The sequence below is a fragment of the Leptodactylus fuscus genome, chromosome 10, assembly GCF_031893055.1.
Source record: "Leptodactylus fuscus isolate aLepFus1 chromosome 10, aLepFus1.hap2, whole genome shotgun sequence".
NCBI classification, from domain to species: domain Eukaryota; kingdom Metazoa; phylum Chordata; class Amphibia; order Anura; family Leptodactylidae; genus Leptodactylus; species Leptodactylus fuscus.
The window spans coordinates 41,938,844-42,083,022 of record NC_134274.1 but is presented as its reverse complement, the minus strand read 5'-3'; the positions used below and the strand labels follow the sequence as shown (position 1 = coordinate 42,083,022).

Genomic DNA, 144,179 nt, shown 5'->3' with positions numbered 1-144,179 from the left:
AACGTAATAATATATAGAGGTGTATATTTGACAGATAGCAAGATTGTAACGCAATTATTGCTGAATATTTTATTGCAAAGATACCTTGAGGTACAAGCGCTCAACGTGGTGTGAAAATATATCTGTACAAAAAATATATAGATTTATATTGAATCAATACAATTAATAAATACAAATGATTAGATATAATTTAAGCACAGCAAATAGCTGGAAATCAATAGTCATAGAAATTCAATACAGAATAAACTTTAGAAAAATCAATATTACAATATACACAGTGGTAAAGAATGCAGTGTTGTCTCCTTAAGATACTGGGTTTAAGTGCAAAAAAATGTCTTTTTTTTAATCTTTCCCACATAAGGTTAGAAGGGAAGACTTAAAGGAGATAGGACATTTACAATGAAAGGGAGACAGACAAAATGAATATACAGTAGCAAAAGGACTGCAGAGAGGATGCGATTCACTGATGTCTCTGCTACAATAAGCTGGCCATTCACAAGAGTGAATGTGAGAACAGGGACACCCAGTGATGGGGACACTAGAACAAGTCATATGAACTCGGTGAAAGTATCAGTGTATCTCAGGCAAGAACTGGGCTGAGAAATAAAATCCTCCATGTCTGTGGGGCTATGACTGCTGCTCTGCGACCCTGGAGAATAGAGAGAGTCCCAGTCGCTTGAGGAACTGCAGCTACTATTTGGACTAGTCAGATCCACCATTAAGCAAGTCTTAGATAACTTTTCAAAGGAGTCTGTCATACCCTGTTGTGCCATGTTAAATAGGCTATGGTCGGCCATCCGCAGAGTCTCAGACAAAGCCCAGATGTAATTGTGAGCAAACCTTAGAGTCTCGATCTTGGTCAGCTTGGCATCATCTGGCAAGGTAGGTAGAACACTCCTCAAGGCATCCAAGGCTGAGTTGAGGTTGTGCATTCGGTTCCTTTCTCTGTCATTCGCTTTTATCCTGCGATTTTTCTTTTGTTTAATGATTGTGACTTCATTCTTGACTTGTGATCTTCGTCTCCCTTTTTGTCTTTTGCTCTGTGACTCCCTGGAGTCAGTAAAGGGAAATTTTTCTCCCACTAAACAACCTTCACTCCCAGCTGAGGGGGCTGGAGAACAAGGCAGAGAAAGAGAATGGTCCTCCTCGTCAGAGACATCATAGTAAAGGTATCTCTCGCTTCTGCTATGGCTGTTCTCTGTTTTTGGAGACATTCTGAAAAAATTACAACAAGAAACGTGTGTCAGTTTGCAGGAAACGTTGAAAATCTTGTAGAATTTGTCATATTACTTGTACGGGCATTATAGAATATAGGATAATATACAGAATGTGGTGTAGGGCGATAGAATAAAAAAAATAAAATGTTACTAAAGCCAAAGACTTACCTTATAGGCTTTCAGGCTGAAATGCTGTATGAGAGCAAGTAGAAGACACCAGGAGATGTGGGGTGTTTTCCTTCCCTGGACCTCTAGGTCTTGTATGTTAGAGGAGCTTCAGTGGAAGGATGTGTGAAGGATGTGCAACAGGCACACGACTAGCTCCCAGGCATATATATACCATTGTGAAACAATGCAGATCAATACAAAGTGTGCCCCCCTGGCACACTTTATCTTATCAGTTTTACATGGAGTGTGCCGGGCTCATTACAATCTGGGAAGTGGCCAATCAGAATCATCAATGACACGCGAGCCTCCCCACTGCCAGACACAGCTGGAATCCCAACAAAGGGCCAAGTGGGAGGGAGAGCAATGAACCCCCACCCCTCCATAAATGATCCTTACACTTAATATGTACATGAATCTAGGAGCTGCCCATTTAGCTCTCTGGTATCAAGAAGGAAAAAAGACTGAACTTTTGTAGCTCTTCAACTTTGCAACAATTGGCACAGAGTTTTGGAACAATTGCCCTAAAATACACAGGGGCAGGTTTTATCCATGGGAAACCACTATGCACAATGGATAATGCACAAAAACATATCATACTTGTACTACGCTGAAGTTTTTTTGTAAAAAAAAAAAAAAAAGATCGTGTGAATAAACAGCACGCCTTTCCTCTTCATTGAGAATAGGATTATTTGTTAAGAGTAAACTTTACTCTGCTTCATGAAATATTATCAGGGCGTATTGGCCGGGCGTAATATTAGGAGAACACGTTTCATTATTTTTTAACATCTATTACGTGCACGGAACCATCGGGTCTTATTGTAGTTCCCGTACGGCGTCCTTTTGACTGTTGCGCACAATTTGGACATCTGAGCTATTTTGACGGCGGATTTTTCATAGGATTTGTTACACGACACTTCTATTTTTACAGATAAATGAATGATGTGAGGAATTCAGTCGCTAACCACCAACCAGTGTCCTTTACACAACTCCCTTTAATGAAAGATATACAATATAAAACCTTTGGATACAATAGGCCGTGTCACTATCTGTTCATTCAAGTCAGTTCACTTGAAACATTCAATTTCCAGTCTAATATAGTTTTACTTAACAAATCAAGATGGGAACCTATGCGTCATGATGTAAAGAAGATGAGCCTGAAACAGGGAATGGTATGGCTTGAGGGTTGTACCGCCATCTTTCCAGTACAGTTCACTTGATAGGGATATAGTCTAACAAGTATAGTCACCACCAATGGGGAACTCTGGCATACCACTTAGTATGGCATATCTCTTAGTTGCCAGTCCAAGATTGAATTGTCACTTACCTGAGAACATGAAAGCTAGATATCAATTTATTTGGTTCCGATAGGTAGAGAACCAATGCTCTAAAAGTAGTTGCAGGCTCCAACCAACAGACGTCCTTGCTTGTCCTCATATCCCACCCAAATATCTAGTAGAGTAAGAATCTCAATCAACTTTTTCGGAATTTTACTAAATTGTCTGACTGGTACAATACCCAGACCCAAATCCCAATAGACGTCAACCCCAAACACCAAATCTGTGAAAAGAAAAAACCCTCTTGTGGTCTATATTAGGCCAACTCAATGCAATAAACTCAGAATGTCTTCTACATTCAAATGAACCATCAACATGAGAGCAAAAGCTTAAAGGGGTCAACACGTTTCTATAGGCACCGCTAAGAGCTTTCTCTCTGGCAGAATGTTCCACATTGTTGACCTTCTGTTTGAATGACCAGGATGTAATAGGACATCTTCCCTGCAGGAGGTCACGGCAGAAGAAATGTTCAGTCACTGTGAGGTCTTCATGAGGCAACCATCAGTCTTGATAAGACATCCTCATACCATTACATTTGGTATGCAAAACCAATGTAAGAACTGGATCGATAGCTTGGAAATCTGTAAGACTCTATGATGTGTTGGAAGAAAGGAAATGTGCAGAAGAAGCTGAGCAACTTTGACCAGGGCCAAAATGTGATGACTTGGGCAGAGCATCTCTCCAAGGTGGCAGGTCTTGTGGTGTATTTCCCAACCAAAAGTGGTCCAAGTAGACAGTCATGGACATCCACATGTCACTGGAGCATGGGAAGCAAAGTCTAGCCTATCTGGGGCCAATCCCACAAAAGAGCTGACTACAATAGAACAATGTTAGAATACATACTACTGAAGCTAGCTGTGTGGTCACAGATTGGTAAGAGTCTCCCTGAAATGAGCATGTGAGCATCAAAACTGGACCCTGGAGCAATGACAGAAGGTGGGCTGGTCTGATGTATCAGATTTTCTTTTGTATCGTATGGGTGTGTTTCTTTCACAGGGAAGAGATGGCACCATAATGTACTATGGGAAAACACGAGTCCTGGTATTCATGTGGATGTTACCTAGATACCACCTATAAAATGTGCTGCAGACCAAGTACATCTCTTCATTGGAGCAATATTTTCTAGCTCTGTCACAATTTCAGAAATGGTTTGAAGAACATGATAAAGAGTTCACTGTTGACTTAGTTTTCAAATTCCCAAGATTCTCAATCTGATTTAGTACCTGTGGGATATGCGTAAAAAGAAACCCCTTCAGAGATTTTGCAGTCTGTGCTAAGATGGGTTTAAGTGGTTTTAGACTGAAGCCCCATGTTGCGAAGACACAGTGTTTTACAGTACCTGTAAAGTGGATGGGATTCTGGCTAATCCCATTCACATATTACAGAAAAAAATCCACAGCGGAAAAGTTGCGTTTTCAAAAATTCTAGTTCATATAATAATAGTGGCCAATGTCCGCAGAGGAAAACGCTGTGAAATCACAATGAAAGGGGTTCAGTTTCCACTGTGTTTTATGTCTGCAGTGGGGTTTTTGCTGTGCTCTACTTCGCGGGTCCTCAGCGACATCAGGTGACCATGTAAAGTAGTGGAAAGGTAGACAAATTCTCCATTATAAGTCACCTTTGTGACCCCTTATGTTGGCTGCTCTCCCACACTATGCAGCATCAGTGTCTTCTGCTCCTCATCCTGACCATGGCACTTCTGAAACATTTTCCTTTAAGGCATCCATACCCGAGCACTGCAATCCTCAAATTACTTCTTTTTTTGCCTCACACATTCTTAAAGTGTTAACCTAGATTCACATAACAGAGTTTCACTGGTCTCGGTCCGTGCTAGTGTCGGGTTTCCTGGCCTGAACAGTGGTGCAGGGATTCTATTCTTTCCAGTGGCAACGTCCATAATGAATACAGGAAATCCGACTCTCACATGGACCGAGTGCCAAGGGTGAGACTCAGTCGTGTAAATCTAGGTTTAGGGTACCTAATGCGTTGTCACAAGGACTGGAAGGGACCATCCAAAACAGAAAGGTGGTGCAAAGTGAAGAGGAATTGACGTGGACTTTGACCTCTGATTTACCTCTTCATTCTCCAACTTTCTGCTTCGGTTTTGACACACTGGTTAGCACCAGGTGAATGGAAATATTCAGTTTAGTGTCTTGAGCTGCGGGTTTTTAAGTTGATCAGCTGCGAAATCTGCACCAAGTTCAAGCGGGTTGTTTATTTTTATTGTTTTCAATGGGAGGCAGATTCAAGGTAGAATATATGAACATACCTTAAAGGGGTATTCCCATGAATATAATCCTATCTATATTTGTAGATAATTAAAAGTTAAACATTTTTGCAAATATAAGTAATTAAAAATTCTGCAAAGTTTTAAAGATTTTCTCTAAACTTTCTTAGTCTGTTGTCTTGATCGGTTGCCAATGGCTATGACCACTAATGCAGAAACTTTCTATGGTCTGGGACTTGTCAGGAACCCAGCTATGATTTTCTTACTGTACCTGGGTTATCAGGCAGGGACACTACATGTATCAGAAGATATCCCGGCCACAATAAAGAAATCATGGCAGATTTTCTGACCTTAGAAAGTTCCTGCATTCATGGTCGTATCCACTGGCAACCGATCATGGCAACAGACTGTGACCACAAGATATTTAGAGAAAATCTTTAAAACTCTACAAAATTTTTAATTACTTATATTTGCAAAAATGTTTAACTTTTAATTATCTACAAATTTAAAAATAATTATGTACATGGGAATACCCTTTTAAGCGGCCCTCTCAAAATACAGATGCTGAGCCCCACCATGTGGGTGATATATGCAAACATAAATACTAGAGATGAGTGAGTATATTCAATCGACTACCTCCGCCACATAGCTCCCGATGCAAAAACACTTCTGGTGCATCGAATTTTTACATAAATACAATGACATCAAGGAAGCTAGGTGGGTAGGTGTAGAAGAGAAGAACACACAAACATCCATTACAAAACTGATGTACAACCTTTTTATTTACCACAGGTCAATTGTGCGTCTGCCATTGAATGTCTGTTTTGTTGCTGTGCCCTCACACAATTTCCCTCCACTACTTGCAAGAATCTGAAAAAGGTCAGGACACGTAAAGAGAAGGTCTTATGTTAGGTATGTTGGCATACCTCGGTCTCAGGACCTACTTCCTTAAAATAAAATCTTAAATGTATTGCCTTTAACCTTTCTGGTTACTTTCTTTGGGCTCCACATGTGGTTCCAGCATCTCCTACACAGAACCTAGTCAAGTAAACATGGATGTTATTTTGTTTCTGTCAAAGACTACTTCCATGACACTGCTTATACCTTGAGGTTAGACTAAAATATGATTTTATGAATTCTACCATAGTAGACTGATATTCCACGGATGTCACATAACCTCTTCTCTTATAGATTGACTACTAATAGAAGAACAATTCACTAGTGACTAGAGATGAGGGAGTACTGTTCGGATCAGCCGATCCGAACAGCACGCTCCATAGAAATGAATGGATGCACCTGGTACTTCCGCTTTGACGGCGGCCGGCCGCTTAACCCCCCGTGTGCCGGCTACGTCCATTCATTTCTATGTGAGTGTTCTGTTCGGATCGGCTGATCCGAACAGTACTCGCTCATCTCTACTAGTGACATTTAAGACTGCAAAATCAAAGGGTCAATAGTCTCCATCGAGTGTGATGTTATCCAGCAAACACGTATTCAGTTTTCCATCAGAGATGGTCTCCTTTGCACAATAGACTTCTTTTACACGCTGCTGAAGTTGCACTGACTTCTACTGTGTGAGGAGAATTGGATAGGACTTTGGCCACTATATCTTATCTGCCACCATTGGGAATCTCAATTCTTCAGGAGAGTAAGTATTTCTAACAGATTGTAGAGTTGGCCGGTCCCTCCCTTACTCAATAAAACTTTATAGGAGTCATAGATAATCATTTTTCATAGTGTTTTGAACACTTTTACCCCCCCCCAAAACCCCAAAATACGTTTTTTTTTTTACTTTTGAGATTAGTCACGGTTAGCATGTCATTCCCGTTTCCTAGGATTTGAACATTACCCCCTAACAAAATTGTGTCTTGCACATTGCAATAACTATTAAACCTTGAGGATCCTCATGGCAATACCCTTTGGATGGTGGTAAAAATCTTCGCAAACCTGTTCACTGTCCCAACATGACCCTAACCTTCTCTTCTCAAGGAAAAGGCTTCACTGTAACTCCAATCTTGCCTTTTAGAATACTGAACCTAATTATAGTTTCAGGTTTGCCCCCTTTTTTTATCCTGGCAACACTCCTCCTACTTTCCACTTGACACCTGCCACAATAGAAATCACTGATCCCTCCAGTTCCCGAAGTCCAGGGGCCTCTTTTATTACAAGACATTGATGACCAGGAACATTATTGTTCTACTCAACTGTTCTTGTTGAACCTTTTGTGAGTTCCAGACTTGTGCTCCTCCTAGATCTCCTCAACTTCTATATGTTTGACTTGTCTGCTCACCCGATATCTCAAGTTCTGCATTTCCATTAAGATGTGTTTTCCCTCCATAATGTGTTTTTTTATGCCTCTATGTTTCACTTTGTACATATAGAAGCAGTATAGTTCACTAGAATCAAATTATAGCACACAAGTCGCCATACCATATTCACCAATGCAGATGCATGTATCCTGACATCGCATGGTGGTCCCCCAACCCCTCTGCTCCCTCCTCTGAACTGCTGTGTGGCCAAATCCTACAACTATAGTTACCAGATTACTTATACACCTTGATACAATGCCACCATACGTTCACACTGCGGTCTTCTCCCACAGATCTTCCCACACCCATCCCCAATGTGGAGACCAGGTCTTCTGCTTCTCTTTTTGCATTTTTTTGATATTTTGTGGTTCTTTTTAATTGAATTAAGAATGGGAGACGCAATACTGTGTGTACAAGTCAATGCAAATTGTGGATTTCTTTTGGTGCACAAAATGTACTGGATCTATTTGCAGTTGTATCAAGTTGAACCATGTAAATGTAAAATAATGCCATAGTTTTTGACTTGAACTAGAAAAGTCATATTTATTGCATTTGTTACACACACATTTATACAAATGGAATATTTCCATTCAACAAGGAATCCCTTCGGACAGCTTTGGTCCTTCGAAGTTTGCAGAATATAGGAGTGTTAAACTAGTGGTGCTGAAACAGCTCCTTCCATTCGTTCCTTCCATTGTTCTGCTTCAGCAGGTGATGTGTCTTATCTGAGGTGACTCCGATACGTTCCGTGCATCTCCAATAGCACAGGAATGAGTGGGACAACGTCAACCTTTCCAATAGAGGCATCTGTTTAGTGGCTACAGTTCAAGGGAGAAAGGACAGTTGGGTATAAAAGCCTTTATTTCTCTGTATGGCCAGAACTTCTTTCTCTTTTCTTATATTCTGTGCCTTTTTTGCATTTATATCAAGTGAAAAAAATGAATAGCCAAGGCTTGGCAGATTTTTTTTTTTTCTCTGTGCACAATTGGATGGACTAAAAAAATCTGGTGAGCGAGTTTCCAAAGCCTGGACTGCCCACTTCATCCGTCCTTCAAACAAAAGCTGAAGATGAGAAGAAAGCCCCACCTGGTACCAGTGTTTGCTAAAATAATAATAAATAGATTTCATTTAATAAATAATTACAAGAGATTGCAAAGTGGAGAGGCCTGGCCGGCATTAATCACCAGGCCCGGGGCAGGTATCACCTGCTCCTACACAAGGCAACTTTATTGTTAAGTCACCTTCACACTACTACTCTCTGATAACTCTGGGATTTCCACAATGACTTGACGCTTGTGTTTACTCATAGTTAGCATAGCAAGCACAAAATTACCGCAAACCTGATAAAAGTATATAAGGCAGAAAACTGTTAGGTTTATACACACACCTGTCCGCTCAGCTTCACTATAGAATGGGCATTAAACGGCCCATTCAAGGAGGGGCGCCGCACAGTTTACATTGGATTATTTTATGCTACTTTATAACAGGTTTACTGCAATCCATATCTCCTCGTCCTATTTGTCTTATTTTATTGAAAACATATGGTAACCAGCTGAACTCTATCCTGCGCTTCATCTGCCAGCAATGGGCAGGTTTTGCTATCAGGCACTCTGCTGTCGGACACATGGTGCTGTTTAATTTGGAGAAGGGCAGTTTGCTTAAGATAACACTTACCTATTTTGTCCCCCACACACTTAGACTGTAAAATAATAAGACAGAACACAACACAGCCGAGATTCTTAGAAAAGCAGCATGGATGCCATCCTGGATGGAGCGTGGAGAGCGGACCATATGTCACCTTAGGCACACAGCTAAACACTTGTGCTGCAAGAGACAATAAGAGAATGAAAAACACACTGGACACTCCAAAATGGTCACAGTCTTTATTTACACATCCAAAAAATCCACCCCCCCTTCAAACCCAGAAACAATAGAGAACAAACTCTTGATGCCACTAAAGTGACCAAGGAGAGCAGAACTGAAAAGGTGCATTCCGTGCAGGCGAGCCACCTGTTGGGCTTCCTTTGCTGAGAGCGGTGGCTTTCCCAGGCCAGGATGTGGACAGGCACTATTAAAAGATACTGTGATTTGTGATGACATATGTTCAGCGAATATTCAGAAATACACAACAGGGAGCAGATGTTCCCACTGCTATCATACCTACCCATAATATAATACCTGTAGCCGGCATCTTACTGGCCCTTTCTTTCCAACATGCCAGACCCACTAATCTTACTGACAACGGCCCCATTTTGTGACTTTATGGTCAAGTTTAACAGATGCACACTTGTTCCTAATGCACACAAACAAGCTGTTGAGATACAAGCAATCCATATGCCAGGCTCAAGGTGCACATATGCCTCCTTTGTAAAAGCAAGCTTAGTCAAACAATCTATTTTATTTGGGTACAAGTAGTAAAATGAAGTGCTGGATTACGCTTGCCATTAACTATATATCTTGTCCTTTGTTGGCTTGAAACTCTTTCTCGCACATTGAAGGAGTTGGAGAAGGGCTGACTGGAAATCTATGAGAATGCAGATCAAACCCCGACCACTGTCCGCATGTTAATCACGCCCAGGGAGCCGAATGCGGCAGGATGCTTTCTGGGCACAGAGGAGAGCCCTTGGAGACACGTTTTGGAAACTCTTGTGTTTTTGGATGCAGGAGAAAGTCCAACACAATAATGTACTGAGCTTTTCTGCACAATTTACAGTTAGGAAGGTGTAAGAATAGACCTTCAGGTAAAGGATCTTGTGGTTTTGTGAAATGTAGCCGGGCACCATCACAATAATACCAATGCTAATATTTTTGGACTATTATTTAGCATTCAGTAAGCTTCAGTATATCACTGGATATAAACGATGAGATATTTTACGGCTTTTCCTTCCAACCTAAACTAAAACTATAGTTATTAATATTGGCCCTATGCAGTATAAGTAAATATTGCTTTTGATACCGGAAACCCATTGCAGCATGTGGGTCGGTGCACATACTATTGCATTACATTGACGGTGTCTTACGTCTCCTTTCGACACCCCCCCCCCCCAACCTCCTTAAAATTGTGAGTTTACAGGAGAACTGAGCAGCCTGCAATGTTAGGAAATACATGTAGGCTGCAGAAAACATTCATACATTTCACCCCAATATGCTGACATACACATTTACATGATTTATTGTCCACAGGAGCATGTGAGATTCTACATCAAACCTGCAAATGTGAACAAGTGTGAGGAGCTGGTCCATGGATACCTGAATCTCAATGCACAATACACAAGCATCTGCCATAGTACAGGAGCAGATTTATTGGTAATTATTAATATTTATTAACCTCTGCAATACTCCAACTAACAGAGAACACTAGAGATCAGCGAGTAGTATTCAGTCGAATAACTTGCTCCCATAGGAATACGTGTAAGCGGCCGAACACCAAAGGGTTAAGCGCAGTGAATATTCACTACGCTTATCCCCTTGGTGTTTGGCCGCTTACACAAATTCCTATGGGAGCGAGGTATTCGATCGAATACTACTCGCTCATCTCTAGAGAACACCCATAAGTGTTTTAACCATTTGATAGACTTGGAATATCATGTTGTAGACTTGTAGGTTTTATACTGTATCACTTTGATACTGTCCTATAGAGTATCAGTTTAGTAAAGGGCTTACCGGTACTTTGACTATTATTCACATACAACCCCTTGGCAGAACAAGGCTCCATGCTAGCCTCCAATACCTTCCAGTCAGTCAGCAGTTGAGATGGGTCACCACTGCGGCCAATGAGTGGTCAATTGATGGGGAACCTGTGAACGATTGGAGCAAGAGCAGCAGAAGATCAGTGACGTCACCATCACTTGTACTATTTTACACTGTTTTCTGCCACTCAGTGAACAAGAGAGTAGCCATTTTATTGTAGATGCTATGAAAATAATAGGTTAAAAGGAAACCAAAAAAACACTTACCTGCCTGTTGATATGGTGGGACATTTCATACTGCAAAGGATTTGCAACAAGGAAAGTTTAAGCTAAGGCCCCATGTAGCGGCCCGCACCTCAAAAAACCTCTGCACGAAAAACCTTTGTGCCAACACATCATGGTTTCCTCCTTTATACCTTTAGGGGAAACTGCCAGTGTTTCCATAGGTATAATTAACATATTGCGATTCCCGGTTTTGGAAATCGCAACGTGTCTGCTGCGCATATGTTCCTGCAATCCCATCCACTTTGCAGGGACTGTAAAAAGCTCCATTTTTCCTGTAGTGTTATTGGGGGCCGCAAACAGTAAAAACTAGTACCGTACATTGCCCCCGCTGCATTTTAACAAGTGCAGTGCATGAGGGAGTTGTGCACAAAATTCACTCTGAGGTCTTTCATAAATCTATGTACCATGCCCCCCTCAGGCCTGCACGAGGAATAACACCATAAATCAATGGTGTCATAAGACATGACTTTCTTATTCTAGCACCCTCTTCAGTTTATCCTTATGTATGACCTCTGATCAGAAGAATAAGCAGATATTAGTATATGTTTTATCGGAAGGTGTTCACTTTTTGACAAACAAGGATCCTACATCTTCAAGGTGTTAGTTGATCTTAACAAACGTCTTCTAAAACAGAATTCAGAGGGGGATGGGGGAAGAGGATTCATTCAACTAGTCCGTATTCACCTGCCAAATCCTCCCATTTTCTTAAACATTTTTCTCAATTGAAGAGTACTTAAAGGATTTTCCCATAAACATTTATACCCTACCCGCACAATAGGTGACAAGTATATGAACACAGGGGGGTCCAAGTGCTCATGAGAACTGTGTCAATGTTCAATACCCCTCCCTGTATCTCAGTCCTATAGAAGTTCATGGAGAAGTAGTCATTCGTGTTCACTACCTTTCCATTCCCACAGGGATCTTGTCATCATAGCAATCCTAAATGTATCACCTATCCTGTTATTTATGGGAAACCCCTGTAAAACCCCTATAGGTGCCACATTATAACACAATGCATGTTATTCTTCATACAATATCGTGTTATACCCTGTCAATTGCCAGTGCTAAGTAATACATCTCCACAAGTAATGTTGCATTCATACTGCCCATCTTAAGAAAACCAATACGTCTCACAAGGAAAACAACATTCACGGCTTGTTTCTTCCTAATCATTCTAGTGACTTGGATACAGTCAATTCTACAATAAAGTGCAGCTTTATAGAAAATTTAGACAAAATTTCCTTCTTTGCGCAAAACTTTTATTTAATAGATTTACTGTAGATTAAGTGAAATGTAATATCCCAGCAATGTAGAGGTGTTACAATGTTACAACGTTATTGTATCTGTATCCTACTACATATAGCATTGCACTTTTCTATACTTACCATATATCTTATGGGCAGGGCATACGTAAAACAATCTTTACCTTGTCTCCAGATTTGATGGATCATCTTCTAGAACATTATACAGTAGGGCCATCATTCCCGTCTATACCTGCATGTAAGATTTTAGACCAAGTGACACGATTCTCTTTCTAAGATAGATCGTTCGTATTCCATGATAAGCTCAGGTACAGATGTTATATCCAGTAATACTGCAGAATTTGTGAAGGTACAACCACAAAATGTCATATGTCAGTGCTCCCATGCCAACCGGGTACACATAGAGAGGGCAAAAACCAGCCAAAAATTCCTTCACATTGCTGGGATCAGAGGTAATTCACGGATGTCCGTTGACTTGTGACAATAAGAGAACAAAGGCATTACATTACTGGGCATATCCACTATATAGTACATCCATATTTGAGCAATGAGAGAGGTAGGGAATGGCCTTCCTCATCACAGACATCATACTAAAGCTCATGCTTGTCCTCAGTTTCTGGAGACATTCTGCAAAAACACAATGGGGAGCAGATTTAGAACCTGATGGATTTATAGAATGTTATTGTATCAATATTATCTTTATCCTCAAAGTTACTTTTATGTGTAGGAGAATATATTCCATAATAACGTGGTACTATTCTGTGCTTGAAGTTGAGACCTGAGCTGTCTCCATAATATACAATATTCCTTATAGTTAGTGAAACCAAATACAAAATGTCTATAATGTGACTGGTGCAACATTCTGTTACCACTAGCAAGAGATCTAAACCTCTATAACAAATAGAATAAATGACAATGCAAAATCAGAGACGTACCTTAGAGACTTCCAGGCTGTATGAAGGCTATGAGAGCAAGTAGAAGACACCAGGAGATGTGGGGTGTTTTCCTTCCCTGGACCTCTAGGTCTTGTATGTTAGAGGAGCTTCAGTGGAAGGATGTATGAAGGATGTGCAACAGGCACACAGCTAGCTCCCAGGCATATATATACCATTGTGAAACAATGCAGATCAATACAAAGTGTGCCCCCCTGGCACACTTTATCTTATCAGTCTTACATGGAGTGTGCCGGGCTCATTACAATCTGGGAAGTGGCCAATCAGAATCATCAATGACACGCGAGCCTCCCCACTGCCAGACACAGCTGGAATCCCAACAAAGGGCCAAGTGGGAGGGAGAGCAATGAACCCCCACCCCTCCATAAATGATCCTTACACTTAATATGTACATGAATCTAGGAGCTGCCCATTTAGCTCTCTGGTATCAAGGAGGGAAAAAAAGATTAACTTAAGATTGAACTTTTGTAGCTCTTCAACTTTGCAACAATTGGCACAGAGTTTCCGAACAAACGTCCTAAAATATGCAGTACGAGTCGTAGCCATGAGGAACCTCTATGTGTTGTACAGAATCCACATATTAATAGAAGTGTATGAATAACACATCCAGTTTTTTTTATAGGAATATAAAAGAGAAAAAATTGCACATTCTGCAAATTATGTTATCCAGGTGTAATATTGGGAAGAGAACTATCCGGATAAACTGAGGTCTATTAGAGTATAAAGAACACTTGCGAATATATATATATATATATATATATATATATATATATATATATATATATATATATATGTAGTAATTCTACCCATAGTGAGCAATTCATAATGTTTCAGCTGTTTCATCTAATTTTACATGAACACCATTTTTACATTAGCACCATTGGTGAAAGTGGAAGGTGCCAGATCCAAAAGGAATTTTCCAAATCTCTGGACATGGAAAGGCCATATTAACGCTTCCCCCACCTCATCTTAAATCCTTGCATTATAAATGCTGAAATAGTTATCATTTAGGTGAACACAAACCTTCCCGGTTACTTGCCGAGTCTCTAGTCTAGTCGCAAATACAGTAGAGAGACCATTGGTGGCCATGCCGGTTCAACATCGAAATAAGCTCTGGTTGACCTTTCCATTCATTCTTTAGTAGGTCACATTATAGGGTTTGGCAAAAAAATAATACTACATGAAAGACTAAGTGATCAGAGTACAAGAAAACCTGCGATGCTATTCAGACCAGTGCCAGGATGACCAAATTAATTCAGCACATTGACCCAAGAATGTTCACCTATCCAAGATGGACATCCAAGATTATTGCTACCAACTTCCAAGCAGATATTGTAAGATCTTCAAAGTGCAATATATTATCCCAAATTATCTATAAAGGCCTAGAAGGACATAACTAGGTCCTCTCAGTGGTAGACTGAAACATCTTACTGAGCATCACTAACTGTTCGAGGAGCCTTCACGGGACTAGGCTTAACGGGATTCATAATCTTTCTTTTGAGTCTTTGACTCATGATCTGAACAATCTATATCCTTAAAATGTCAAATGTCTAGATGTTTTTTTCACTTTATAAACACAAAATCTACCCAGTACTTCTTGCCAAAATCTTGGCCTACCATATATTTCCTACCTTGCCATACATTATTACCTTATTGCCGTGTGGTTGGAGACAGAGTGGCATGTCCATCTTCTAGCATCATAGATGATCAGTTCTCTAATTCCTCCTGCCAAAAAATCTGGTCCTACTGTCAACAGAGTGACTGCAACATAAAAAATTTCCTGCTATAAAAGAAAGCATTAAAGTTGTCAACCACCTCTCCACCTACCTATGGTTTTGGAGTCATCTAGTTGGCATCACAACAGGAAAAAGCTAATGAAAGATAAAGTTCCTCCTGGTAAAGAATCTCCTCTACTATGCCAGTGAAAGTCTCTGTGCGTCAGTCCATCAAGGCACAGAAGTCATCAATGGAAATACTCAATGCTTTCAAGGAGGTCTTCTTTAGGTTCCTTTCTTCCAAGCTAGCCCTGACACCTGTTCTGGCAGTTTGAGATTAGCCACGATCACTACACCAAAGTCATCATCCAAGGTGAAAAGAAAAACAAATCTCGTTCATTGGTAACTTAGCTTCCTGCACATTACTGTATGTTAAGGTTCCCTAGTTTAGAAGGATTACCTGGATTTCTGAGACTTCAGCTGATTTATCATCCATAGGGAGGGTTAGTCTAACGTTGATGATTAGTCATGCTAAAACTTACAGGATACACTTTGCCTTACGTGGTCACGAAATGGCCAGCTGAAGCCTTCCTCCCAGGTCTGACTGACTGGTACCCAGGATGATTGCTTTCTCGTAAAAGAATGTTGACCAATAGTAGGACGATAGCCAGCATGGTGGACTACAAGTAGTGGGCGCCTTATAGATGCTCTGTGTTGAATTTTAAGAGTAGGCAGCCTCTCCCCTCATGAATAGTAGGCGTGTAAGTGGATGTTCATCAATATTTTCCAACTCCCTCCTTTATATAACACTGTGGCTTGCCTGCGCCCTGCTGTAAACTGCCCCTGTGTCACTATATACAACTCCTTTCTTTGAGTGTTATGAAGAAATTTTCATCTACCTTCTGTGTCTTTGATATAGGATTAGGATCTTATGAATAAGTTGCGAGCTTCCATACTTTGGTTCCAAAAGACTCCGTTCACATCTGCAGTCAAAAATGATTCTGTTACAAATGCAGCACTATTTTGTCTTGGCAAAATGATTGTCACCTGATGAACCCCAATATAGTCAATGGGGTCCATTGGGTGCCATTGGTGTCCATCATGGTATGGATCCAAACACGGTCATCAATGGCGAAGCAATGCAATGGAATTAGGGTCTAATCCTCATTTCTCCAGAATGCAGACAGACCTTAAGAATACGGAGGTTTATTTGGAAGTAATTGGTTGTCCACTAATGGATCAATAGGCCAACATAGTGCACTAGGTGTAATAATACCGAGCATCCTCCTCCCTCCAGAATAGTAATGTGAGATTAGACTTTCACACATCTGTTACATCTATATTTCCTCACTTATATAACATTTTGACTTGTCTGCATCTTGCTGGGAACTGGAATTTTTAACCCACCCCCATATCATTATCAATAGCTTCTTTATTTCAGCAATAAACCGTTGTAGAGCTCCAGCCTAGAAAACATGTCTCTTTTGCCTCCAAGACGTATTACCTCTAAAGAAATGGTTTACTATAATGTCTGCAGGTTCATACTCTATACAATTCTGTCAACTCTTTTTTCTAGAAGGTCATGTCCAGGACACTGACGGTCTCCCACTGCCATCTTGGTCGCTGCCAGGACACCGTAAGTGTAGCTCCTTGAGATGGAACTCTTACTCCTTTGTCTTGGTCCTTGATTTCCTTTCCTCTTATGTCTTTTATTCCAGATGAACAAATATTTTTACAAATCATGGATCTAACTAAGCTATTTAGCTACACGAGGAACCAACTTACCCTACAGAATCAAGCCATTGTGCCTGTATAGAAGAGGATCTACACAAAGACCTAGTCTATTTCAACTTCTTCAGTCTCTCCATTTGCCAGCATAGACATTTCAGGGATACATAGTGTACATAAATGGAGTAAACTCACCTCTTGGATCCTCTCACATACATATCAGGTACAATAACCCACATCGTGCATTTCTCCATCAACTTTTAAGTTACTGTATTCTTTCATTGCCCACAAAAATCAGGAGCAAGTGGATATAGGGCTCTCTAAACGCCACCTGTTACTGAGCACCTGCTACCTCTTACAGGTGCTCTTATGTCCTTGGGCCACCTATCTCCCTGCTGTTCTTCGATGTTCCAAATGCCCCATTACAGTCTACGGCCAAACCTTGACATCCACAATGCCTTCTTCATCAAAGCCCTGGCTAGACTATGCCGCAGTCCGTCTAACCTTAGGGTCCCACTTCTCGTCCACTTGCTCCTCACCCCTGCAGCCGCTATTGCTTACAGATGCTTTTGCACACGGTTCTCAGTCCATAGTCATGTTGCATCCTTGTTATTGGTCATTTTGTGTTAAAATATCCACCTTTGTCTAACTTCTCCTCTGTTTCCAGGCCACTGTCTGCTTGAAGTATCCCCTTATCTTCTGAGCTTTATCACATTCCTTGAATAAATGTATACTACTGAATATACTAAGGCCCGTTTCACATCTGCATTCAGTATACCATTCGGGGAGTGGAACACCGAACGCATTAAAAAATGGTGAGCAATGAAAGCACACGGACCCCATAGACTATAATGGGGCCCGTATGTTTTCTGTGCGGTGTCCGCACAAGTCAGGCAAAGAGAAATGTACTTCAAGCACTAGATATGCAAACGGAATACCGAACACAGATGTGAACCGGGCCTTAAGTGGAAACTCATGTGTCCAACATACCATTATAAGATTCTGTTTCAATAACAGGAGTCGAAGCGACACCTACAATGAACTATGTTCTCGAGAAGTATTAGTTACATTGAGGATTCCATATTTGAGACATGTTCATCCAAACTAGTGAACTACCTGGAGCTCTATTTCCAGTGGCCCTCCATAAATAAGTCGGTGGTGCTCTAGCACAGCAGGTAATGTGCGTTATCTGGATAGACTCCCTTGTACTCCACATGTTTGCAAAGGCCCAGGAATGAGTAGGCAGAATAGGCATCTGTTTAGTGGCAACAATTACAAGTAGGGGGGGTGGAAGGATAAAGGCCTTTATTTCTCTACATCTTCACTAGGGGAACTTTTCTCTCTTTTCTTATATTCTGTGCCCTTTTTTTGCAATTATATCAAGTGAAAAAAAATGAATAGCCAAGGCTTTGCAGTTTGTTTTTCTTGCACAATTGGATGGTCTAAAAAAATCTGGTGAGCGAGTTTCCAAAGCCTGGACTACCCACTTCATCCGTCCTTCAAACAAAAGATGAAGACGAGAAGAAAGCCCCACCTGGTACCAGTGTTTGCTAAAATAATAATAAATAGATTTTGCTTAATAAATAATTACAAGAGATTGCAAAGTGGAGAGGCCCGGCCGGCATTAATCACCAGGCCCGGGGCAGGTATCACCTGCTCCTACACAAGGCAACTTTATTGTTAAGTCACCTTCACACTACTACTCATTGGACACTTGTGTTTACTCATAGTTAGCATAGCAAGCACAAAATTACCGCAAACCTGATAAAAAGTATATAAGGCAGAAAACTGTTAGGTTTATACACACACCTGTCCGCTCAGCTTCACTATAGAATGGGCATTAAACGGCCCATTCAAGGAGGGGCGCCGCACAGTTTACATTGGATTATTTTATGCTACTTTATAACAGGTTTACTGCAATCCATATCTCCTCGTCCTATTTGTCTTATTTTATTGAAAACATATGGTAACCAGCTGAACTCTATCCTGCGCTTCATCTGCCAGCAATGGGCAGGTTTTGCTATCAGGCACTCTGCTGTCGGACACATGGTGCTGTTTAATTTGGAGAAGGGCAGTTTGCTTAAGATAACACTTACCTATTCTGTCCCCCACACACTTAGACTGTAAAATAATAAGACAGAACACAGCCGAGATTCTTAGAAAAGCAGCATGGATGCCATCCTGGATGGAGCGTGGAGAGCGGACCATATGTCACCTTAGGCACACAGCTAAACACTTGTGCTGCAAGAGACAATAAGAGAATGAAAAACACACTGGACACTCCAAAATGGTCACACTCTTTATTTACAAAGCCAAAAAATCCCCCCGGAAACAATAGAGAACACACTCTGGATGCCAGAGATGTAGAACTGAAAAGGTACATTACGTGTAGGCACCTGTTGGGTTTCCTTTGCCAAGAGCGGTGGCTTTCCTAGGCCAGAATGTGGACAGGCACTATTAAAAGATACTGTGATTTGTGACGACATATGTTGAGTGAATATTCAGAAATACACAACAGGGAGCAGATGTTCCCACTACTTACATATCGCGATATAATACCTTCAGCCAGCATCAGTCCTTTCTTCCCAACATGGCAGATCTACTTACTTTAGTGACAGCAACCCTATTGTGTGACTTCATTGTTACTAAAGGTAACACATGCACACAGCCCATAGTACAAAGAGTTACAAATGTCTTCTATAGGGTTCAGACCTTATACAAGATCTTAGGCCGAGTGAGTTTTGGGACACGCGCTCCCCTCTAGGATGGTGCAAGTAATCCAATGCACACGGCAGGTGAACTAAATGAAGGTTCTTAGTGAAGATTCGGCAGATAAAGTGACGGTTCCAATCATTGGGATAGACTCAGATTAGAAGAGGGTCCATTGTTTTGAAAGCAGAAAGCAATTGGTTGTCTCCCTGACGCTGGGTTCACACTAGCGTTCAGCAGTCTGTTCTCAGGTTTCTGTCTTCTGCATGTAGAAGACGGAAACCTGTCATGTCGAGTCCGGATGTGAGCGCCGGTGAGCGTTTTAAGCTCTCCGCGGCAAAACGTTTTTTTTTCTAAATCGGACACAGAGTATTGAATGTCCGACACTCTGTCTGGTTTAAAAAACCGGTTTCGCTGTGGAGCGCATAAAACGCTCACCGACTCACACGGCTGGACACCTTTCAAACCCATTCAAATGAATGGGTATGAAAGAGTCCTGCAGCTTTTTGTCTCCTGCTCTGTTTTGTGCAGAAAATGGAAACCCGCAAAACGGACTCCCGGGCGCAGATGTGAACAAGCCCTGAGTGTTATCTGAGTGAATTCTGTTATGTATTCACTTCTATGGGGGTGTCTGAGCCTTTCCTTTCTATGAGATGGATAATTATAGAGAAGGTCTTATCCTGCTCCATGTAATTGGAACAGAATGGATTGCAATGCATAATGACACGCACTCTGATGTCCCACATCGGGAGCACACTCGGTCGTGTGCATGGGGCCATATACTGTCAAAGAAATTACAAAAAAAGGCTTCCTAAATAATGCAAACATGCTTAACGTCCCAATGTATTGTTATTTATTTTTAGAGGACCATTAATTCCATGGTGCTGTACATTATTATTAATTCCATGGTGCCGTACATTATTATATTATTTCCATGGCACTGTATATTATTATATTAATTCCATGGTGCTGTACATTATATTAATTCCATAGTGTTGTACATTATTATATTAATCTCATGGTGATGTACATTATTATATTAACTCCATGGCGCTGTACATTATTATATTAACTCCATGGCACTGTATATTATATTAATTCCATGGTGCTGTACATTATTATATTAATCCCATGGTGCTGTACATTATTATATTAATTCCATGATACTGTACATTATTATATTAATCCCATGGTGCTGTACATTATATTAATCCCATGATGCTGTACATTATTATATTAATCCCATGATGCTGTACATTATTATATTAATTCCATAGTGTTGTACATTATTATATTAAACCCATGGTGTTGTATATTATTATATTAATTCCATGGTGTGTACATTATTATATTAATCCCATGGTGATGTACATTATTATATTAACTCCATGGCGCTGTACATTATTATATTAACTCCATGGCACTGTATATTATATTAATTCCATGGTGCTGTACATTATTAAATTAATTCCATAGTGTTGTACATTATTATATTAATCCCATAGTGATGTACATTATTATATTAATCCCATGGTGCTGTACATTATTATATGAATTCCATGATGCTGTACATTATTATATTAATCCCACGGTGATGTACATTATTATTAATTCCATGGTGCTGTACATTATTATATTAATTCAATAGTGCTGTACATTATTAATTCCATAGTGTTGTACATTATTATATTAATCCCATGGTTATGTACATTATTATATTAATTCCATGGTGCTGTACATTATTATATTAATCCCATGGTGATGTACATTATTATATTAATTCCATGGTGCTGTACATTACCATATTAATTCCATGGTGCTGTACATTACCATATTAATTCCATGGTGCTGTACATTATTATATTAATTCTATGGTGCTGTACATTACCATATTAATTCTATGGTGCTGTACATTACCATATTAATTCCATGGTGCTGTACATTACCATATTAATTCCATGGTGCTGTACATTATTATATTAATTCCATGGTGCTGTACATTATTATATTAATTCCATGGTGCTGTACATTACCATATTAATTCCATGGAGCTGTACATTACCATATTAATTCCATGATGCTGTACATTATTATATTAATTCCATGGTGCTGTACATTACCATATTAATTCCATGGAGCTGTACAATACCATATTAATTCCATGGAGCTGTACATTTGAGGGTTTACTTACAAAACAAGTACAACACTAACAGTAACCAGCTGGTACAGTGGGATAGAGGGATAGAGACGGTAGGTGAGGGAAGGAGCTGGTCGGATGGTGGTGTGGGTGCAAAGGAGGAGAGTGCCAACAAATGCCGATGTTGCGGCTTGGCAATATCGATAAAGTTTTAACACCTTAAGTTGTCTGTGAACCTGAAGGGGCCATATGTGAGCGAATGTCTAGCACTGAGACCACACAGCTTGGTGATGAGACTGCACTGACTGGTTCAGAATCCTTTGTAGTGAGTAGTCATGATGATAAAAGAGAGACAGCAAATATAATAAAAGTAACTGGAGCGCAGAGAAGAGCTTTATGGACATATCTATAGGCTGCTATATACCTATATACCTACCACCAGTAACTAACTGTGTAATTCGGTAGGGAGAAGAGAGATTACTGTATACAGAATAAAAGAGTTACATCATGCATATATCAGATATCAGGCTTTGGTAGTTTGTGTGGTTCCACTACATATCTCTCTCTGTTATAAAAATGAATGTCTGTCTGTCTGTCTGCTCTAATGCAAACCAAACGACTGGACCGATCTTCAAATTTAGTACAGAGATACTTCAGATATCCAGGAAGGTTTAAGACGAGACTCCAACTCGCTCGGATGTACCGTTGCTGAGATACAAACACAATGCCCCCCCCCCCCCTTAGCCAATACAAACCTGCAAGTCTTTCACTCATATTCCAAATGCAAAACACACGGTCACTCCACATGTATGATCCAACACTGATATACAAACTGAGGTATACGCATCAGAGGATTAGATACACAGATCAGAACACAGTATTACATGCCAGAGGATTAGATACATGCATCTGCACACAGTCCCACACACCAGAGGATTAAATACGCGCTTCTGCACACAGTACCACACGCCGGGGGATTTGGTACACTTGCGTCTGCACACAGTACCACATGCCAAAGGATTGGATACACGCATCTGCACACAGTTCCAAACACCAGAGCATAAGATATGCACGTCTGCACACAGTACCACATGCCGTAGAATTAGATATGCGCGTCTACACACAGTTCCACACACCATAGGATTAGATAGGCGCGTCTGCACACAGTTGTACACACCATAGGATTAGATACACGCGTCTACACACAGTACCACATGCAGTAGGATTGGATACGCATGTCTACACACACACTGTAGGATTAGATATGCGTCTCTTCACACAATACCACACAGGGGAGAATTAGATACATGCGTCTGCACACAATACCACATGCCAGAGGATTAGATACGCGCATCTGCACACAGTACCACATGGGGGAGGATTAGATACGTGAGTCTGCACACAATACCACATGCCAGAGGATTAGATACGCTCATCTGCACACAGTTTCACATGCCGTAGGATTAGATATGCACCTCTTCACACAATACCACACAGGGGAGAATTAGATACATGCGTCTGCACACAGTACCACACGACTGAGGGTTAGATATGCGTGTCCAGGGCCGCCACCAGGAATTTTGGGCCCCCCCCCCCCCGCCCCGCCATTTTAACACCACTTTATTTTGTGACATACCAATTATGTATTACCTCCCAACTTTTGAAGAGTAGAAAGAGGGAGAAAATGTGCGCACTGCGCGCGCGCAACAAATTTAGCTCCGCCCACTTTTCTGTTGACTCCACCCATTCTCATTCATTTTCATGTGCTCCCACACAGTATAATCCTCCGACAGTCACCTGTAAATTATATGCCCCCCCTCCATCTCTCCCCCAGTTTCATATACACCCTTCCTCTGCCCCCAGTTTCATGTCCCCCCCTCCATCTCTGTCCCCAGTTTCATGCTGTTCTCCCCCTTTCAACTGCCCACAGTTTCATGTCCCCCCATCTCTGCCCCAGTGTCATGCCGTTCCCCCCCTCATCTGCCCCAGTGTCATGTCATTCCCCCCTTCATCTGCCTCAGTGTCATGCCATTCCCCCCTTCATCTGCCCCAGTGTCCATGCCATTCTCCCCCCCTTCATCTGCCCCAGTGTCATGCCATTCTCCCACTTCATCTGCCCCAGTGTAATGCCATTCTCCCCCCTTCATCTGCCCAGTGTAATGCCATTCTCCCCCCCTCATCTGCCCCAGTGTAATGTCACCCCCCCTTTCATCTGCCCCCGTGTTATGCCATTCTCTCCCCACCCCCTTCATCTTCCACAGTGTCATGCCGTTCCCCCCCTCCCCTTCATTTGCCCCCCAGTTTCATGGGCCCCCTTCATTATGTTAAACACAAAACAAACACTTATTTACACTCACCCCCTTCCTTCATCGCTCCCTCGCCGCTCCTCTCTCTGACGCTCCTCTCACTCCACTGACAGGTGTAAGCGCGATGTGACGCCATCACATCGCGCCTACACATGCCGAAGCCGGGCGCAGCATTAAAGCAGGAGCTGAGCTGAGCTCCTGCTTTAATCGCCTGTGTATTCAGATCATCGGCGTCCGAAATCGGGACAGGCAAGTGCCGGGGGGCCCCAAGAGGCTCTGTGGGCCCCGGCACTTGCCCGACTATACTATAGTGACGCCGTCCCAGGGCACAATTGCTGCTGCGGGCGCCAGGGGGCTGGCCAAATCCGGGCCCCCCCATTTTTCAATTTGGCCGGGCCCCTGACACCAGTAGCGGTAATACTGCCCTATCGGCGGCCCTGCCCCCATAATATGCTGCCATTAGAGACTGAGGATTGTTACATGTATGTGGATATCTGAATGTCAAAGTGTTGCTACTAGAGAAATAATGGAGACGAGACATAGTTATAATTATAAGTAATTATTTATTTCTAACAATTAATTTTGGAAATAACTTTTACCTATATCCCTATTCCTAATTGTACTATAACACTAAACTAGATCCCTATCCCTAAAGCTGTTGATCCAGAAGAAGGCGAAAACCCCTGGAAACATTTGGCCAATTAGTGTCACAGGGGGAAAATGGCGATCAGTCCGAGGACCCCAGATCAAACCTGCTGAAGTTTATTAAGATTATGCTAAATATATTACCTATTAACCTAATTATTGCTATTATTATTATTATTATTATTATTTTATTATTAATAACTGCTACTGCTAATATTATGAAGCTCTATGTAGATTATTATTATTATTATTTATTGTAATTATTACTAATAATTATATTGATACGTTGCTATAACTATAACTAGATCCCTATTCCTATAGCTGTTGATCCAGAAGAAGGCAAAAACCCCTGGACACATTCGGCCAATTCGTGTCACAGGGGGAAAATTCCTTCTTGACCCCGGGAAAAGGCGATCAGTCCGAGGACCCTGGATCAAACCTGCTGAAATCTATTAGGATTATGCTAAATATATTACCTATTAACCTAATTATTATTATTATTATTATTATTATTAATATGTATTATGTAGATTATTATTATTATTATTACAATTATGTATTGTAATTATTACTAATAATTATATTGATATATTTCTATAACTAGATCCCTATCCCTAAAGCTGTTGATCCAGAAGAAGGCGAAAACCCCTGGACACATTCGGCCAATTCGTGTCACAGGGGGAAAATTCCTTCTTGACCCCGGGAAAAGGCAATCAGTCTGAGGACCCCGGATCAAACCTGCTGAATCCTATTACAGTTTACTACTTATTATAGCTAATTAATCTTAATAATGATATTATTTTTTACTATTTTTTTAAGACTATTATAATACTATTACTATTTTTTGAAGATTATTATTATAATACTATTATTACTATTCTGTGACTGTTAATCTAATTATTATTAATACTATAGATGCTGCTGGTGTTCTTACAGCTTGGAGTTGCCATACTTACCTGCGCCAGGGATGGAGGAGAATGTTGGACATGACGTTCTTCTTTCCTCCGAGCGTCCTGAAGATGTTGTGGAGGAGGGGATATTGGTGAGTCGCTGAACTTTCCTGACTCTGGTCTTGAGGCTTCTTTGTCTCTTCATCTTCCTTCTTCCTCTTCATCTGTACTTCATCTTTACTGGGCTTCTTCCGAATGGTCTTCCTCTTCCTCTTCCTCTGAAACCTTAGTGTCTCTTCTCGTATCCTCTGTGTCTCTTTCTTCTCCTCTTGGTAGGTCTCTGGTTCTTCCTCATGCAGTGGAGAGGGCCGGTATTTCTTCTGAGCTTCAGGGTTGGTTGGCATGAGTCGCTAAAAAAAAAGGAATCAATCAATTGTCTATTGAGACTTTCTCATACATCTATGGTAAGAACATGTGTGAATCTAATGATAACATAGAAGGCACTAACCTCCATCTTGAAGAGAGGTGACGGCAGGAACTTGATGGAGTAGATGAGGATTTGAAGATTCCTTTCCTCCACGGTGCTGGGATAAACTGAAGAGAGAACAAAACCAGATAATGGGATCAGTCAGAAGACGTACTGTAGATTATCAGATGCTGGAGTATAGGATGGGCATGAAAAGCATATACATGAGCAAAATATTCCTTTTCATCAATGAGATTATAGGGCTAAAAATACTCACTTAAGAAGGGTGTCAGTCCATGCTTGCTCTCCTGGCGGCGGTAGATGTGCTATGGAGAAGAGAATACAGTAAGTGTCACTTATCAGGGACAGAACAGAGCACAATAGGACAAGGGATCAGGATATAATAAAGACACTGACCTCCATTGATCTGCGGTCCATTGCTGTAGAATACGTAGCAAAATCTGTCAACCCAAAAACAGATTCACAGATGTGGTCAAGACTCAAACACTTCAGCTTTCCTCATGTCCTTATAGTGGGTGTACATCCAGATTTCGACCTCTGTGATGAAACACTGATATACTATCCTAGGGGTGTTACCGCTTTAATTTATAAATATAGCTTTATAGCAGTCAGACAGTTTATCCCTCACAAAGGTCCAAATCCCCTGAAATGCCACAGAATAAAACTATAAATTGTAAAGGCCTGCAGCCACCAGTAGGGGGAGCATAGCAGCGTACTGCAAACTGTTGTATCTGTTCAATAACACCAGTTTTTCCTACCTTCTTAGACTTGGGTCACCCCTGTAAAAAAAAAAACATTTCTCGGGGCACCCCTACCAAATATTATTTTACCAAAAGACAAAAAAGTCATTTTTATGAAGTTATTGGAGCGGCCTTTGAATTTATACGTTATAAGTTGTTTATTTGTTTCAGTTGTAAAATTACACCTTGTGAACACATCCTCGAAGCTACACTGCCCACCCAACCATCCCACACAGCACATATGAATATTCTTCTTTTTCCATAACCATGCTCCCTGACTGACCCCCACATCATATCCGGCACCCCAGTGGCCCCCAGACTAGCACTAAGTGTTAACATTGTGGTTTACTGCAGCAGCCACTAGGGGAGCTCACTAAATCCAAAACGTTCATTGGGAATAGAAAGGGACCTATATAAATACATTATATCTAGCTCCCCCTAGTGGTGGCTGCAACTGCCATTTTGGAAGATTTGACTTATCTCATGTCCCATATTATAAAGTGCTGAAATCCTGATAATGTGAATGAGGCCTCATGAGAGATAATTTAGTGTCAGTCCTATCAGATGATGAGATGTCAGATCTTACCGGCGCGCTGTCCTGTAATAGAATGAGGACAACTGGCAGTTGGTTTTTTTCAACTTCATGTCCTGCGATGCCATTGGCTGCTGACCAGTGATGTAACGTTAACCCTTTAATGGCCGGACACTTTTCTAGCATTTCCCTGCACATGGTGGTTTATTGGCCCTTTCTTATTGTTTAGGCTACCAGAAACATTTTCACAATTTTTTAAAGGTTTAAAGGTTTTCCTGGCTGGACCCTGCTGCTTTTAATTTTTAATAGGTTTTTACTTGCCGAATTACTCAAGCAAGTAATGGCCAGTATTTGCTTACTGATACCATCACCTGCCAAAGGCTGGCTCTGCTTCTCTTTTGGCCCTCCAGGGGGCCCCGTGCATCCTATATCATGTTGTTAATGCTGAACAGTGTCAGGACGGAACTTTGAGGTTGAAGGGAGCTGTGGCGGCCATGGGCAGCATTGAGGATCGGTAAGCAGCACTATGGCATCTAGAGTATTTGTTGAACGAACCTCGCAAGATTCGCCCAGCAGTTTCATTTCGACCACATCCAAAACCGACCTGCTATTATTATATTCTGGGGTCTCTTTAGACCCCAAAGTATAAGGAGCAGAGGCCCAGGGAAGGGGATTACAATTAAAGTGTTACTCACCTCTATTTGGCTCCGTCAGGGGTCTTTGGGACTTTTGAATGATGTCATAGACTGCTGAGGAGTGTAATTGGGCATCAGCAGTCACACCAGCATACATCTGAACCCGATTCTTAGGAAAAATATTTAATGAACACCATATGTGCCGCTAGCGTCATTGCATTGTGTGGAGGGGCTACTGTGGGACATAATCAGGGCCGCCATCAGGAATTTTGGGGCCCCATACAGCCTAAGTGTCTGCCCCCCCCCCCCCCCGCCATTTTAAAACGACCTTATTTTGCGTCATACCAATTATGTATTACATTTCCCTTTATTTAGCAGCATTACAAGGCTTAATCAGATTCTATTTGCAGGTAAAATCTGCTACGTGTGACAGCGCCTATAGAGAGCCAACACCATTTATAAGAGCCCTCCTAATAAATCCTCAGGGCTTATTCACATTGCGTTTTTGGCCTCCCTTGCCGGGATACATTGGTAACCAGTCAAAATCAGCTGTCAACTTATCCCTGCACGAAGAACTGGCCATTAAAAAAAAGGGGGGCCTGCAGTTCTCCATGCAGGGATAAGTGGGGAGCTGATTGTGACTGGTTACCAACGTATCCCGGTAAGGGAGGCCAAAAACGCAACGTGAATACTCCTTTAAAGTGAAAGTCCCACCCCCAAACAGGCTGCTATGCTAGTAGCATAGCCTACATCATTATTATTCTCCAGCTAAAAACTTATATATTATATATTATTGCCCCAGTTCCCTCTCCACAGTGCCACACACCCAATGTCCCAACAATCCCCCCCCCCCCCGTCCACCTTCTAACATCTTTCCATTGCCCCCTGTACCCATACCTCTCAACTTTTGAAGAACTAAAAGAGGGACAAAATGTGCGGCGCAGGAAATTTAGCCCCACCCACTGTTATGTTGACTCCGCCCACTCATTAATTTTTCATGTGCCCGCACATTGTATATTCCTCCTACAGTCACCCGTAAATTATATGTCCCCCCTCCGTCTCTCCCCCAGCTTCATATACACCCTTCATCTGCCCCCAGATTCATGTCTCCTCCAACTCTGACCCCAGATTCATGTCCCCCCATCTCTGCCCCCAGATTCATGTTCCCTCCATCTCTGCCCCCAGATCCATGTCCCCTCCATCTCTGCCCCCAGATTCATGTCCCCTCCATCTCTGCCCCCAGATTCATGTCCCCTCCATTTCTGCCCACAGATTCATGTCCCCACATCTCTGCCGCCAGATTCATGTCCCCTCCATCTCTGCCCCCAGATTCATGTCTCCACATCTCTGCCCCCAGATTCATGCCCCCCACCTCTGCCCCCAGATTCATGTCCCCTCCATCTCTGCCCCCAGATTCATGTCCCCTCCATCTCTGCCCTCAGATTCATGTCCCTCCATCTCTGCCCCCAGTGTCATGCCGTCCTCTCCATCTCTGCCCCCAGATTCATGTCCCTCCATCTCTGCCCCCAGTGTATGCCGTCCTCTTCATCTGCCCCCAGTTTCACGTTCCACATTACACTTACCTTTTCCTCGTTCCCCCGCTGCTCTCTGCGCGCCTCTCTCTCTTACTGGCGCACAGTTGTAGACGCGATGTGACGTCATCACATCGCGTCTACACTGCCGGGTAGCCGGCGGCAGCGACGAAGTGAGGAGCTGACACAGGTCAGCTCCTCGCTTCAGCGGCAGAAGCGAGCTGACCTGTGTCAGCTCCTCGCTTCGCCGCTGCCGCCTCTCTCGCTGACACATATGCGGCTGAGCCAGCCGCATATGTGTCAGTGAGAGAGGCCGCAGCGGCGAAGCGAGGAGCTGACACAGGTCAGCTCCTCGCTTCAGCCGCATATGTGTCAGCGAGAGAGGCGCGCCTGTGTCAGCTCCTTGCTTCAGCCACGTATGTGTTCAACTCAGATCTTTTTAAATTTGGCCGGGCCCCTGACGCCAGTAGCAGTAGTACTGGCCTATCGGCGGCCCTGTGCGCGTCTGCACACATTTCAACACGCCAGAGGATTAGATACGCATGTCTTCCTCTGGTGGTGTATGCGCATCTACACACAGTACCACACGGGGGAGGATTAGATACGCGCATCTGCACACAGTACCACACGCAGGAGGATTGGATATGCACATCTGCACACAGTTCCATATGCCAGAGGATTAGATACGTACGTCTGCTTACAGTTCCACACGCCAGAGCATTAGATACACGTGTCTTCACACACTTGTACACGCCATAGGATTAGATACATGCGTCTGCACACAGTACCACATGCTGTAGGATTAGATACGCGTGTCTACATACAGTTCCACACTCCATAGGATTAGATACTCGCCTCTTCACACAATACCACACAGGGGAGGATTAGATACATGCGTCTGAACACAGTACCACACTTTGGAAGATTAGATATATGTGGCTGTTTACGTGAAAAGGGCCCAGATCGTCGATACTAATTATAGAGAAAATAGTCCAAAACATATTTGGGTAAAAAATCACAATTTTGTTTTATGCAAAAATTTTATTTAAAAATATGTCAATTGTGCTTTCAATAAAAAATTTTTTTGCTGTTTCGGACAATGTTACACCATAACCGTTACAATGATACCAAGAACTCCATATCGACAATGTGGGCCCTTTTCACATAAACAGCCACATATGCCTCTGCACACAGTACCACATGCCAGAGAATTAGATATGCGCCTCAGCACACAGCACCACACGGGGAAGGAATAGATACGCACATCTGCACACAGTACCACATCCCAGAGGATTAGATACACGTATCTGCACACAATACCACACGCTGGAGGATTAGATATGTGCAACTGCACACAGTACCACACCAACAATGATCAGATACTTTCGTCTAAACACAGTACTACACAGGGAAGGATTAGATACAGCTTTACTCCAGGTATCCATAACAACTGATCACAGGTTTTTCACTGATATCCAAAATGAGATACACATGATTACATGATGCATATGGACATACACACAAACAACATACAGAATACACCAGTGCAAAATTGGACAATTCCTATTGGGCCACTACAGAAACAGGTCCTCCTGCTAGTACAGTATATATAGGTGCACTTGTTCATGGTATCTATATATATAATTTAGCACTCATTGTGGACTGATTGTATAGTGTTGATGAATTGCTTAGCCCATTACATTTACATGAGGTTCTGTGCATTTCCGCTACTGTGACCTCTGGACAACATAAGACATAGTTTGCACCTGGTAAGTGCGGAGCCTGTTATGTATTTATTCCTGCGTAACAGAAATTGTAAAGTGTGTCGCTGAATGCTCTAAGTGCAGCATGTAATATAGACACAGCAATTATGTTATACGTAGGAGCCATTATATTATATGTGGGGGCAATTGTATTTCATGTAGAGGTCTTATATGTTTCAAATGGGAACACTATGGGGATTATGTCAGGTTGGGCAGTGAGAATGCCAGAGAGAGCCACTGCAGCTGGGTCTGCCCATAGGGTTATGAGTAGGGTGTCTGGTTGTGTATATGTTTTTTAATTGTGGAAAATCTGTGATATTTATTGATACAATAACGAATTATTATTTTATAGCTATATGAATTCAGTTGTATACATGAGTTGTAGGTGTCATAGTGTGGGAGTAGACCAGTAAACCCTCCCTGCTCATCTCTCTTAGTCTGTAGATATAAAAGTCTCTTTCATTGAATGCACCCTGCCTGAGCAATTTGGTTCTTAGCTTGCTAGAATCCAACTATGGTGTTTCTATGTACGGTTTGATTTACTGTGTTTGAACTCTGCCTGTTCCCTGACTGCTGTCACTATATTCTGACTCTGGCCCATTCCTGACCACTTAAATGGTGCTGCCAGTCCTGACCTCCTGTCTGTTGACATGCACAAGCTGTGCTAGCCCTGACTATACCACTGCCTCTGACCTCGCACATACAGTGGGGCAAAAAAGTATTTAGTCAGTCACCAATAGTGCAAGTTCCACCACTTAAAAAGATGAGAGGCGTCTGTAATTTACATCATAGGTAGACCTCAACTATGAGAGACAAAATGAGAAAACAAATCCAGAAAATCACATTGTCTGATTTTGTAAGAATTTATTTGCAAATTATGGTGGAAAATAAGTATTTGGTCAGTAACAAAATTTCATCTCAATACTTTGTTCTCTCTCCTTTGTTGGCAATGACAGAGGTCAAACGTTTTCTGTAAGTCTTCACAAGGTTGGCACACACTGTTGTTGGTATGTTGGCCCATTCCTCCATGCAGATCTCCTCTAGAGCAGTGATGTTTTGGGGCTGTCGCTTGGCAACACGGACTTTCAACTCCCTCCAAAGGTTTTCTATAGGGTTGAGATCTGGAGACTGGCTAGGCCACTCCAGGACCTTGAAATGCTTCTTACAAAGCCACTCCTTCGTTGCCCTGGCGGTGTGCTTTGGATCATTGTCATGTTGAAAGACCCAGCCACGTTTCATCTTCAATGCCCTTGCTAATGGAAGGAGCTTTGCACTCAAAATCTCACGATACATGGCCCCATTCATTCTTCCATGTACCCGGATCAGTCGTCCTGGCCCCTTTGCAGAGAAACAGCCCCAAAGCATGCAGTTTCCACCCCCTTGCTTTACAGTAGGTATGGTGTTTGATGGATGCAACTCAGTATTCTTTTTCCTCCAAACACGTAAAGTGGTGTTTCTACCAAACAGTTCCAGTTTGGTTTCATCAGACCATAGGACATTCTCCCAGTACTCTTCTGGATCATCCAAATGCTCTCTAGCAAACTTCAGACGGGCCTGGACATGTACTGGCTTAAGCAGTGGGACACGTCTGGCACTGCAGGATCTGAGTCCCTGGCGGCGTAGTGTGTTACTGATGGTAGGCTTTGTTACATTGGTCCCAGCTCTCTGCAGTTCATTCACTAGGTCCCCACGCGTTGTTCTGGGATTTTTGCTCACCGTTCTTGTGATCATTTTGACCCCACGGGGTGAGATTTTGCGTGGAGCCCCAGAGCGAGGGAGATTATCAGTGGTCTTGTATGTCTTCCATTTTCTAATTATTGCTCCCACATTTGATTTCTTCAATCCAAGCTGGTTGCCTATTGCAGATTCAGTCTTCCCAGCCTGGTGCAAGGCTACAATTTTGTTTCTGGTGTCCTTTGACAGCTCTTTGGTCTTCACCATAGTGGAGTTTGGAGTCTGACTGTTTGAGGGTGTGCACAGGTGTCTTTTTATAGTGATAAGTTTAAACAGGTGCCATTACTACAGGTAATGAGTGGAGGAAAGAGGAGACTCGTAAAGAAGAAGTTACAGGTCTGTGAGAGCCAGAAATCTTGATTGTTTGTAGGTGACCAAATACTTATTTTCCACCATAATTTGCAAATAAATTCTTACAAAATCAGACAATGTGATTTTCTGGATTTGTTTTCTCATTTTGTCTCTCATAGTTGAGGTCTACCTATGATGTAAATTACAGACGCCTCTCATCTTTTTAAGTGGTGGAACTTGCACTATTGGTGACTGACTAAATACTTTTTTGCCCCACTGTATAATGCCGGCTCTGATCTCAACCAGTACACAGTCTCAGCCTGATGCCTGGTGGTCTGCATTAAAGTCCCTGACCTTGGGACCACTCCAAGAGGTAATGACCCAGTGGTCTCCTTGCAGTGAAACCCAGATTCGTGCTGGGGGTTAAAGGGTGACCATGAGAGAAGCTACATTTAAAGGTGGCTTTGTATAAAGGGGATGACAGGTATACAAGTGATATCTCAAAGCTCCTAAGTAAATGTGACCTATCTGCTAATATTGGTAATGTCCAGTCTAATTGGAATTTGTGGTTTCCTTTTAGTACCACTTATTTCTAGTGATACCGATTCACTATCTTGGAGACTCCCTCTGCGTTCTTCAAGTAAGCTTGGTCGAGTTTCAGTTCATTCTGTTTAACCTATTAAAATATAGTTATCTGAGAAGTTTTTTGTGAAATTAGAAAATAGCATCAGGTTCGCCTATGAGCCATGTCCAGCATTACAACACCATTAACTTAAATGTGACTAGGCTGCAATACCAGACACTACCAACTGAGAGGAGAGGCGCTGTCCTGGTGAAATACTGATACGGTCTGAGTATTTTCATGCTTGTTGACTAATAGGGAGGTTAAATGTTACACATTGTATATGGTTTATTGTGTTTTGTTTTTTATGATGGGCTTAAAAGATAGGACAGGTGTGTATAGGTTACAGAATTTAGTAAAATCATTTGATCCAGTGATCCTATATATCATTGTGACCCCACGAATTACTTTTGTTGACCAAATCAATCTCTAAAGTCGGACTTCCTCTGACCACACGCTTATAAATCTCTACACAAACAGCTCCCATAGACATCGAGACAAAGGATTATTCAGCACAATACGGCCAGTGTTGACATTACGCACAGCACAAATATATATCACGTGAGTGTAAGAATAGCCGCTGTCATTTATACGTTACACGTACTCTGATGGCTTCGGAGCATCGGACACAATAAATAGTATCAAGTATAAAAAGAAGGAAAGCCAGCCAATTCTCATTCACCAGGACAAAGCCGGTCTGCAAAATAATATGGGTAATATCATAACCTACAATAGAGGAGCAACGGTAACTTCTACACAGAGCTATATTTATATAGGCTTAAAGGGGTTGTCCAGGGAGTATTTATTCACTTAACTGGTTTGGACAACCCCTTTAAAGGTCCATGCATAAAAGCTGAAGTTGATCATAGACACCTAACCCCTCCAGATTCCATCATAAACATCCTGAAATCCAGCACACCCGATCCTCCGTTTAATTCAGAATAATTTTTCTCCAAAACTCCAAAAGTGACACATACACCAAGTGGCCAAAAAGTCATGGGAAGATACTGGATGCACCTTTAATAGCAGGTGGACCCCCTCCGTGAGCCCTGATAACTGCAGCAAGATGACGAGACCTGGACTCCACGAGGTGTTGGAAGAGTTCTGGAGGGATACTGATCCGCGCAGTCTGCACTGCAGCCCACAGTTGGTCCTGTGTAGTTGGCGTTGGGTCCATGGTGCGGACACTGGTATCCCCAGCATCTCATAAATGCTCTATATGGGGTTGAGGTTGGGCGAGCAGGCAGGCCAATTGAGAGTCGTGAGGTCACTGATGTCTTCAATCAGTGCCGCACCTCCCATGAGGCGACCTGAAGCGACCGCTTCAGGCGGCGCTATGCCAGGGCTCTGGGGAGGACGGCATTTTTGCTGACCTAAGCCAGTCCAGGACAGGCTGTCCTGTACTGGCTTAGGGTCACCGTCACTGAGCGGTCGATTGGGGAGGCCGCTGGAGCAGCGCTGCTCCAGCGGCCGCCGCTAACGCTCAGGCAGAGAGCAGGTCCTCTCCCTGCCTGCTAAAGACACTCGCTCCGCTCGGCCCTGCCCCTCCACGCGGCCCCGCATTCTCACATCCGCCTTAGGCGGCAGAAACCCATGGTTCACCCCTGGTCTTCGTTAAACCAGTCCCATTCCACCAATAAGCGATGACATGTTGCATTGTCCTGTTGGTACACGGCATCCCCATCAGGGAACTACAAAACCAGGAAAGGGTGCAGATAGTCTGCCATAAGTTGCACGTATCGACCACCGGTCATTGATCCCTGCACCTGGACAATGGGGCCCAATTGCGCCTATGTGAACACGGCCCAGACCATGACTGAGACACATCCCTGTTGGCATGCAGAATCTATGGCTTCATAGGGCATACGCCACACTCTCACACTCCCTTCGGCTCTGCATAACTGGAACCAGGATTCATCAGTCCATGCCAGATGCTGCCACTATTCTATGGTCCAATGACGGTCGCGGGCCCATGCCAGTCTTCGAGCCCTGTTTTGCGGCCTCAGTAAAGGGACATGGATCGGGCATCAACTGTTGAGGCCTATGCAGTGCAGTTCTTGGCGTACAGTCCTGGTGGAAATGGGTCCTGGCACCCCACATTCAAATCAGCGGCGATTTGACCCACAGTAGAACATCAGGAGCCCCGTACAACTCTGCGGTGATGTGACATCTGTTCATCAAACACTTTTGTTAATCAGTTACCTGCTGTGAGAGAGTGAAAGGTGTGGTCTGGTAAGACAGGTATGTTCCAGCCAGGCAGCTAAAGGGTGTTTGGTAAAGACCCACATCAGGGAGGTCAGCTGTGTAATCAAGGCCTGATATTAGTCTGTGTGTGAAGACTAGGAGTGTGGCACCACACTGACAGAGCTGACCTGTCCAAACAGAACCCACAAATCAGGCACTGTGCCACCCGCTGTTGTTACCAGAGCAAGAGTCTGGCAGCCAGGCTCCTGTATAGTCAGGGAGCAGTTTCTTATGTTTAGTTAGTTCTCAGCCGAGAAGGTTTTTTTGTTTTGTTTGTTTATGCACCACAAGTGAATAAAGACTGAACTTGAGTGCAACCCAGTCTCTGTATCCCTGTTTCCTGCACTGATACCGAGCATCTACCTGAGCGATTCCCGACACAGCGGAAACTCACGGACTTCATAGACTATAATAGGATCCTCTAGACTTCAGCCCAAAAAATGTGGAGAGAAAAGTCTTGCTTGCAGGACCTCTATCTACATTTTTCAAGCGGATTTGGGGATGGAATCCCCAAACGAAGTGTGAATCCAGCCTTAACCTCAGTTACAGGAGGAAGGCAGCCTCCTAACCTTAACTGTAGAATGGCCTCCTATCCTGTACATAGCTATCAGGGGGGCAGGGGCAGTGATAAACGTTCTCTAGAGAAGCTCCAGCTATAGTAACATTTGTAAAATACATGACACAACACCGGGCTCCTTTCCATTAGTAGCGCTGTCCACAACCAGCAGAGATCGGCGCCAACCTTTCCAGTCCTGAGACATATAGTGGAGATATCAGTTGGGAAATCAGGATTTTCCCGAGCACCATCATGGTGCTGCAGGGCCCCCTACCCGTCCAGGCCCAGTTGTTACGCCACTGTTGGCACTGCTATCTCTGCACCCACTTTAACTATACCATAATTTATACTGAGTTCTCAAATGTCTCACGACAACATAAGACAACACACCAGTATTATAGAGAACACATGGTAAGTGGGTCCAATGACAGATTTAGCATTAGGGCTCAGGAGTTGCAAGTTTTGCCTCTGCTTGTGGTGATATAGGTCCTAAAAGACACCAAGGTGTCTATTGTGTTAGAAGGCATCACCAGTGAATGGCTCCCTACAATTTTTTCACTTTATGTATCAACATTATGTATTGAAGCGTTCCATTCAAACTTCCAATGGACACCCTAGGAGAAGAATTGCAGGACTTGACCTTTAGGTGGTCAGACCCTTAGCAGTCCTACAACCCCTAGGCTAGTCTTTGGAGAAGTCCGTGTAAGGCAGAAATGTTCCTTAGGCTAAAAGCTCTGCTCTGGATGAAGCTCTTCAACGCTCTGGAGTGTTTGTTTTCCCCTCCGTCCTTACACTTTACGTTCTCCTTCCAACACAATTTCAGTTTTCCTTTATTTTTCATCTATATCCCATTCTGTGTTTCTTTAAACAAACCCTCCACCATATGTTTCCCTGTGAAAGGGCCGATTGTGAACAGACACTTAACACAATATTGTGGCTACTTTAAGCGATTTTGTTTCGGGGGGAAGACACGCCGCCACATTCTCTTAATGAGGTATTGAGGCATCTGCTTTTCTAACTTCCTGCGCAGAAGAAATGAAAGGACCACTAAAGTGTCTCATTCACATCCAGCCTCATTCTTTCCTCCTCTTTTTATTTTGACACCCAGTGATAATCGGCTCTTTACACTGGCCTGCTGGACGCTCTTGTCGACGGATGGCCATCCCCTCAAGACAGAAGATGAGCCGCTATAGAAAGACTAGAGCGATGGCCTAAGATAATACAACCATACAGAACGAAACACTAGAGAGACGTTCATATCTGATAGCAAACTCTTCATACATTAAACAAATAAACCGAGTGCCATGGGAAATGACAGAGGGGTTTTCTCTCCTTGGTAAAGAAAGCGAGACCTTTGTCATGATGAGATGACGCTCGCTGTAAATATACTGTGGAGATACAAGACCGAGGACTGCCACGAATAAAGGAAGCAAGGGGTAAACAAATAAATAGATTGTAAGCTCTTGCGAACAGGGATCTCACACCTAGTTATTGAATTGTTGTGAGGTCTGATTTTGTCTGGGAATTGTAGCGAGCCATGGAATAGGTTAGAGCTATACAAATTAAACGATATTATTATATACAGTCTACAAGTCTAGCTACATATAGATTATATCTATCAAGTAATATTCACGTAACGCATTTGGCAGACGTGTTTTAAGGTGACCCTATAACAGTGATGGTGAACCTTTTAGAGATCGAGTGCCCAAACTGCAACTCAAAACCCACTAAACTATCACAAAGTGCCAACACGGCAATTTAACCTTAATAACGTGCGGATCCACAATTGCACACAATTACAGACCTGCAAAATATGGTCATACAGGGATTTATAGAGCTTTCTGCTCCACTGTGACCCCCACACAGTCCAATCTGCTTCACAGTGACCTCCACACAGTACATTCTGCTCCACAGTGACCGCCACACAGTACAATCTGCTCCACAGTGGTCCCCACACAGTACAATCAGCTGCACAGTGGTCCCACATAGTATAAACAGCTGCACAGTGGTCCCACATAGTATAAACAGCTGCACAGTGACCCCCACACAGTACAGTCAGCTGCACAGTGACCCCCACACAGTACAGTCAGCTGCACAGTGGTCCCCACACAGTACAATTTGCTCCATGGTGGCCCCCAGACAGTATCTGTTCCACAGATGGGTACCCAAAGAGAGGGCACTGAATGCCACCTCTGGCACCCGTGCCGTAGGTTCGCCATCACGGCCCTATAACATAAAGCATGTGTAGCTTAGAATTATAGGCAGCAATATTGAAATCGTATACATCAGAAGTCCTTAGGTCACTTCACTCCGATCTGTAGAAGTAAAGGTTGTCCACTTTAGGCTGAGGTCCCACGATGCGGAAACGCAGCTTCTTTTGTTGCAGATTTTGTTGCAATTTTTTGAGCCAAAGTCAGTAGCAGACTAAACAGAAGGGAGAAGTATAAGAACTTCATCTATATATATTCCCATTCCTTCTGTAGCCATTCTTGGCTTTGGCTCAAAAAACTGCAGCAAAATCTGCAACAAAAAAAGCTGTGTTTCCGCACTGTGGGGCCTTAGCCTTAGAAAACCCACTAAGGTTTGCTGGCACCATTATATGATCCACTTGTCAGGAAATATTCCTAAAAACTGTCATTCACAATAATACACCCAATAATGAGCCTGCATAAATTAGCCTTACCCTTCGTTCACATCTGCATTCGGTATTACGTTCGGGAAGCCTGCATGGGGACCACCTGAATGGAATACCCAATGCAACTGCAAGCGGTGTGTAGAGAAAGCACACGGAGCCCATAGACTATAATAGGGTCTGTGTGCTGGCCAGGCGCTGCCCACACGAGTCATCATCAAGTCGATTGTGAACTACTTTCCTGTCCGCATGATCCCTGCGGAGATCTGACAGCAAGCACACGGACCCCTCTATGGGGTCCATGTGCTTTCACTGTCACACCACTTGCAGTTGCGTTTGGTATTCCATTCAGGGGGTCCTCATGTGGACTCCCCCGGATGGAATACCAGATCTGCAATACCAGATGTGAACGAGGCCTTAGGCTAAGACCCCACATAATGTGCTGCAGCACTTTTCACAGAAAGTAAGGGCCTATTCACACGGAGTAAACGTGCGTGTATTTTGGCAAAATACACATGTAAAAATAAGACTCCCATTGACTTCAATGACATTTTTTTTACATGTGTAAAAAAAACATCAAAATACACGTCAAAATACACGTGTAAAATGTCATTGAAGTCAATGGGAGTCTTATTTTTACAAGTGTTACAAGCTCCTACGTTTCTGTAGGTATAATTGACATGCTGCAATTTCCAAAACCGTTTAGTAAATTGCAGTGTGTATGGGATTCACTAGAAGGACTGTAAAACACTGTTTTTTTCTGTGGCGTTTACAGCACATGGGGCTCCTGGCCTTAAAATAGATTTGTAGTCCCCAAATGGACAGGATAGGTTATCTGGTTGTCTGACATCCGGACCCCACACAGATCAGCTGTCTAGGCAGGCTCTGGCACCAGAAGCTGCTGCAGTGGATGGGAAGCATGTAGAGATGCCTAGGGGGAGCTGGATCAGCTGTTCTATGTGGGATCCGGGTATTGGAACCCCTACAGATCAGATAAATGACTTTGCAGTTAGAAAACACCTTTAGGGTAAGGCCCCACGTTGCAGAAACGCAGCTTTTTTTTTTGTTGTTGCAGATTTGGTTTTGTTTTTTACAGCCAAAGCAAGAATGGCTTCAAAAGGAATGGGAAATATATAGGAAGTTCTGATACTTCTCCCTCTTGTTCAATCCACTTCTGACTTTGGCTTTAAAAAAAACGCAGCAAAATCAGTGAAATATATATATACAGTATTTGTGAGAATGTGACAGGCAAAGTGCTGGAGTCCCGCTATATTGGTCCCAGATTCCTGACTTATGAGGGGTCCGGGGTGGGTCTGGGATTGTTTTTAACACCAGATATGGGTCCTGAGGCTCGTTACTGGGCCATAAGAGGTTGTACAGTCACATGTATAGTTAGATTATTACTTCTGTTTAGTCGCTCGGACGAGCAGGAATTTGTTATATTTTTGCCTGAAGTTAAGTATGTATTTTGTTTTACTCATTTGTGCCTGAAGTCAAGGTTTATTTTCCTAAATAAACCAGTTTTTTGCATTTTGTGTCCCTGTCTTGACTGTTTGGGTCCGCACCGCGGCTTATACTGAGCTAACTTCCCCACATACATACAGAAATACATATAGCTATTTATTTGTTAATTGGTAAAGTGTATGGAGTATTTGATTATCTGCCATATAGAAGTGGTGTCTAGAATAACATAAGTAACACCACTAAACACAAACCCAACAGCACCAAGCTCAGTCCATAAATACAGCACCAGAACTAGGCTCGTAACATAGATACAGCACCAGAACCTCAGATCCCAGCGTATAAAAATGGAGGCCAGGGGAGGTGAGGAAAAATAATAAACACTTATACCCGGCTTACTCACCTCTCCTGGGCATCCTTGTGGCATCCAGTAGTCCCACAATGTCCTCTTACGGCCTCTGACTGAGGTCACACACCCCAAGGTCACCCCTAATTAGCTCATCTCTACTCCATACATAAATTCTACCCCAGAACCGAACTCAGCACACGAATCCAGTACCAGAACCAAGCTAGATACATGAATCCAGTACAAGAACGGAGCTCGGTACATGAATCCAGTACTAGAACCAGCTCGGCACATGAATCCAGTAAAAGAACCAAGCTAGATACATGAATCCAGTACCAGAACCAAGCTCGGCACATGAATCCAGTACAAGAAATGAGCTCAGCACATGAATCCAGTACTAGAACCAAGCTCAGCACATGAATCCAGTACCAGAACCAAGCTCGGCACACGAATCCAGTACCAGAACCAAGCTCGGCACACAAATCCAGTACCAGAACCAAGCTCGGAACATGAATCCAGTACCAGAACCAAGCTCGGTACGTGAATCCAGTACTAGAACCAATCTCAGTACATGAATCCAGCACCAGAACCAAGCTCGGTACGTGAATCCAGTACTAGAACCAATCTCAGCACATGAATCCAGTACCAGAACCAAGCTCGGCACACGAATCCAGTACCAGAACCAAGCTCGGCACATGAATCCAGTACCAGAACCAAGCTCAGCACATGAATCCAGTACCAGAACCAAGCTCGGTACGTGAATCCAGTACTAGAACCAATCTCAGTACATGAATCCAGCACCAGAACCAAGCTCGGTACGTGAATCCAGTACTAGAACCAAGCTCAGTACATGAATCCAGTACCAGAACCAAGCTCAGCACATGAATCCAGTACCAGAACCAAGCTCAGCACATGAATCCAGTACCAGAACCAAGCTCAGCACATGAATCCAGTACCAGAACCAAGCTCAGCACATGAATCCAGTACCAGAACCAAGCTCAGCACATGAATCCAGTACTAGAACCAAGCTCGGCACATGAATCCAGTACCAGAACCAAGCTCAGCACATGAATCCAGTACTAGAACCAAGCTCAGCACATGAATCCAGTACTAGAACCAAGCTCGGCACATGAATCCAGTACCAGAACCAAGCTCAGCACATGAATCCAGTACCAGAACCAAGCTCAGCACATGAATCCAGTACTAGAACCAATCTCAGTACATGAATCCAGCACCAGAACCAAGCTCGGTACGTGAATCCAGTACTAGAACCAATCTCAGTACATGAATCCAGCACCAGAACCAAGCTCGGTACGTGAATCCAGCACTAGAACCAATCTCAGTACATGAATCCAGCACCAGAACCAAGCTCGGTACGTGAATCCAGTACTAGAACCAATCTCAGTACATGAATCCAGCACCAGAACCAAGCTCGGTACGTGAATCCAGTACTAGAACCAAGCTCAGTACATGAATCCAGTACCAGAACCAAGCTCAGCACATGAATCCAGTACCAGAACCAAGCTCAGCACATGAATCCAGTACCAGAACCAAGCTCAGCACATGAATCCAGTACCAGAACCAAGCTCAGCACATGAATCCAGTACCAGAACCAAGCTCGGCACATGAATCCAGTACCAGAACCAAGATCAGTACATGAATCCAGTACCAGAACCAAGATCAGTACATGAATCCAGTACAAGAACGGAGCTCGGTACATGAATCCAGCACCAGAACCAAGCTCGGTACATGAATCCAGCAACAGAACCAAGCTCGGTACGTGAATCCAGTACTAGAACCAATCTCGGTACATGAATCCAGCACCAGAACCAAGCTTGGTACGTGAATCCAGTACTAGAACCAAGCTCAGTACATGAATCCAGTACAAGAACGGAGCTCAGTACATGAATCCAGGACCAGAACCAAGCTCGGTACATGAATCCAGCACCATAACCGAGCTCGGTACATGAATCCAGTACGAGAACGGAGCTCGGTACATGAATCCAGGACCAGAACCAAGCTCAGTACATGAATCCAGCACCAGAACCAAGCTCGGTACGTGAATCCAGTACTAGAACCAAGCTCAGTACATGAATCCAGTACAAGAACGGAGCTCGGTACATGAATCCAGGACCAGAACCAAGCTCAGCACATGAATTCAGTACCAGAACTGAGCTCGACAGGATCTGATCTTTCCCAATCCTGATCACTCAACCCTAAAAACCACATATAGCTTAGCTGTAAGTCAGTATAAGAATAAGAATACTTGCACTGCTTCATATCATATCTATAGTATGTGCCATTAGAACACCATAAACTACAATATGTGAAGTTTTTGTTTCATCGCCTATCAAACTAGTTTTGAATTCATGATTTAGGGTTATACTGCCACCTACTGGTAAAAGTTTAAAATGACAGATCTGTCACATTTCACTAAATTATAATGGGCGGATGTGGCCGAAATATAAAGCTTATTGGGGAGATTCACGTATAGCGTCTTCGGTATCAGGCAGCTTAACTAGATTCCCAGAATTTATGGAAGTTGCATACATTTTATGACAAATCTAGTTCCGCCTCAGTTTCCGGACCAAAAGACCTTGTGTGAACCCGGCCTAAGGGTCTCTGCTGAGGCCTGTGACTGGGCAACTACTGTATATTTTAAGTTAATATAAGGTGTGGTTCGCACCGAACTTTTTAGACTCGAAACAAAAGAAAGACCAAAACCGCCGAACCGGAAACAACTCTTGAGAGGTTGAGTAGTATTATTACCTTCTTTAAAGTAGGTCAATGCGGGTTATAAAACATAATCATAACTTATATGGCTGATTTATATACAGCACAATGTGTGATAAAAAGAAGCAGCCCCCTGGACATCTTTCCAGTCCACCCCTGCTGTTGCACCATAGGCGTTTCTGTGCTTTGTACGCCCCCTTGTGACGGTTATATGTATCTCCAGTCCGATAGATCTCGATTTCCTTTTCATATTTGCATCCGATTCAAATTCAGCTTTGAGAAATAAAACCTGTATTTTGAAGGATACAACTATCTGAAAATGGGGTGGTGGTCTCAATCACTGTCATTACACAAACATAAAACTGTATGTGCCGTCACCAGTTGTGTCCATTAACTTGCAGATGGTGCCTGGACATATAATGTTAGTCTGAAACGGCACCAAATCGTGTGGGGTAATTTGGAGCGGGGACAGAGGAGGGTTCATTTTAGTGATAATTACTAGAGATGAGTGAGTAGTACTCGATCGAGTAGGTATTCGATCAAATACTACGGTATTCGAAATACTCGTACTCGATCGAGTATCACTCGCTATTCGAATGGAAAAGTTTGATGCAGAACCAGTATTGATTGGCCGAATGCTATACAGTCAGCCAATCAACGCTGGTTCTTCTCCTACCTTTAGAAGTCTTCTCTGTGCAGCTTCCCCGCTGTGTCTTCTGGCTCTGAATTCACTCTGCCAGGCATCGGGCCTGCGCATGCCCGCAGAGTCAATAAGTTTTCCCAGTTTTTTGTAGTAAAATTAGGGGCCTCAGCTTATATTCGGGTCGGCTTATACTCGAGTATATACGGTACTCAGCGGATATACTGGATCATATGATCCGTAATATTGTTCAAGAACACCCACTAAGTGAGTTGCAGGCTAAAATAGACCAGATTGTTTCAGTTTGTAATGACCACCCAGGGTTCATGTAAGCAATCAGTAAATAAAATTGTTCTTTTTTTTTTTTAAGTAATAGCTGTCCTGGGTTTATACAAAAGGTCAGTATTGCTAAAACTCCTCAAATAATATAGAGTACCGGGTACAATTTATCCCCCAATAAAAAGTTAACATTAAAATAAAGGTAAAAGTAGAAACTGCTTACCTTCTGTGGATGACTGGATGCATAGCACCTCACAGCCGCAGTCTCCCCTTTTTTTTAAAAAAAAAAAAAAAAAAACATTGGTGGGTGTGGGGAGATGGTTTCCCGCACAAAAGGCGGTCCACGTGCGGTGGCTCGGCGTCATGGGCGGCACACTGCGCACGCGAGAGCTGCCTGCGCATGCGCACCCGTAGCCACAGCTCCACCGAGATTCCAACCGAGATTGTAACAATATTGGCATATAACTCAGGAAAAAAAAAAAAAAATTAAAAAAACATCAGGACACCCAATGTCAGTTTAGGCCATCAATCGATCATATACGGCACCCGATTCTGGTGTTCAGGGTAAAGGTGATACATGGTAATTACACTTACCAGTAAGCCGGTTTCCTTGAACCATAACAACATCTTCAAAGATTGTACCCAGGGACAGGAAAACTATCCAGCACATTACCAATGCCCAAACAAATAAAAAAAAAATTTCTATTTTTTCCCTGCAACACCTTTATACTAAAAAAAACAAAAAAACAAAAAAAACAACAACACAACAACCAATGAATAAGATACCATGGACCCATCACCCACCATCATCCTTTACTCACCTAGGCTTATAAATTGTCATATCCAATAGTCTCCTAGTTCAAGTCAAAAGAAATTAACTTTCTTCCGATTTGGCATTGCACGTAAGTTTTTGAACTGACCAGTTCTTACAATGGCATACAAGGCCGAATTCAGCAAGTTTAAGACCAGACCATAAGTCAAAGATGATCAACAGAAGCATCCGCCAATAAATCTTCTGCTTTGGTTATAGTAGAAAAGGCGTCCAACAGATTTTCCAGGGGAACTTTGGTAAATGAGTTAGAAAAGCACTAACAAAAAAAGTGTGGTCACAGAGGCTGTCACTTTGTGTGTCACATAAGGATTGAATGCTGCTGAGGATTCCTAGGCCTTCGAGAAAACCGTCACCTTTCTTGTCAATCAGAAAACCTGTTACCAAGACTCAGCGATTGCCACATCAATTTTGGAACATCCTATGCAGCTGCTTCATGCTCATTAAATGTCCACTTTTTGTTGACTACAGCCTGATGAAGGGACCTAACAGTCCCGAAGGCTTGCAATCTGTCATTAAAGGGGCTCTATCAGCAAAATTATGCTGATAGAACCTCACATATGCGTGAATAGCCTTTAAAAAGGCCATTCAGGCATTGCTAATATTATATTAAACTACCCCCCCCCCCCCCTCCGATTTAAAATAATACCCAAAAAGAATATGATAATCGTATCGTGCACGCTGGGCGAGCATGCACGGTCCGACGTCACCTTTAGCCACGCCTACATCTTTCTTTTTGCAGCGATGTCCTCGGGTCCCATCTTCCTCGTCTTCTTCCGGCATCAATGCTTGTAACCCCACGCTGGTGCAGTAGCAGGGGAACTGAGTATATTGAGCATGCTCAGTTCCCCTGCTACACCTCGGGTCCCGTTTTCCTCGTTTTCAATCCCGCGCCGATGCAATAGCAGGGGGAACAGTGCAGGATTACAAGCAATGACGCCGGAAGAAGACGATGAGGAAGACGGGACCTGAGGACAGTGCTGCAAGAAGAAAGATGTAGGCGTGGCTAAAGATGACGTCGGACTGTGCATGCCCGCCCAGTGTGCACGATACGGTATGATTATCATATTCTTTTGTAGGATATTATTCTAAAACAGGGGGGGGGGGAGATAGTTTAATATAACATTAGCAATACCTGAATGACCTTTTTAAAGGCTATTCACGCATATGTGGGGCTCATACAGCATAATTTTGCTGATAGAGCCCCTTTAAAAAAAGGAATCAACTACTGAGAACTCTCAATCTTTACATTGCTTTGGGAGTGAAAACCTAATATGGTTCATTCTGTTTTCTATGCATATATTTATGTAGAGGAATGATAGGCCAACGTCTTGAACTGATCTTACTTCTTCCACTTTTATTGTAGGTCTTCCTACCTTAAGTAACAGTTTCTTCTGGAGTATTCACTGCTTTGCCCGAATTTTCTTCTGCACAAGAGGAGTTAGAATCTGACTCGGGGGAGACGATCCAGTAACAGCTTTTTTCCCCTTCTGAGATCGATCATGAAGCCAGTTGTATATTAAGGAGATACCGACACTACCATAATGGTTAGAAAACCCCTTCGTGGAATGTTGCGCTTCTTAATTATTTATCTCAGAGATGGGAATTCCTCAGCTACCAATTCTACAATATAAGTATCACAAGTAGGCTTTCCACAGGTTGATGCAAAATTAACATTCCCTAGGTTGGGGCATTAGGTTTTTGGGACCTCTTTCCTGTACACAAGAGTAGATATGTAGTAAAAAAGCATAATATCTCCAAAAAAAATCAAAATCCAAAAAGGACAAGTCTTAGGTCTAGTTCACACAGGGCAGATTTTGGTGTGAAGTCCACCTCAAAATCCACCCCCTCACAATAGAGGTCTATGTAGACCGCTAGTGCTCTTTTTGTTAGTCCCCGCTCGCGGAAAAAAGGAACGAGTTGCCCTTTCTTGAGGCGGATGACGCAGTGGTGGAAATTGCCGTGGCACATCTGCGTCAAGACAAAAGCCAGTCCCTCCGGACTAGGCCCATTCATTTGGGCCTACTCCGGAGCAGGAAGCCGCATTTTGGTCCTATTCTGACACGGCTAAAACCTCCATGAACGCCTTCCAGTACTCGCATCCTCCAAGCCTCTGTTTCCAGCTCAGGTCTTCTGTATACAGGTCTCCTGGTTGATATCACCAGCGATATCCATTTTGTGCGAGAGGACCAGTGTAGCCAATACCAGACCTCAAGGGTGACCTTATCATAAATTGCACGTGACATTGTTTGTGAGAAGGAGACCATTGAGGACCGTGAGAGGCTGTAGAGGGCACAAACAGCCATGGGTCTTATATGGAAACAAATGGACCTGTTGCTGATGAAGACGAAGCCCAGGGAGAGGAGAGTACCAAGTCTATAGGCCTACAAGCAGCAATATTAAATAATAATAAATGTGTAGGACACCCCTTTAATCTTTTGAATGCCCTGCGTCACTTACTGTGTGAGACACACTGACATGGGGATGGGAAAGAGGAAGCTTGTGCGCCCAGATAGGTTTTAGACAAGTCTTCATTGCGGTCTGGGCCCAAATAGAAAAGGCAATGTAAATACTGCTAAAATGTACACGTGACGTGGATGTCGATCATAAGTTGGACTTTAGCTCTAGAACCCCCGAGCCTTTAGGATAAGTTCAGACAGAGATTTTGGAGGTTCTGGACCAAAAACCGGGTAGCCGCGGCTAAAAGCCCCTACAACTGCACCGGCATCCAGCCGCGCACTCCACTCCGGATTAGACCCAATGAATGTGCCTAGTCCGGAGGAAGGGAGTGTCTTCGGGTCGAATCGCGAGGCGACTTGGCCTGAAGAATGAGCACCTTGCTCCTGATTTCAATGGGAGCCGTCTTTTTGGTCAGGATTTTGAAGCCGTCTCCGTGTGAACTTCCCTCAGTTAGCCTCTGTACAGCTGACTTTTTACCACGCAACGACAATCTGTTATCAGTCGACCGCAGTGTTCGATGTTCCGTTTTACCCAATGAACGCATTTTGGCTCAAAAACGTTGGTTTTCTAACATTTATGGCCACCTATTCTTTGTACAAGGTGCCACCTCAGTAACTTCTCATTCATCGGTCTATCGCAGAGACTCGGGATCCCAATTTAAAACACACAAGCACAAACCATGTACCACAAGAAAGGCTCTTTAATAGTCATAAGTCCTTTAATATTTTTCAAACAAAAAAAAAATTGTACATATTTTCCAAGCTATAGAAAGAAATAAAATAAAAAACCAGGGCGGATTCGGTTTAATAGAACTATTTTATATATTTATTTTGAAAAATACTTACAAAAGCAAAATGTTTTGACACTAAAATATTTAAATTTCTCCTCTAGCTGTTAACATCGGTGGGTTTACGCATGCAGTGATAACAGTCATCTGCTATGGACTTGCTACAATTACCGGAGAGAAGGATAAAGGGGCGGGGGCAGGGCATTCTTAGACTACCGTGGCGTTGCCCCTCCCCCCCTCCTCCCTTACAGTAGTCAAGATTTTGTGCTTAACTATCTGCATGGTTAATGCTGGGTTTGCTTTTCAACTAATACTTCCAGTCCCTTGACTGCACGCTGGTTTATTGTATAGAGTGCCACTGGCCAAATGCCGGCTCTTGTCCCTCTGCCAGTGGTGAACAGGTCCTTATCTGGCAGCAAAAAGCTATTAAGGTAAATTCGAGGAAGGACCAACTATACTATACACCCTGTAGAATTGCAGTGCATGGGTAACTTAAACGGATAGGGTCCTTTGGTCGCCACCAAAAGGAGTCCAACACATAACAAAAACGGTTATTTTACTCTAAGGATCACCACTGCAACATATAACTATTGCTAACTGAAGCAGGGTCTGAAAGAACAAAGGCAATGGTATCCAAAATACTTAGGTTTTTACTCCTCGACTGAGTAGTTGATAAACACCCTGTACACATTAACGCTCTTGTTTCGAAGCAGGTTATTGCTATTCGAGCACCGTACTGACAAGGTTAGGAAAATCAGCAATTGTTCTCGTGGTTTGCTTAAGTGGAAGAATGATTTGTCAGCAATTCACACACCTGAAGGAGCTGTGAGCTTGTAAGAGTATGGGACGTCTCCTAGCTCTGATCTTACGTCATTGCAAGGCCCTCCTGCACCAGTTGGGCAATCTAAAAATAGTAAATTTACGATTCCAAATCTTGACCAAACAACTAGCACAAAGGGACGTTCCACAGGCTTAAAGGTGTTAAGACAAGACTGGCGATCACACTACAAACAAATAACCTTTGCGTTACAAGGCTCGGATCAAAAGGTGTAGGATGCAAATCTGGCAGCTTCTGTAACTAGGCGTACAAATACATTTACCTCCCATTTCTAGGTAAGGCAGGAGTAGCCCTCCAGCTGGCTGTACCGTATACGTCAGAGGCAGAAGAAAAGGTCCGATGTGGGGAATAGCCCAGATGCTGCCTCCAGCCACCCATTTGAGGGGCAAAACTGTTCTGTCTCCAGTCTTCTTCTGGTGGCATGTCTACTCTCCTAGGACCCTGGATTCTAGGCTGTGGAGCAAAAGCTTTCGCCATCACGTCTCCTCGACCCATGGAAGAGCTACGTGGCATACTTAAGGTGCAGTACTCTGTTGACGGTGATGGTCTGCGATTCATCTTATAGGTCTCAAAGCCCCTGTAACTCGATTCTTGCTGAAACAGACCATTGGGTACCCTTTTACTAGGGGAGCCCATCAAGCTAGAATTGACCATGTTTTGGTCAGGTCCATTTGCCTGCACGGTGTGACCCGACCACTGGTGGTAGGTTGGAATGTTATGTTCCATCGCTCCTGGTGGTTGCCAAGAGTCAGGCGAAGACCTCTGTGTTGAGAATAAATTGGATCCGATCTTGGGTGCCCTTGGGAGAGTTGCATAGCTCACTGCCATATCTGAGTGTTCGGTAATTCGGACACTTTCACTCCTGTCAGGCATAGCCAAAAGCTTTTGGACAGTCGGGTCTCCTTAAAGTTAAAAGGGAGAGAAGGTACAAACCATTAAAGCTTACATTTTGAACAGTCGGCTAAAAAACTGGATCATGCAATAAATTATTAACATGTATGATGAAATATTAGTGTAGAGGACAGACAGGTAAGAATGGGCAATGGACCCAGAGAGTAAACCCAGAAGCAAAGATTATGTTCACATAGCAGAATTTTGCACAGATTGTGAGGCGGATTTTGTCTCAAAATCGGCAACAAATTCTGATCATGGTTTGCCCGCTTTGTTTTCAATGGGTGGCAGAGATTGAAGCCCCCTACTTTATCTGGAGTAGATTCCTCGGTGGCATGAAAGCCATGGCGGAAATGTGTGTAAAATGTAGAGGAACTTGAAGTAGAAGTCTGCCTTAAATTAAGATTCCATTTCTGCCATGTGAACTTACCCTAACAGCTTGTTCACACGGGGCAAGAAGGGGCGGATTTTGTTGCGTAATCCAAGTCAGAATCCGCCCCCTCACAATGGTGGTCTATGTAGACCACTAGCTTACTTTTTTTCCCGTGAGTGGCATGTTGCCGCTCATGGAAAAAAGTGAGCTGCCCTTTCTTCAGGCGGATTCCGTGGCTGATTCAGCCCTGGCGTCCGCCTCGTGACAGCAACCTCCAGACTAGACCCATTCATTTGGGCCTACACCGGAGCAGGAAACCGCGACTGTCAGAAGTTGCGACAGTCGTGGTAGGCGCATTTTGGCCCTATTCTGACAGGGCTTCCCGCATCACAAACAGGACCAAAATACGCCACCCCGTGCCCCATGTGAACTTATCCTAAGAGATGAAAAGTATAGGCGAAGTGGACATAATGGCTGTCACACAAAATGGCTAAAGAAGTTATAAAGAGTCCGTGTGTTTCAGGTCCATCTGTATTCTTCATTACTTGTGAAGTCTAAGCAATTGTCTATGCCATTACTTCTGTAGCACCCCCTTTAGCAGCAGCAGATAGATGATACATCGACAGGGTGATATTGTTGCTGCTGTTCTGTATGCAAGTTAGACCTTCTCAAGAAGGAACAAAACTGGCTCTTTAGTACAACTTATAGGCATCTACCTTGTAAGTCAACGTCCAACTCTTTGAAAAGAGGTGACTAGTTATGTCAACCAATCCAGACACCCCTCTGTAGACAACGGTTTTGAGGTTCTTGCTTCTTAATAAAAATGTCTCTCTTCCAGAACAGAGGTCTACAAGTGACTACTAGTGTTGAGAGAGAAGTATTCAATTGAATACCTTGCCGGCATAGGAATACATGTAATCGGCCAAACACCAAGCCATAACCCCTTGGTATTCGGCCGATTACACGCATTCCTATGCCGGCGAGTTATTCGATCGAATACTACTCTCTCAACACTAGTGACTGCCCCTGGTTTGGCCAATATCCTTGGCAGGTACAGTACAGCCATGTCTAAATCACACTGAACAGGTATGCCATTTACAATACATGGAGTGTCAGGAAATATTGGCATGCAAGGAGGTTTCCAATATCAATATACACGGTCTACCAATAAGTATTTGGGCACCTGTGGGCCAAGTGGCAATTACAGCCTCTACCCTCCGGAACTTCCCACAAGTCCTTGTAGGCCGGTTAGTGGTATTTTATTCCATTCGGCTTGGAGAAGCCAGGTAAGTTCTTTCACCAATTTTGGACGGCTGTTGCACCCCCTTAGTTTAGCGATCCAAATCATCCCAGAGATGCTCGATAGGGTTCAGGTCTGGGCAGGCCAGTCCTGTGGGTGACCTGATTGTCCCTGTACCAAGCCATGGTAGACCTCGCTACATGACAGCTGGCGTTGTCATCCTGGAAATAACATTGGTCTGACCCATAGAACCACTATAATGTAGGGAGCACACTATTATCTAAAATAGCGCAATAGGCGTCGGCGTGGAGTTTACCATGTACTGGGACCAAGGGTCCATACCAGGAGAAACACCCGCAGACCATAACTCCATCTCCGCAGAACTTTACTGGGTGTCCAAATACTTATTGGTAGACACAGGCTGTTTGATAACAGAATGTGACTTGACTGTTTGTATCTATATATTTTTTAAAATCTATTTAATCATTTATTTTACAATAGATTTCAATCTTCTCAGCTCCTCCTGCTCTGAAGACTGCACTGAGGCAGATTCACATTGCAGCCAGAGTGCGTTCAACAATTAACATTACGGCCACAAGGTGGTGCAAATCTATGAGACGAACTAAAACAGAACAGGGGCATCACTTACACAACTGCACACCCTTTATTGCAAGGTCACATGATGGAATTTTTTGCAGTGTTAATCGTCTCCTAAAATCTACTACTCATTCATTTCAATGGGAGGCTAACAAAACAAAACAAAAAAAAAAAAACCTGACTGATCTTGGGACATATGTCACCGAACCTCTAATGGGAGCGTAAATCTGTCTTAGATTTCTGTGATGTATTTTGCATAGGGGGTCTTGATGCAAAATCTGCCATAGCAGAAACATAAAAGAAAAAATAATGCATGCTTGTAGTTCGCTATTGAAGTATAGTTCATGTTACCCTATACATCTACCAATAATGTTGGGATATGCCTTTAATGTATGAATACCTTCCACAGATCCTTGCAATAAAGAGGCTGCAACATCGGGTAAATCTGATCCTGAAGGATAAGCCATCAATTGTAAAGTCACCCCTGCAACCATTTTATTACATTTCTCCATAGAACTTAGATATATAGTACTGCTTTGTGTCTACAGCTCCTTGAATCCTAATGTAAAGGATTGGGGTCCGAAGTGAGTAACACAAGGCCGCAGGGTCTGACCGCGCAGGATTTCAATGCATTTTTAACAAAGTGTAGAAAAGATTTCATCAAGACCATCTGCAAAGTTGCTTCATTATTTTCTATATACACTGGAGAAATCGCACGGTTGCAAAGGTGTGCACAGCCTGTGAAGTGCGAGACATCAGACTCTTCTAGAAGCATCCAAGCATGCCTCCCATAAATGCAGGGAAAGAAATAAAAAAAAGCAGAAGTCAAGGCAGCACAAAGGATATAAAAGGGAAAAGCAAATGGCTTTCAATGAAGTAATACAATAGCATACATGAGATAAATCAAACATGCAGGAGGGTTGTGTGCAGTTACCTGGTGGCCTGTGTGCCTCACCCACCATGCTGGGCGCCAGTACCTCATGAGATGGGTGCTGCATCTGGGTTGGGTAGTGCTGGGGTTCATAGGATAAGACAGAAGGATTGTGGGTATAAGGGTAGGAGGAGGAGCTGTGAGAGCGATGACTGCTGTCCGCAAGTGGTTTCCTCTCATTGGATGCCTCCTTTTGACAAATGAAACAGAAAAAAAATAAATACACCCGATAAAGAAGATGGTTCATGTGAAACAGGATAACATTTCGTCATAAAACAAATACTTGCATGAGACAACATGTGGCTAAATGTACCAACGTACAGGAACGAATGCGGACACACCACCAAGTGCAAAGCAGTCTAACAAGCAGGGGCAATGCGATCGGCAGACTACAAGGCATGACTTATGTTAGACACCCGGTACCGAGAGACAATGGCATAAAATGCAGCGCTTAGCCATGGCAGCTACGATTATTGCAAAGGGACGATGACATAGACAATCAGTAATTCAGAAACAATGTAAAAGCTATGGTGATAGCAAAGGTGGACTGTCAATACATAGGTGTAACCATCATGTAGCGCCATACTTTCATCGTCATGATGTAGATTAGTGACATGCTTTCGTAGTCGTGGTGTAGCGTAATAACATGCTTTCAGTCGTCACGTAGTGCCACAATGTAACAATGATAGGGCAGCACAGCATAGTGGCTCAGTGGTTAGCATTGATGCTTTGCAACATTGCAGTTTCAATCCTTGATAGAATAAGGCACCACTATATTGGTCAGAGTTTGCCATGGTGTAGTAGGCACCAAAGGATTGCTCAGTGTGTGCCAAGATGTAATAGGCACCGAGCTAATGGACAGTATGTGCCATGATGCGATATGGAAAAAAAACGTGCCGTGATGTCATAGGCAACAATCGAATGGTCAGCATGTGGTTTCATTTACTAGGCAGCGATCCATAGGACAACACTAAGCTAATGGTTAGATTGTGCTGGGATGCAGTAGGCACCAAGCCAATGGCCTACGTGTGGCAAGAATGAACAGCACCAATGTAATGGTCAGGGCATGCCTCGAGATCAGAGTCAGTATGCCATGATGACTGGCAACAATACCCACAGTATAATTGATGGAAGTTCTCATATTTTTGTTTCTAAGTGTTGAAGATTGCTTCTTTTACTATCAGACACTTCGTATCTCCACTAGAACATCCAGGATTTTATCCAGCACCACTTTTTAAAGCAGTTTATGTAAAATGTTGGGGCAATTCTGTGTCTATCAGATCCAATGTGCTCAATCAAGTTGTTGCTACTTACAAAACTGTGAGAAGAGACTAGGGTCTCTTCCCTGCTAGAGATGACAGTCCCACTGAGGCTCCGTGCCAGCCGCCGGAAATTCTCTGCACTGTACAGCTCGTCTTCCTCAGACCTCCTGCCCTGGTCCCTGCCGTGAGTGACCTGCAGGCGCACACACAGTTTGGCAGGATTGCTCAGAACATATAGTACCAATTATACCCACATAAAAGTATGTTATTTTACAATAATTCTCTCTACTCTTTAGGGTATCCCAAGGGGTCACCAGAGCCCACATTGGCTAAAAGAGACTATAGCAACAGAAAAAGGAGGAACGAAGGAAACAAAAAGTCACTTTGTTCCTGTAAACCTGCCTTGCTCACCTAACCATAAGACTATAAGACGTAACGGTGGGCCCTAACCCTGAGTGCAATAACATGGGGCATCTGGAAAGTTATAAGGATATCTTGTAACTGCTCAATGACCTAGTAGCCAATAGTAGACATCATGGATTAAGAGTTAGTATTTGATGCAAAGCGAAAGAATAACAGCTTTGTACAGTATATAGAAATGTATTATATATATAGTGTAATGTATATATATATATAGACCCAGATGCAGAGAGAACTAAAGAGGACACAAATTATAGGGCATGCCAGAATCCAGCATCATTCATTACTCTCAGACATACTGGATTGCTGCTATTATCTTATTTTGGAGTTGCACAAGGTGACCTGACTACAAATGATAAACTAGTCCCCTAGGCTAACCTTAGATTACCCTAAAAACTGTACAATGAGTTAAAAGGGATCCTATCATTAAAACTAATTTTTTTCTGGGTACCACATAGGAATAGCCTTAAAAAAGGCTATTCTTCTCCTACCTTTAGATGTCTTCTCCATGCCGCCGCAAATGAGTTGTCTTGCAGCACTGGGGGCGTTCACAATGCGGCAAGAGAAATCTCCAGCGCCACCTCCGTCTTCTTCAGGAACGGGCTCTCTTCGAGTCTTCTTCGGCGGTGGCTTTAAACTTATAGGCCTCGGGCAGCCAACTGCGCATGCCGGCTGGCCATAAGAAAATGGCCGCTTACAATACTGTGTAAGCGGCCATTTTCTTGTGACCGGCGGGCATGCATAGTCGGCTTTGCCCTAAGTCCAAGGCCTAGAAGTTTGAAGCCTCCGCCGGAAGAAGACTCGTTCCTGAAGAAGATGGAGGCGGCGCTGGAGAGTTCTCTGGCAGCATTTGGGACGCCCCCAGTATTGCGAGAGAACTCATTTGCATATCGACGAAAACCGGATTTAATACTGAACAGCGGCCTGTTGTAGACATCTAAAGGTAGGAGAAGAATAGCCTTTCTTAAGGCTGTTCCTATGTGGTACCCAGAAAAAAATGAGTTTTAATGATAGGATCCCTTTAATGGGCTCTAGGAAACCAGAAGTAATTGGACTTCCTCTTGCAGGCTTCTAAAAGGTGTACTTAAAGGGGATGTCCACATTGGATATTTATCTATCCACAGGTTCGAGAATAAATGTCTGATACCTCAGACCTTGATGATCACTAAAGCAATGCCCCGAACCAATGGTTGCTCCTCAAGGCACAACCTCAGTGCACATTTGGATAGAGCGGTGTATGTAGCATGCACAATGTTGACACTGCAGTCAAGCACTAAGGAGGAACACAAGGCTCAGGAACCCAGTTCATTAAAGGGGTCCCAGAAATCAGATATTTATTAACCAGTTAATGGGTGAGAAATATCCATTATGGGCCAACCGCTTTTAAACATACATTGAGATTAAGGCCCCATGTTACGGAAACACCTTTTTTAGTTGCAGGTTTTGTTGAGTTTTTTTAGTCCGTAGTGGATTGGGCAGAAAGTAGACGTACAGGGGCTTCCCATCATCCATTCTTGGCTTTTGCAGCAAAATCTGCAACATAAAAGCTGCTTGTCTGCAACATGGCTTCTCAGGCTGAAGGAGTTTTTCGTGTGTTATCTCGGCCTACAACACCACCACTGAGCCCGTGTGTGAAGCAGCTTATTCACACAAAGATGTAAAATCATGGCTTTGAAGAGATTTTATGAATATCACATGACTCATGACCCCAACACATCAAAACACCCAATGAATTGGCATCCAAAGCAAGTATGTATGGTCGCCTACTGTAAGACAAATCGTAACGTGTTCGGTTTTGGTTCTGACCGAACCTACCTTAGACACAGGTGAATGGGTGGTCCCACAGAGACTGCGTTCTATCTCAGCGGTAGGTGTTCTGGACAGGCCTCTGCCCGCAGCATGCTGCATTTTTCTCGTAGATGTGTTGTCCAAAACTTTTGGGTAAGAAAAACATACAATGGAGACATGAATAAAGTAACCTGGTCCAGATTATTCCCATCTACGAGAACTTGATATTTTGCATTTCTTGCAATGTAACAAATTTCGCCCTCAATAACAAAAGGTGGAACAGGATATGGGAGTGCGCTACCATTGTAGATAGATATAACACTTACATGGTTTTCCAAATGTCTGTCGGGAGTTCTCAGATCTCCATTGCAAAGTCCTGTTGCTTGGACAAGTCTGAAGACTGGTGTTATATAAGGTATCCAACTCGGAAACCTCACGCTCAGAATCCTGCTTCCAATCCTGCCGGAGATCAATGGAGCTCTTTGATAAGCCGTACCTTACAGACTTTCGATTGGAAGAGAAACTCGGACGAGCATGCTGTTCCACATCTGTATCCTCCACTTGGGCGCTATAATATCTGCTAACACTATCGACCCACTGGTTGGTGGGCACAGAGGCTGGCAAATGTACCGTGCTTCCAAATTTCACCTTTTTCTCAGCTTTGTAGTAACACTTGCCACGGTTCACACCGTCAGCCATGTCTCCCGGTAACGCTACATTATGGCTATTGAGATGGTTTATACTAGATCCAGTTATATGACATGACCCGTCCTCAGAATCTGGAGAAGTACTCGCTTGATCCGTGCTGACCGACTTATTCTCTTGCATGACTAGAGGCTGTGGACTAGATTCGGTCTCCAAAAGGTTCAGTGAATCCTGTATTTGCCCCATTGGTGGAGACTTCTGTTCAGGGCTGTCTATTCCAGTAAAATTCACACCGAAACTGCTTCTCTTTGGCGAGCCCCCTTGTAGCCTCTGGAACTGTTCTGCAAGAGAACGCACCAACCCTTTACTTTTCGGAGCCTCAGCTTTGCTAGTCTCGAAGATGACCGTTTCGCTTGGCTTATTTAATATGTTGTCCTGGCTGCTTGTTTTCATGGAGACGTTAGCTGGATGAACATTGAAACTACTTGCAACAGTTGGAAAAACTGGTGGGACGATGCAAGATCCGACCTTATCTTCACTTGTATGAATTTCTGTACTGACCGATTTGTGACAATGGCTGGGTTGGTTGTTTCTATCCGGAGACTGAGCTTGTGCTCGACGTGCCCAGGGAAATAACAACGATGGCAAAGAACCAGATTTGATGCCATTGAGTTTCATCTTCCGCAGAGGTATAGGACCATCTTTTGCTTCGTGTTCCTCCATTGCCTTACCGTTAATAGGGCTTCCGTTGGTAGCTCGATCACTTTTTGGGTTTTTGAGTTGTAGATCTGGGCTACAGTCATCCACTCTTAAAATTTTATCAACCGTGCTCTGTGTAGGAGTTGAGGCACTCTCTGGGGAATTAGGACCTGAAGGAGCACGGTAGTTAGAAAAGGTTTTGCTACATGGGCAATGTTCAGAAGCTGACAAGCTGGAAGACTCGGCAGACGATGGAAGCAACTCATGGCTAGAAGCAAACGGGTGTGGTAATGGAGTGGATGTGAAGTCCTCCTTTGTGGTTGTCTCTGCCATTACCTGATGGTTCACTGAAACTTTGTCCGTGATAGCCTGGTCACTGCAAGGAGGCGAGATATCATTTGCCATATTATTGGAAAATAGATTAAAAACGGGAGTTAAAGCCGATTATGAAAAATATATATTATAGACATCCACCAGCACCGCAGCTGTTATAGGACATCGGTCATAGAAAATTAAATTGACACTATAGATCAATTCCACATTTTATGTATACAATTTTAAAGTTGGCAGAATGTTCTAGCGTGCTGGCAAAATATATATTTTTCATATTTCAGACTGGAAGATCCAAACAGAATATAGGACGGAACGTCACAAATGTAAAAATCGGGTTCGGCACTTACAAAATCAACAAATGCAAATAACAGTAACATGACTAAGCCGCAATGGAATCGATGCAGAAGAACAAATATGAACTTCTTCAATGTATTAGCTTGGAAGGCTTCTGGTCTCTTGTAGCAAAAATAGTCACACTCTCTATACATGAATGTATGGCAGTACTTGTACAACACTGCTAAAGAGATGCTTTATTACATGTACGGAGATCTATCTTTTTGCTGCAAAGTATCACCTGTGTTTCTGTCCAACCAAGATGTTTCCACTCAAAGGAAGACTATAGGTGGAGAACAAAATAAAATACGCCGAGTGTATAATGATCAGCATTTAGCTTAAAGGCTAGGTCTACCTTTTTAGTCAAATTTTGTTTCGTTCTAATTCTGCAAAAAAAAAAAAAAAAAAAATTGCCAAGTTGCCTCATTTTTTTTTTTTAATTTTTTTTTAAATGCTCCAAATCCCAAGATGCCAAACCTTGTAAAGTTGGATCTTGCAGTCATACAGCTGTTACTGCTATGTCTAGGACAAACTTTTTGCCGAGAATGGGTTTAAAGGGATTCTATCATTAAAACGCATTTTTTTTTTCCTCACTAACACATAGGAATAGCCTTAAGAAAAGTTATTCTTCTCCTATCTTTAGATGTCTTCTCCTCGCCGCTGTTCGGTAGAAACCCCGGTTTTCGTCAGTATGCAAATGAGCTCTCGCAGCACTGGGGGCGGGACTCAGCGCTCAAAAAGCACTGGGGGCGTCCCCAGTGCTGCGAGGGAACTCTCCAGTGACGCCTCCATCTTCTTCAAGAACGGCCTCTTCACGCGTCTTCTATCCAGCGGTGGGGGTGAAACTTCTAGGCTTCGGGCAGAGCCGACTGCACATGCCCACCGGCCACAAGAAAATGGCCGCTTAAAATACTGTGTAAGAGGCCATTTTCTTGTGGCCGGCAGGCATGCACAGTCGGCTTTGCCCTAGGCCTAGAAATTTGAAGCCTGCGTGAAGACGACGTTCCTGAAGAAGGAGGAGGTGGCGCTGGAGATTTCTCTTGCAGCAATTGAGGACGCCCCCAGTGCTGTTTGAGCGCTGGGGCCCACCCCCAGTACTGTGAGAGAACTCATTTGCATACCGATGAAAACCGGGATTTCTACCGAATGGCGGCGCAGAGAAGACATCTAAAAGGTAGGAGAAGAATAGCCTTTCTTAAGGCTATTCCTACATGCAACAGGGGTTGATCTGCAGCAATTCCTATTTGTAGGAGAAAAGTTCTGCATCAGGCAATTTTTGATGAGTGTGAACTTGACCTAAGGGCCACTTACTAAAAGACGGACAAAATTACATGGGCTACTTTGATTATATCAAGTAAAAATAATTTAGTGTATAAAGCTAATTTTTTGCACATTTTCACTGCTTTTAAAATATAAAGTTGACAACAGCCAGCCTAAACAGGGAGGTGCTAACGCAAGACCTGCGCTGATCAATATACAGTCAGTTTTTATTTTATGTATAGTATTCCTTTAAATGATTTCCAAGTCATGTTAAGAGTAACAATTCTCTAGTTCATTCCTAGTTAAGGAAGTTTCATGGCAGCTACCTTGTAGATTGGTTTATAACTCCCCCCTTTGGAGAGGGGTAAGCTGGTGGCAGCAGTTGAGGAATTGTCGGCAGCAGCATGCGGTCCTGAAGAGTCCGTGCCTTTCGTAAACACATTTGCAACTTCTTATCTGCTAGGGTTCTGCAGTGTGTGCTAGATCTGGCATCATGCATGGCAAGTCTGAATTTAGCTAAAATGCAAAAGAAAACATAGCAGAAACAAATGCACGCACACAAACCAAAAATAATGAAAAATAGGATGCCAAAAAGAGCATAACATGGAATCATGCAATACAGAGGGGGGAAACAAAACATAATGCATCCTAAGAGTTATCAACAAGGCACACGTATGTAAGCAATGCACCCTGAGCATGTTAACTGAGCCAACAGAACGGATATGGAAAGACTGGCAGCAGGAACAGGCTCCTCTTTATCCACCTTCCTGTGTAAGCGCCGTCACCCAAAAATACAATAGTCTGCTCCATTTCAAAACCTGAGAAATTACCATATGCAATGTATTTAAAGGGGGTCGCCTGAGATTTGTGGAGAGCTGCTGCCCCCGTGGCCCCCTGCCATTGGATTTGCTGATGTGTCCTGCACCAAGGATATGCATATACAAGCATGTACCAGCTGCAAGTCAGTGTACAACCTAGGCCCACAGAGGACAGAGACCTGTATAGCACATCGACACTGCAGAGAAAGTCTACAAAGATTGGTCGGGACCACTGGAACAGCAGTACTGGAGTTGTGAGGGATCAACATGGCTGGGTTTCCAATTTTACTAACTTCATTTTTGTAATCATGGACAACCCCTTTAAGAATTATGTTAATGGTCAGATCTATGATTTCATATCATCTTGACATGCAATAGAAACTGGAGCAGACCATTATCAGCGGGTGAAATGATGGGTAACTAAATAATAATGTATGTGATAGAAGACAAAGGAATCCACTTTTTTGCTTAAAGGGAATACAACGTATTCAGTCTTATTCACTCTATTTAAAATGGATTCTTTTATCATGTTATAGCCATTTATTTTTTATTTGTAAAGGAGATATACACTTCCCTCCTGCATTGTCTGTATACACATTACAGCACGGCAAGTGTGCGTTTTATGGCTGCAAAGAATAGTAGTCAATAGAAAAGTTACACATTATTGGTACAAATTCCAGGGTTTTATGGCACACGGCTCGGATGAACAACAACAGGTTGATGCCTGGGCTTATCTAGACTTGCAGGAGTAAAAAAAAAATGCTGTTCTTACAGGTCTCTCTGTAAATGAGACAATGATCGGTCAAATGAGTGTTCTTAATATAGAAAGAAGATCCAGCACTTCCCGACGTCTTAAAAACTTCCAATCTTTATTTTCAATACATTAAAATTGAAACATGGCAACCATCATAGGGTGAAAAAAATATATGGCTACGCGTTTCAGGACACGTCTGGTCCCTTCCTCATGGCATGGCATTAAGTGTTCTTAATGTTCGCTCCCGATTGTTGCCTCATGTATAGAGGGCAAAGATCAGTTGACAGTAAAGCAAAGACTACTAGCAAGTCTGACAGTATCCTTTATGGTCCATAGAAGATGCTCAAACTTTGGCAGCTTTCCCTGTGCGCCAAAGTTTGAGCATAGATAGATATATCCCTCAACACTTGCCCATTGTGGCCAATCATTTGTGCAGTTGTCCACTGCAAATGATTGACTTACATAGCAAGTTGTTTGGCCATGAAAGGGGCGTTAACTTGTACACCCACTGACTATAGGGAATTGACAAGAGAACTACAGGGAATTAGGTTATTCTGACTGCCCTGGTGGCCAAGATAAAAAAAAAAAAATGTAATATTTTTCGACTTGGGCTTGGTTCACTTCTGCATAGGAGTCTTAGGTGGGAGACTGGTCAGAGTTCTGCAAAAAGCCGAACAAGTCCGACTTCACGTTAATAAGAATGAACACCTGACAGACCCTTTTTGGTCACTGAGGTTCATCGGGCTCCATTCACAACCTCTGTTTGTGCATTTAAAGGGGTCCTATCATTGGATACCCTTTTTTCCTGACTAACGTCAGAATAGCCTCAAGAAAGGCTATTCTTCTTCTACCTTTAGAGGTCTTCATTGCGCCGCCGTTCAGTAGAAATCCTGGTTTTCTTCTGTATGCAAATGAATTCTCTCACAGCACTAGGGGCGGTCCCAGGAGCTCAAACAGCACAGGGGGCGTCCCCAATGCTGCGAGAGAACTCTCCAGCGACGCCTCCATCTTCTTCTGGAATGCCTTCTCCTTGCGTCTTCTTCCGTCCTGGGTTACAACCTTCTAGGCCTCGGACAGAGCCGATTGCGCGTGCCCGTGGCCGCTGGCATGCACAATCAGCTCTGTCCGAGGCTTAGAGGATTGAAACCCAGGACGGAAGACGACACAGCGAGAGGCCGTTCCTGAAGAAGATGGAGGAGTCGCTGGAGATTTCTATCGCAGCATTGGGGACGCCCCCAGTGCTGTTTGAGTGCTGGGGCCCGCCCCCAGTGCTGCGAGAGAACTCATTTCCACACCAAAAAAAAAACCGGATTTCTACTGAACGGCGGTGCGGAGAAAACATCTAAAGGTAGAAGAATAGCCTTTCTTAAGGCTATGCCTAAGTTAGTTAGAAAAAAAAAAAAGGGTATCCAATGATAGGATCCCTTTAAACATGGATACCCCGATGCTAGTGTGACCCCATGTTATTTAGTTGGTGATGCGATTTTGTACTTCTTACTATTTTTTATTTCTTCTATGCACCTCTGGAGGGTTTTTATTATTTATTTATGGGATTATTTTACAATAATGAGGGGCTTTAAAGGAGTTTCAGGATCAGAATACTGAAACCCTATCATTAGGATGCATATCAATGTTATAGCGAAGGGGGCTCAATAAGGAGGTGACCATGATTGCCAAAGCGATGAGGTCTCTTCATACAATTGACCGACTGTGGGCCAAGCTATGTTTTTGCAGGGAAAATTAGCTTTCTAAGGTCGGCCATACACATAAGAGAAGAGTCACGTGACCCCTTAAGCTAACCCATGTGTAACCCCCTCACAGGAGTTACTAATGGTTATTTGGCCATAGAAGTGCCTTACAAGTTATGATAGATTGTATGTGTTGTCATGTTTATTCTGTATTCATTTGTGTAATATTGTTAAGCTATTGTTCTCTGGTTTCACTTGTCCTAGTGAGCTGTGGTCTCCATAGCAACACACACTATGGTGGGTGGATCTGTAGCTGGAACAGGAAATAGTCATAGCAGGGAGAGGAAGTAGTATTCTGTAAGAGCCAGGGAAGGAGAAGCAAGGAGAAGTGTAGCAGTGGCCATCTTGTGTTTCAGACACTGTGTTGTGAGGATTGCCATAGCAGCAGTAGCAGGACAGAGAAGCTGTGTGACAGCGCCCCCATCACCATCAGTAAGAGGACAGGCTTATATCAGGCTAAGCAGAGCTATAACCCTGGCAGCCTGCACCGACCTCTACAAGGTAGCTGAACTCCTGCAGTAAACCATAATCTGGATCTGCAGACATCTTAGACTCTCTGCTAATACAGGGGAAGGTGTCATCCAGCTACAAGCCACTGTGCCACAGCTCACTGCTACAGGACAAGTGACCAGCAGATGCCTGTTACAATAAAGCAGTGAGCACTTCTACTGATCCTGGCCTGGACATTGCCTTCCTTGCAGCTAAGCCCTGGGCTAAAGCTCTTTGTTGGAGGGAGCACTGGCACCCACATCACCATCTCCGCCCAGGGACCAGCGGGTGTCTCAATACTCCAACTGGCGTCACATCTAACTGACTCTGCCTATTACCCTGTGCACCTCTCCTGGGAGTTCTGGTGCCAATAAGGTCACCGTGACAGTCCAGCCTCCTGCACGGTTCTCCCGGGGTGGTCGCACATGTATATGGAGGCCTCCCGACTCCCTTAAGAAAACTTTTGGGAGGAGAGGGTTCATGTATAATCGGCCCCAGTAATGATAAGAAAGTAGCAAGTAAGACTTGTCTTCTAAAATCCTTAAGCGCCAATGTCACCGTGGGATCAAAATCCTGATGAATTTGGCCAAAAAAAAGCTGAACAATGCCTGACCTTCATCTGGGTGGCAAAGTCATTAAAGTTTCTATTCTGATCCATGTGAGGCTCAGATGAAAGAGATGTTTTGTTATACTTGTCACATGAAAAATAATTGGAACCGAGAGCGCTGTTTCCACACTGCAAAGTCTCTTTTGTAGAGATGCCGCCAAAGCAACAGAAGCTGAAATAAAGCAATGAAGGATTTCTTATTTGAGTTAACAGCAATTTGCAAGATTCTGTCAAAATCGAGAGACAAAGGTCACCTTCCACAGCCAATAGCTGAGCCACACAATGTTAAAGCATGCCATGTTAAACAATAGAGAATAGAAAGCAGAGTTAAGCGTTGGTTATGAGTTACTTACAAATAGCTTCATTACACAGCGCCAAAGCCGTCGTGTAATCTCCTTTCTGCTCCAGCCTCAAGGATTGCTCAAAGACAGAATCTGCCTCCTGCATGGACCGCTCAAAGCTGTCGCTCCTCCCTGTAATAGCCACACAATTGTCCGTTTCTTAATTGCTTCTTATAGATCACAACCCGCACTGTCCATCGCTCCTTCTATAGTTGCTATGGCCGTCAAGGAGCTTCCAAAAAGCCACCCCGACTACTGCTTGGTAACTACACCCAATGTTTTCACAGGAGCTTGTGCCAGTCACAATAGATTAAATCGCCTGCCAAGTAGCACTGACACTAGCCATTGTGGTGCAACGTGGAAGAAACAAGACAAATGGCTGCTGTGAATAGGCCTCAGAAAAGCCAGAACATCCCCACCCCAAATCTTCAAAGATTGGCTTCACCGAGGTTAAATGTTAAACTTTCAGGGAAAACATCTTGTCATGTACCATATTTCAGTAAGGAATGGGTCCAAAGTCAATGTTAACAGAGGAGAAGCTAGATTTTCTATCATTCGGTTTGGCATTATTGTGAATACTACAGTACTCAGTACACCATAATATCGGTCTCTTGTACAGTATGTTTGCTGTGGGTTAACAGTTTTTAAAGAGATCCTATCAAACGCCTTTTTTTTCCCTCAGTAACACGTCGGAATAGACTTAATAAAGGCTATTCTTCTCCTACCTTTCATTGTCTTCTCCACGCCGCCGTTCGCTTGAAATCCCAGTTTTTGTCAGTATGCAAATGAGTTCTCTCGCAGCACTGGGGGCGTCCCCAATGCTGCATGAGAAATCTTTCGAGCTCTGCCTCCATCTTCATCAGCAACGGCCTCTTCACTGGTTGTCTTCTGGCGCACGGGGGGGGGGCGTAGGCTTGGGTGTCAAAATTCAACGCATTCACATGTGGGCGCTTACATGAGCATGTGCACTATGCTCCTGTAGTTCTATGGCCGTCCGCATGTGAAGTCAGCTCTGCAGAGCCGACTTGTGCATGCGTTGAATTTTGACCCCAGAAGAAGAGGTGTGAACAGGCTGTTGCTGACGAAGATGGAGGTAGCGCTGGAGAGAGTTCTTTCGCAGCATTGGGGACACCCCCAGTACTGCAGGAGAACTCATTTGCATACCGACAAACTGGTATTTCAAGCGAACGGCAGCACAGAGAAGACAATGAAAGGTGGGAGAAGAATAGCCTTTCTTAAGGCTATTCAGACAGGTTACTGAGAAAAAAAAAGGCGTTTGAATGATAGGATCCCTTTAAGTATATTCCACACAATGGAGGAGATTTACCAAGTAAGTAGAATTCTATGAACAAAAAACTGAATTAAATGTGGTGTGTCAATTTATATGATTATGAGACATTTTACGACAGATGAGCCCTTCCTTACCCTTTCTTTTTGGCTTAAAGGGTGTGTCACAAGAACCCAAGACATCGACCCAGCCAAGTAGATTGGTTAGGGTCACCTGAATCAATCAATATATTCCTCCTTGTGAATAAGAATCTTAATTACTAAGATATTGCTGTTTTTGTGAACATAAAAATGAGCTGAGTAACCACTGTATTGCCATTGCTCCAAAGAGGTAACAGCAACGCCCTTACTGCTCCAAAAAGCTCATTTGCATATTGACAAACCGGTGATGTCTTAGTAACAGAGGCGCTGATTCACAAAGGGATAAGAGTTTGATTCCGGTGACCCTAACCTATCTGTCTGCAGGGCTGGGTTAATATCCCAAGATATGTGATGTGAGATCAAGAGTTATAAGAAAAAGTATGATATCCTGGTACTCTGTCACACAACATCTAGTCTGAGACCATCCATGTGAGACCACTCAATAGTTGGGTTATGAACTGCAGTCAGTCAAGGGTTTTGCTAGTACATCACAATATTCTATTAAAATTTGCTCAGTGACAAAGTTGTTGGTGCATGGCTAAAAGAAGTCAAAGTCCTTAGGATACACAAGAAATATGGACGTGAGAAAAAAACTGTACATTACCCTGGTTCTGTAACTCGTCCAAATCCAAAAACCGACGCGGTCTTGGGTTGAATCCCATGGCTGCCTCTATTTCTTTTTCCCGCTTCCAGCGCAACTCCTGCTCCCTCGCTCTTCTTGCAACTTCTTCTTGAAGTTCATCCAATTCACTCTTCAAGGGTCCTGGACTTTCTGCTGCTACAATTGTAGCACAGAAAGTTGTTGAATAGACACAGGATGACCCCAATTAATAAAGTTTTGGGATTTATTTGAAGGCAGAAATTCATTACCGAACGCTCCTAGTTGAAGTGAAGCAATACTCACCCCACCAATCCCATCTCACGTGGATACAGCAGGTGGTGGCTCATACGAACAGTCACAGGAGACAGCGCCACCTACGGGATCCACGGCATACAGGCAACACCTGATTTTACCCACTCCATTCTAGCATGTACCCCCTCATTTCCCAGGTTCCCTGCCAGTCTCTATATTCTGCAGGAAATGACTGCTCGGCCAATCTCTGCAACTTAGTGGTATTTCCAGTGTCTGAAGAGTAACCATTATGTTGAAACTGATGGAACTCAGGCACCATTGGAACTGGTGAGGAGCGGGATAAGTGAGGTGAATAAGGATTCACATTCTTTACCCACTGTGGTTGTTCAAGACTTTGATTATCAATGACAGATTGGTAGGGTCCGAAACCAGACCGCAGAAGTAGAGTGCTCTGTAGTGGCCAGGCTGCGCTATTGCATCTCAGTTCCCACTTGCTTGAATGCAAGTTGAGCATCAGTACCTTTGTATGGCTCCTACACAGTGTACGGAGCAGTCTGCTATCCTAAACATAGGTCTTGGACAAACCCTTTAAGTCAAACCTGAGCTACGTGAAAAGAAATGAAAATGGCGGTGTGAGTCTTCAAGGTCTTACGAAGCTAAAGATCATTTCACCATGGGAACATCTGTGCAGTCTTATACAGCTGCTTCAATTGAGGATATACAGACAAAAAAAGTCAGATGTAGATTCCAGTTTAGAAACCAAAGAGAAGAGTGAAGAATATCTTACCAACATGAGAGGGATGGACCTTAACCCAGACACTTGAGGCAGAATCTGCCATATCTAATGCACTGCTGCTCTGAGACTTTGGGATATTTCGCCAGGTAGGAGCTGGAGCTGTACCTGGACTTTTCCTTGAGTGATATTCCCTTTAAATAAAATAAATCACAATTACAGAGTAAAATATGTGCTAGGATGATAACACATAGTAACTAGATGAGCGAGTAGTATTCAATTGAACATCTCGCTGCCATAGGAATGCGTGTAAGCGGCCGAACACGAACGGGTTGAGTGCGTCGAATATTCACTGCGCTTAACCCCCTGGTGTTCGGCTGCTTATACGCATTCCTATGGCGGCGAGGTATTCAAACGAAAGCTACTCACTTATCTCTAATAGTAACATGATGTAGATGCTATATTATGATGTATTCTACAAATCACTATAAAAAGGGTATTTACCGAAAAGCACTACAATTCTCTGATAAAGGCAAGTCCATGCTGATGGGACTATTGCTGTTCCGTTCACTACTTTCATAGCCAGACTCCATCCTCTGGATGAGACGAGGCTGCTGCTGATCCATAAGGTGAGGAGGGGTACCACGGCCAACACCCCAACTCCTGTATTTCACACACGGATGCTTTTCCTTTGCATCAGGATTGGCAGCGTCTCTTCGATCGTTGACAGAGAGTTCCTTGGCTTTTATAGGAAATAAAAATTGATTTCTTCGTAAGTTTTTCTATGACATTATTAACAAGTCCTTGAAAAACCCTTCAGATTTATAAAATCTTGTAAGTAGGCCGATAAAGATATGTTTGATTTCAACTTTGTTTTTTTTTTTTTGAGTCAAAGCCAGGAGTGAATTTAGCAGAAGAGAGAAGTAAAAGCCTTTATATTTCCCGTTCCTCTTGAAGTCACTTTTGGCTTCAGCTCAACAAAAAAAAAAAAAAAACCACGGAAAAAGTATGCAAAAAGTTGCAGCCCCTAATTTCATTCTGATAACTGATCCACTGGATATCCACTCAAGTGCATATGATGTAACCCTACATGAGGAGGCAGTCAGAGTAGGACCAAAATGCCCCTGCCAGAACTGTTGCAGCTTCCCGCTCCAGAGTAGGCCCAAATGAATGGGCCTTGTCTAGAGGGTGCTGTCGTGAGGCAGACGCCAGGGCTGGATCAGCTGCAGAATCCACCTGAGGAAAGGGCTGCTCGCTAATTTTTTCCATGAGCGGGAACATACCACTCAGGGAAAAAAGTAAGCTAGTGGTCTACAAAGACCTCTATTGTGAGGGGGTGGATTCAGCGCCAAAATCCACCCCCTCTTGCCCCATGTGAACGGGCCCTTAAAAGAGGACCTTTCATTGCCTCCATCAACTCAACTCTTTACATTCTTTAATAGATGCCACTCCACAGATTCTGGCGCAGTTGCCATTTTTTCCCCCACTGTTCCAACTGTTCAAGAACAGTGGGAGCTAGAGAAAAAATTCCAAGTGCACCAGAATCAGTGGAGTGGCACCTATTAAGGGTGGAGCTGGTAAAAGGTCCTCTTTAAATGAGCCAAATACAAATATTAGTGGTGGAAGATCATTTTATAAGCAGCAAAAATATAACATAGTAACTAGAGATGAGCGAACATTTAAATATTCGAGATTCGATATTCGTTTCGAGTAGAGCCTCAATATTCGACTACTCGATTGAATAATCAAATTCATTATAGTCTATGGGGAAAAAAATGCTCGTTTCAGGGGAAACCACTATTCGACTAAAGGAGAGTCACCAAGTCCGCGAATAGCAGAAGGAGAGAGTTTAGGAGGAGTGCTGTGCAGTTAAAGCGCGCAGACCCCATTATAGTCTATGGGGACTGTGAGCTTTAACTGCACAGCGCTTGCAGTTGCGCTGATAAAAAGTAAGCTCCCTCGTAACCGAAAGCTGCCAGCTCTTCCGACTAGCAAAGACGAGCCTGCGGCAAATCAATGCTGGTTCTGGTTCCTTGCTAGTCAGGAGAGCTGGCAGCTTGCCGTTACGTGGGAGCTGACTATTTTTTTTTTTTAATCATAGGAATGCATTGACCAGCGTTGATTGGCCAGTGTACAACATTCGGCCAATCAACGCTGGTTCTGCCGGAGGTTCGTCTGTGAGGAGGCGGCATCTAAGATCGGACCACAATGGAGACTTACTGTGAATAGCTAGTAGTATTCGATCGAGTACAAATATTTCGAATACCGTAGTATTCGATCGAATACCTACTCGATCGAATACTACTCGCTCATCTCTAATAGTAACAGTTAGTACAGTTGAAGAAAGACATGTCCATCAAGTCTAACCAGGGGATGGGAAAGGGCAAGACAAATGTAGAATACAAATACAGACAAGACTACAAGTTGAGTGAATGAGCACAGGACATACTTGGGAAGGACATCCCCTTACCAGAGTCTTCTGAGAAGGGACTTAGTGGACTGTATCCTGTGTTTTTCCTCTTTTCGTTTCTGAAGATACTATCAACGTTTAACGGCTCCCGCGTTGGGCGCCAAGTAGGTCGATACCTGCCGGTTAACCCAGATTTCAAGTCATTGCTGTTATTTTCCATTTCCCACTCTCTGGGTCTTACTGCTAAGCTTGAGGGTGGCTTGATCTCGGCCTGATCCACCGCACTTCCAACATGATGTATGCTCGGTGTGGTTTGCGACGCTTGTGAGGGTCTACTGTGAATCATATTGCTAACAGTGGTTTTAAAGTCTCTCAACCTACTGGAACTGCTGGACAGCTTCAGACCCGCTCTCGGGGCTTGCTTCTCCTTTAAGGTTTCACCTAATACAATGAACAAGCAGTTAAAGAGAAAGTCGCATATTAAAAAAAGAAGCAAAACTGATTCCAAGTAAGGAAAAAGTGATATCAAGCAGGACCACTAGTAAAAGTGCAGGTCAGACCTTCACTGTGATAACCTGAAGATTGGGACTCATCTCCTTTTCTCCGAGGACGACTGGAACTTCGTTTTCGGTCAGTTAAGGGTCCCTTCCTTGAAAAATGTCTCTGACTACACTCACTATCTGTCAGGTGTCCTGTATACAAGAAAGTACACCATAAAACCCTAGAAATGAGGAGACCTGCACAGCAACCTAAAACCTCATTATAGAAATGTATATATCATGGAAACCGCGAAATACCTAATGTGATATCACACGTTGGCTTTCTTCAGAGTAACTGAGGCATAGATTCCCACAATGTGAGACTCATGATGATATCAACAGCTCATCTCTGAATCGGTTTGCACGCAATACAATGGTTGGTACAAATCTTTTGCAATGATAACGGTTCTATTGGTTATATCAAGGAAGAAAGAAAAATATTTACATCCATTTCTTGTCAAAGATCAAAAAAAACATTTTGAAATAGAAAAATTCCACCTTAAATCTATAATCAATTTATGGAGATTTAGAAAGAAATTTGTATTGGATAGGTGTACTGCCATCAGGGTGCCCATCAACATAGACATAAGGGGGAATTTTTTATCATGATTATTATTTGCACCAGTTTCGTAGCCTTATAAGTCCAAAATTATGGTGCACGCCATATTTGTACTAAAATTAACACCAAAGTGTGGAATGGCCAGCAATAGTCTGACAAATTTATTAAATTTTGAGAAAAATGGCACAAATCTCTGCCTTCTCAGAGGTATAAATTTTGAACATTTGATTAGAGAATTGGGCATATGGAGTCCTGGTACCTGTATCTCTACTGCTCTGTGATGCAGCATCGTTCTCCAGGTTGTAGATGACGGTGCCTTGGGAGTCTGAGGAGAAGTGGCTGACCACAGATTCGTGATGTGAATGCTTGTAGTGATAGCTGTCGGTGGAGGAGTCAGTCCTGGTGTCCGAGGAGATGGAAGGCTCCCTGCCTAAGATACAAGGGAATAATTCATGGATGTGACAAATGCTACACATGCGGCTCATAGATAAGGGAGCATCGAAACAACAGAGACTGACAATAAAATAAAAAAAGTCATCATTCACTAATGCAATCCTCCATTGACATTTTAACGCGCCCAATAAAGCCATGCCCCTCTGCTCAATAGTATCCACTACAGTGAGCTCAAGTCAAAGAAGCTGGATCATGGGTGACAGTGAATATTGACCTGGAAGTTATAGGTAGTTCAATGTAAAAGTGTAAAATAATTACCAGAGTCTTCACTATCATAGCATGTCCTGCTATACTGCCGAATATCCATCTGAGACAAAACATCCGGAACAGACACTGGAGTACCCCTGGGGTCAGCATACAAAAGTAGTAATGGCTGATAGTGCCCCTTTATGCATTTTGTCACTACATCTTTCCATTTTGGACCAATCTAGAATGAAAATGAAACAAGCGCAACCCTTAAGACATAGATGCAAATGTATTGGGTTTGGATTTTTTTGCATACATACAAATAAGAAACTGCACTATATGTGTGTAATATATAAGCGGTATACACACAGGTGGGAGATACCGTAGGATAATGGTCTTCTGTACATGTGGACATGATAGGCAACTTCGAAAGCGAATGGGAAATGTTCTGAGTAAGACCTATGAGAACGTGGCTGTACAGCAAATGTCACAAAGCATGTACAATGCATTTTATGTGATTCAATTTCCATCTAAGCATACAATTGCAGGATGGTGCTACTCGTATGAGGAAGCGGAATATGCTATTTAATTCTTCCTGATTCACAGAACAATGGCTCAATAGAATTAAAAATCTGAAATGTTTGTTCCTTTACAGTTAATAGTTAGGGAAAGGGGAATACCAGTGTCCAGCGCCTGCAAAATATGAGAAACTGGATGAGCAGCCATCCCTTCAGCTCCCTGGACAACTGCAGTCAAGGAGTCCCTGGCGAGGAAGAGAACTGTATCTACCATAATAATGAGAAAATCGGGCTTGTTCGCTTCGGCATCCAATAGGTTAATTAGATTCTATACTGTCAAGTGGGTGGTTCTGTAGACGAGCAGACAGTCCGAGACCACCCACCTGACAGTACAGAGATCTCTAGCATATGGGGGCTGAAAATAACAAACCCAATAATTTAAGGAACGGAAAAGAAAAATTCCAATTGCTCCGGAATCAGTAGAGTGCGCCTATTATAGCATGTGAAGAGCTGGAACTGGTGCAGGGTATTTTTAGTTAAACCATTACCTCTTTTACATGGGCATCATCAAAATACATCCACTTGCGTATTTTGGTTTGAAAGAAGAAGGTGGAGTAATGTTTCCCATAGTAACAGATCATCCCCACCAAATACAGCTCAGAGTGCTTCGCTCTGTCATCCGTAACCCTGTAAAACAACTGCAAAAAAAAAAAGATACCCTAAATAGATGAGTACGTCACGTGTGAACACCATGTCCGCCCATGTGGACTACAATACAATGGGATTTGTTTATAACGTATGTGAAAAATATCATGACATCAATTTCCATAACGAAATAAATGCTCACTCATAATACAAAGAACATGTGGATATAGTGGCGGTACACTTACATCGCCAAGCTTCAGGCAGGTCCCAAGGCTATGAATGACATCCTCAGCGAGGTCCGAGTGATCGGAGTCCCACACCAGTCCTATGGTTATGATCTGAGGGGCGTTCATAAGCACTCGACGGATGCGGATTTTCTCACCACAATTGCTCTGTAATATAATGGTGTATTATAGCAGTACAGTAGATGACAGCACCCAAACTATCAGTATACTCAATTCAGTGGCGTAACTAGGAATGGCGGGGCCCGTGGCGAACTTTTGACATGCCCCCCCCCCCCCGCCCAACACCAAAGACCCCACACACACACACTCCTGCGCACTCTATTATGCCCCATAGTGGCCCCTGCATTCAGTATTATGCCCCATTGTGGACACCTATGAACAATTATTATACTCGGGGGGGTCTTTTTAGACCCCCAAATATAATAATCGGAGACTGAGGGTAGATATAAGCATAAAAAAAAAAAAAAAAAAACACTTACCTATCCCCTGCTCCACTGCAGTCCTTAGTGGTGTCGGCCATCTTCAATGACGTCCAGACGCCACATGATCTGGGACGCAGGTCCCGGTCAAGTGATATCAGGGACATCACACAACTAGGCCCGAAGCCCTTACCTCTCCCAGGCCTCCAATCATTATACTTATTATTAGAGATGAGCGAGTACTGTTCGGATCAGCTGATCCGAACAGCTCGCTCACATAGAAATGAATGGACGTAGCCGGCACGCGGGGGGTTAAGCGGCCGGCCGCCGTCAAAGCGGAAGTACCAGGTGCATCCATTCATTTCTATGGAGCGTGCTGCTCGGACCGGCTGATCCGAACAGTACTCGCTCATCTCTACTTATTATTATCCCTGCCAGGATCGGGAAGTAAATTGGAACCATTACCGGCAGGAGTAACTCCAGCCAGTAACGGCCTATTAAGAAAAAAAAAAAAAAACGCAGCTGTCACTGGCCCCCTAATGTCCTGGGCCCTGTGGAAGCTACTACCTCCTAGTTACGCCACTCACTCAATACTAATTTGAAAAAAAGGTGAACTTTCATTATACAAGAAAAAGCCCATCATCCTGAGTACTCACAGGACAGTTCCTCAAGTCTCCCATCGTACTGGCTTTTTGTAGCAGTTCTCCAAACATATCAGGGGTTGGTTTTTCTCTCCTTTCCAACATACATATTGCCTGGTTGCTAAAGGGAAAGCAGAATACATTACTGACATCTATGGCAGAGGCTCTGGAGCTACATATCCAGTCCGTTGCATTGCTTGTTAGCTCCTTTTAGCTCAGCAGCACCATTTTTACGTCATTTGGGTTAATATTACAAGGCTCCTATCGGGGTCCTTTTACACAGGATTTGTATGAATCAGTCGACTGTCCAATATAAGTAAAAAAAAAAAGAATTTCTCTTACCAGAGAGCAGTGGTAGAGATATAATGCACCATCTGAATGAAAGGCAGGGGGTCGGATGTGGCACCGCAGCTGGTACAGACACACTGCAAAAGCAAAGGCAACAATGAAGACAGATGGCAGACCGGAATCGCAGGTAACAGGGCCTGATCAGTTTTCAGATGGATATCAGTGAACCCCATTAATGGACTAACTATAATGGGATGTTATTTTTGTAAAAAGGAATAGTCTTGTAGACTGCACTATTATGGCTGACAAAAATGAAGTCGCTGAAAGCCTCCATATAGCACATATATAAGCATCAATAGCATATCCACACAGGTCACACTTGATGCAAAAAATATTCCCAGCAAATCCTATGATGTCTGCAAAGAGATACACTTTAAGACTTACTCTCCAAAGTACACAGATTTGGTGCAAAGATTATTAACAGTATACTTGGCTATCAATCCCCCGATGCTGGAATTTCCATGATCTGCCACCAGTCTCTGTTTTTTGGTTTCCATCCGATGATTTATCGACCCATGTGGTCGCTGCACTAGTCATTTGTCGATCCTTTGTCTCCCCTGTTGACGCTCTGACTCCCAGTCAAATGTCAGACTCCGTCCTACTCCAATAACGTGTAGGAGTAGAGAGGAGTCAGTGACTACAAACGGAGCCAGAGCGACATTGGAGGCTAAGAAATGAGACTTCTGTCCCCCGAGGTACTCTGCAAAGTTAACCATTGGGGTGCTGCAAAGCCAACCACTGGGGTGCTGCAAATCCAACCACTGGGGTGCTGCAAACTAACCACTGGGGTGCTGCAAACTAACCACTGGGGTGCTGTAGGACTGTCTTTATAGTGTGGAAGTCTATAAAGTGTGGAAAAAGTTTCATCTCCCTCACATAAACTCTTTAACAAACCTGCCACATCTTCACTCATTGAGCACATTAAGCCCACAAACGTTACTTATTTCCTTTATGATAATTCCAACCACCGTGACACCTGAACGGCAGGCGATGGAAGTTCAATCGATTAAAATACCTGCTCAAATAAAGTCATTGCAAACTTCTGATGAGAAATACAGTGCTGAGCGGTGCAGATATCTTCTTTGGATTCATCTGCGATGTGAATGTGGAGGCGAATCAGAAGATTTTCCTGCAAATTAAAAATACATACATACTTGTAGTAATCTAGAATCAGTACATTACATCCATATTACCATGTACAAATAAGAAATCAGGACCAAGATACGCCATACCGCGCCCCGTGTAAACGGGGCCTAAAGAATTCAGGGTATATTTTTGACTAGAAAGATGAAAGTAAATACAGGAAGGAAAAAAAAAAATTCACTTACAAAACATTCTGCTGCATCATCCATGATACCCAGCTGGAAACGTTGCTCATCTTGAAAGGTTTTAGCAAGGGCGCTGCGGAGGGCGTCTGACGGTAACACCTTCTCACTGCTACACTGAAACTGGTTGAATATTCCCTGTGAAGACAACAGATTTTGTCCCATAAGAAGTTGGCATGATGCCAACCCTAAATCAAAGAAACAAATAGTACACGCACCGCACGCTTATAGGTTTACAAGCTTTACATGAGACCACGAAAAAAAAGTAGGCCTGCGGTTCACATAGGACATCTGCTGCAGGTTCAGAGCCACAGCAAAGACAGACGCCAGATCTCTGCCATATGGATTTTACCAGAGATTTCACCCTTCTGCAATGCAGTCTAAATTTTATGGTGCCTCCGTAACAAAACAAACAGAACATTGGTACCGATCAACATACCCTAAAAACTTTGGTATAGTTTGGTAGACTATAATGATACTTCTGAATCTTCCAGGACCAGCTGTGTGCAGTGATCGTATGTGAGCCACTAAGGGCTCATTCACATGGGGCACAGTATGGCGTATTTTGGTCCTGATTGGGACACGGGAAGCAGTGTCAGAATAGGACCAAAATGTGCCTGTTGCGGATTCCGACAGTCGCGGCTTCCCGCTTCGTAGTAGGTCCAAATGAATGGGCCTAGTCCGGAGGGTGCTGCCGCGAGGCGGACGCTGGGGCTGAATCAGCCGCTGAATCCGCCTGAAGAACGAGTGTCTTATTTTTTTTTTTCCCGTTAGTGGAAGAACGAAAGCTAGCAGTCTACATAGACCTCTATTGTGATGTGGATTCAGCGCCAAAATCCGCCCCCTCTTGCCCCATGTGAATGAGCCCATTGTATCCACATGTAACCCACCTGCACATTCTAGATAGGGTCACTCCTACATTACAACTTTAGAAAGAAATTAGTGAAAGAATTCTGTGCAGGTTCTTAAAGAGAAGGAGGAGCAGACCAGAAGGATATATAGTTTTGTAGGAAAAGATTCAATATAACAAATATTAAATATGAATCTCTTCTCATTCTGGGCTTAGGAGTCCAGTGGGCAGAGCTACTCAGTGGCTTCTTGACGTGGTATTAGAGATGAGCGAACACTGTTCGGATCAGCCGTTCCGAACAGCACGCTCCCATAGAAATGAATGGATACACCTTGCACGGCGACCGGCCGCCGGCAAAGTGTACGTGCCAGGTGCTTCCATTCATTTCTATGGGAGCGTGCTGTTCGGAACGGCTGATCCGAACAGTGTTAGCTCATCTCTACGTGGTATCTATTCCTTGATCCCTCTATTGCTTAGAGATGCCACCCTCTTGACCGCCCAATGGACTCCTAAACCCAGAATGTGCAGGAATATAAATATATAGGTGACGAGTTTGGCTGAAACGATATAACAATCTGCAATTTCAATGTGACAGGTTCACTTTGCCTCATTGTATTAAGGTCATTTGAAAACCTTTCGGTACTTCCCGTTGCCTAGGTTTATATTGGATAGGGAATACAGGACATATTATCGGTTTCTAGTGAACTCAGACTAAGTGACCTTCCCTCTTCCTAGAAGAAAGGCGCTTGGGAAGTTTCCTTGACCTAAAAAGACCAACCTAAGAATGCAAAAGTCATGCACTAAATATCGTCCAAGGATGATGTGATGCAAGCCTGGAAAATCCCAGGGGCCAGGTAACGTATGTGCCTGTAAATTAGGGGTTTTTACTGTGCTACAGTCCATCCCTTGTGTAACACGCTAGTTAATAGTAGTACACGTGATTTTTTTTATTTTTTTTTTTTGCTAAAAGACACTTTATTTTCACCAAATACTTTGCACATTGTAAAAGCAAACAACACAGGATACTTTGCATAATGTGCCTGTACAAGTGAGAAATAAATCCTTTTAATGGGCACAGAGATTATCTCTTCACAAAGCAGAAACATCCACTTAGACAATGAGTGTGTACATGGCACACATTCTTCCAGCCATTGTTTGGGAAGAGAAGGAAGACGCCTGGATTACGCCGCAGCCGCCACCTTTTAATGAACGCTATATGGAAGATTTCAATAGACTTGTGGTTCGCAGTCACCTCTGAACTTTGTATTTCACAAAACCCCCCAAATCCTGAAATCTTTTGCAATGATAAATTAGTAACAAACCCATCATTATACAGAAAAAAGTGGAAATAATACTTAGTCTGTCAGTATTGTATCATCCTTGGTGATGGTGCACCTATAATTTGAGGGCAGGTGAAACTTTGCCCAAAAGCCACCCATGTAGCATGGCCCGTTCTCTCCATAGGCTGGCTTCACATGGTTAGATTTGCTCCATGAAATGCTAGGAGACCCATCCTCGCAGGACTATTAAAAGCAGAGGTGTAGCTCTTTTCTTCTTTTAAATATCACCCATACCTGGCCATGTTCTTGAGACAGATGCGGGTCCCAGGAATGGGATCCACAACTTTCAGACATTTAAGGCATATCCTATGGATATAGCTATAAATACCAACATGGAAATACCCCTATAAATGGCCAAACTAAGCTTCATCCTATCCTACTAATACTATAAATGTGAAAGTTTGTGTGCTTGCTCCTCCATCACGCAAAAGCAGAACGGATTTGAATGAAATTCGGCACATAGATAGATTGTAACCGCTCGATTAAAATATAGGCTACTTTTTATCACAGTAAATGACATGGCTTCACGACTGTTATGAATTTATGTTCACATACTATATTATACTGCTCCTGAAGCAGCCTTCTCTCAGCTTCTGATAAAGCCAGGTCTGTTATCTCTCTGTCTATATACTCAGCTAACCCTCAGTCCATTCTGTACATGCATTTGCATATTATCTGACCTGCTTCACATGCTGACACCCTGGATGGGAAAACACCTTTAATCCAAATTGTCAGTTTGCTACTTTTAAACATGCCGGGAAAAAGAAAATCTAATTTGTTGAAAAATTCTAAAACGACAGCTACGTAGGTAGCCAGAAGTCACAGAGTTCTCCTCAAGCGGAGCTGAGGGGAATCATCGGCGCCAACAACAAGCTCATTATATGGCATCCCAGCAAGCTGCTGAGGTGCCGGAACAATCACAATGTGAGGAACAAATTCAACAGCAGGACAGCTTAAGAGCTGCTGAAACGCCGGAGCAGGCAAACCATCGACGACAGCAATTTGCTGAATATAGGCGGATCATCGACGCCAACACGCAGACGAAGTCGCGGGCAGAGGTAAGTTCTTAATAAGGGTTGAAAAACACAAACTTGCACCACCGCTATATTAATGTGCAGAAGGTTTCCAGTATAGATATTTCCAGAATAATTTCCTAGGACGTATAGAAACTGCATGAACTATGACGACGCACTTAGAGAGTGTGTATAAGCAGTTGCCAACAAGTGTGAGCGGTTGTGAATTATACACAAGTCACCCTATAATTAGCTATAATTCTCATGAATCTCCTTTATATCTTGTGTTACATTCCAGCACCGGCCCGGTCACATTTTCCACATAGTGTCTTCATTACGGGATCCCATAAACACATACTGCCATGTACGTCCTATTAGTCAGGCCGCTTTTACTAGCGGTGTCTGGATCCAAGGCCATGACCAAGAACCCCATCACATCTACTAACTCTCTCACAGCAGATTCAGTTTTCAGGTCACCTTCTATCTGATAAGATGGCCAAGATCCCATAAAAACCCTATTTCTTCTGCCAAACCCTTCCATGTTTAGGTTACAGGAGGATTAGTTCTTGTGGCAGTATGGCTGATGGAAGTAGGTCAGTGCCACACAATGATCGATGGGTCATAAAAAAGAGAGTCCATTTATCTGAAAGGGAAGAACTTGCGGTCACCTGATCAGACCTTCCTGATGACTGTCTCCCCAGTTCTCCTTTCATATACTGGGTTCTTGTGTAGAAATTATCAGTTCTGTAGCCTTCCACCCCATGTGTCCCAATATCAATGGTCCAACGCAGTACGCAATCTATACAATATGTTAGTGTGACAAAACCACATCTAGAAGAGACATTGCATGGATGAAAGAAGTGTTCTGTCTGGTCCTGTTAGAACACGCCGGAAACAGCAGAGCATGCCGTGCTAAGTAAAATTGCAGACACCATGAAGGAGAACTGACACATCCCAATATAGTCAATGGGGTCCAGTGTCAGTCATGTAAAGGATCCACCACCATGGCCAATGCTGTTGCTCTGCTCCTGTCATGAATCTGAACAAACCTGATGTCTATGGATAGGACATCAGTATCAAAAATCCATATGGAGTTGGAAAATCCTTAACAACGTGGCCCTCTTGCATCTTAAAGGGGTAAACCGGATATTAAACTTATTCCCTATCCATAGATTTGCATTAAAGTGCACCAGCAAACCACGTCCTTGGATTTTTGCAGACCAGATTGCAGTTATAGTTGCTGTTTGTGAAGAGGCCAATGCTGAGACCTGGGATTGGCTGCAGTGGACACCTGGCACAAACAGGATATCCCTGCCAATCTCAGCGGGGGTGGGACTAGAAACCGGAGCCACCGCTGTAAACAGTTTGGAGGCGTTGTATAAATTTTATCTACCCTGTCAACAGTACAACTAGATATTTCACGTAACCCCTTTAAGAACTTATAGTAAAGGGGCTTTCCGGGCTGCTGTAATCAGCGGATCAGTGAGGATGTTGGGTGTCAGACCCCCACCGTTTGATATTTATGATCCATGCTAAGGCTAGGTCATCACTAGGTCCACCGAAACCACAATGGGCCACTGCAAGTGACCAAAGTCAACCGTATGTTTTTGCACAACCATATGAAACAGGCCATACCTTAAAAATTTTGGAAATAAACGACATTCTAAATGATTATATGGCTATAGAATTCAATAACCATACCACAAACATCACTTGATAAAAAAAAATAGGAAAGAAAAAGAAAATTGGAGTGTGACAAAGTTATTCATTGCTTAGTATAAAGTTACCTTGAGTGCACAGAATATGCAGGAGTCACCCATACACTTGTGTGTGGTTAACTGGCGGAAGCTCCGGCGGAAAATATCAAGGTGCCACAAAACCTGGGAAGAAAGATCACAATAGAGTTAACGCAACGCAAGACAAGACCAGACCATAGTCACAACTCTGCATGGTATGGCCCAATACAACATCCAAAAATAGAAAACCATGGGTTGTCCAAGCCTAGATATTGATGGACAATCCTTAGTCATCAATATCAGATTGGTGGGGACGCCCGTCTTCTCCTAGCCCCATACAGTGTGAATGATGGGGTTAAAGACAGGGGTCAGACCCCCAGCAATACCTGGTAGGTATCAATATCTGCTCTTGGACAACTTCTTTAACCGCATGAGAAAATGATAAATGATGTGGGTTGGGGTCACGCTCTCCAAGGTGCCTCATATTCACTCTTGGCATTCCTCCAGGAGAAAGAAGTCTACGTCTTAGTCAGTGGATTCTCCTCTAAATACTGTGACACCTTCCTACCCAATTTTATACAACCTCTCTCCACCACCAGCTGTATGAAGGCTCAGAAACTCCGTATCAGCATTTGGATGACATGGCTGATATTTTCTACCCTGCCTTCGAAATACAGTTGCAAGAAAAAAAGTGAACACTAAGATTACTTTAAGAGAAAAAGTAAGTGAACCTTTGCATTAATAACTAGAGATGAGTGAACAGTGAAATATTTGAGATTCGATATTCGTTTCGAGTAGAGCCTCAATATTCGACTACTCAATCGAATATCGAATCCCATTATAGTCTATGGGAAAAAAAATGCTCGTTTCAGGGGAAACCTCTATTCGACTAAAGGAGAGTCACCAAGTCCACAAGTAGCAGGAGGAGAGTGTTTAGGAGGAGCGCTGTGCAGTTAAAGCGCACGGACCCCATTATAGTCTATGGAGACCGTGTGCTTTAACTGCACAGCGCATGCAGTTGCGCTGATAAAAAGTAAGCTCCCTCGTAACCACAAGCTGCCAGCTCTCCCGACTAGCAAGGACGAGCCTGCTGCTGAACCAGCGTTGATTTGCCACAGGCTCGTCCTTGGTAGTCGGGAGAGCTGGCAGCTTGCTGTTACGAGGGAGCTTACTTTTCTCATAATGAATGAATGAATTGACCAGCGTTGACTGGCCAGTGTACAGCATTCGGCCAATCAACGCTGGTCCTGCCGGAGGCTCGTCTGTGAGGAGGCGATCTCCAGCAGTCTCCATTAGGGTTCGATCTTAGACTCCGCCTCCTCACAGACGAGCCTCCGGAAAAACCAGCGTTGATTTGCCGAATGCTGTACACTGGCCAATCAACGCTGGTCAATTCATTCCTATGAGAAAAAGTAAGCTCGCTCTTAACAGCAAGCTGCCAGCGTTGATTTGCTAAATGCTATACACTGTATAGCATTCAGCCAATCAATGCTGGCTCTGAATCGAATATTTACTGCGAATAGCTAGTAGTATTCCATCGAGTACGAATATTTCGAATAGCGTAGTATTCGATCGAATACCTACTCTCTCATCTCTATTAATAACTTCTCTATGATCTAATAAGCAAAAAAAGCGCCACTTACGGAGAAGAGATAAGCAACTGAATTTCACAGGTACCTTGTCCATTAAATAAAGGCACACAAAGCCTAGTCACAGACAAAGTTATTCTCGTCTAGAAAGACTGGAGGGGGCCAAAATAGGATCTAGGAAACCCGGTCCTGAACCAAATTCACTCTAAAAGCACAGCAGACCTATCTAAAAGAGGTCAGAACAAACCCAAGGGTAGCGACAAAAGGTCTACAAGATGTTCTAGGAAGGACACCACAAAGTAAGTATACTGCTTTCCAAATAAAACATTGCAGCCCGTATCAAGTTTGCTTAGGATGACCTGAATGTTCCATAATGCTTCGGAGAAAAAGTTGTATAAACAGATGATAAAAGTGGAGAGAAACGCTGCGCACCAATATCAAAACGTCATCTTATCATTGTCCACACTCCAGACTCTTGGGAGTGTTTATGAAGAACAACAACTGTCCATGTTTTATCATCTTAGTTACACGGTGTTCAATTGAGACTTAACCATCATATCACATTTTTATTAATAAATCAATGCAGACATCCAGGTATTTCCAAAAAGGTCACTTATTTTTCCTTAGAACTATAGATACCTATAGTATGTACCCAGATGGACCTCTGAGAACCTGAACACACGTGAATATTTTACCAAGTGTCCCTCCTATTACCATTATTCTTAGGTTTCTACACCTTGGCACCTTAAACGATGGACTATAGATCACAAGACCTTGGAGTGTCAGTCACTTGACCACCGACTAATTTTTATCCACTGTATCCGCCTCAAAACCCTGACCAAAAAGACGCTCAGGAGTTTTTTCCGGGAGCCGTTTCTTCCGGAAAAACAAGCGAGATGCTCATTCTTCAGGCTGTGTTGCCTCGCGATTCGGCCTGAAAAAACTCCCTCCTCCAGACTAGGCCCATTCATTGGGCCTAATCCGGAGCAGAGTGTGCGGCTGAATGCCGATGCAGTTGTGGTTAAAGTTTTATATTCATCTTCGAACCCTGGATATATTTTTTCCTTCTCTGGTTGGAGCTGAATTTTATGGTGTGTGTCGATTTACTTACCGGTGGAAGTCTACCCAGTGTGTCGATTACTATGCGATTGGTCGTGGTTCGACAGCCAGGACTCCAAAGATGAACCGATGGAAGAGGTTCAGGGTTCGTGACTAGGGAAAGTGTTTTTTTTTGTTTTTGTTTTTTTTTTAACCCATCTACTAAAGGCACAGCAGAATTGTCTCAATAACATGTCGCATTTTATAGGGGTTGTCTTTATTGCTAGGCTATGTAGAAAAATGCATGACTGTAAATTTTATTGGTCAAGTGAAGAAAGACTTATAGGTGGATACATGAACAACTCAACAAACCCCTTGGCATTTCAGAAACTTATGCGTTCGCTCAGACGTCACAGCCGTGAACATGGGGAGAAGGGAATGCACCAAAGTAGTTTAGATTTTTCCATTATTTTGTTAGGCTTGCTGATCGCTTTCTGCAACGCTCATAGAAGTAAGTAGAGGGTCACGCACACAAGCTGTCACTTCTCCATTTATTCTGTCTAGATGGGGCGACCCTGGAATACCCTGTTGTATAGATAGGTAGGAACAGCAGCTGGAAGACATTTGCGTATCTTGTGGTTGAGACAAATATCTAAAATGTGAGTAGCCCTTTAAGTGAAATAAAGGGGCCCAGGAACATTACAATAGCAAATATTGTACTTGGAATAAAGCTAACATTGACTATGCGGCACTCCGAGGTAATCGCATTCCCACGAGCTGGAACAATATTGTTTTATTGCAGGGAGTAATATCGAGAACAGCTCGTCTCTAAGAAGCTTGCCTTTCTCCAAGGTTACCCTGCGAGAAGGGAAATATCTGCGTAGCCAAACGATCTTCTGGTCCAACCCACTAAAGCTCAAAGCTATGTAAATAGAAATCGCATCACACAGATGATAATTAATGTCTTAGTCATAAGCCCATGAAGGGAACACCCCAGTTGACGGCTTGGAGAAAATTGTCTTAGGTTATTAAAATAGCAGTGACATTAAGAATGAATACGGTAACCCTGGCACAGCCCAAGAACTTCAGATTCCTTGACAGTGAATCAAGATGCTTGACATGCATCTAGAAGACACAACGTACGGGTTAACTCCTTGAACAAAAAAACTATATGACCGAATTCTGCTTAGAGACTTCAGCTTCTGCTCTGGAGAGACTTTACATTTAGTGCCGTGAGTCAAGGCCGTGGTCACACGTTACATAATGGGATGAGTTTGCGGCCAGATTATTTTCCTTTGCCAAAATGGGAATCATTGCAAGGAAAGAGAGATGGAAAGGAAAACGCTTCATTCTGTCCAGCCCTAGTTCACACTGGTACTTCAACTATGCGACAGAGCCCTGGAATTCTTGGCCATATTATGTATCGGGAATACTCCAATAGGTTATCAAGCTTTAATGGTACTAACGTTTAACTATGTCACATAAGTTGTGTGCAAATGTTTTATGTGCTTGTGAAGGGGTGGAGGGCGCCAAAAAACCAACAGGTTGTGCTTTAAGATGTGGTAAAGAAATTTCCAAATCTAGGGTGAGGTCCAACATTGCAGAAACGCAGCTTTTTTGGTTGCAGATTTTGTTGTGGTTTTTTGAACCAAAGTCAGGAGTGGATTGAGCAGAAGAGAGTATAAGAACTTTCTATAGAGTTCCCATTCCTTTTGTAGCCATTTTTTGGCGGTCTCAAAAAACAGCAACAAAAAAAAAAAAGCTGCGTTTCTGCAAAGTGGGGCCTTAGCCTAAAAAGGGTTTTTGGGTCACTGGGGTAAGAATATTAGGACCCCTTCCCCCTCATTTAGAACAAGGACCGACTAGTGCCCTATGTGAATGGAGCAGTTATGTGCAAACCAAGTATCAGATTATAGGTGGTCTGACCGCTTGGTTACCCAGATATCTCCCTCACTTACATGACCGATGCGCCACTCACTGCTATGGGCTTTCTGGGACTGCAGTCTCTGGCAACCTCATAGAAGTAATTGGAGTACTGGCCATGCAAGTCCACCAATCTTACGTACTGTCACTTCTGAAGTCTGGACCTTCTGTTAATGGGGAACAGATGCCACTGTATGCCTATACACATGAATAAGCAACCGTGTAATAGAGGGCCGGGCTGACTGTTCAAGGCTTTCGCAGGTCCACTGAAAGGCGTATAATAATGATAAAATGTATCTGCTAATTTAAAGGGGTTGTCCCATCACAAGGATCCTATCTATACTGCTAGTTTATGTGGATTTTTCCCAAATACATTGCTATCTTAATTTATTCACTTCATTGTTTACACTGCGTTGTTTACACTGCGTTTCTATGGCCCTTGGGATGATCTGCTCATTTGTCAAGTGATGTAGCTGCCTGCTCTCAGAGGGGGAGGGATGGGATGGGAGCAGCTCTGAGCTGTTTGTGTCTGATAAGTGGAGGTGTCTCAGATAGGGGAGGTGAGAGCTCCTGGGATTTCTGAGCTCTTATCAGTCGGTTTAATTGAATTTGGCTGATAAGGGAAGAGATAGGGAGTTCGTTACATCTGTATGTAATGCAAAATGACTCAAATCCAGCTCTGCTACATCAGCTTCATACTGTGGTAATTCATTTACAACCAAATGAAACACCGCCCACCAATGTGCCGAGAAAAGCAGGAAGTGAATAGAGCACAACAGCCTGCAGGTTGGTCATGGGGAGCGTCATGGGAATACCCCTTTAAGGCCTAATCACATAAGCATTCAGTAATCTGCGCTGTAAAGCCTATAATTACCAAAAATAACAAGCGTACATACTATACAGTACCAATGAATGGGCCTAGTCCAGAAGAGGGAGTGTCTTCAGGCCTGAAGAATGATCATCTCACTTCTTTTTTCCAGGAGCCGTTTCTTCTCCTGAGCGGCTCCCATTGATTTCAGGCTCCCATTGATTGAGGCAGATAGGGCCTCAACATCCTGACCATAAAACTCCGTGTGAACTTACCCTAACACACGAAAACTGCAGTCTTAATAAATTCCCTGAATTGTGCTCCACCTGTTCTGCGGCCCACTACTCACCATATGGCAACCCAACCTCGTGTCCGTATAGCTGAAGAGACGCAGATTCCAAGGAAGTAATTACTATCTCTGAACTCACTTTCACTCCCCCGCAGTCACCCTGCAAACACCCTTTGTTCTACAGTATAATGCATCCCCCAGACTCCTAAGCTCAGAGAGAGAGATAGTATGAGAGAGTATTAGATATCTGCATAAGAGACATGAGCCATTGGAAGGATTACTGCCGGGAAAACATACCGTACTAGAAGGTTTCATTGTGGAAAATTCTCTATTAAAAAGAGGGTGCTACTATAGCTCAGACCCTTTGTCCTCCTCGCTACCCATTGCCAGTTCAGTTACATCCAATCCTCGGCCTAAGCTAGGCCCTACTTGGGCCCTCTTAGTCGTCCGTGGAACACCATAATGTGAATAGTCCCTACCTTATATATGCTATGCAAGCTGGCTGATACAGGTAGTTAAGGAAAGGACAATTATCGTCAATACCCTAAGAGTCTATTACTGGTCTATCAGGCAGGTACAGAATGTGCGCTTGTTATTCTTTGGCAATTATAGGATTTACAGCGCAGATTACTGAATGCCTATGTGATTAGGCCTTAAAGCAGCAGATACATTTCATTATTATACGCCATGACTTTGTTACTGTTGGGGAAACTCCCCAGGTAGATGTTGCCGGTTTCCAAATCTGGGAAATAAGCGTACGAGCGCTCTGAGAACACAGAAACACTCGGACAGACATACTGCGCAAATGTCTTAGATATCCAATACACCCAGGACCATGCAATGTAACGCCTGTGCAGTCAACATGACTCCTTACATCCAATTTTACTTCTTACAAGGATCCACATGAAATAAGAAGTATGGAGAACCTCTTCCAATAACTCTTGCGCTGTTATTCCTTCTAGAAATGTATGACTAAATTAACAAGTGGGTGTTAGCGGCCCGGGGAGAGTCTCTGCACCATCTGACATGGTCACCAGGAATACAAGTATTTACTAAAATAAGCATGGAAGAAGTAGTAATGGGCGACTTTCAGGGACAGCACGCCACAGAGTAGGTACAAAACATGGTAAAGGCTCGTACACACCGGCGCCTGGGTCTCCGTTATGCAGATTCCTGTTTCCTGCCTGAAACTGGGCAGGAGACTGAAACCTGCAGTCATTCTCCAAACCCATTTATTTGAAGTGTCCGGTCGTGAGTGTTTTGTGATCTCCGCGGCGAAACCGTTTTTTTTTAACCGGACACAAAGTCAGACATACAGAACTTTGTGTCCGGTTAAAATAAATAAATAAACTATATATAATATAGTTTCGCCGCGGAGAGCACAAAGGCAGATGATGGAAACCTGGAAAAGGAAATCAGACACTGGTGTGAACACAGCGTAAGACAGTTACAGCCATGTACCAATAGCAGGTACAACTCTATATAGCGCACTTCATAAATGGATAGATGCAATGGGCTTGGGGGCTGCTGCCCCATAACCGGCGTGGCAGTCATGCCGTCATGTAGTCCATAGGAAATTCAAAAATAAAAACAAAAACTGCAGGGTTTCTCTATGAGAGCTGCAGAGACCAAGATGCTAGCAGAAAAGGGAACCCATTGAAGTCAATGGGAGGCTTTTTTTTTTCTTCCAGTGCTGAAATTCCACACCAAATTCCTCACAATTTTCCTCCGTGTGAATGGACCCTAAATCTGTCAGTCCACTATCTTAGACCACCCAGGAAATTTAGTTTTCTTCTTATATTCTGTTGTCTATGGTCAGAAAATCGTCCACCAATATGGTAATTATCTCAACAATCACTAATCACAGGATTGATCTTTCCTCTATTTTTCCCCCCAATATATTCACAATAGGTGAAAATTGAGTTAGACCAGCTTTTTCAGTCCTGATCTTGGTATTTTCTGTGCTGGTTAGGATTTGGCTGATTTATGACGAGTCGTGGGCCTCGTCAAAAATCAGGCACATCCTCCAGTGAACCGTGCCACAACAGGCTCACATCTGGTGTAGACTTCATGTACCATTTACTCCAGAAAATGGAGATATATCTGATGGTCAAAATTATGACCTCAGTGTTTTCCATCCTTATAACCTACCCACAGCCCCTTGCCCATGTGTGCTAGGTCAGGTGCATCAAGATTTTTCCCAGATAGCACACTGACCCATTCATAGCAGTAGGCCCTTGCACATGACCATGAATTACAAGGTCTGGGCCGCAAAATATGGAACAGGTCCTATTCCTGTCCTATTTTACGGCCCTGCTTCTGCGCCTCCTATTCAATGAATGGGAGGACATTGGGCGCCATCCGTGCACTGCCCATACCATTCATTCACGGCCAGCACACAGTCGCGTGCAACCCACCTTAGGCATCAGTATTTTAATCAGTGGAGGCTGCACCCAGTCTATTGCCCTTAGTAACCACAGTGCAGATTTCTGTGCGGTGATGGGTTATCATGGGCAACAGCTGTTCTTTCAGGCAGTGGAGGGAATTCATTCCGGCAAATGTCGGGATACATGGAAAGGAAAAGGATATCCAGCGCCTACGCACATGTCGGGATACCCCATATACGTGAACTCTCAAGTCTACACCTGTCAGGGCCTAGCATAGATTTCTGGCACGAGTTCTAGCAAACCTAACAGGTCGCAGGGTCCCATTCTCAGCCCACCAAGATACCCACCCACTGTCTTAAAAGGTGGCAAGCAGGGTTCGGGAGATGAGGTGCACCATTGTGTGACTAAAATGCACCCATTGAGGCACTTTTCTGGTGTAGCAGTAATAGTAAATTCTAAAACCTGTCCCTTACTCTACCTGAAATAGTTCTGGATATAGCAAGTTAAATAAATATCCAGGACTGCAAATAATTCTTACATTGTATCCTGTAGTCCTGAAGAACTTTACGCACATTTGATGCCTTTTTGGCCACTTGCATTATAGCTAGGGTTGATCGATCGGGATCAGGAAAGATCGGATCCCGATCAAGCAAATTTCACGATCGGGATCGGGATCGGCTGGAAAATGATCGAAAAATCGGATTTTAAAAACGATCCTGAAATCTCAAGATCGGCTCAACCCTATTCACGTATATATCATTAATTGGGTTAAGCGATTGGGAAAGATTGGATGCCGATCGAGCAAATTTCATGATCGCGATTGGCTGAAAAATGATCGAAAATCGGATTTTAAAAACGATCCTGAAATCTCAAGATCGTCTCAACCCTAATTATAGCGTCTTCTTAATGTTGACAGCTACTTTCCAAACAGGGCGCCTACAGCTAACCAAATACTGTATAATTTCTGCAGAATTTCTCCCGTAAGGAAATAAGCGGTTCATGTTTATCTTCACAGGCTACATTACAACAAGAAAAATGGTTTCTATGGGGCTATTTACAAATGCAATGAGTAAGGTTAGAGATAATAAACCCGTAGAATAGTGTACTGTATATCACTATAGTTACTGCTATAACATGCCCATACAACCTGGAAGTTGTGAGGAACACAATGTAAAGAATGTAACCGACTATAAATCAGTAAAAAAAAACAGGAGGACCAGGTGGGGGCGATCTAGTCACCTCTCCGGCCTCCCCTTACCTGCAATGCACTGTTGAGGAAGCAGCTATTTTGTCCCGGTTCGTTTATCAGGCCCTTGCTTGGAGCTATCGAAATGGAGTTACGTGGCGTAAACATCTCTTGCACTCCTCCTCGACCTGTAGAAAAATAATTTCTCTTCCAAGACATCATCGAGTCCAGTGCAAAAAATAAAAAATAAAAAAAGTCAAGAAATAACGGAGCTTAACCCACTGTCATAGACCACTGGGGGTCAATGGTGTAAAATGGGTCAGCAAGAACAAATAAACAGAAAAATTCCACCCATAAGAAACAGCCAAGTAGACAAGTGATGCTGGAGTACAAAGATTGGACTGAAATCAAGGAAAAACTTGTCCCATGTGAACCACTTAATCCTCCAGGGGAAAAACAACAATACGCTGAGATTTTGTATTAGCAGTCCAGGGTAAGTGTTGACTACAGTCCAGTGCAACGAGTGGAAAGGTCTTAATTCTCTTCAAAGTGTGAAGCAATGCAGGAACGTAAGAAGGAGAAAAAAAAAAAAAAAAAACTGGAAGCAACTCCTACTCAGATACAGCACAAAATCCTCACATGACTTGGTGGCCCCCTGGAAAGTACAAGGGGGAGTAGCAGACAACTTCAACTCCAGCAGGTTGCAGCATGATACTGAAGGAATCTTTTGTTGGTTTTGTTTTAGATACTCCTAACAAAAGCTTTTTAGAAATCCAAGCTCTAGGAGATGCTCATCCCAGCCCGGCTCCTTTATAAATGGAAATCCCGAGCAGCTGAGAGGTTTATATGAGACAAGGAAAAAAAATGCAAAGGGTTGCGTCATTTAATTACGGAGCTGCATTGTTTTGTGGTGCGCTGCCAAGTCTGGCAAACCTCACCTCCCACAGTAAACAGCAGCCTTGGAGAAGACGTTAGGAGGGGAAATAAAGGACAAGGAAGACTGTGAACTCTGCGATGAAAGAATATCTGGGATGGTAAGGGAAGGGCGAGACAACATCCACAGCTGGAATTCCAATGGAGTCAGATCTTGATCATACTTTCGAAAAATCCACGACAGCGATCACTTGACCGAATTGGATGGCTGGTCTAATGTGACGCGGGCCTGAAAGCTCTCCATGATTCTTAAGGTGTTCTCCCCCGCTGGTAAATACATGCCCTTAAAGCACAGATTTGACGTCCGGCGCGGCAAGTCGATTCACGGATTAAGTAATTTCACGAGGTTTCAGCCTTTTACAGAGCATCTTCCAAATGTCAGGCACCTGGTAAAACAGAGAGAAAGAGAAATGTTCATTTTGAGGATGTAACGTAATCGAAAAGCAAGTTTGTGCAAGTTACAGACAGTCTGACTACACCCTGTATTATATAACCGGGACGTGTAGCAATCCTCACCTTCACCTTGGAGGAAATCTGTAATTACTGAAAAGCACAAAGTCAGAAAATATATCTCCACCCCGGAAATAAATAAGATTATATATATATATATATATATATATATATATATATATATATATATATATATATATATATATATATATACACACACACACACCTCGTACAATAATTCTCTAACGTCGTCTTAATCTATCCTAACATTCCCCTCTAAGTCAAAGGGAAGTCTGTAAAGCTGGCCACATATAGGAGACAAAGCTCAGATCAGTCAGCGGTAAAGGGAAGACATGTAGTCTGTGCTAATACGGTATATGCAAGGAGAGGAAAACGGTATTACACACAATCAATCATGTTATAAATACAAAGGAGAGAAAAACAAAAACAAAACACACAACAACCTGTGTTACATTATGCTTTCCTGTATGTTCAGTGTGGCTGCCATAATAGCTTATGGGTGACAGATGCCACCATTACACATACTGTATACACTGGGAAGCAAATTCATCTCCTGTGCATCTTTTCAGACATACATACATATGGTCTACCTAAAGTTGCGATGTACATGGAGGAGTATGTAGACAGACCGGCAGACTGAGTCTGTGTCCTCAAGATTATGACAAGCCTTGTCAGCTCACCTACCTACTCTTTATTGTCAAACATTTTTTGCAATAAAAACTCGCTGCAAATTTGACAAAGGATTAAGAAGAAGCTTCCCCTCCTTGACTCCGACCCTCCCGAATCACATGGTTTGCTCATGGTGTGTACCATGACATAATTATTCAGGTAATAGAATTCAAGAGTAGAGATGAGCGAACACTGTTCGGATCAGCCGTTCCGAACAGCACGCTCCCATAGAAATGAATGGAAGCACCTGGCACGTACACTTTGCCGGCGGCCGGTCACCGTGCCAGGTGCTTCCATTCATTTCTATGGGAGTGTGCTGTTCGGAGCGGCTGATCCGAACAGTGTTCGCTCATCTCTATTCAAGAGCGTTTGCTTTAATGAAAATTTGCTTACCTTCTTAAAGGAGCCCTGTCACCTCTCTGGTCATATGTGTTACCAAATACTATTATTTTCAATGTAATAACTATTCTGGAGCATCTTCTTACAGCTCTGCATTGTGGTGTTCCTTGTAACTACATGGACAGCTGGTTGCTACTAGTTAGGGGTGTTCCTTGGCAGCCTGACACGACCCAATCATCACTAAAAGAATCGGACTGCAGCGACACACCCTTTTAAATAGGAATATGGCAACGCCCAGTTGTCAAGGTTAGAGACCTGATTGCCCTAGTTGCCTAGGTTAGAGACCCGCCACAAGTCACGATGACGTTATCCGTCTCATTCTCTGCTCTCAGACACACAAAATTTCCTCTGTTTTTGCATATGCTGTAGCTTTCAGTTTTTGAGCCTGATAAGGGATAAGTTTCTTAAGCAGCACTTCTATAACTTGTAAATCCAGAGATAAAACTTTACAAGACGCAAGAATGAAGTGAAAACCTGGAAGCGGAAGGGAGGGGGGAGATAGAAAGACAGCTGAAATCCTGAAATGAGAAAACTCTTTTAGGCCGGGGGCCCCTCATGGTGGGAACACAGTAGTTTGGCCGCAGTGTTTTACAGTTCATGCAAAGTGGATGCCATTCTAGGGAATCCCATCCTCACATTGCACAAAAACACGTGTGATTTCCTAAACCATTGCATGATGGTGCTTTTCCTATAGTCCGTGGACTTTCTGTGAAAAGTGCTGCGGGAAAAACCACAATGCGTTTCCACCACATTGCTTTTTCACTTCGACTTTATGTGGGGCCTTAGCATTAAAAAGCAGGTGCCCCATGTTGCAAAGGCTCACCATTATGGAGGCAAAAAAATCTTGTGTTTACATTTCCTGCAAGTGGATGGGATTCTGGCAAACCTCATCCAGACCTTGCAGAAGCAAAACCTGCAATTTCCAAAACCTTTGCGTTAGATTGCAGCACGTCCATTATACCTACGGAAATGCTGGCGGTTTCTATATAATAGGGACGGAAAGTCCGCAGAGGAAAACTCACAGACCTGACAACTCTACTGATGAACCCAGAATATAAACCCGAGAGGATATTACTAAAGAGATATTAGGAGAAGGAGAACGATCTGTTGTTACATCAACAAACTTAGAGAACACCAAACAGCAGGTGCCAGAGTCTCGGAATACAAAGAGAGTTTTGTGTGCGGAGTGCAGCGCTGCGGAGAGCATGGTACACACTCAAGAACAAGGCAGGACTGACACGGTCATCCCAGTAACCCACTACTTGTTCCCGCTGTGCCGACCATTACATAAAACATGTTTGCCTAGTAAAACAGAGCTTACATAATGAAGACATTCTGTGTGCCCTGCAAAAAAAATATCCTATTAATATTATAAATGTGAAAGTTTGTGAGTTTGGATGTTTGCGGGTTTGTGTGTTCGGATGTTTGTTAGTCAATCACGCAAAACCCGCTCGACCGATTTGGCTGAAATTTTCCACAAACATAGTTAATACACCCCATTGCGCAATAGGCTACTTTTCGTCACAATAGCGCACATACGTTTTTCCCAGGACCCCCACAAACCCCAAACTCACATCACCATCTCTGCAATCTCACACACTTTGGACCATAGCAAGCCACAAAATTCATATTGCCCTCTACAGCCTCGCCCCTTACCCCACACAATCTCATATACACATACTTTACCACTTTGCCCCTCACCTTAACGATACTCCAGGAGGCTCTCTTTAACGCTCCGGAGCAGCCATGTTTGCCAACCCCCACCGCTCTGACAATCCGCGACACCGCCCACCCATGTCAATACCCCTAGGCGGTCTAATAAATGCAAAAAAAAAAAGTTTAAAAAAAGTAAAAAAAATATTAAAAACAAAAAAACAAAAAAAAAAAAAAAAAAGGATTAAAAATTCACATCACCCCCTTTCCCTAGAACACATATAAAAGTAGTTAAAAACTGTGAAACACATACATGTTAGGTATCCCCGCGTCCAAAATCGCCCGCTCTACAAAGCTATACAAATATTTTTCCTGTTCGGTAAACACCGTGGCGGGAAAAATGGTCAAAAGTGCCAAACTGCCGTTTTTTCACTGTTTTGATTCTGATAAAAATTTGAATAAAAAGTGATCAAAGCAATAACATTTCCTGAAAATGGTAGAACTACAAAGTACACCCGGTCCCGCAAAAAAAGACGCCATATACATCCCCGTACATGCACGTATAAAAAAAGTTACGGCTGTCGGAATATGGCGACTTTTCAAAAAAAAAATTTTTTAACAGTTTTGGATTTGTTTTTAAGGGGTCAAAATGTAACTAAAACCATATAAATTTGGTATCCCCGGAATCGTAACGAAACACAGAATACAGGGGACATGTCATTTTGGTTGCACAGTGAATGCCATAAAACCAAAGCCCGTAAGAAAGTCGCAGAAATGCATTTTTTCTTGAAATCCACCCCATTTTGAATTTTTTCCCTGCTTCCCAGTACATTATATAGAATAAATAATGGTGGCATCATGAAGAAAAATTTGTCCCGCAAAAATTAAGACCTCATATGGCTCTGGGAGCGGAGAAATAAAAAAGTTATGGGGTTTAGAAGGAGGGGAGTCAAAAACGAAAATCAAAAAATGCCATCGGCGGGAAAGGGTTAACTTCAAATACTTCTGTCCCAAAGTCACTATGTAAAGTTTCTCACAAACACCGTATAGCAGCTCAAATACAAATTACATCCAACACAAAAGTCTCACGTATTCTCTGAATTACAGAAAAAACAAGATACAAACTTACATTTCATATCCCATCCCTTATACACAGTACGAAAACCTTACCCGCGCCTGTATATACACACTTCTACAATCACCGCAGACGAAGACGCGGGTACCAGCTAATATATATATATATATATATATATATATATATATATATGCAAAAATAGAATGGAATATAAGGAAGACAGAAGAAGTTACTGTATTTCCTTGTGACCTGGTTGTCAATGAAGCAACAATTATGTAAAAGGATTCTGCTATCTCAATTTTGCAATCGGTAATCTACTCGTATGTATTAAAATGTTTTAGGACATACCCACGTTTTATAGATTCAAGCCCACCTCTAGAACCTGCACCAATCTTTAGAATAGGTGCAGTCTCACAGTCAATGCGATTGGTAGGATGACCTTGTATTTTCAATTCTTGCCCTTCATTTCTGTGAAGTTCATGAGAACAGCTCATGAATTGCACACGAGACCACATACCCACTCAGTGCTTGCAGGACAAGGTACCAAAGCACCATTCTCGGAGTGGGACCCGCACTTGTTAGATGTGACTAGGCCATAAATTAATCGAGATGGCAATGGCCTTTAAAGAAATGATATCTTCTTCCAAGAACATAAAGAACAGGAAAACATTTTTCCCTATGTTAGATACATTAAGCAACAAAAAGAAAAAAACCACGCGGATTGAGGTCAAAAGGGTCTGGGGGTCAACAACCCCCTTTGTCTTAAGAGGTCAAAGGTTGCCCATTAAAAAGACAATTAGTCCGATTAGGAAGCGTTCATTTACTAATCACGACAGGACATCTGCTTATTTAATTTTAACAGTTTTCTGGCATCTCAAAGAAAAAGCTTAAAGGGAGTCTGTCAGCAGACAACTGGTAAGAAATCTAGTCCCAGTAGTTTATACAGGAGATTCTGCACAGTAAGTAAGCGGCCATTTTCTTGTAGCCTGTGGGCATGTGCAGTCGGCTCTGCCCGAGGCCTAAGGCCTCGCAGATTGAAACCCAGCACAGAAAAAGACAAAGGGAGAGGCCGTTCCAGAAGAAGATGGAGGCGGCACTGGAGAGTTCCCTCACAGCATTGGGGATGCCCCCATTGCTGTTTGAGCGCTGGGGACCGCCCCCCAGTGCTGCGAGAGAAAACTCATTTGCATACCGACGAAAACCAGGATTCCTACCGAACGGCGGCGCAGAGAAGACATCTAAAGGTAGGAGAAGAATAGCCTATGCGTTAGTCACAAAAAAAAAAAATTAAAAAAAAAAAAAAAAATTGCGTTTTAATGATAGGATCCCTTTAACTGGACCCCAGCACTGCTAACCACTTACGGGGTGTTCACTCTGGCACCCTGTGTCATTCCACTGGGTTTCTGCAAACTGCTGATGTCTGTATGGAGCCTCTCTGTGGGGAAACCTTTTTTTTTTTTTTTTTTTTTTTTGGGCCGGAGACAAAGTCGGACATGTAGGACTTTTTGTCCGGCCAAAAACGGTTTCCCCATGGAGAGGCTGCAGGTGGACACTGGCTGCTTGCTTTTAAAACCCATTCAAGGCTTAGGCTGGAAACCTGGTGGAATGACACAGGGCGCAAGTGTGAACGCCCCCTAAGCCACTGCGCTGCCAGACTTTGGATCCCTGTTCACTTATTCCACTTGGGAGTCCCATTTACACTGCGTATATCAATTACTTGCATGCACTAATGTCTCCCCACCAAAATTGCTGTCCTCATTACACACACGTATTGTAATTATACATATATATAGGCACACATACGGCAGTCGGTACTGGAACCAAAATGGTCTCATTTTAGCATATCAAGTTCCATGGGCTTTGTACTTATGAGGGACAAGGACCCTGAATCACTGCCATGTATAGGTAAGTGTCTTTGGTTTGGCCAGTATGTTTGTCATGGCGCACTGCCTGGAAAGTCTCCATACAGATACAGCGAGAAACCGAAATCCAGAGGTTGAAAACCGGGAAAGCGTTCGAACATACCCATACCATAAAGGACTTCTCTAGCAACCAAAGACTACTCATGGAGAATTGAGACTATTGATTCTATCCGCACATTATATGATATTTATGATATAAAATCGGCACAAAGAATTATTGAAGACAATAACACTGATAATATAAAAAAAGAAGATCACACCTTACATTGTTCAGGAAAATCAGCCGCCAGTAGGAAACTGAAAAAAATATTTTAATTCAAGACACAAAGTAAAGGGATTAGGTGAAAAAACACAAAGAATTCTTTGTTGCCAAAAAAGAAAAAAAAAAAAATAGATTATGTGGAGGCCGGAGCCGGGAGCTCTTATCTTTAGTTTCATGACAGCCTGCCAAAGGGCAGTCCGGAAATAAAAGAAAATCCCACAAAAACCATCAACCTGTTCTATTACATAACACATTACAAATCCCCCTGTCAGTGCGAAATGTAGGTTATAAATAACTAATGCAATGATGTAAGCCTGACAATGAAGACGCACAACCAGGGAAAACAAACATGAGTAGTCTGAGAGTATTAGTCACCCACGGTTTCACAATCCTGAAACCTAAGGTGGGTGTGTTTATTGTAAATCTATCAATCTTCCAGAGCTATATACCCAGAAAGGCTTTACTGACAGGATACAGGGAAAAGTTAGTAGTTGTACAATGGTTAGGAAAATTTTAGTTCTGCTTTGGGTTTCCATTCGCATTTTCAAAATCAAAGCTAACAGTCAGCCAACAAACATTGTTGCACCCAGACGTTAGCCGCAGGGCAGTGTAGTCGTAGTCAGAGAGTAAGGCCATGTTCGCATGGGGTATTATGGGCCAGAATTTGACGTGGAGTCGGTCTAAGATTCTGGTCCAAAAAACGGGTAGCTGCGATTTGATGCCAATGCAGTGCATCCAGTCACGGTACTCTGCTCCGGATTAGGCCCAAATAAATGGGCCTAGTTGGGTCGGAGTGTCTTCAGGCGGACATCCGGCCACGGCATCCACCTGAAGAATAAGCATGTGGCTTCTTTTTTTTCCGGGAGCTGGAACAAACCGCTCTCAGAAAAAAGAAATGACGGGCTCCCACCGATTTCAATGGGAACCATTTTTTTTGGTCAGGATTTTGAGGCAGATTCCGCCTCAAAATCCTGACCAAAAAACCCCACGTGAACTCAGCCTACGACTAGTTCACAAGGGGTCTTTTGGTAGAGAATGGCTCCCATTGACTTCAACAGGAGCCGCTCGCTTTTTTTTTTTTTTTTTCGCTACCTAGTAGCGGAAAATAGAAGCAAGCTGCCCTAATTCCGCAGTGAGGCAAGTATAATCCGGAGCGGAATGCCGCAACGGAATGTGCACACGCGGAACTCTGTGAGAACTAGACCTTAAGCTAAGTTCACATGGAGGAATTTGGTCAGGAAAAATCTGCTCAGAAAAAAATTCCTGAGGTGTTTTTTGAGGCGTTTTCCGACAAAAAAAAAAAAAAAAAAATCAATGCAAGTTAATGGGAGGCAGAAAATCCACCTGGCGTTCGAGACATTTATTGTCAAAAACCGCTAGCGGTTTTTCCGCCTCCCACTGACTTGCATTGATTTGTTCAGGCGGAAAACGCCTGAAGAACGGACATGTCGCTTATTTTTTACGCTAGCAGAAAAAGAAATAAAGAAAAAAAAAAAAAAAAAAAAAAAAAAAAAAAAAAAAAACAGGTTACAGAGGACTGTATGGTCTTCAAAGGGTCCCATTCTTACTCTTCCGCATCACGGGCATTGAAGCCATGGCGGTCACCTGAGTTGTTTCACCTCTGGCCTGACTAGTGCAGGTCCGAGAAGTTACACAAGCCCAGATGTTCCCTGGATTTTCCAATTTGACTAGAAAACCCCTTTGTTGTGGTTTCTGAAACTTACTTTAAGGGTAAGGCCCCACATTGCAGCAACACCAGATTTTTGGGAGGTTTTTTAGCAAACGGGCTCTCTGTCGTTCGGGTCCCCCGGCAGATTCGAACAACGAAGGGCCCAGCACTAGTGTAAACGTAGCCTGAGGCCGTGTGTAGTGGATGGGATGCAAACTAATCCCACAAACCAATGTTTTGCGCTACGGATTTTCACCACAAAGCACGTCAATTGTTGCCGCACATTCACCCACAATTTTCAACCTTTGCCATCAAAAGATTGAAAGCCGGAGCAATCCACCCAGGAGTCGCAGCATTTTTCAGTACAGGGGTTCCTGCAGCTTATCAAACACATGAGGCCTGAGCTTTAAGGCAGCATCGCAAAATATTTAAGAGGGTAGTGTATAATAACAATGGTTTAGAAGAGTGCCGCAGCATGGAGGCCTTGGCTACAAACATACATGTTATACAAGTGATAAAATACTGCAGCTATACAACACCAGGCACTACATAGGCACTCGGCAGAGCTGCACAGGAAGACTAAATCCATTTGTTCCAGCTTCCTACTAATCTCTGCTCCATCACCCACTCCCAACCTGTTCTTGCTCCCCCATCCCACCTCACTAAATCAGGAGGGCTTTTCCTGGCATTTAGGATTAGTCATCGCGGCGGCTCCCTCTGTTTATGTAATGCCTGCGTTCCTATTATGTACTCGTTTCTTCTGCATGGTATCTGCCTTGAATGTGTCCATTTACTTTGTGATAAAATAAGTTTATATGAGAGCCCCGAATGATAAAACCCACAGAGCACAGTTTCATGGCTTCCAGGTCAGGAGTACCACCATGTAGATAGTGGAGGCACTCGGACAGGCAGGCAGTGGAGGCGCTCGGACAGGCAGCACCTACCATATTTTTTCCTGTTCTATCAAGCATTTGAGCAGTATGGAGCTTCGATTAAGCTCACGCTAGGTTCACACTAATGTCGCTCTATCTATTCTGGTCCTGAGGAAGAAAGGCAGACAGCTACAATGGCTGACAAATAGGGTGCTTGTTCTTCTACAAACAGACTTGCAGCACTTTTTCATTTAGCAATTTTCAATGCACACTGCAACGGAGTCTCCAGATTCCAATGCAGATAAACATAGCCTGGAAGGGTCTGTTCCAAGAAGGAAATGTGCACAGGTACCAAAATGGGTGGGTCAGGGGAAATCAGAGTAGGTCAGGATCCTAAAGGTGGAAGAACAGTGTTAACTCTTGGCAGTCCTGGAATACCCTTTCTTCATATTTTACACAGTTCCTGCTATTCCTCCTAAAATTTATGGATTGACAACTTGGTTTTAATCAGTTGGGGTATGTCTTTACAGTGTCAGAAATTGTCCAGTGAAAGCCATCAGTGTTAAGCCAGTTGCACACGACCATGTTCCAACAAGCTGCTGTTAAGGAATGGCACGGTCAGCATGTGGGCGACACAGATGGTCACCTCGTGCTGCCCATGCACTAGCCACTTTCATTTAACGAATATTGTATATACTAGAGTATAATTCGACCCGAATATAAGCCGACCCCCCTAATTTTACCACAGAAAAAAAAAAAAAGGGGGAAAACTTGTTGACTCGAGTATAAGCCGGGGGGTGGGGGGGTGATGCATGATATTCTGTTTGTGCTCATGTTAATCCTAGCCGGCTTCAGGCCTATATGGTAATATCCCAGATGTCACGTGGTCTGGGACATTACCATATAGGCCCAAAGCCTGTGATAGTAGTAATAGCCTGTCACTGCTAGCACAGGCTTTGGGCCTGTATGCCAACAGGCTGCCACTGCTACCATAAGGCTTTGGGCTTGTTGATAATGCCCCAAGATGTCTGGCCCAAAGCCTGTGCTTGGGCATTATCATAAAGGCCCAATGCCATATGGTAGCAGCCTGTTGCCATACAGGCCCAAAGCCTGTGCTAGCAATAACAGGCTATTACTACTACCACAGGCTTTGGGCCTATATGGTAATATCCCAGACCAAGTGACGCCTTGGATGTTACCATATAGGCCTGAAGTCGGCTAGCATTAACATCAGATCCCGGAGAGGTGAGTAAAATTGTTTAGTATTTTCTCTCACCTCCCCTGGGGCTCCGATTATTATACTCGGGTGTCTGAAAAGACGGAATACTTCAGCAGGTAGCGACCTATTATAAAACAAACATTAAGTTCTCATACTTACCGACATCGCGCTGCTGCTCCCGCCACTGCTCGTCTTCTCCTGCGTCTCAGCGTAGGGGGCGTGATGACGCTGCCTGTGCTGAGACGCAGTAAGACGTCATCGACAAACGCCAGGTGCAGGCCTGAGCTAATGTGGCCACGTCACCTGGCGTGTGTTGTAGCCAGGGGAGGGGGCCAAGACTGGAGTGGTAATTTCGTATTGACTCGAGTGGTAATTTCACTGGTCCGCAGTAAAAGACATCTGTGGGAGGCCGCTGGAACAACGCTGCTGCCGATAAGTGGTCGGTGAGGCAGCACTGTCTCCAGGGCCGCCTTAAGAGGTTTCCAAGGCAGAGAAGATGCTCTGGAAACATCTTGAGGTGGTCCTGGAGGCAGCGCTGCCTCACCTCTCACCTACCGGCAGCAGCGCTGCTCCAGCGCCCTCCCACAGATGTCTTTCACTGCGGACCAGTCATGTGACATTTTCGCGTATTGACGAGAGTATAAGCCGAGGCTCACTTTTTCAGCACAAAAACTGCGCTGAAAATCTCTGCTAATACTCGAGTATATACGGTAGGAGCCATGGAAGAAAGGCCACAAAAAAAAAAAAAAAAAAAAAAAAAAAAAAAAATCGGATCGGTTCATATTTTGCAGCCCAGACTGTCGGCCTGAACATGTAACAGTGTAATTCACGTTCGTGTACAGGCCCATAGAAGTGAATGCATCAGTGTGTTATCCGGGGGGAAAAAAAACGGATAGCACACTGACCTAACACAGTCATCTGCAAGGGAGCTTAGACTGCGAAGGGAAACACTTACACAAAATTGTAATTGCAACACCCATTTGTCAATTTATTCACACATTTTCAGCACAGCAGATATGTTATTTAATCAAGAATACAACGATTTACTAAAACGGACAAGGAAGGAGAGGTGACAAATACACTTCAATCCATGAGTGTAACAAACATCTGCGTAGGACCACAACCTATATGCCACAGAGGTCTAAAGTGAAGAACTGTCAGCGGCTACATTGCACATAATAAAGTGGCTCATGTACGTACGTGTGCATGTATACCTATGTGTAAGTCAGCATTGATGGAGTCATGCAGAGTCCCAGGATTATTGGGTTATTGTCCAATCACACTCCAGACACTTCGGTTAATTAAAAGCTATTTTTATCATATTGGCAGTGAGGCTGCAGACGCCATTGTCACACTATATATGACTTTATATAAATCTGGTGACCTGTATTACTGGCACATAATATTCCAAACATAAGAAATACGGTACATCAGAAATTCCCCAAATATAAAATAAGATATTAAAAGTATGCCAAATATTACTAACAAATAATAGATCACATTATGTGGAAATCTTCCGATGCAAATATTCCAAGTATGTTTATGGTGCTTTCTCTGATAAAATATGTAACATAGTGAACATATCCAGCATTCCCAGTTATCTTTCTACAAGCCTATATGTGGTCTATCACCATGTACTATACTATATATGTACTATATGTCAACACTACAGGCTCATGAAGTACAAGGTAGGGGACAGACAAGACTTTTAGTATGTAAGGCCTTATTCACACGACTCAAACACCTATGTGAACGGCCCACCATTGTGAAAGAACCACAGATGTGGGAATATAGTCTAAGGTTTATTTCACATCTGTGCTGGAGACTCCGCAGCAATGTCCGACACCGTTTTGGAAACCCAATGGACCCCATTATAGTCAATGGGGTCTGCCGGGCTTTGTCTGCAACAGATTCAATCGAGTCAGCTTTCCTCCAGACCAAATCCAATTTGGAGAATTTTTTTCATATAGATCTACATTGATTTGTTCCTATGTTATGCCTTATGGAAAAGTATGATAAATTAACAAACGGGTGCAACTGTTCCCCTGCTAAGACATCCTGTAACAACGTCTCCAGTTATTGACAGTTGTCAAATCACATTTGCATGTGGAACAATAGAAAAGAGGAAATGACCGACCTTTAATACAGACAAGAATCTAAAGCATTCCCCCCAAAGTAAGGTCACTGGCACCTCCCCAAACACTTGGAATTCCCTTAAGGATGTATTCACACAGAGTAACGCCAGGCGTTTTTTGTGTGTTTTTTGCACATAGCGCCACGTTTACGCCGCGTAGCGCCGCGTTAACGCCGCGCTATTTAGCGGTGGCGTTGCCCGGCGTTAACGCGGCGCTACACGGCGTAAACGCGGCGCTATGTGCAAAAAACACACAAAAAACGCCTGGCGTTACTCTGTGTGAATACAGCCTAACAACTTCAATTACAGAAGGCAGTACAAACACTCCAACACATATGATGGGAAGGCATTGGAGGAGGAGTTGGATTTTTCTTTTATTATGGTTGTAGGAAACACATAAAGGGATTCTATCATTAGAATCACTTTTTCCAGTACTACCTCTTAAGAAAGGCTATTCTTCCCCTACCTTTAGATGTTTTCTCTGCGCCGCCGTTACAGTGATACTCAGATTTCTCCATATGCAAATGAGTCTCCAGACAGCACAGAGGGTGTCCCCTGTGCTGCCTAAAGGCTCTCCAGCGACGCCCTTCTTCTTCGACAGCCGCACGTGTCCTCCTACATCTTCTTCCAGCGAAACAGCGTTCACTCGTATAGCAGCAACAGATAAAGGGACAACAAGACATATGCAGTTGGCTCTGCCATCGGGAAGAGCCAAGTGCACATATGTAGTTGGCCATTTTTCTGTTGCCGCTACATGAGCATACTGCGCATGCACAGTATACTTCTGTAGTTCTACGGAGTACAGAGCATGCTCCGTACCTCTGTAGTGGCTTACTACGCGGAAGATGACGCAGGAGGACGCACACGGCTGTAGAAGACTTACACAGTAAAAATATGTGAAATGTAGAAAACAGGGCACTCACCCGCCACGGGATACATAAAACATTGCTGCTAGACACTGCCTGTCTAGGTTTTTTCACAGTGAGCACCACCCTGGGATTTTATTTATTCCATGGTTTTTTGGCTGTTACAGCTGGAAGATTTGCCAATACTGACACAAGATTGTGAATACGAGCGCTGTTGCAGTAGTGCCGCTGACTACTTTGTTCTTTACACAGTAAAAAGCTGCCATTTTCTTGTGGCCTGTGGGCAAGCGCAATCAGCTCTGCCCAAGGCCTACAAGTTTGACCGCCTGTGCCGGAAGATGACGTGTGAAGAGGACGTTCCTGAAAAAGATGGCGGCGGCGCTGGAGAGTTCTCTCGCAGCATTGGGGATGCCCCCAATGCTGTTTGAGCGCTGGGGCCCGCCCCCAGTGCTGCGAGAGAACTCATTTACAAAAGACGAAAAGTTGGATTTCTACGGAACGGCGGCGCGGAGAAGACAATGAAAGGTAGGAGAAGAATAGCCTTTCTTAACGCCATTCCTACGTGTCAACAAGACATGTGAAATGTGTTTTAATGATAGAAACCCTTTAAGTCCTACCTGTACACATCCATCGGACAAGGCAGGGAAACAAACAGTAAGCCTCGGCGTGCCGAATTCTGTGCCAGTTTACGAGATGACTCCCAGGCTCTGCTCATCATATTGCCTTTATTGATCGCTTCAACTGAAACGGACGTTGCCAATCAATAGTCAGCTCCATAATTACACGAGCGAACCAGAAAACGTCCATTATTTATATAACATTGTGTCATAATCCTGACAAGTCTTTTTCCGTCAGGAGCATTCACAGGTCACAAATGGAGAAAAAAAAAAAATATGCATTAGATACTCTGGCTATAAAACCCCTCATCATAAATATCTATATATACAAAGTTTTCTAGGACTGGCTGCCTACGAGTTGGCAGAACAAATCAAAGGCGGTATATTAGCATATCAAGGCTGTAGCAAATTCTTTGTTTTCATGACAACTTGCGATCGTTCCCAAATTTCTGGTTTCCCATTGGTCGGTGCGGCTTCCTGATTTGCCATAAAGATTATTCTGCTAGGGGAAAAAAAAAAAAAGCAGGCTAAATAAAGATGGCTTCAGAAAGCGGCGCTCTGGCCCAGGACTGCAGTCCCCGAGGCTGAAGCAACTGACAGCTATGCTAATGATAACGCTGATATCCCACGAGCTGACAGACAAACAAACCGGCGCAATGAGACTGGACACGCTTACACCTGTTCCTTTTATTTTCTGCACACGCCAATCGCTTAGCAAGCAATTTAGCAGGGGGAAAAAAAATATAAAAAATTTGCAAATGCCATGCATCTGTAAATTTGCAAGCAAACACTATGCATGGGAGTAGATCTACATAGGACAGCGTACGTATTGTAAATCTACACATTCACATCAGAATATCCATCTGTCACAATTGATTTCCCCTGTTCTGATCTAGAATACAGTGCAGCATCCTCCACGGGAATCTCTATTCAAAGTATTATCAGCATCACACCAAGCAATAGCCGTTATTACCTAAAATAGTCAGCCAATAGGAAGCATCCTCCCCCCCCCTCCTCTTCTATTAACCATCGCCGTTCTGATCATGGCAGCTTTATACAGCAACGTATTAGCACCGCTAGGCTGTTTCACCCATGCAGGCAGCTGAAGTTAAAGAGACTCAGGGCCGCCTTTTCCTTTGCAGTAAGTGGGTCACCAAACGGGAATATTGGAGAGGGCCTAGGATCACGTGACGACGTCGCACAGGCCTCTGCACAACATGCTCTACCAGCCAGGCCTGCAGGATTTCACACCACGGATTGCACCGAATGAATTTTATCATCTTTCCAGCAGAAACGCTAATAAAAAAGGGATCTTTATATGAACTGTGCATGGAGATAGATAGATAGATAGATAGATAGATAGATAGATAGATAGATTCGGACTAGTAATGGAGGTCTACTAGTAACACGTCTTGTCTTTATGGGGCTGCATTCACACTATAGAGACATTCTAGAGATCCATTTTCCAAACACATGAAAGGAAATTGGAATAGGAGAGAAGGGGGTGACGTTTTGACATATTTCTAGATTTGGAAAGGGTTGGTTGTTCCTTGTTTTTTATTGTGTTCTTATTCTTAACAAAAAAAAATGACGGATGGTAAGCAGATTGTGGAAGGCGGCACAAATTCTGCATTCATTACTACAGGATATTTCCATGCACCCATCTGAAATCTGCATTGTAACATGTCAATACTTACTATGAAAACAACAGTGAATCATCCATTGACGATCAGGTGGATTGGCCTTGGCTTTCTGCTGCAGATTTTTACATGAGAAACCATTCAGAATTGAAGTTTTGCACCCCACATCACACTTTCCATGGGTGGAGGTAGGGCCAGCACCCTGCTTGATCTATGTTTAGCCGCACAGACCACGGAGCATGTGCCTTATTTACAATGAGGAGGTCACCAGGTCATAAATTAGGTGCAAACTCCGGCAGGGCAGGGATTATCAAGGCAGTGGTGCTAAACACTGGTCTTGATCGATCAGCCCGTTTGAGTCCTGCTATGAGTAAATCAGGGCTCCCATAAAGAAAACCCCTTTCAAAATGCAGGTGCTCCAAAGATCAGGTGGTCCACTCAGCATGTCCAGTAAAAAACAGACTTTGGATGGGGGCCACACGGTGGCTCAGTGGTTAGCACTGCAGCCTTGCAGCGCTGGGTCCTGGTGTTCAAATCCCGCCAAAGGCAAAAAGCCATCTGCAAGGAGTTTGCATGTTCTCCCCGTGTTTGCATGGATTTCCATCCCATATTTCGAAAAAAAAAAAAAAAAAAAAGACATACTGATAGGAAAAAAAAAATGTACATTTTGAGCTCTATGTGGGGCTCACAATCTACATTAAAAAAAAAAAAAAAAACGGACTTTGGCCAAGTGCACACCCAAGGGAAATCCAATTTGACAGATATCTCATACACACCAGTCTACTCAGGGATCCGTATACTCGTCCCAAGAAACAGCTTGTTATATATAGTGTTGAGTGAATAGTAGATTTGAATACTTCGCTCCCATAGGAATGCATGTTAGTGGCCGATGCCGCTTAACCCCTTGGCGTTCCCCCGCTTACCCGCATTCCTATGGGAGCACTATTTTTCTAATACTGTTCGTGCATCTCTAGATATATAGATATAGATAGATAGATAGATAGATAGATAGATAGATAGATAGATAGATAGATAGATAGATCCTTCAAACAGGTTGTTAAAACAATGGTCATGTGAATAGATCCTTTAAAGTCTATGGGAATGTGTGCTGGCTGTTAATATAATGGCTAGCACACGGCCAATGAACCCTTTCGTGTCAATGAGCCCTTTGTAGGGGAGATGAATGACCAGATAGGCCTTCCCTTTACAGCAGTCACAGCAAAGGAAACGTAGATTATACGGTACCACTGACATGATCATATGCTACCCTAAAACTGCACACAGCTTTTCCCAACACATACCACTAGAAAGCAGTTCCACTTGCGGTGCCAGGAGCATGTGCAAGGACCACTCACTGGATTCCTATAGAACGAGCAGGGGAATCAATATTTTTTTCCTATAAAACTAGATCTCTCTCCATCTGCTCACCCTTTACCATGTTACCTGCAGAACAGACATCCAGTTCCACCCATATCACAGGTTACCTTTAAATATAGTCTACATTACCTCCAGAAGGCAACCAATGTATCTCGCCAAGGCTCTCCAATACACAGCAGATGTCATAATTGGACATATTACTGGCTTACTATGGATGAAAAAAAAATAAATTGGTCTACAAACTGTGCAACTATGTGTTTTAGACAAGGGACGTGGATGTATATTGCTGTCTTAAAATGTCCGTCTCAAAGGAAGCCAACTCATAGCAAAATCTGGACTGGAAATAATTCTGCCGAATATTAAGACTGCTTAGTCTAAATTGGCACTGACTTAGCTCATATCTAAATTATATAGTGCAAAGGATCCTCATCTCTGAAGCCCCATGAACATGGAGTAATCCAGACTGGAAAATCTTGACCATCCATCAGCAGGATTTCCAAGTCCGAAGCTAGTTAGGAGTTTCCCTGCACCGGTGACATAGGACGCCGGAGTCCCTGGATGCCTGTAGCTTCACCGATAGCACTATACACAGTAGATGACAGCAGATATCACCTACTATCCTGGCTACAATGTAAACCAAATCAAACCGCCCTCTACTAACATTTCAGCCATACTTTAAAAGACCGCCAAGCACAAGGACCCCCAAATGCATTGTTGCCAGATCTTATGGACAGTCTTGAAGGCTGACAAACACGTACATTGTATTTATCCTCTTTCCTTACTCATTTCGCAGCGGTGTGTCCCTTTAAGGTGTCGCGCTAATCATGTTCTATTTTTACATCCTGACACAGACTACATTACCTAACTACAGCAAAACATATTTTCCGTTCACCCATGCCAGATAAAATATTCTGTAGGCTGATGCTTAGGAGAACGTGGTTAGGAATCAAACCTATAGCTCTTACTTGTATCTGATCCAATAGGAACATCGCATTTCCATCTGGATAGACACCTACGCACCCCGATCCACAGGGTGTACGGCCAAAACCTTGTTTATCAATGGATGCCAACCAGGTGGTTTTGGTTTTTTTTCCACTGGTTCTGCCATGTAATGTACAGTTTCCATCTAGTGAGCTGGCATCTTGAGAAAGATTGCTCTAAATATACTCCAGGCGAGTAAACTACTTTCTTCATTGTTTTTTTTTTTTTTTGTCAAAAACTACACCAAATATACCTGCTTTAGGCAATGACCTTCAACATAGATGTGAACAGAACCTTACTTGTCGGCTGCATTTTCCGCCACCCATTTCGGAGGACCCCACAACCAACCTCGTGTAATCCACCCTGCACCCATGATCTTGCACCGGTATGTTCCCAAAGTAATAAGTGATGATAAAGATATTCCTACTACTAGAGCGTGAAAATGAAATTAAGAAGTGTCATTTGTGACCTCAATAAGAGGTCATCTATACGTCCACCTTCCAAGGTGCATGCACATGATGCAACGCGGCACTGATTCTTGCAGGATAACTCGCGTCAGGATCAGGATCGCGACATTGACTTCAATGGGTTATGTTTAGCGCGCGATACACATTTAAATTGATGGGGTAAAAAGCCTTCCACTGATTTCAATGTGTTATGCGCACTAAACGGATCCCATTGAAGTAATTGAGATTCTGTTTTGCAGCGCTGATCCTTACACGAGTTTTCGTGCAAGAATCAGCGCCGTGTTACATCGTGTGCATGCACCCATAGATTGTAAGCTCTTGCAAGAGGGCCCTGGGTCTCATTGTGTGAACTGGCTTACTACTCTGTCATGCCTCATTGTGTCTTGAACCCTACAAATTGTACAGTGCTACAGAATAGGTTGGCACTATAAAAATAAAATGTATTATTAGAAATATTTGAGGGCAATCCCTGAGGATTACGTGCAAAATAGTGAGGCCTCTGGACTGGGATTCAGCTGAAACGTGGACGTACCCTCACTGAAGGACAACCATTTCAATGATGTGCCCTTTAGTCTGACTTCAGGGGATCCCATTGATCTGAGGGTGAATGAAGTGACGCTCTGGCTAGCTCCAGCAGTTCCAAAAAGTTAAATGGAACAAGTTTGTCAGTCCATTCATCCAAAGAGGAATAGAACCCCCGTTCTCAAAATCAGTACAGTCCCTGTGCATAGGGAATGTCCTGACCTTACTCTCAACAGCTGATGCTGAGAAAAAGAAGAATTGGGCATGATCAATTTCCTTCGTTGACAAGGAAGATATCCCTCTGACTTATCTCCCGCTCTCTTTTGCGCCAAGTGTGCATGTGTCTAGGGCAAAGATAAGAGTAATAGCCGTCGGCTGAGCACTGGTCCTGTCTATGGGGTGACGTCGCCTTTCGTTCTGGTTTTTCTATAAGAATCTGGGTGAAGACAACGCATCTTATTCCTTTGCTATACAAGAGTCTACAATGGCTTCCTGATAGAACAGAACTCATCTGTGTCTTCTGGATCTTTTTCATGTGTGTTTAGTCTGGAAGATAAATTTACCTTATTAGAACATATGGTAACTTTTCATGGTTGGAATCCAGTTTTGGAATCCAAATTGTTCATCTGCTTCGAAGAATATCTATCTATCCATCTATCTATCTATCTATCATTATTACACAAACGTGAGGACACGACAGAGAAATTCCCCACCAGCGTCCACCACAAGGAGCGATCATCTGCAGGATCCGGAGACATCTGCTACAACATAAGCATTGACACACATAGATATACACTGACATAAACGTCAAAAGCGAGACTAAACCCAAGTATCGCCGCTGCCAAAACTGCCAAATGTTTTGTGGATTATTATTAGGAATACAAGAACGTTGTGCATTTGTGGAGGAGAAAGAATCAGAAGACTATTATGGATCAAAGCAGACGTCACTCAAAAGGAAAGATTAACATAAGGGTCATGTGATGGATTTAAAGGGGATGTTCAAAATTTACAAACATTTAGCCAAAAACAGAGTCTAGGATAATGGAAAACCTATACTCCATTCTGATGGTCCTCGAGAATCCTACGCTGTACATCGTCCGCAAGTGCACCGCGGCATCAGGGGTCTGCTTAAGTCATCGCTCTAGCAAGTAAGTAGAGACCAGCAGGGACTATCAACATGACAACTATCTAACAGAACACATTGACTAGTCAGAGTTTTAAGGAAAGCTGGGTGACAACCCTTGAAGGAGTTATAAACGCAACCAAGTTAGAGGCCATCCAGCTTTCCCAGGGACAGAAGCATTCATTTTTCACAACCTATAAAGAACTTTTATTTATTTTGCTTACTTGTATAGCGCCATCATATTCCGCAGCGCTTTAGAGACAGTCACTGACCCATATAGCGCTCACTATCCTCGCTTTTAAGCAGAGATCTTTAGATTTTGGGTGGGTGCGCCAGCCGACACATTGATGGAGGAGCCATACCTGAGCGTCCCATACGGCCTGACCTGAGCGTCCCATACGGCCTGACCTGAGCGTCCCATACGGCCTGACCTGAGCGTCCCATACGGACTGACCTGAGCGTCCCATACGGACTGACCTGAACGTCCCATACGGACTGACCTGAACGTCCCATACGGACTGACCTGAACGTCCCATACGGACTGACCTGAACGTCCCATACGGACTGACCTGAACGTCCCATACGGACTGACCTGAACGTCCCATACGGACTGACCTGAACGTCCCATACGGCAGCAATCTACATTTTTATAGCTGGGGTGAGACTGCAAGGGGCACCGAAATCTGACTGGACAAAAGATAACCCCCCACAAGAAGAAGGAGCCCCAGTACGTACTCATTTCAAGATTTCACTGCAATCTTTACCCTAACTTTTAAAATCTGTGTCGCCATTCAGGGTTCTTAGAAAGCTGGTTGTCAACTTTTGCTGGACCTATAACGGCCATCACTCAGCTGTCCCAATGCTCTGACCAGCACCACTTCCAAGTTATGCAAATATAGATCCTAAATCCTTTACTATTGCATAACTAGGCAGTTTTCCCATTCATGATTCTTGGAAAGCTGGGTGACAGATTATGCAGTGTTATAATGATGATCATACTGACCATAACAGAGTCCTGACCAGCAAATATGTCAAGTTATGCAGCAGACTGATACAGTTACCAAACCAGGCAAATTTGCCATTCAGGACTCTTGGGAAGCTGGGTGAGGGTCTATGTTGGCACGGTATCATAGGTTGGTTTTTTTTCTGAGATCTGATGAGCGAAAAAGTCAAGTTTTGCATTCTGTTGCTCGGGCACTTTTGCCAAGCTGGGTAACAGTCTATAATACTGCCCATCACCCAACTTTTCTAAGGTCACCATTGGCAAATATTCCAAATTCGGTAACAGATCTCATACTGTTACACAACACAGCAGTTTTGCAATTCAGGACTCTTAGAAAGCTGGGTGGCCCATTGTATAATAATTGCCATATCAGTCAACTTTTTATGAGCGCAGGCTGCCAGATGAAGAACACACTGTTGATAATGCAGCTTTCTGACACTCCTGAATGGCAAACCTGCCACTTTATGCAGGTATGCATCCCAGATACTGCACAGAGGCAGTTTTGCCATTCAGGGTCGTAGGTTGGCACTGCAGGGGCATCACTCAGCTTTCCCAGAAACAGAAGGGGCTATACAAATAACACGTTGGGGGGGGGGGGGGGGGTACTACAAGTAGCAGCAGGCTGGTACGCCACAGGTGTGCACGGTGCTGGCAGGGCCTCCAGGGCCTGCACATCCAGCACTTGCAGGCTATGCCTCCTCTCCCAGCACCGCCTAGTAACATGGCTATATATATGTCACAAGTGACCAGCAGCAGCATGGGGACTCATTGGGCATCTCCGTGCACGGCTGCAGCCAGGTCAGTGCGCGCTAGGCCCGGGTGCCAGGGCCAGTCCCGGGCTCCTGAGCACTGCAGCTGTGCGGGCCTCTGCTTCTTATATGAGAAGTTGTATGTATACAGACACGGAGCTGCGCGATGCGTGTCACCTTCAGGAGGGACGGGCGCAGGCGGGAATTGCCACTCACCGTCAGCGCTGTCCGTCCGGAGCGGCTCCTCATCCTCCCATCTGGAGGGCTGTCATACGGGAGATGTGCTGCTGCTGGTGCTGCTGCTGCTGTGCCTCGCTCGGCTCCGTCCCTTCCTTCCCTCCCGGGCAGGTCTCGTTACAGAGATGACATCATCCCTCCTTCAGACGTGCACCTGATTGTCAGGATGCGGCCCCTCCCCCTACACGCAGGTCATTGTGCTTCTTAAAGGGGCTGCAGCGCCGTGCGAGCGTCGTCTGATGCCGCAGCTCGCTGGGAGAGTGTGAGTGGAGGTGCGGGGCACAGCCTACACCAGCCAGCCAGTGCTGCGGGAGAGGGAGGGGGCGCTAGTGCTGCTCGGGAGGATGGACTATGTGCGGACCTGGAGGGTCTTCTTATCCTCCTGCCTCCACAATCACATGCCAAAGCCAGAAAAGAGGAAAAGTGTCCTCCTACTTCTACTGTCCCACTATTGGCCACTCTGTGGCTCCAAAAACTGAAAGTGTGATCCCAGGCTAAGGGGACATCCACACATGCCGGATATTCAGTGGGTTGGTGGGTGGACAATCTAAGGTGGTTAATAGGATTGTCCTCGAATTGGACAAACCCTTGTAGAGGTTGGGGGAGATATAGCATTTAAAAAAAAAAAAACATGCTCACCTGTGACTGGAGCCCCATTGTTCTCTACCAGTACCCGCTCAGGTCATGCCCTTGTCACCAGATGTCCTATATCTAGGGTTGAGCGATCGGGATCCGAAAACATTGGATCCCGTGCAATCCACTTTAGGCATCAGTGGAGGTTGCCCCAGTCTATTGCCCTTAGTAACCACAGTGCAGATTTCTGTGCGGTGATGGGTTGCCAAATTTCATGATCGGGATCGGCTGGAAAATGATCGGAAATCGGATTTTAAAATGGATCCTGAAATCTCAAGATCGGCTCAACCCTACCTATGTCACGTGATGTCACCAATCCCAGACCACTGACTGGTCACATGGGGTGTAAGTCTTCTAGCAATGAGGAAACCTTCCCAGCCCCCTGAAAAAACCCTTTAAGAAATCTTTACAACACATTGCAAATAAATTTCTGCCCTTGAATTGATCTGGTCTTCGCCAGGGAATGTGACAAACCCCCTGATGCATCTGGGCTGGTTCTGACCCGGGTCATGTGATCAGAACTAGCACCCGGTCCACTCCATCTGCTTCCAACTCTCCTGTGTTCACCACTAGTGACTTACAATGGGGGTTGCAGACTAGATCATTAGAAAGGATTGTTCGCACACAGGAATTTACAGCTGATTTTTGAGGCAGAGTCCACTTATAAATCAGCTTCAAATTCTCTCCAGAATTTGCATTTATTGGTTTCAATGGGCGGCAATGGCAGATGCTTCTTTTTTCAGAATGGTGTTACACAAGGCCAGAATTCGGAGAGGAAACCAAGGCGGGAAAGTTCCTTGTGAACTGGGCCTAATAGTGAATCTAGCCCCCCTAATACATGTAGTTAGAGGTGAACACGGGAGAGCAGACAAAGCCATGTTGCAGAAACGCAGCTTTTTTTGTTGAGGATTTTGTTGCGTTTTTTTGACCCAAATTGAGTGAATTGAGCAGAAGGTAGAAGATCTTATATATTTCCCATTCCTTTTGTAGCCATTCTTGGCATTGGCGCAAAAAAAACGCAACAAAAAAAGCTGCATTTCTGCAACATGGGGCCTTAGGGAATCGGCACCCAGCCTTAGGGAGCTGGGTGCCGATTCCAATTATGTGACCCGGGGTTGAAGCCCTAAAGAGGGGGTAAGTGATGATAGACTCCCTGGAGAACCAGCAACATGTCAGTTCTTGTGCAGATTTTCACTGCCGATTACTCACCTAACAACACATAAGGAGATATCCTAGAAGAGTTTGTGCCGAGCAGCAGGAACCGTGCTGAAACCACAGGGGGTGGCACATATTGAGGGGCTGCATGACCCCATTCACTTCTATTAGCTGTTATTAGGGCAGCGCTGCACTGCAGTCTTTGGTCGTGTGACCTGTATTGTGGCCATAGTCATCATGTGTGCCCTGGCCATATGGAAGTCTTATTCCATATGTAAAACCGTAGCCACATGGAGGTACAGTAAGAGCACGTATTACAGATGGATGTACACATGAGGCACATCGATATGGGATTTATTTATGTATAATTTGTGTCATAGGCCCGGTTCACATCAGCGTTCAGGTTTCTGTTTCCGAACGGAAACCTATACCCATTAAAAAGTGGTTACCTAACCACACGGACCCCATAGACTATAATAGAGTCCCTGTGGTTACGCAAGAAACATGCGGAGAGAAAAGTGCTGCTTGTGTGTTGCATACGGAAACCACACAAGCCCCATTATAGTCTATGGGGTCTGCGTGCTTTCCCAGGTAACCGCTTATAGGTTTATGTTCGGGGGGTCTCCAAGCAGACTCCCCGAACGGAATACCGACCTAAATTTCTACAAGTTTATTTGCAAAAAAAAGGGAACACATACACATGCAATAATGTGTTTAAAGTGCATGATGGAGAGTGATGAGCGACCCCTCCTGACCGTGAGACCCTCCCCTCCTCCCCCAGTTTCTGCTCAGTTTCTGGTAGAAAAAAAGCTCAATTGTTTGGTGTTGTAGTGAAACTCCTCTGTGCTGTGCTATGATCTGTACTTACAATAGAGGCAAACCGGGCGCACTCATTATTCTGGTTTCATACGGCAGTACAAGAGCAGCTATATTGCATACTGTCCAGTGACTTTCACCAGTAGGCCCACTGATAATCCTTAGTGTAGTCCACGTTTGCGCCTTTTTTTCTGCATTTTTATAAAAATAACAGAAATAATCATTAAACAAAAGAGATTTTTGCAAATTTAATGTGTATGACCTTGTCCTTGAAAAGAGTTTTATGCCTTATATACAGAGACATGGATCCCCCGGTCCCATGTGTGAATGGAGTGTTAGTGCATGTGCGGTCGTCACTCTATTCACACTTCTTAGGGACCAACAGAGACAGCCATGTACCATACTTCATTGGTCCCTCAAAGTACCGCGGTCTGTTCTGTACTCATATGATGCTTTGAGTTTGGGACAGTAGAACTGCAGCATTTCAGAAACTTGCAGCATCATGAAACTCTAAGACAATGTGAGTTCAGTTCAGCTGAGCTGTGGTTGGCCGAGTAATGCAGGCGTCTCACAAGCCATGTTTCTCAGACCAAACATGGCCACCTGAATGAGCCCCTAGTGGTAAGTTGCCAATTCGGAGATTTTATAAACTATTGCTACTAGGGTTGAGGGATCGGAAAAGATCAGATTCCGATCGGTGAGTAAATTTCACGATCGCGATCGGAATTCCGATCCCAATCTTTTCCGGCGGGATAGAGGTCAGAGGTTATCTCAAGATTGGCTGAACCCTATTCATATATATATCATTAATAGGGTTGAGCGATCAGAATCTGGAAAGATCAGATCCCGATCGGCGATCAAGCAAATTTCACAATCGGGATCGGCTGGAAAATGATTGGAAATCGGGTTTTAAAATCGATCCTGAAATCTCAATATCGGCTCATCCCTAATTGCTACATTTTTGCTATATTTTCTCAGTTCTATTTGTTTTTTTGTAAAAGCAGTCACTACCTAAGGCTGATATTACATGTCCACCATATAATAGTAACTGCTCTATTCCACTAGAATCCATTAAAAGTGAAATAACAGATCTTTAACTCCTTCCTCTCAACTTCCACAACATACAGGAAAAGTCACACCCTCCCACTGAAGGAAACAATGGGAAAAGAATGCTGATACAAGACAAAAGGCTCCATTGGTAAATCAAGTCAGTTATTGTTCGTTCCTCTGCGTCAGGTCATTCATATGTACATTTGGGTTAGAACATGACTATAGTAAAGCTGGCCATACACATTATATGTTTCTCATAGATACTATGAGTCTGGGCAGGGTCAGACTGGGGTGTCTAGGGCCCACCAGTGGAATTGTTTCTAGGGCCCACTGCCAGGACCCTGCAGATCAGCGGTACACGATGGCTAAAAGAAATAACATGCTGCTCACCCACTATACCATGTGCACTACCTAAACCCACTGCTACACCCTGTATGGCAAGTGAACAGCATGGCTCCTAGAAATGTTACCATTACCTATAGCCACGCTGTCCTGGAAAAGATGAACTGCAGAGGTCCTGGCTGTTGTATCATTGCAGATGTAATATTGATGGCCTATCCTAAGGACAGACCATCAATATTAGAAACATGGATAAATCCTTTAAGGGTGCATTCACAATAAGAATACGCTGAGCTGATTCTGAGCGTAAAACACGTTCAGAATCAGTGCGTACAAAGCAGATCCCATTCATTTCAATGGGAGCTGGCATACGAGCGCTCCCCATGGAAATGAATGGGCTGCTTTTTTTCCTATCACATTGAAACCAATAGGGAAAAAAGCAGCCCATTCATTTCAATGGAGAGCGCTCGTATGCCAGCTCCCATTGAAATGAATGGGATCTGCTTTGTACGCGCTGATTCTGAACGTGTTGAGCTGGTGGTATGAGTTGTGGTTTTGAGGGGGTCCTGGCAAAAACGTATGTCTGCGATTGTGATGAAAAGTAGCCTATCGTTCAATCCTGCCTAGGAACTATGTTTGTTGAAAATTTGAGCCAAATCGGTTGAGCGTTTTTTGCGTGATTGAGGAACAAACATCCAAATATCTAAATATCCAAACACACAAACATCCAAACACACATACTTTCACATTTATAATATTAGTAGGATATACATATTAAACATACATTTGCCAGCAGTCAACCATCACAGCAGACGTCTTCCTGTCTTCCCCACATACTACGATGTGAGAGACGACTCACTAGAAGGGGAGAGGGAGGGAGGAAGTCTGGGCAGCAGGGACGAGACCTCATAGGAAAACAGCCATAGCTGCTGCAGGTCAGTGAGAGGATTACAAGCGGCCATTAGTTGAAGCTGCACATGATATCCTCCAATATGTTCTTTCCCTATATATATCAGGAGGACACCATGTACAGCTTCAGCATCAGCTAATGGGGGCCCTTGTGTGTGGAGGCAAATGCATTGGCCAGGAGCCCAGTTGGGGCCCCTGGCTATCCCGACTGGCCCCTGACCAATGCTTCTGCATTGGTAAGATGAGAATTTTCAGTCAGGGCTCATCGGGGGATTCATTCTAGCGGCCCATTGTACAGCTAAATGCAAATATTACCTGAATATTAATCTACTACCTACCCCTACCTCAGACTAGGACCTCCTTGGCTCTTTTGGGAAGATAGTAGGTGATGGGGGGCTCACAGAGAAAGTAAGGAGATGGAGCCCAGGAGGGAGGATAGTGGTCTGTCTTCCTCCATGCCAAAATGTTATCTATAATAACCTACCCAGTTTATTATATGGCCATATAGGATATGCTTATCAGTATGTAGTGCAGTGAGCGTACTATTGCATGCACCACTCTGGCAGGGGATGGGGATTAGGTGCCCACTAGCCTCACTGGGTCTCGAACCCACTGGGTGATTCATCGGTTCCCCTGTTGGTCAGTCTGAGCCTGCACACAGTTATGTTACATCACATGGAGAGTATGCACAATGATGTTACAGTATAGGGATAGTGTACACAGATGTCACAGTACAGGCTTAAATTGAAATGGACCCCCATAGTTATTGGACCCCCATATCAACTAAAGTGGGTACGAACTTGGTAGTTAAACCCATTGCCTCATGTGCCTTCTTGGCAGCCCTTTGCAGTGCTAACATGGCCTTGTGTACGAACCATTGCAAGATGACATTTTTCAGAATTAGCTTTAAACCTCTATTTTAGGCTGTAAATAATTTTGTCAAAGCAGAGAACGGAATCCATTTTTGCCAAAATGCTTTTAGGCTTTTATGGGGGACAATTGCTCGGATAGCTGGTGATGATGGAGTGTTAGCTTGTACTTTATGGCTCTCAAACAATTACCCCGGGTCCTGGCACTGACAAATGATGGTGTGATAATCACTGCCTTATCCTAACATGCCCTTTCCCACGGCCCCCTCCCTGCAACCTAAAGCTAACCTCTCTGATCCTCAACATAACTCTAAACATTCCTACTTAATCTTAGTTGTAAGGAGCAGCACACAAAGCAAGGAGAAGAGGAGGTACAGTACCATGTAGGTAGGAGTCAAGAGTATGACGGTAGGAAAAGCAAAGAAGCAGCATGGAGAACAATCCACCAGAAGAAGTGGACCCAAGCCAGAGGACCAGGTATGGGTAACATCTATGGTCAGGGACTAGCAATGATCAGAAATTTAGCAATAAATTTTAATTCTAAAGAAAAATTAATTCTGGGTTGATGTCTGTGCCAAGTATAGGAACAATAAAGCAAAAAGAACTGGAAATCCATGACAGACCCCATTGATTATAATGGGTTTCTTCTGAGATTTTAATGGAAAGAATAGTGTAGCATTCAGCTCTATTTATTCTGCTTTTTTTTTTTTGCAGAATCTGCATTAGAGGCTCCTGACAAATGAGTATATTTACTTATTCTGTGCAACCCCATAATCTGTGATAGACAGATGCCTAGTTTGCCTGTTTACAGAACAAATACAATCATGTGATAGCGGCAATGTTAATAAGAGATGTCAAAGGTTTATCTTGGTGAAACTAGAGTGAACAGTGAACTATTTACCCAGTAAACTATTTACTGTCCGATGCTGCATTGCCTGTGCAATCCTCCGTGACCTGGCAGCCAGGTAGCGTATATTAATACAGGACTCGTCTTCTGTGATAGTGATGTAATATCTGTACTTCAGGCTGACCGTACCGCAAAGAAATGGTGGTGTGGTGCAATCGTCTCAGAAAGAACCACCAGAACCAAAACATATTGATCTTGACTAGAGATGAGCGAGTAGTATTCGATCGAATACCTCGCTTCCATAGGAATGCGTGTAAGTGGCCGAACACCAAGGGGTTAAGCGCATCAAATATTCACTGCGCTTAACCCCTCGGTGTTGGGCCGCTTACACGCATTCCTATGGGAGCGAGGTATTTGATCGAATACTACTCGCTCATCTCTAATCTTGACTATACAGGATAAGGATTAGCAAGCAATGTGATACAGCAAACTTAACAAGCACCCCAGTCACCCCCTCAAGACAAAGTATGTCACTTCTGCTCTTACACACACTTCTACCCTACACTCAAGGACTGGGCTTCAGGCTCTTCATGACATGGTTTCTGCTTGCATGGATGGTGCGGACCGGACCACTGAATGGTTCCACTGCTCTGTTTATTTCGTCTCCACTTCTGAAAAGGTGCAGTAAAATGGTTTAGTGAGAGCTGTGCCCAACCTCCAACCCCCTTTTACTATCTACCCCATTAAGGACACTGACACATTAGTTGGAAGGAAAGGCCACAGCAGCAATTTAATTAACACCACTTTAATAAATATCCTTGAATACATTCCATAAATAACATTGATAGCATAGATAACATAAACAGTATCCTCCCCCACGATAATTGCACCCCGACATAAGGAGGGGTCTCTGAAGGCACTATCCACCACAACCATCAACCACCAAAACTCCGGTTATTACCCCTGGCCATGCAACACCTAGCCCAGGGGCACCCACACCGGAGTGTCAATCCGTCCTGGGTACCCTGCCTCAGGACTTACCAACTATTATGTTTCCCCAACCAGCATCCATACTGACAAGTGGGTGGAGTTAACCCCCTTTGGTCCTCCACCCCCGTTTTGCCTACAAAGACCCCTCCTGTGCACGCCACCATGACAAGAACTAAAATGAAGGGAGTGTGGGTGGGACAAACTTTCTCCACCGATTCTCCTGACACTAATGAGCCCCTTTCAGCATATACTAGGTTTATAAACAGCTCCTAACAAAACACGTACCTTGTCCCTCATTTTACCCCTTCACCTTAACTTGCCCTGTCTGCTCCTCATCCCACTTATAGTCATGTGCTCCACTCCACTGTTAGGACTGTGCAGCAAGTGTGGCCTTGATATCAGGGTCGCAGCCTCTTCCACTGTGACTATTCAGTCCAGCATGAATGGGGTTAATCCCCTTGCAGCCGATCGGCGTGGTTGGTCTGCTGACTGACACTGGTGTCAGCCTATCGGCATCTGGCTTGAGCTGATCGGGCCCGCCTTCCCTCCATTTAAGGAGGCTGGTTTGGATGCTGGGTGCTCTAGTATCAAACCAAACACAACATGCTGCAGCGCTGCGCTGCGCTGCACTGCTTTAGATTGGCAGAGTTCTGCCTTAGCTAGGTAGGGCTTAGTTAGAATTGCCCAGGGAATTCCCACCTAGCCTTATCTCTATTGTTACATGTGCTGCAGCTGTGTGTTGGCCCAGCACTGGTATATGTTTCACAGTCTGTCAGTACCTTAGGCAAGCTGTTACCTGTGGTAATCCATAGCAGGTGGCTGTGGTATGGGTGCGGCCCAGTAACTGCTGGGAGCACACGGTCATTTGTGTTGCCTAGTGGTGAAGTAACCACTAAGACTTTAGAATTCATTTTAGTGGCTGCTTTGTACTGCAGTGGCAGCTGCCCTGTGGGGTAACAGGGAGCACCTAGTTTGTGGTATATGAACCATGCCTTACACTGCGGCCAGTGCTTTATGATACCATGGTATGGGTATGTGCCAACAACTTATTTTTATGGTAAAACATTTAGGTGCAACTAGAGTCCTGCCATACGACTTTTACTTACTTGGAGGGCTGTGGGGTTAATAGGCCAAACCACTGACTCAGACTCCTGCACCTACACCTTCATAAATGGCTGACAGCCATGGACAGACAGAAGATCCTCTACTGAATGAATTGCTATGAACATAAATTTGCAACAAACTACCGTATATATCTAATTAATTATACAATATCAATAATCGTGTAATATAATATAAAACAATTCATTTTATTTAACCCCACAGCCCTGGTTGGAAAGCAGTAATGTACAATATATAAAGCACTGCCTGCCCGCAGTCTCAGAAGACAACTGGGGTATGTTAAAAAAGAAAAGGGGCTTGGATTATAGAAAAAGGACAGGGCTTAAAGAGGACCTCCATCAACTTCAACTTTTTGCATCCTATAGTTTTCGCTCCATGATTTCTTGAGCAGTTGGAATTTACCTTGCCTCCATAGTTCACATCAGCGTTTGCATTCTGTCCAGGGGAGTCTGCATGGGGATCCCCCGAATGGAATACCAAACGCAAGTGCAAAGCGGAGTGCTGTAAAAGCACACGGACCCCATAGACTATGATGAGGTCCATGTGCTTACCGGCAGATATCCACAGGGATTGTGCGGACAGGAAAGTAGTTCCAAATCTACTTTCCTGTCTGCATGATTCGTGCAGGCAGCGCGCGGCAACCACACGGACCCCAATATAGTCTATGTATGTATCAGATATATCATGGAGGTGTATTTGAAGGCTGCCTAGTATACAATTGCATTGTATAAATGTTATACAATAGACTTGGACCATTTTCTAATGTTTATTTATAGCTTTCGAGACACTGCAGTGCCTATTGATCAAATTCCTAGAAATATGCAGAGGTTGTTCTTTACTGGCAGGTGAGAATACTAGTCACTAAAGATGTATTGTCACCACATTCCTATTGCACCTGTTGTTACACATCATATCAAGCATAAAGGTGTTGCCTAGAATGTATTAAATACAAAAATACAGATCCTACTTTGGGAGCAACACTACCAACTCTAACTGATCTGGTTTGTTCAGATCAAGTGATTTCTCTTCTACCACTTTCTTCAGTCCAGCATCATCTTTAGTTTCAGCCATCCACATGCTGTAATATTCATGACCTATTCTTTTCATAGGTCATTAGTATCAGATTGTTGGAGCTTCCCGACACTGCCACTGATGGTTGGCAGGGCTGATGTACATCAGGACCTGGTGCACAGATTGTGTAGTGGCCGTAAATGGTACTGCATCTCACTTCCATTTACTTGCATTAAAGGGATTCTACCACTAAAACACTGTTTTGTGTGCTTTAGATATCGGAATAGCTTTTAGAAAGGCTATTCGTCTCTTACCTTTAGATGTGGTCTCCGCCGCGCTGTTCCTTAGAAATACTACTACGGTTTGCTAATGAGTTCTTCGCAGCAATGAGGGCGGGCCCCAGCACTCAAACGGCGATGGGGGTGTCCTCACTGCTGCCCGAGAACCCGCTCCAGGGACGCCTTCTTCTTCAGCTGCATCCATTCTTCGTCAGATCTGACGCCTGCGCAGTCTTCCCTTGCGGCCTCAGAAATATGGCCACCGGCTGGCATGCACATTCGGCTCTAGCAATGTCTCACTAGCAGAGCCGACTGCGCAGGCGTCACAGATGACGAAGAAGGAAGACGACAGAAAAGGGGAGGATGCAGCTGAAGAAGAAGGCGTTGCTGGAGCGGGTTCTCGCTGGGGCCCGCCCTCATTGCTGCGGAGAACTCATTAGCATACCGGTAAAAACCGGTATTTCTAAAGGCTATTCCGACGTCTAAAGCACACAAAACAGTGTTTTAGTGGTAGAATCCCTTTAAAGGTATTCTATCATTAGAATCACTTTTTAAACTAAGTACACATCGGAATACCTTTAAGAAAGGCTATTCTTCTCTTACCTTTCTTTTTCTGATTCATGCCGCTGTTCCTAAGAAATTTCTTATTTCTTCCATATGTAAATGAGTTTTCAGACAGTACTGGGGCCGTTCCCCTGTGCTGTCCGAAAACTCTTCAGCAACACCTCTGTCTTCTTCTCCTGACTGACTCTTCGCCGGGTCATCAGCCGCATCTTCATCCAAAAGTGTCCGTCGGGCATTTTCCTGTGGCCTCTTACACGAGGGCCCTTTCGTCCACAGTAAAATAACCGACGGACATGCACAGTCAGCGCTTTTGGCTGAAGATGTGGCCGATGACCCGGCGAAGAGGCGGCTGGCAGAAGAGACAGAGGCATCGCTGGAGAGTTTTCGATAGCACAGGGGACAACGTGCCCTGTCAATATGGGGCACTCTGTCATGGCCACTTATGAAGGAACCAAGAGGGAAGGCGAAATTTGGCAACATGCATATCGCTTCTTTACTGATCTGTCTCTACTTTATCTACAGAATGTAGGAAGATAGGAATCTACCGTATATACACGAGAATATACGGTAACTTATACGGGTTACTTGATCTTAAAGGACATTTCTATTTTTATGTAGATAAAGGTATGAATGACTAAATGTAAAACTTTTTAATACATTGTGCGTTGCAATTGTGTAGATATGAGATCACTCTCACGTACACACACAAGGCCGCAAACCGTTACAGACTCCTTTAAGGTAAATTTACAGTGAAAAGAGAAATAAACTTAGAAAAAGTAGAAAGAAGAAAGGAACAAAGGACAACATATGGTAAAATAATACAATTACAGGTTAGATCTTGGTGTTCCCATGACAACGGGCGAGCTAATCATGGTTCGGTCAAGACAACAAGTGAACAAACTGCGCTCTGCGAACAATATATCGCACAATAACAACTATCAAAGAATAAAAAGCTGCCATTGTACCCAAATGTTTTCATAGGAGGCGAATATGAGAAGTGACATGAAGTTACTCATCAATAAATAGGGTTCTGCTATGTTGCTGTTGTGATCAGATACAAGAACAAGTCATACAGAAGACAGCCATGTTTAATCCGATGGAAAGCAGGGAGGCGCATACCGTTCCCATGACTAAAATGACCTACTTCCTTCACTGATCCAAGTGGCTGGCATGCATCAAATATAGAAAACACTGTTTTGTGATGGTTCATTTAACATATTCATTCCTAACATTGGGGAAAACTCTGCACTTGGGCAACTCTTTGTCTAGAACAAGTTGGGAGATGTTAAATGTAATTGGTGCAGTCAGAATGCAGAAAACATGAGCCAGCGTCGCTCCTAGCAGGTGGAAAACCGTGCGTGTGAACTGATCGCTGCCCCTATAAGAAGAAAGCACATATAGAGACCCCAATATGTAGGCTCATGGAGCTTCAACGCAAGCGAAAGCAACTGTTCGCTATATTGTTGGTTGTTAAATGGAAGTGCCGCAAAAATGTGTTCTAGGAAGTTGCAGGAAACGCAATTTTCTAATATTTAACCCCTTAGGCTAATATCAAAATGTTATTGCCTGTTCGTGAGGAATCCATAGGTGGCCTAAGGGAGCATTCACACGCAGGAAGTTGGCACTGATTCTGGCACGATAACTCACGGCAGAATCAGCGCTGAAAAAAAAGACTCCCATCGACTTCAATGGGTTACGTTTACCGCGCAGAACCCATTAAAATCAATGGAACAAAAAGCCTCCCATTGAGTTCAATGGGTTCCGTGCGGAATACAGAACCCATTGAAGTCAATGGGAGTCTTTTTTTTCAGCGTTGATTCTGCCGTGAGTTATCGTGCTAGAATCAGTGCCAACTTCCAAAAACAGGGTAACCGCGACTGAAAGCCAGTGCACTGCACCGCCATCTAGCCGCACACTCCGCATTGGATTAGGCCCAATGAATGGACCTAGTCCGGAGGAGGGAGTGTCTTCAGGCCAAATCGCAAGGCAACTAAGCCTGAAGAATGAGCACCTTGCTTCTTTTTTTTGGGAATCGGAAGAAACGACTCCTGGAAAAAACTCCTGAGCGGCTCCCATTGATTTCAATAGGAGCCGTCTTTTTGGTCAGGATTTTGAGGCGGATACGGCAGGCCACCTTAAAGGGATTGTACAAAAAAATATGGCTGCTTTCTTTCAAAAACAGTGCCACAGGTTGTTAGTAGTACTACTGCTCATCCCCAGTTATTTCAATGGAGCTGAAATGCAGTATATCACACAACCAGTGGACAGATGTGGCGCTGTTTTAGAAAGGAAGCAGCCACGTTTTTGGAGTCCACGTCATAACTTTGCCATATATTCACACTGCTGGTTGCTAACTACTTGTAAATAAATAGCAGATTTCTGGAGGGTGTTGTCCCAACCCTATGGGCATATGCAGGGCAATACCGCCACCATAGCAGGTAATATGGGGCCAATAACATCAGGGAGCCCAGTTCGGCCCCCACTGCCTTTTTTTTAACCTGCAGCAGGTAATGGCAGATTTTCACTTACCTATCCCGGCTCCTGTCCATGGCCGCCTCTGATTAGACCTCCACACATCGAATCCTGACAGATTTCAGGGTTGTGACATAAAATGCGGCACCCCAGGAAGGCCTAAGATTAGAACAAGAATGGGGATAGCTAAATGAAAATATTCTGTTACCTAATGGAATAATCCAGTAGCTACTCACCTTAAGTACCTATGTAGGAGACAGTATATTGTGAGGGATTGTTTTGTGTAGTTGTCAAACAAGTGCTTTCTCAAATTCAGACAAGCAGAGAGGATGCAGCCAGTTATCACATTATAAATGCATGCCCCCCTTGACCAACATCTTTGTAATAGAGTAATCTTGCCAAGAAAGCAATTATACTACATGCCTTGTGACAACAGCTTTTCCCCTTCAACAGCGCTAAGCTGAATATATTACCGACATACCTGCTTGGCTGCAAACTGTTTAAAGGGATCCTATCAATAAAACACAATTTTTTTCTGGTTGACATGTAGGAATAGCCTTAAGAAAGGCTATTCTTCTCCTACCTTTAGATGTCTTCTCCGCACCGCTGTTCCGTAAAAATCCCGTTTTTTGTCGGTATGTAAATGAGTTCTCTCGCAGCACTGGGGGCGGGCCCCGGTGCTCAAACAGCACTGGGGGCATCCCCATTGCTGCCAAAGAACTCTCCAGCTCCTCCTCCATCTTCTACAGAAACGGCCTCTTCATGTATCTTCTTCCAGCGCAGGTGGTCAGACTTGTAGGCGCATGCCCACAGGCCACAAGAAAATGGCCTCAGGTTCCGGTCTAAAATACGGGTAGCCAGTCGCGGCACTTCGCTCTGGATTAGGCTGAAAAGAATGGGCCTAGTTGGGAGGAGGGAGTGTCTTCAGTGTCTTCACGAATCCTTCCTGAAGAATGAGCATGTCGCTTCTTTTTTTCCGGGAGTCAGAACAAACGGATTCGGCCTCAAAATCCTGACCAACTGGGTATACCAGTTTTGTGTAGGAAAAAAGGTACATGGTTATGTTAAGTGGTTGTCTGGGGTTATAAAAAAAAGGTCACTGATCAAATGATGCAAATAAATAAATAATACAATAGTGACTGAATAAATAATACCACCAAATAATAGCAAAATATCCTAATTAAATATAATCAGCATACAATGAATAATACAGTCGTAGAACGACTCAATAAAACCATTGTATAGTAATTAAGTGTCCACCATATTGAGGCTGAATGATACCATTAAACTGAGACTGAATAACACCACCATACAGTGACTAAATAATACCACCATAATGAGAATAAATCCAATGACAGAATAATACAGCCACACAGTGAATTAATAACAAAACCATGCAATGACTGAGCAAAACAGCCATGCAGTGACAGAACAATACTACCATACAGTGAATAGATAATACTGTCATACAGTGACTGAACAATTCTACCAAGCTGTGATGGAATAATAGCCACATCATGGTGACTGAATAATATTAATACTATGAATAAATGAAGTTTGGCTGATGGTTAGGGTTGAGCTGATCTTGAAATTTCAGGATCGTTTTTAAAATCCGATTTCCGATAATTTTCCATCCAAACCCGATCGCGGTCCCAATTCCGATCCTAACACAAGGCAATGGGATTTTCTAATGATCCAAAATCGGATTTTAAAAACGATCCTATTCACTACACAGCATGGAGTCCAAAAATCGAAGGCTTCAATTTTTGGACTCCACGCTGTGTAGTGATTAAAAAAGTCCGCCGGCTACTTAGTCCCCCTGCTGTCCGGTTACCTGCACAACCGCTGCCGTGTCCCCTCCCAGTGTGTACAACGCTCCCCAGAGCTCCGGCCTGGAGCTCTGGGGAGCGGCAGCGGTTCTGTGCAGGTAAGTTACAGTTAAGTTAAAGGGGCTCTATCAGCAAAATCATGCTGATAGAGCCCCACATATGTGTGAATAGCCTTTAATTCAGGCACTTTTAAAGTTATATTAAACTACCCCCCCCCCCTCCGTTTTAAAATAAAACCCTAAAACAGAATATGTTCATCTTACCGAACGTGCACAGGGGGCGGGCATTCAGGGTCTGACGTCATCTTCAGCCATGCCTCCTCTTCCAGCGATGTCCTCAGGTCCCGTCTAACTTGCGAACTGACATTGATGAAAAAATGGCGTGGGTGCATGCGCAGTAGCAGTAGTAGTAGCAGCATGCTACTGCGAATGCACCCACGACATTCTTTATCAATGTCAGTTCGCGAGTTAGACGGGACCCGAGGACATCGCTGGAAGAGGAGGCGTGGCTCAATATGACGTCGTACCCTGAATGCCCACCCCCCCGTGCACGTTCGGTAAGATGAACATATTCTGTTTTAGGGTTTTATTTTGAAACGGGGGGGGGGGGAGTTTAATATAACTTAAAGGCTATTCAGGCATACGTGGAGCTCTATCAGCATCATTTTGCCGATAGAGCCCCTTTAAGTTAAGTTGGAGGTAAGGGTTTGAGCGATCGGGATCGGAATTCCATTCCCAATCTTTTTTAGGTGGGATCGGATCGCGATCCTGAAATTTACTCGATCGCCAATCAGGATCCGATCTTTTCTGTTACCGATCGTTCAACCCTACAGATGGTGAATGTATGATTCATAATGACAGCTACAATGGCAAAACTGACAGTTCTATATCCAGTTCCTTTCTATTCCACTTCTCTTACTAAGAAAGTTCTTTCTGACAGCCATTTGCTATTATTGGTGTTTATGAAACAGGATTCTTCTCCTATTTTGTAGTTTAAGTTCAGTAGTTTCACATGATCTAAGGTAAGCTTTTACTATCCCTTCTGTATTTATCACCAGCATGCTGTTCCTATGCCATAATTACATATAAGGGAGCAGATAACCCATTACAACCCATTACATGATGCTGGAAATGATGGCACAAATTAAAGCAAAGCATCGCAACTCCCAGTTCTGGTGGGATGAGGTGCTAAAAATGTAATCTCATTATCAGCAGGATGTGAGGCCAGACACTACGGGATACAGCTGTGACATTACTCACATATATTCTGCTCGCTCCAGAGCCCGAGACTACACATGTATGAACATTTCTTATGTTCTATCGAGGTTTAATATGTTCCACTACTACTTAAATGGTCGCCGGTCAAAGCCACACTTGTACGTGTCAGACTCATTGAAAGTGACTTTCTTACTGGGCAATGTGACCTTAAAGTGGTTATACCACAAAAAGTATTTACCCTCTACCCATAGGATTGAGGATAAGTAATTGATCGGTCCTGAGAACAGGGGTTTCATTCCCCTCTGCTGACTGCAGCTAGGCTGAATGTGGGCATTACTGGTATTGCATGACATTAAAGTTATTGGGAGTGCCATCCACATCGGGTCACGCCTGCATTCATCTTGGCTGTCCAGGATGAATGCGGAGCAAGGAAAAGGATCTCTCATTCTCACCTCATGGCACAAGATAGAGGATAAATACCTGATCGGTGGGGTCTGACCACTGAGACCCCCACCAATCCAGAGAACGGGGGTTCCTTTCCAGACAGACTGGATGTGGGCATGACAGTTAATGGATGACTGGATGTGGGCATGACAGTTAATGGATGACTGGATGTGGGCATGACAGTTAATGGATGACGCTCCCATTCACTTTAATGGGAGCGATGGCGAAAGCCAGAGAAAGATCTCCAGAGCTCCCAGTGAAGTGAATGGGAATACTGTCCATGTCCGGTCATAGCCATATTCAGCCTGGCTGTGGTCAGTGCAGTGGGTTAAAGGACCTCCCATTCTCTCTTCATGACGTAACCACTTTAAAGATGATCTTTCATGTCCTTGGGCACATGCAGATTTATGTAGCCCCATTTCACAAGATGACTGTGAAAAGTAGAGGCTTTTCACAGCCGTTTTGCACCTCGGTCTATGGCAAAACATGATGCGTTTTTCAAAAACATGTGTGACTCTCCCAGTGTGTCTCCTTCCCAGGATGGACTGGAGTAATAGTAATGCATGCTGTGGTCTTTTACACGTGCAATACTTTGGGTCTATGTGCCATCCATGTTCAATCCCTTGTACACTTGCAGTACTCTGAATAATGCCACTTTCTAAGTAAGGACAAAGAAGGAGCTTTGTGTCACCAAAAATTTAGTAATGGGATGGCGCTGCTAATATATATGGGGTGTAAGCCAATGGCTGGTCAGGTAATGTAGGGGGTGTACATCTCACCTAGACTACTCAGGTGGGTGAGATGAGAAAACTCCAGAAAGAACATTTATCAGCAGATAATTCTGTCTGCTGAGGGTTATTTCAGAGTTCCAGTTACTGGGCTGGATTTTTAGGAATGGCAGGTAGTTTGGTAGTGGGACCTGTCATTACACCCCCCTCCAGTCCACACTTTGGGAATGTTCCTCGTCAAGGAGGCTTAAGAAGTCAGCTCCAGCAGCAGACTTTGTCCAGCTTGTCCAGAGGTCGTTTTTTTGGAGCTGTGTCCTAAATTATTCAACTGGCTTTTGATTTCTGGTATCCTAGGTGAGGTCACCTATTCTATGTTTAGTTAGAGCCTAGCCGGGCAGGTATTTATTTTTGTATTATTTCCTTTGTTGCTGCACCATTTTGTTTTGAGTGAAAATAAACTCTACCTTTGTTTGGACTAAAGAAATTGGACTTTTGTGTCTATGCCACCCCACCTAGCAACCCCAGTACCCTGACAGGGGTTATATCGCTCATGGAACATATGGAGTGACCCAAAACAGTCTTCGGTGGTGCTCTCCTTGTTAGACAGTCCAACAGTCAAGAGAATCCAATAAAGAAAGAAAACACTCATTTGTAAAAAAAATTCTCAACATTTATTCCAACAATGGACAAAAACAGGCTTGAGGAGGGGGTTGTAGCAGCTTACAGGCTATGTCTGTTTAAAGATGACCTTTCAAATAAATTTCTTAGCACTGATTCTGGCTCAGTTGAAATTTTTTTCTCTAGCCCCCACCATTCCTGAGCAATCAAGACTGTTAGTTTTGGTGCCTGATACACTATTGAGTCTCTGTACTGTTAGGGTGGCGGTGTCAGGCAGAAGCAGACAAGGGGTGTGATTCTGAGCTCTGACATTGGAGTTCTGAATCACTTCCCACTGCAGACACCTCCATGCTGACATTACAGAGCTGGAATGAGTGGATCGGCGCCTATTAATAGATGCTAAAAACTTGAATTTGGGGAGGTAGTGGAAGGTCCTCTATAACAGACTTTGACTTTGTGATGAAGGTTCTTCTGAAGTAGATGTGGAGATAGCCATGGGGATGAAGAGAGAGGAGGTCCATTCCATTATCATGAATGGTGAGACCCTGTACAGAGATTTGTTCTCCAATTTTACCGCAAGGTTAGAAAACAAGAAAGTGGAAAATTTCCTTGCGATGATAGCTTGAGAACCTCCTGTTTTAGGAATGCAGCGCTTGTGGACTCTTTGGTCTCTACCTGTTTGTTTTGCATAGGTACTTCCCAAAAAGTTGCAATGATATTGGTAACATTACTAAATAGGGTAATGCTGCTGGGGTCATGCCCTCACTTCCCCATTCTCTTCACTATGTGTACTCGGCCATAGAATTCTGCATTACTGGTGATCACTGTCCTCTCTCCAATAGCTTCTATTGAATCACTTTGCACAAACTCTCTGGATAGATTTTCTGGCATTCATGTCAGTAAGCGACACTTGTCACTCTTTCTAGTTGGGTGAATCGGCCCGGGGCTGTACTGATAGAGTTTTTAGAGAACAGGCAGGCACAACAAGCTATGTATTGAACAATGAACAGACAATACATTCTGACCCACCATGTGAATTATTTTCAGACTGCATGTCATTTCTGATGTCACATGGCATTTAATACACTTTAACCAGATCAATTTGCAAATAATCCCGGTAAGCGCCATCCTATTAAGAACCGGATTTTCCTGTCTGCTATTTTGTGAGTGCAACATAGTAATAATGAAACGTAGTAACAAGGAAATTATGGAAATCTTTAATAAAACCATAATGACTTCCTACATTTCTATAGGTCTAGTAGTGTTTTCATTTACTGTGCCGTGGTACAATATTACTCATTGTTCATTATATGTGAGTAACATTTTCTAGGTAAAATCAATTCCCTTTCCAATTACTATTTCAAGGTCACATTCAGACATGGTGGGTTTGTCATAGATTGTCAATGCAGCTTCCACACCACAAATCCACAATGTACGTTACAAAGCAATTGGGGAGTGCCAGGATTTCCCTCTATACACTACACCAATTAACTACTTAAATAGAGACAGCCATTTCTTAGCACAATGGACCTCCTTTGGCTTTCAAAACTGGAGCAAATTGTTGTATACGGTATATAGGTATCATCCACACGTATCAGGGGACCGTGGTTGAGCCAAGAAAACATTTCATCAAACACTAGTACCCTGCCCCACCAGCCAGAACGGTGGATCCTGGTAGGAAGGGTTTGTCAATTCAAGCTGGTTGCACCAATTTCTGCCTGGGCAACAGAAAGCCAACAGAAATCTGGATTAATTCCATCAGGGAATGTTTTTTGGGGGAGTTAGGAACCAAATACAGTATAGAATAGACAATTAGTCCATTGGTAACCAGACTCCCCTGCACACTGAGGCAAAACAGCACTGAGCATCCAACGCCCCACAAACCAGAGCAGAACCAGGTCTCAGAGGTCTTCGCCAGAGCTCTTGATGGTGGAGATGGACTGGTAAATTCTGGTACCGCAGCCATCCAGAGGGCGTCACACGCACAGTGAAACCCCAAGTCACATCAGGACCCAGAAACCCAAAAGCAGATGAAGCTGGTCATCGAAGTAGGTTGCAGTAAAAGGAGTTCACCAGAAGATGGCAAAACACCGCAGAGTAGTCGTACAAGTCAGGTCGGTAATCAGGAGGTCACACAGTTTCAAGGGATGGGACAAGACGTAGTCAGACAAGCTGGGTCATACACAGGAGGTAACATGGTACAGAAGGATGGAGCAAAAGGGTAGTCAGACAAGCCGGGTCATACACAGGAGGTCACGTGGTACAGAAGGATGAAGCAAAAGGGTAGTCAGACAAGCCGGGTCATACACAGGTGGTTACGAGGTACAAAGTCGCATTTCAAAGAGAGGTGGTCTGGAAGGCAAGCAGGGTCATACACAGGAGACAAATGACATATACACAATGGGAGAGCAAGAATCAAGGTCAGGGGCAAACAGGATAACGCAGAGTGGAGCTAATACCAGGGAACTGAATAACCAGCAGCGAGTCAGAGCCAGAGTCAAACTAAGGGCTAGTTCACACAGGGCCAAATGGGCGGATTTTGACTACGGAATCCACGTCATAATCCGCCCCTTTACAATGGTGGTCTATAGAGACCACTAGCATTCTTTTTTCCGCTATCGTCAACTGGCGATAGCAGAAAAAAAGAAGCTAGCTACCCTTTCTTCAGGCAGATTCGCGGCTCGCAGCTTGTTTTGCCCCTGTCCTGTGATACCCTTTCCTCTCTACTCCACTCTTCCTCTCCTCAATCATGTTGTGTTTAGTGGTTGTGCTGCGCCTGTTAGTTCTCTAGCATGTCCCATCCTAGTTGTTACCGTTTGCAGCTGCACCTATTCTTTTGTTAGGGGTGACCGCCTCTAGTATCTCAGTCCCTAGCCTCTTTCAGCTCTCACCCCATCTGTCTCTTAGGTCTCCGCGTTTAGAGAGCTAGTAGTTGTCGGGGCCAAGATTAGCTTGGATACAGCTGACCAACACCCTCAGGCAGGGCCTAGTCAGCCATCGTAGTGCCAGGGACAGCTTTCCTACCGAAATGCTGTGATCACTATTGATCAAGACATATGAGGGGTTAAACTGTCGGAGTCTGAGTGTTTTGCAACTGTAAGAGCTAGTCTGGGTCCAGGCTGTGTAATACAATCAGGACCCGGAAGTCTTGTAGCATGCACTGGGTTAACTATATGGTCAATGCAACAGAATAGAATGGTGCTGAGCATATACAAAACTAGTCAACTTTCCATTCATACGTTAATAGGGAGGTTTTGTAAAAGGTGGAAATTCACTGTAAGACGCTCCACTCATTGTTAGTCATCGTGGAATATATCAGCACCAGACATTTCATCCATTATTGCAGTGGATCATCTCTTAGGCTATTTAAATATTATATGACTGTCTCAGAGACAATTTATATCCAAGTAAATACATGCTATAATGAAACTCATGACATCGTTGCTCCACCCAGTAACCTGTAAACTACCTTTACCAGGACACTCTACCCAGGTTCTCTTGCAGGTTTTTATGGTCAGCTTAATCCAATGACTCACTATATGATAATGGCAAGCCTAGGTGACACGTGCAGGGAAATGTTGTGGCCATGCTATAGTCTGGCCAGAGAATATGACTGTTCCGTATCAATGGTTGGTTGAATGGTTGGTTCATCCAGGAATTTATTCTGATGGCCAGATTTGGAGTTGTGAAGAAAGTTTTCCCCTAAGTAAATTGTCTTTTACTTTGATGTGTTTTTTGATCATCATTGCAGAGTATCGAGCTGAAGTGAATGAACATGTGTCTTTTTTCACCCTTAAAACCCTGTAACTATGTAATCGCAGAGCCCTCCTGTCTGGCTGATGGAGCAAGAAGTCCTTTCCAATTGGTCTGGGAAAGGAACATAACTAAAGGATCATGGGCCCTGGTAAAAAAAAGTTCAGCTTGGACCTCACCCCCTTAAAACGTCTCTCATGGCCGCCATTCCTGTCAGTAAGACTTGGGCTACACGATAACTTTAGTGTGACCAAAGACTGTTGTGTTATCCTGCACCTCCTACACTAATATAACTGAATGGAATTGTACTGGGTCCTAGTCCATGTTATGACTTTGTCTAGTTACAAAAAATTGAGCACAGATAGTGCCCCCTACATGTAATTGTTCCACATAGATATTAGTGCTCCCCACAGGTAATTGTCCTCTCCACATAGGTAATAGTGCCTCCACAGGTAACAGTCCCCCCAAAGGTAATAGTTCTTCCCCTCCCCCACACTGGTTATAGCCCCCCACACACTGTCCAGGCCACACTTTTTATAACATCCCATTGAGCGATCGGGATCGGAAAAGATCAGATCCCGATCGCTCAGCTTACCTGCACAGATCCACTGCCGCTCCTCTTCTCCCAGCATCTGTAACACTAGCCTAGGGAGGTGAGGGCGCGCACAGTGCTCTGAAGGCATGTGCATCAGAGAGAAGAGGACCGAGAAGAACAGGCAGCGGCAGTGGATCTGTGCAGGTAAGTGGACACTTAGGGAACTAAGTAGCCAGTAGATTTGTTTTTTTAATCACTACACAGCGTGGAGTCCAAAAATTAAAACGTTCCATTTTTGGACTCCATGCTGTGTGGTGATTAGTAGAGATGAGCGAACACTAAAATGTTCGAGGTTCGAAATTCGATTCGAACAGCCGCTCAATGTTCGTGTGTTCGAACGGGTTTCGAACCCCATTATAGTCTATGGGGAACAGATACTCGTTAAGGGGGAAACCCAAATCCGTGTCTGGAGGGTCACCAAGTCCACTATGACACCCCAGGAAATGATGCCAACACCTCTGGAATGACACTGGGACAGCAGGGGAAGCATGTCTGGGGGCATCTAACACACCAAAGACCCTCTATTACCCCAACATCACTGCCTAACAACTACACACTTTCCACATTCAAAAAAACCTCTATCAAAGTGGGAAAATACCTGGAAACCTTCTTTACTCCCCAAATGGATGGACACAAACCCCAATTTAAGCTCAACAAACAGTAACAACCACCCCTTTAAATCACGTTCCCCATGACAACCACAAATGGAATAGGCAATGGGAATTCCAAAAGCCCTCACCCTTAACTGTCATTTTGAGTGTGTGTGTGTGTGTGTGTGTGTGTGTGTGTGTGTGTGTGATGTGGTAAGACCTTCCAAAATTCACTTTTCTAGCCCTTAACATGAGCCCTTCCAAACAAAGTTACATGACCTTAAGCTGAGCTACCAGCAGAGATTGAGGCCCTTGGCATGAGTAGAGCCTTGCACCAGCAGTGTTTTTGGCACTTAGGGTGAGTTGAGCCTTGTACCAGCGTGTGTCCCTTAACATCAGGCGGGCCCTAAGTTCTGCGCTTTGCACAAAAGTTCCACATTAACTAGGCTGAATGGTACAAAGATTAGTAGGCCCGAGAACCAGGAACAGGTCTTGCAATGGCTGTCGGATAACGCTTAAAGCACATTGTCCACCAGCCAGTCAGCCTCTACCTCCTCTTACCCAACAGTCTTGTCCTCCTTCCACCCAAAATTCCCAATCTTCCCAGAACAATAACCCCAACTGTCCCTGCTCCCCAGAGCTTTTCTCCCTTCCTTTGACTGTACCGCAACCTGCCCCTCCATTTCGCGATTCCACGGACCTAACAGACGAGTATCTGTGTCCAGATGCTCAAACACTAGAGTCTCCTCCATTCCATCTCCGGTCGATTTGGTGGCGGATGACCAGCAACCCACCCTCATCGACGACGATGAGACGCAGTTGCTGTCAGGGCAGCCAGTTGACATGCGCATTGTGCAGGAGGAGGAGGCGAGACAGGAGTTGGAAGAGGAGGTGGTGGACGACGAGGACACCGACCCCACCTGGACAAGGCAGATGTCAAGCTGGGAAAGTAGTGTGGATGTTGAGGCAGGTGCAGCACCAAAAAGGGTAGCTAGAGGCAGAGACATGTCCAGAGGCAGAGGTCAGCTGCTTTGCCGAAGCCAGGCCAGACCCGGAATGTCCGAAGATGTTCCCTTTTGTACCCAGCCCAGAAAAACTCCCCCATCGAGGGCACGTTTCTTGAAGGTGTAGAGTTTTTTCAAGGAATGCGCCGAGGACAGATATAGTGTCGTCTACACAATTTGCCTCTCGAAATCGAGTAGGGGCCCTGAGAAGAGCAACCTGTCCACCACTTCAATGCACCGTCATTTGGAATCCAAGCAATGGAATCAGTGGCAGGCAGCAACGGCAGGACAAACGTCGCCCGCCGTTCATGCCACTGCCTCTGCTCACAGTGCTGGCGATGCACTCCAGAGGACGAGCCAGGACATCACTTCATCTGCCTCCGCCACTTTGTTGACTTCTCCCTCATCCTCCCCTGTTTCTGTCTTATCTCCTTCTCCTGCACCATCAAAGGCACCATCAGGCGCTTCTTTACAACAACCCACCATCTCTCAGACACCCACCCACGCAAGCCTAGAACGCCAACATCGCTAAACTGCTGGCCCAGGAGAGGTTGGCGTTCCGGCTTGTTGAAACTCCCGCCTTCCTGGACCTGATGGCAACTGTGGCACCTCACTATGCCGTCCCTAGCCGTCTCAACTTCTCCCGGTGTGGCGTCCCCGCCTTGCACCAGCACGTGTCACTCAACATCAGGTGGGCCCTTAGTTCCGCGCTTTGCTGCAAGGTCCACTTGACCACCGACACTTGGACAAGCGCCTGTGGTCAGGGATGCTGCAGTGCTTATCTTTAATGACAGGCAGGGTGAATGTGGTGGAGTCTGTTCCCCGGGTGCAAACTGGGGTGGCCTATCTCCTCTCCCAGGCCAAAATTCATGGCAGGAGTAGACTGAAACCCTACGACGCTGCAACCTCCACCACAGCTACTAGCGGCAAACGCTAAAACACTGGTGTGGGGAGACGTCAGCAGGCGGTGCTGAAGCTCATCAGCTTGGGGGACAGACAGCACAGTGCCTCCGAGGTCAGGGATGCCATCCTGGCTGAGATGGCATTTTTTTTTCCCTGCTACACCTGGGGCCTGGCATTTTTACGCCTGTGATAATGGCTGGAACCTGGTAGCGGCTCTGGAGCTTGCCAGCCTCCAACACGTTCCATGTTTGGCCCACGTCTAACCTAGTGGTGCAAAGTTTTTTAAAAACATACCCAAATGTACCGAAGCTACTGTTGAAAATGCGGCGCTTGTGCGCCCACTTTTGCAAGTGCACAGGAGTCGCTGCTAGCCTAAAAACACTCTAGCAAGGCCTACATCTGTCCAAACACAGGCTGTTGTCCGTCATTCACACATGCTGAAACCCTACAATACCATATCTTGAGCAGGGTGTGTGAGCTGCACAGACCTTTGATGGAGTTCCATCTACAAAACCCAAGGGTTCCTCAAAGTCAGCAACCAAAGTTTCTGCACCATGAGTTTCCAGGGGTGGCAGAGTTATGGCTAGGGGAAGAGGCATGGATAGGGATGATGTCTAGGGGCAAAAGCAGTGTGGATGTGGAGGCAAGCTAAGCAGGAAAAACTGGGGGTACAAGCTAAGGCATGGACTGGGGTGATGTCTAGGGGCAAAAGCAGTGTGGATGTGGAGGCAAGCTAAGCAGGAAAAACTGGGGGTACAAGCTAAGGCATGGACTGGGGTGATGTCTAGGGGCAAAAGCAGTGTGGATGTGGAGGCAAGCTAAGCAGGAAAAACTGGGGGTACAAGCTAAGGCATGGACTGGGGTGATGTCTAGGGGCAAAAGCAGTGTGGATGTGGAGGCAAGCTAAGCAGGAAAAACTGGGGGTACAAGCTAAGGCATGGACTGGGGTGATGTCTAGGGGCAAAAGCAGTGTGGATGTGGAGGCAAGCAAAGCAGGGAAAATGGTGGCTAGAGGCAAAGGGATGTCCATAGGCAGCAAGGGCAAAGATGCAAAACTCTCCCGTTTCAAGAATTTTCCTGACTTGTTTCCCCACAAAACATTCCTGGGAGGAGGGCTGAAACACCACCCTCCTCCTCCTCCGCTGTTAGATTTACCCCAGCTACGAGCTGAAAACGCTGCAACACTGGTGTGGGGAGACGTCAGCAGGCTGGGCTGAAGCTCATCAGCTTGGGAGACGGACAGCACACTGCCTCTGAGGTCAGGGATGCCATCCTGGATGAGATGGCAATGTGTTTATCTCCGCTGCCCCTGGGGCCAGGTTTTTTAGCTTGTTGGAGGGCTCTGGAGCTTGCCAGCCTCCAACACGTTCCATGCCTGGCCCACATGTTCAATGTAGTGGTGCAATGATTTTTAAAAACATACCCCAAATTAGCTGAGCTAAGGGTGAAAGTGCGGCACTTGGACACCCACTTTCCCAAGTCTACAGTACCTGGAGCTAGCCGCAATACACTCCAGCAAGGCCTACATCTGCCTGAAGCACCTACTGTTGTGCGAGGTCACCACACGCTCTAACCCTAGATACCGTATGTTCAGCAGGGTGTGTGAGCAGCAGAGACCTTTGATGGAGTACCAGCTACAAAACCCAAGGGTTCCTCAGAGTCAGCTCCCTCACTTTCTGCACCATGAGTTTCCATGGGTGGCAGACTTATGGCTAGAGGCACAGGCATGGATAGGGGTGATGTGTAGGGGCAAAAGCAGTGTGGATGTGGAGGCAAGCTAAGCAGCAAAAACTGGGGGTACAAGCAGCCGGTGACATCATCACTGACAAGCACAGCTGTCTGTCAGCTGACAGGCTGACTTTCACCAAAATGAACAGACAATGGATAGACTCATCATATACATGTCAGTTACATGACAAATTTAGTGCAATTTGCAAGTCCAAGATGGTTTGGAGATCTGCGGAGAGGAATCTCACCACCTCTTGCGGGTGCCATCATTTGGAAGGCAAGCCCTGGGCTCAGTGGGTGAGAGCAAGCGCAGGATAATCGTCGTTTGGCCTGGCGGCCACTGCCTCTTCCACTGTTGACAGGGCTGGCGCTGCAGTCCAGACCAGGAGCCAGGACACCTCCACATCTGCCTCTGACACTTTGGGGAGTTCACCCTTATCCTCACCTTTTCCTGCCATTTCTCCTTTTGCCCGCGCCATCATGCGCCTCTTCCCAGCAACTCCCCATCTCCCAAGCCTTTCATTTCATGCTAAAGTACAGCGCAACCCACCCACATGCCCAAGGCTTCAACGGCCTCATCTCAAGAAATCTGGCCCAGGAGATGTTGGAATCCCGGCTGGGGGACACTCTGCCCTTTTTGGGCAGAGTGTCTACTGCGCCACCGCACTGTGCCGTCCACACCAGCACTTTCCCCCAAACATGAGGCGGTCCCTAAATTCAGCGCTTAGCCCTAAAGTTCCATGTGACCAGTTACGAATGGACAAGTGCATGCGGACAGGGACGCTACCTTTCAATTTGGGCACAGTGGTTGAATGTAGTTGAGGCGTGGACCGGGTCGCAAAATGTGGTGGCCTGACTTGTCTCCCCACACAACATTCCTGGGAGGAGGGCTGAAACACCACCCTCCTCCGCTGTTAAATTGACCCCAGCTACGAGCTGGAAACGCTGCAACACTGGTGTGGGGAGACGTCAGCGGGCCGTGCTGAAGCTCATCAGCTTGGGGGCCAGACAGCACACTGCCTACAAAGTGAGTCATGCCATCCTCGATGAGACGGCAATGTGGTTTTTGCCACTGCACCTGGGCCCAGGCATGTTGTCATGTGTGATAATGGCCGTAACCTGGGATTGGCTCTGTAGCTTGGCAGCCTGCAACATATTCCATACCTGGGCCACGTTTTTAACTCATTGCTGCTAATCTTTTGAAAAAGGTACCCCAATGTTCCTGAGCTACTGGTGAAAGTGTGGCGCTTGTGCGGATAGTTTTTAAAGTGTATAGTTGCCGCTGCTAGCCTCTATGCACTCCTACAACGCCTGTACCTGCTGGAACAACGGCTGTTGTGCGACGTCTCCACACTGCTGGCACTAAACATATCATGTGTTGAGCAGAGTGTGTGAGCAGCACAGACCTTTGATGTAGTTCCAACTCCAAAACCCTCGGGTTCGTCAAAGTCAACTCCCTCAGTTGCTCAACCATGAGTGGCCATGGGTGGCAGACTTATGTGAAATCCCATCCCATCCATTGCACTGGACACGAAACATTAGCATGCGCTCAGCACAACTTCGGATATGGCAGATGCGTTAAGCAGGGTGCAGGGTACAACACAGACCAGGCCCGAGCACCAGGAACAGGTGTTAGAAATACTGCAGCATCTGCCATTTCCTTCCAATTTTGGGGTTTTGGACCCGCCACCGACTTGTCTGGACCTAAGTGGGGATCATGAGACACAGTTGCCATCAAGGCAAGCTGTGGTCATGTGCGGTTTGCAGTAAGGGGGCAGTGCGCAATTGGAAGAGGAGTTGGTGGATGACGAGGCCACCGACCCCACATGGACAGGGGTGATGTCTAGGGGCTAAAGCAGTGTAGATGTAGAGGGAAGCTAAATCAACAAAAAACCTGGGTAGAAGCAAAGGCATAAACTGGGGTGATGTTTAGGGGTGAAAGCAGAGTAGATGTGGAGGGAAGCTAAGCAGCAAAAACAGTGGGTAGAAGCAAAGGCATGCAAAACTCTACCCTGTTGGAAGACTTATTCCTAGGTCTGGAACACGTTAATGGCCCCCCTGGACAAATTACTGCCACTCAGGGGCCTAGTGTCACCAGGAGGGACAAGTATAGGCGCATGTTGTGGGAATACCTGGCCGACACCAGCTCTGTCCTCTCCGATCCCTCTGTGCTCTACAGCCTAAACTTATTTTCTCATCTTTTTTTCTGAACTGCACATCTCTTGCCTGCTTCCTTTGGGATCTTACAAGTGGTGGTCCACTTCCACAGATGGTAACTTCAATAGACAGTGTAACGGGAGTAGCTGAGGGATCGCTGTCTTAACCACTTTTTGGCACAAAATTAACTTCCAAAGCCAAATATGGTGCAAGTATATGATGCAAGGACACCTACACACCTATCTCTGACACATTGGGGAGTTCACCCTCATGCGCCCTTTTGGCCTGCACCATCATGCGCCTCTTCCCAGCCACTCCACATTTCCCAAGCTTTTCATTGCAGGCAGAAGTACAATACAACCCACCCCCATGCCCAAGCCTGTAACAGCCTCATCGATAAACTGCTGGCCCTGGAGATGTTGGTGTTTGTTTATGCTTCTGGAGACCCAGGCCTTCCGTCAGCAGACGGCAGCTGGGGCACCTCCCTATGCTGGGCCTAGCCGTTACTACTTCTCTTGGTGTGCTGTCTCTGCCTTGCGCCTGCATGTGTCCCATAACATCAGTCGGGCCCAGAGCTCTGCGCTTTGCTGCAAGGTCCACTTGACCACCGACACATGGACAAGCGCCTGTGGTCAGGGATGCTGCAGTGCTTATCTTTAATGACAGGCAGGGTGAATGTGGTGGAGTCTGTTCCCCGGGTGCAAACTGGGGTGGCCTATCTCCTCTCCCAGGCCAAAATTCATGGCAGGAGTAGACTGAAACCCTACGAAGCTGCAACCTCCACCCCAGCTACTAGCGGAAAACACTGTAACACTGGCATGGGGAGATGTCAGCAGGCCGTGCTGAAACTGATCAGCTTGGGGGACAGACAGCACAGTGCCTCCGAGGTCAGGGATGCCATCCTGGCTGAGATGGCATTTTTTTTTCCCTGCTACACCTGGGGCCTGGCATTTTTGCGCCTGTGATAATGGCTGGAACCTGGTAGCAGATCTGGAGCTTGCCAGACTCAAACACTGTCCACGCATGGCCCACGTTTTCCAACTTGTTGGTGCCATGTTTCTTTGAAACCTACACCATTGTGCCTGATATACAGGTCAAAGTGGGGCCATTTTCGTAAGTGAGAACTAGCCTCTGCTAGGCAGAAAACATTCAGAGCACACTCCTCTCATCTTCGCACCGTTGGCTGGCGGAGGAAGACGAGGGGGTTGGAGTGGCATCTGATGTCCCTATCCCACACGAGGCTAGAGGGTGCACTTCAGTGCATCCCATTGCTTCACCACAAATGGTGTGAAGGGGAGTGGAAAATGGAGGAAATGGAGAGTGACCCTTACAGTTGGGGCCAGCAAAGGCATGCCAAGTAACACACTGGCACACATGGCTGACTTCATCTTGGGTTGCTTTTCAACACATATTTCACATCATGAAGAACAAATAATACTGGATTTTTTCAAGCCTCGAACCCCGGTCTAGGTCTAATGTCTGTTCCTTTCTTATATTAGGGGAGAGGGAAAAAAAATTACTTCAGTGATACGTTTAGCGTACATAGACTGACTATTAATGTGTATCCCACTTAGTGTTGTTAGGGTTACACACCGTCACAACCTGGCTAAAGTTTCTATAGCTGTTAATAAAGTCAACATAACTTTACGGTATCCAAAAAGACAGCTGGTACCGACAGAGAGCAAGACAAATGTCACCCAAAGCTGTGAGCTCTGAACACCCACAGTGACTTTGGCGTCATCATCATTATAAGGGAGCGGGTGGTAATAAATAACTTGGCAGTGCCTAAAACCCAAAAAGCTTATACAACTATATTTACATTAAGATACACAAATGAAACTTTTCAGTAGCATGTCATGAGACAAGCTGATAAGCTCTTCCTTTGTGCAGTGCTATTTGAAAGTTAAACGCTGCCTTTATTTTAATTCTGGAGAAGGTGCAGACATTAGATTTAGAACATGTTGTCTTCATTGTCCAAATCCTCTATATAGGT

The 144,179-nt window shown here is 44.1% G+C and overlaps 2 protein-coding genes and 2 pseudogenes across 7 annotated transcripts; 1 reads left to right on the top strand and 3 right to left on the bottom strand.

The window, feature by feature from the left end:
* Positions 1–548: 548 nt before the first annotated feature.
* Positions 549–1,214, bottom strand: NEUROG3 (neurogenin 3). Its single transcript, XM_075257617.1, has one exon. The coding sequence runs from the start codon at positions 1,212–1,214 to the stop codon at positions 549–551; it is 666 nt and encodes a 221-aa protein (XP_075113718.1).
* Positions 1,215–29,670: 28,456 nt separating this feature from the next.
* On the bottom strand, positions 29,671–29,814 carry LOC142183635 (small nucleolar RNA SNORA17; annotated as a pseudogene).
* LOC142183636 (small nucleolar RNA SNORA17) lies at positions 29,759–29,870 on the top strand (annotated as a pseudogene).
* An 18,978-nt stretch (positions 29,871–48,848) lies between these two features.
* On the bottom strand, positions 48,849–113,880 carry USP54 (ubiquitin specific peptidase 54). 6 transcript variants are annotated; one of them, XM_075257437.1, is made up of 23 exons: positions 113,545–113,880; positions 90,778–92,024; positions 81,537–81,629; positions 76,550–76,684; positions 76,237–76,350; positions 75,216–75,298; positions 74,889–74,994; positions 73,814–73,960; positions 73,472–73,621; positions 72,478–72,646; positions 72,026–72,196; positions 71,229–71,360; positions 70,729–71,109; positions 68,763–69,000; positions 68,313–68,452; positions 67,277–67,450; positions 65,257–65,376; positions 60,814–61,003; positions 57,544–58,937; positions 57,245–57,363; positions 55,062–55,202; positions 53,751–53,937; positions 48,850–50,617 (listed from the first exon to the last, which is right to left on the bottom strand). In XM_075257437.1, the coding sequence occupies exons 2-23, from the start codon at positions 90,925–90,927 to the stop codon at positions 49,974–49,976; spliced, it is 5,178 nt and encodes a 1,725-aa protein (XP_075113538.1). In that variant the 5' UTR covers positions 90,928–92,024; positions 113,545–113,880; the 3' UTR covers positions 48,850–49,973. The 6 variants fall into 6 exon arrangements, with proteins under 6 accessions (XP_075113540.1, XP_075113541.1, XP_075113538.1 ...); XM_075257439.1 differs by lacking the exon at positions 55,062–55,202 and having other exon boundaries at positions 48,849–50,617; XM_075257440.1 differs by lacking the exon at positions 67,277–67,450 and having other exon boundaries at positions 48,849–50,617.
* Between the last annotated feature and the right edge of the window lie 30,299 nt (positions 113,881–144,179).

What these genes read in the sequence shown, in the direction of transcription:
- USP54 (XM_075257437.1), bottom strand. Translation starts at nt 90,927, where the DNA reads ATGATGTCTTGGAAGAGAAATTATTTTTCTACAGGTCGAGGAGGAGTG. An exon ending in ATGATGCCCATGTAAAAGAG is followed by an intron (nt 72,647 to 73,471) that starts GTAATGGTTTAA and finishes TTTTCATTCTAG; the next exon opens with ATTGGTCCAAAATGGAAAGA. An exon ending in GGTCCATCCCTCTCATGTTG is followed by an intron (nt 67,451 to 68,312) that starts GTAAGATATTCT and finishes CTACAATTGTAG; the next exon opens with CAGCAGAAAGTCCAGGACCC.
- NEUROG3 (XM_075257617.1), bottom strand. Translation starts at nt 1,214, where the DNA reads ATGTCTCCAAAAACAGAGAACAGCCATAGCAGAAGCGAGAGATACCTT.